At 44.0% G+C, this 102544-nt stretch overlaps 3 protein-coding genes across 5 annotated transcripts; 1 reads left to right on the top strand and 2 right to left on the bottom strand.

Moving 5' to 3' along the window:
- Positions 1-419: 419 nt before the first annotated feature.
- COQ9 (coenzyme Q9) lies at positions 420-11353 on the bottom strand. The gene is made up of 9 exons (XM_078868617.1): positions 11177-11353; positions 8221-8446; positions 7334-7466; positions 6383-6525; positions 5436-5520; positions 4165-4269; positions 2847-3002; positions 1965-2018; positions 420-1832 (listed from the first exon to the last, which is right to left on the bottom strand). The coding sequence occupies exons 1-9, from the start codon at positions 11283-11285 to the stop codon at positions 1797-1799; spliced, it is 1047 nt and encodes a 348-aa protein (XP_078724743.1). The 5' UTR covers positions 11286-11353; the 3' UTR covers positions 420-1796.
- A 7419-nt stretch (positions 11354-18772) lies between these two features.
- On the top strand, positions 18773-63144 carry LOC144942011 (copine-3-like). The gene is made up of 16 exons (XM_078868616.1): positions 18773-19211; positions 35651-35862; positions 39709-39888; positions 40828-40902; positions 41268-41339; positions 44825-44908; positions 46292-46381; positions 47434-47532; positions 52830-52916; positions 53546-53605; positions 55335-55468; positions 56862-56916; positions 57098-57149; positions 58488-58621; positions 60131-60367; positions 61153-63144. The coding sequence occupies exons 2-16, from the start codon at positions 35686-35688 to the stop codon at positions 61264-61266; spliced, it is 1650 nt and encodes a 549-aa protein (XP_078724742.1). The 5' UTR covers positions 18773-19211; positions 35651-35685; the 3' UTR covers positions 61267-63144.
- An 11167-nt stretch (positions 63145-74311) lies between these two features.
- Positions 74312-102295, bottom strand: LOC144942010 (copine-3-like). 3 transcript variants are annotated; one of them, XM_078868614.1, is made up of 16 exons: positions 102132-102295; positions 95533-95668; positions 92811-92990; positions 90774-90848; positions 89851-89922; positions 88840-88923; positions 87884-87973; positions 85481-85576; positions 85257-85343; positions 84620-84679; positions 83895-84028; positions 81050-81104; positions 80778-80829; positions 80407-80540; positions 79374-79610; positions 74312-78451 (listed from the first exon to the last, which is right to left on the bottom strand). In XM_078868614.1, exons 2-16 carry the CDS (start codon positions 95659-95661, stop codon positions 78344-78346), a joined length of 1593 nt encoding a protein of 530 aa, XP_078724740.1. In that variant the 5' UTR covers positions 95662-95668; positions 102132-102295; the 3' UTR covers positions 74312-78343. The 3 variants fall into 3 exon arrangements, with proteins under 3 accessions (XP_078724740.1, XP_078724739.1, XP_078724741.1); XM_078868613.1 differs by having other exon boundaries at positions 95533-95663; XM_078868615.1 differs by having other exon boundaries at positions 79374-79607; positions 95533-95663.
- Positions 102296-102544: the final 249 nt, after the last annotated feature.

The following is a 102544-nucleotide window of genomic DNA, read 5'->3' as shown; positions in this document are numbered from 1 at the left end:
GCATTGAATCGTTAGATGTTGTATGGTCTGTTCTGGATGACCAGTCGCACACTGGTGAGTTTTTAATTGTCCATTTGTGCATCAGGTATCCTCATCTGCCATGGTTTGCGCGGATGCAATTTCGGGTGGCCCATGAGAAATGCAGTAACTCTCCGTGTCCACCAGGTGGAGACTCGCCACCGCGCACGGCTCGACGATGGCTTGCGGGTTGATTGACGTGAGAGTTTGACATTTCTTAATTGCCTTTTACATTATTGAGTTGAGACCTTACACAGCTCTCCGTGCGTAAATTAAGATGACATGAATCTTTGCTCAAATGGGCGATTGGGGTGCCACATATATACACTCGTGGTCCAAACAGATGGTGGTGGAAATTCCACATTCATAGGCAAAGGACAGTCTCTGTGAAGAAAAAGCAGTCGACATAAAGGTGTTATTTATTTTATCGACCTCCTTGGGGTATGGTATGACAAGTCTACCCCAGCATGCTCTATGCGGTGACATCGCAGCAGGCTCTGTGTACTGACATCAGCATAACATCACAGCTTGCACTTTTGATTTGACTGCATCCTCTGTGGACTGACAGTAACTTTTGTAAACACGATCAAACAGGATACACCAAATCGCAAGGGGCTATTCTCTCTTCTGTAGTAGCTTGTGCTTTAGTTTCTCGGTTGACCTTTGTGAGTTCAAAGTTACATTTAAGGGCACAAGTGTCAATATACAGCCTTTTATTTTTTATACAACGCTTTTTTAACACGTAAAACAATCCAGCACCTGGTGTCAATCTTAACGACTCTGTGACATTCACAAGAGCAGCTCAGTGGGCCCATACCACACTCGTCAGTGAAGGTGGGACTCTAGAGCAGTCCAGATATCACTTTCCACTTATGTTAGTCATGGCTGGGATTCAAACTAAGGTTGCCAGGCTCACTTGCACAGTGTGCCAAACACGGTGCTACCGCTCTACCCTGAGCCAATACAAAGAACACATTTTATTATTATCAACCAAGTAGAAATTAAACAGTTGTCACATTTTAGTCAGCCGACTCTCTCCAAAACAAGAGATGTAATTACACCCTTAATGAGTTCAAGGATATTTAATTGAGTTGAATGCACAATTGTACATTTAAGATGTGTGAGCATGCAATCTAGTAAGAGGTAAAGCCATTGCCATTACCTTGGAAGCATGCATTGCCAAAACAGACCATCTTGTCTTGATATGTACCATTTTACAAATTGCATCCAATACTGGATAATCTGAAATTAAATTGGAAAATAAAATGATGAAATCATCAATTTGTCATGTCGAAGGTTTCTCAATCGCATATGTATGTTTTACTCTTGTGACAACCAGTATAACTTTTGTTGACACTTTCCTTTGGCTTTTATAATCTAAAGCAGTACAAGCGAAGGGAGGAAAAACTTCAGTTATTTTATGAAACTGCCCATTGGCTAGGAGGCATCAGCATACAATAACGGTAGCTGTGATATTTCCAAGCCAATATTTTAAAGTGAACTACAATTTAGAAACAGTGCTAAATATGACAACGAAAACCACCAATATTGTCTTTTGTTAATCCTCTCTCAGTCCACTGATTATCCGTTCTATCATGGCCGAAGCCGCAACTCCTATTTAGGCATTTCACAAGGTGGAGAGCAGCAATTGCACAGATTTTTAAACTTAAAAACTAACAACCGTACAATTTGGGTGACTAGTGAAAAGCGTGGATGTTCACATGTCACTGCAGATTCTTCCAGCTGATCCAAACACCAGACACAGCAGACCACCACTTTCAGTTGCGCTGATTCATCCCCGTCAAGTTCTTTAGCTGCACAGTGGGAAAAAAAATGCGTTGAATTAAGCGACAGAATGTTATAACAACGCACACCATCTGCAAATTGCAGGTGGAAGCAAGTTTCGAATGACTGCTACGTAGGTAAATGCGTCTCAATCAAATTACCGTAACAGCGGCACCAACCAAGCCCTGCACCAACGCGTCACCCGTGTCCTTCACCTGCCGGGGGACAATGGCAACGCCGGAATTAGCAGGGCCTCAGTGTTGATACCACAAAGAAGCACCACCTTGTTAAAAGGTCGGACACTACGCATCGTCAAGACACTGCACAGCGCAGGAAAACTGGACGTCATCTAGGAAAGAGGCAATCCCAGGCTGTGTGTGCTATATGCATACAGGATTGGTGTATGACGGCCATGCTTTACTTCGGGGTTAATAACCAGAATAACATGTGGCATAAATTGAAAGTGATAATAATTAAGAGTAAAATTAAGAGTGAAATTAAAGTAAAATCAACAGATGAAAATCTAGATATGAAGTAAAATGTGTGAGCATTAAAACTCAGTACATGCTGCTAAGATCTTTGGGTTGAATCTGGACAGCCATCCACAATTTAACTGTTTTTTACGTGTAGCAGATTGATAGTCTTAGCCCAATCGTCAAAACCTATCATAAATATTGAGGGAATTTATTTGCAGGAGCAACCTCATTAGATACCAATAGATTTGTACCTAATAACAGAACAATATATAAGCCATCGCCTTTGGGCAATGGCAAAATGAACTGCTTTCTGAATGACTTCTGAAAAATGTTTTTGTTGGACGATGTCGAAAACGCTATTGGAATAAATAAATTAAAAGGACACTAGCATAAAATGAAGAACCTTGGCTACGTACGGTGCGAAAGAAGTTAAATATACATACATATAACTTAAAAAAATACATTAAAAAAATTATGAAGAATATCTACAATCTTGAGTTAACAATTCAGCGTGCGTACGAGCTCCAACAGCGCTGGCAATCGGCGACTGTTCGCACGCCCACGTGCCTGCTGGGCAGTCTGCGCGGCCATCATGGCGTTGCCGATGCGGTTCTCCAGGAAGGTCCAGGTGTCCTGGAAGTCGTGCGACTTGTCCTGCACCATCACCAGCTCCGTGGCATTGTAGACGGCAGCCAGCACTCCACGCCGCGTATACCAGTTGAACTGCATATTCAACATAGGGTCAATTCATGGTTCGTTTCAGTTTGCTTACTGATTATAACTATCTTAGATTGCACAGAATTTTTCAATCTACCTGAATTTCACTCAACTAAATATATATATGGAATATATACATTTTCATCCTGCTTTTCAGCAGACTATATTTTTAAAAGGACATCAATTGCCTATCACCAAATCATTCACAATGTGCCAGATTCTATCAGATCTTGAATGCTAAGCAGAGGTTTGAACCTGGATAGTGCTTGGGTGACAGCCATGCACGAACTAGTTGTTAAACGGTTGCGAGGCTACATTGTGGGTGCCATAGGGCTGTGCACCAAAATTCATTGTTGTATTTTACTTCTATGGTCCCCACATTAACTAACCAGCAATAACCTGTGCGGTGAAGTATGGTCAAATAATCCCCATGACCCATACGGTATGGGGTGGCCCTCTTCCAGCAAGAAATTGACAAACAGTTCGTATATGTGTACATTCAGATTTTAATCAATCCCATTCAATATTATGCTTAGACACAAATAGACTGCGTGCGAGTAAAAAAAATGGTGCACGTTTACAAAAATTCCGCCACCTTTATGAATGGGTACACCAGTTAATACATCGGCAGGTGACATGTGGTGGGGTAAACTGTGGGTACACATACCTCTTCAATTTGAAACAGTAGGCCAACATTCCCTCTAGAGGGCCACTGTAGAGCTCCCTAGAGTGGAGGCCCTTCTGCCCACAGTGATGCAAAAAATACAATACCAGGACTATACCTTTACAACTATTTTTATTTCACCAGGCAATACCCACTGACTTATACAGCTCTTTTTCAGAAGTGACCTGGTCACAAATGACAGCTGAACGAAGTGGCTTATCACCAAGTGTAAATTTATAGCAGCCAAATACTCGAAACGCATGTTTCCAAATGTGGGGGGAAAAACCGGAGGACCCGAAGAAAAATCCACTCGACCGCGTGGAGAACATGCAAACTCCTAATATACAGGCGTCGGGGTCCAGATCGAACCCACGACCTCCTGGATACCACTGGGGTAATCTGAACTGCAATCCTTTGATACAAAGCGAAACATAAACAAGGCAAGTAAGAGTGTCCCTTCTCCTTGGGCACTAATCCACAAGGGGGTGTGTGGTGGGCACATACATCGGTGGAGCGGTCGCCACCCTGGTAGCAGATCTCATCCACGAGCGCCGTGAGCAGCGTCACGCTCTCCGGCAGGTTCTGCGGCATCACCAATATCCCCATTGCCTGAGCACACCGGGCAGGAGAAATACAACCGTAACGGCGAGCACAGTGTCAGTCTGGCTGGAACCAGTTTTAATTGCTCGGTTCGCTTTATACACTTCATAAACGTACTACACACCACCAATATGGTTTAAATGAGGAGCAATTACCTATTTCCCATAACACCAATTACCCATTAACCATTACAATAGGAGAAAAGTCAAACGTTTCTCCATGGTCTTTTGAGCATTGGGCGATTTCCATTGTTGGGCCCGAGTAAGTTGTGAAATTTACATATTCCTGGTTCCGAGTCAGTTGGGAAATTTCCACATTCTTATGACAAGGACTCTTCTTATTCACGAGACAGTGAATGCTGATTTTCTACTATGTGGGTGGTAACTAGATGGTACAAATTTGACCGACGTTTTTTTAGACTAATTTTAATCATTATGGGTTGAGTTGACCCTGGGCAGGATTTGAATGCACATCATTATCATGCGTTCAATGATTTACCAAACTAAGCCTCGATCATTACATCCAGCAGTTATGTAGCTTTAAGGGCATATTAAAAGCACCAGCATATTTACTTTTAATCGTATTGTACACAGACAGTCATGTTATTGGCACAAACACAAATCATGACCTGCTCGCAGATATGCCAAGACGCTGACTCCTGCAAATGCATTAATTCAAAGTGGATTTCAACCAGTGTTGGGTAAATTGCCTCAGCAGGACTAATTACCAGAGGATTAAATCAGAACTGGGATGGGTGTACACAGGATTTAATGGGCAATTGCTGCTTTGACACTTGGATTAACAGCTGGGGAACCTACATCATTTACACAGCGGTGACTCTGGAAATGGAAACGTGATGTCGTGACATGTTGGTGTTGCCAATGTATCAAGTGTGCCGTTTGCATAATGCCCACATACTGATAAGACAGATTTTAAACACGTTAAAATATTTTTCAATACACTTTCTTGTTGTGACAATTCTTTTACAATATGTTTAGAATCAAAAACGATTCAGCATTCTTCTAGGTGCACATGCAATTTCAATGTGAACAACATATTACCTACCAAATCTTCTGATATGAGTTAGCAGAGTTAACGCAAATTGCATACTTAGGAGCAGCAGCTAATATTGCTGCATGAGAGGTTTACTGGAGCAAAGCGCATTACACACAAACCTGTGTCCACTTGTCCATGTACGGGATGAGCATGCGAAGCCTGGCTTCTATTGCGTCACGCAGAAACTGATCAGTTTCCTTGTTCCTACAAATCAAATGAGAAAGAACTATTTAACGGTCCTACGACAAAATCAAGTAAAACTCTACATTATAACCATCACGGTCAAATACCGATTTAAGTACCACATTTAAGTATAACAGGCACACAATCAGCATGCTTTAAACTGAATTGGTCTCCAGGTGGAATATTCATGTAATAAATTGCGTCATTCGTTTGGGAAATTCTTTTGTACAATAATTTGAGTTAATAATAAGCCTTCTGAAACTCCTTAAGCTTTCTGATCCGTACATGAAACACTTTTACAAAGCTTAAGAGGCATGAACACAAATTAATGAACGAATGACCACACACAATAACTAAAGTGGATATAAGCCTTTGGAACCTCATTTGCCAGTAAAACATATGATAATAGGTTTTTAACCCTTCTATCTGGCAACAAAACTGACACCTTTTTTTACAAGGAGTCATGTTTGCATAGACCACAATACCTACAGTCATAATGCAAACAAAAAACATAACTCTGATAATGTGCACTGTCCTTGAAGTTGATTGGTCCACACCCGAGACAGCTTTCCTTAGAGCCTAGTCTCACATGGTGTTGGACCAGATGACGCCAAAAGGCGTGCTGTCTCGGGTGTGGACCAATCAACTTCAAGGACAGCGCATACATTATCAGTTATGTTTTTTGTTTGCATTATGACTGCAGGTATTGTGGTCTATGCAAACATGACTCCTTGTAAAAAAAGGTGTCAGTTTTGTTGCCAGATAGAAGGGTAAAAAACCAATTATCATGGATATAAGCCTGTTGATATGCTCGCGTTACAGCAGCAGCACATTGTGGTCTGACCTCACGGGCGGGGGGTTTGCACTGAATGCCAACACTCACTCTGCCTGCCCGAGCTGCACGAGCTTGTTCTCCTCCGTGAGCTGCTCGGACAGGCGCTTGTTGCAGTCCTGAACGAAGTGCAGCACTAAGTCACCGGCTCCCTTTTGAAAGATCCCGGACACAGCCGGTGACAGGCCTTCTGCCTGTGGTGCCGACGTGCGGCAAAAATGAGAATAAAGGAAAACTTTTAGCGAAAACAATAACACAATTAGAAATATTTTCAAAACAATACAGAGCCACTGCAACCTCGCAATTGAAATATATTTCTGGAAGTAGAAAAAATAACGCAATTTTATTACATTGTCAAAACAATACTGAGCCACCGCGACCTGGCAGCAGAAATCGATATCTGTAAATATAAAAAAAAACTGACCATCCATTTCTCAAATCAATCTCTCAACTAACGTCTCAACTATAGGTCAGCGTGTTTCCATTGTGGATTTGAAATATACATTTGCATTATGAGCTCCACATACTAACATGGTGCACCCACAATGCATCGTGTGTCATGACTTACAGCTGGAGTCAAGGAGGTCTAACTTTTGAACGAAAGTGACAGAACTCCAACACGGCTGTGATACCACGTGAGTGTTCTAAAATAGTTAGCCGGAAAGTCGCATAGTGATTAGGGTCACATAGTTGAATTTTTTTTATAAATTATCTTTCATTAATGCAGCCTCTTAAGTCATGTAGGACACCCCATAGCACATTGCCATGTTGTGTATTGGATCTAAAATTTCGCACCAAATAATTTTGATGGGCTCAGCAAGTTTCCCAATGATATACCTGTCTATGAGGGCTATGTGGGTGGTGCATCTTAAATTCCCAACAGAAATCTGGAGCTCATGAAAAGCGTTAAGAAAAAATGAACAAAACGATCATTGGTGGCTGTATCACACTGGGTAGTTATGTTGGTGTGCTGTCGCGTGTTGGTGCTACGAGGTCTCGTACGGTCGCTGCCTCTGCCAGAGCCTCATTGGTCCAGCCGAGCTCGGGCACAAACTCCAAGGCGCGCATGAGGATCCTCTGCTTCATCTCCTCCTCGCTGTCATAGCCACCGTACTCGCTCCCCATCTCCTCTCCACTAACACGTGACACAGTTGACACACAGAGACAGGCCTGACCTTCAAATTCCAGTCTCAGCGTTCATGCATAATTGGTGTGAAGTCTGTGGAATGATTTTATTTATATTAGAAGTGCACTGTAACACCTCTTGTAATTTTAATTGCAATGTGTAAAAAAAATTGTGCTTTAAGATATCTTTTTCTTTTATAATATTTTAGTTCCTTAGTTATAACTATATACTTATTTGAACAATTCTGCAAGACTTTTTTGCACCCAGGTTTATAAGATGCATCATGTCAATGATTTATCACTGGGGCCTATGTGACAGCTGCTATGAGGCTGTGGGCTGGAGGTTACACGAACGCACATAATCTCTGGATGTTCAGTGCAACCGGGTTGGCCAAAGGAACGTATAGCCCTGGACATGCTGGAAGATGATCCTACCATATGCCCTTTTAATTTTAACAAGTGAAATTGTACGTGTGTATATTTGCCCCATTAATTGTTATTTTATTTCATATTTCTTCACATATTTTTTTTGCTTTCAATTTTCTACGTCAAATGTAAATTATCTAAAAATAAATTATCTAAAAATACATCTCAAATGATTGCTGCCTGGTATAATAAACACGAGTCATCAACTAACCACCCAGTTACTTGTTGCGCAATGATGCTATCCCATACAAGTATGCAACACCTTTACCCAAAGTCTCATTATAACTACGTGCTGATATAGCAAATAGCATGCAGGAGTCTGCGGATGGGGTCGCTACCGCTCCGTGGACTCGGCAGACTTGGGCTCCGCTGAGCCATGCGTGTCTTCCGCCGGGCGATGTTGGCCGTGACTCTTTTCTGCTTCGTCGCCCTCCTTGGTGAGCAGCATGGTGGCGGTGTGCAGGCATCGAAGGCCGTTTGTAGCTCGGTGACCCAGCCGGGGAGCGCACGGGAGCAGCGTCGCCGTCAGCTTGCGTTCCAGGGACAGCCGCCGCAGGCTGCCTGCTATTCTCACAAGTACACATACACGTTTCAAATGTTTTTTTTTTAAATGCACTCTTTGTTTTATAAGCATATTTGCTAAGCAGATGCCCCGGAGGCATATATTGCAAAAGGGCCAGTTGCAGAGAATACTCGAAAATGGATAGAGCAAAAGAGCTGACATGAACATGTACAGCCCTTTTGCTAAACCACTGCTGAATAGGAGCCTTACCTTGCCATCTAAGTTGTGGGGTTATTTAACCACACTTCACCACGCTGGTCAGTGCAGTTTAAGGTAGGGATTACAGATGTTGGAGCATAGAAGTAAAACAATTGATTTTGTTGCATTGGCCTTTACTGCCCTTACCGTAGCAAATCTTTTTTTTAATGAGACAATTTACGAGGTTGGAAAAAAACTAGAAGGGAGTTTTAAAGGTGAGACGTATGAGGGGAAAAAATACAAAAATAGCTGTACAATCACAGAAATTGGAGTCGCAGAGCCCCCTGAAGGCAGTAGCTCTCAGTAGTATTACAGGAGGGTATGGCTATAACATATCAGTGAAAGTGGAATCATCAATCACAAAACTGAACAGTGAATTCTGACAGCCAGATATCAAATAAAGCTGAGAAATAAATGAGGCTCGAATAATATAAATGTTTTCTTGGTTCTTTCGGTAAAATCACGTAGAAGGGAAGTAATAAAATAATAAAAATAAAACATAATAAAATAATTCTCACGACGTTTCGGCTACAACGCAAGCAGCCGTCTTCTTCACCTGAAGACGGCTATAACGCAAGCAGCCGTCTTCTTCACCTGAAGACGGCTGCTTGCGTTGTAGCCGAAACGTCGTGAGAATTATTTTATTTTATTATGTTTTATTTTTATTATTTTATTACTTCCCTTCTACGTGACTTTACCGAAAGAACCAAGAAGATGAATCCCTGCAGTCACGAAAGCTTTAAATCGAAATATAAATGTTACTTTACCATCATCTTTCTACCACTGTAACGATTAACTTAAGGTGGTATTGTTTACATACAGTTTATATTCCTTGTCATTGCTGTTGCACCTTCATAAAATAAAAATATTAATTGCCTTTCAAGTTTAATCAAGAATGACATATTTTATTCCATTTCAATAAGTAAATATTGCACCTGAAGGTGCAATCTTGACTTCCTAGCTCAAGTGCAACACCGGACGGCTGCTTGCGTTGTGGCCGAAACGTCGTGAGAATTATTTTATTATGTTTTATTTTTATTATTTTATTACTTCCCTTCTACGTGACTTTACCGAAAGAACCAAGAAGATGAATCCCTGCAGTCACGAAAGCTTTAAATCGAAAAATGCAACACCCTTTGTTTGCTTTTCTTATTATCCCAATATCCCAGAATTGATCCACGTAAAATGCAATTGCTTGTTGACATAAGAGATTGGTGCCAGATAGACGTGGCACTACTTGAGCATATTGGCACAAGACAGAGGAAAGTGGAAACAAATTACGAAATGTGCAGTGGACACCTAAGGAGTAACCTGCCCGTGGACCGTGATGATGAAAATTAAATTATCCGTTCTAAGTACTGTAGTGCTATCCAGGAAGCGGTGGTAAATTCCTATTACCCGCTCGATGGTATGCAACGGACACACATGGTCCGCCTATCCCAGTCGTGGAAGATTGAAATTACAAGATTGATGACCATGCGATTTGAGTCACCCCCAGAAGAAGTGGTTTCTGCAATCTTATAAGTTAATTATCTTATCAACGCAGAAATGCGGATCGAACGAAGGTCTAACCAGGAATTGCTGGCAAATTCATCGCAATGTAAGCGATTATCTATTGGATTTCACCCAAACATTCTTCAAACAGAAGTGGTCTCAAAAATAAGTGGCGAATTAATCTTAAGTCGGCTTTCTGACATTTCATACGAAAATGAACATTTGCATAAGCGCAGATTTTAGGATCTGCAAATAGAGCCCCTCCATATCAGTGGATAACAATCCAAATGACAGTTCCACGTTCCTGATTAGCTTGGTTAAGCTGTGTCGTATGTGGAAATAAAGGGTAGCGTGACCTACAGACCGTTTTTATTTTACATATGCTGCGATGTTTAATTTTAACGCAATGGGGACGGTGTCCCATTGGGTTGTGGGCTAAATTATTGGCAATGCACAACCGCCCACCCCCCTGCACCAAGCTGCACTAACGAGCGTGGTAAAGTATGGTCAACTACCATGACCGGTAACTTGGTGGGAAGGCCTTCCTCCAACAATACAATACTGATAAAAGGTTGTATCGGCGAGGTAAAGTCAATGTCTCCGTGCTAAAACGAGCAGAGGGGCGGCGCTCATATCAATTGGCTGCCCTCACTTACCCAGCGGCGGTCAATTCCACATTCTTATGGCAGGTGTCCCAGTCCGCACATATGACATTGCCTGGCAATGTTGCCCCCAAAGCAGTACCGACTTTATCGGCCCGAGGGCAGCGACAGTGACACTTGGCTTGCGTGAAGCACAATCTTGTATGTTAGAAATGTGGCTGGTATCGTTTGCACAGCCAAGGCCACTGCAAAGTCACAAAAGAACCCGCCAGCACAAGGAGACCCAACAACAATTCAACGCGTGAGGCGATTCAGTGCTGATCTACAACACGAGCCAGCCACGTGTAGAGGACGCAATGTGACTTGGTGTTGGCGTGTTTCTTGATTTCGTAAGTTATTGATGTTGCTGTCGTTGTTATTGTTGTTGCTTAAACTTACCGGACAGGACGAGCCGCACAGCGCCCCCTCGCAGAGAAGCCGCCATCGTTTTGACAATCACAGCCCCCACCACGCCCCAAGCCGTGCGACGCGAGAAACTCCCCGCCATCTTACCAAGGGGTGAACCTGCGCCGCTTCAGGCGTCACGTTCCTATAGGCTCGCCAACGTCGTCGCACCTTTGATGACGTCTCCCCCCTTATGTTGCTTTCCTACGCGTGATTTTACCCTAAGTAAGATGGCCGCTGTGGAGGAAGGGGTGGTGTGTGGGGGGGGGTATTACAGTCCGTCGAACAAGCCGACAGCAAACCCCCCCGCCCCCCTTCGTTGGTTTGATCCGATCACGTGCGAGACAAGGCGACGGTTTTGATTGGTTGTTGCTGGTGGCGTTAACCAATGGGTGTGGAGGCGCTGCGGGCGCGTCCACTTGGTGTTTTTGTGGGGGGCGGGGGTGTGGTGCGGGGGTGTGGGGCGGGGGGGGGGCGAGCTCGTGTACGGGCTGTCGCGGTGGTCAAAATATCACGCGAAGCAAAATTTACCAAACGCGTTTTGTGATCGTGGCTGGAATGGTTACGTCATACGTTTCTCAGTCGCCAAAACCAATTGATATGCTTATGAAACTTTTAGTTCATTTAGTATATTCTTATTTAAATGTACTTATAATATTATTTGTTATGTTGACTGTCTATTGCTGCTGTGTCCTGTGCAGCGCTTTGAGATCATTGATGGAAATCCGCTATATAAATGTTGTTATTACAATGCGTGGTGGAACCGCGTTGCTTCCAATGGTATTCGATGTGGACTGATTTCACCAACGTGACGTTTTAAATGAATTATATTCCGTACGATTTACAATGCATATAACATTCGGTTAAACCTTTGACTGTGTGCGAAAAAATGAACTTTCTTCAGCAAGCTCTCAATTACTCTAAACTTTATTGAATAACCTTACGTAATTTTATTGTTGAGTGTCATTATGGATGTAGTTTTCATGAAAATTATGTCATAACAGTCTTAGACATTGTTTTCGTATTGTAATTACTGCTTAGCAAGCGTTAATCTGGTAGTGGTTTTTAAACATTTATTTTTAATGTGCTTCCAAAAGGGCACTTGAGGTATCGTGTCTCGTTATATACAGCATTGTGGGGTGTGAATTGATGTCATTTTACTATTTTAATTGCGATTCAAATGTTTAAATTACTGTGTGAAGTGTTTACCACGTGTTATGACTTGGTGTTAATCTAATACTTGTCAACCCCTAATCAGTGCCCTACCTTATTACAGACAAATTCAGATCTTATTGGTCACCCTGTGCCCTTATAAATCCCAACATTCATCCCACAAAGTCCCATCACAAGGGAGAAACACAAACAAATATACAAAAACAATGTTTTTGCCCGTATTGAAACGGCTGTACGTCATATGGACCTAAAAACTCAATGTCACTGTATCACAATACGGGATTAACCGTGTGGGTTGACACGGTATGCAGATGGTGAAGATTTTGAGTTATTGACAGGAACAGATCAATGCTGTGTCTTACAATATCTCCGTCAATGCTAATTCATTATATTGTCCTATAACGTGGATTTAATATCCAGTACATGTTTCCGTATCTTAAAATAAAGAGTACAGTGCAGTAATGCAAAACTAGTCACGCTATTGTTATCGGTTAACAGTGATTGCACTAAACTAAACTTCATTAACCCTCACGAAATCTTGGGTCCAAGAGACCCAGAATGATGTCTTTCGTATCCACGTTACAGGCTTTTGCATGACCTTACACAATACATTTAACATCCTATGTATAGAGAGATCAATAAGTAATTGTTGAGCAATTACACATTATTGTTTGCACGGGTGTTTCAGACCCAACAACTTAGAGCCGTGTGGAGTATTTAACGGTATCTTTCCTATGGTTTAGATATGAAACACTGGATAGCAATCACATATGTGATGTATTTTTTCGCAAATCCGATTAGCACGGTTGGCAATGTACGATGCGAAAGAATTGCAATGTACTATACATAAGTAGCAGCAAAGGATCGACCCCCTAATGTGTACTATACAGTATATAAAACTCCGTGACCATAATGTGCCATGTGTATGTCATTAAAGCCACTGGCATTCCTGCGTGCGTCCATTTAGAGGGCTTTAAAAAAAAAACCAAGAAGCCACTCCTCGCCTCCCACGCCATCCTTTGCACTGACTTGTCAAATTAATCCTGGTGCAGAACACATTGGCCACTGTACACACACCCCCATCACAGGCACACCGGTGATGTTATAGATAGTGCAGTACAATAACTAGTAGTCACATACACCAGAGACACAGACATACACCATCACATCCAGACACTAGCATGTACACACGCATGTGTGACAGCCTACGTGCACTTTGAGGCCCACGTGAAGTGTCGAAGGCTCGCTCACGAGAGGTTATGGGACAGACCCAGATGCCACAACATAGGTCGACAGAAAGCAGACACATAGATGCACTTTAGGATACATGTGACACATGATGCTGATCGAGCTGAACACACCATCGTATACGCCACGACGGAAACAAATCACACGTGACTAATTTGTAACAGTCGCACTAATTTGTTGGCAATATGTTAAGGTAGATCAATGATATTGACGAGGTCTGGCTCGCCACGAAGAGGGCTTCTTCGTGAGAGAGTTGGTGTCATAATTGTTTTTTTACCCTTTTATCTGGCAACAAAACTGACATCTTTTTTTTACAAGGAGTCATGTTTGCATTGACCACAATACCTGCAGTCGGAATGCAAACAAAAAACATAACTCTGATAATGTATGCATTGTCCTTGAAATTGATTGGTCCACACCCGCGACAGCTTTCCTTAGAGCCTAGTCTCACATGGTGTTGGACCAGATGACGCCAAAAGGCGCAAGAAAAATTATGACGCCATCAGCTGGTCATCTGGTCCAACACCATGTGAGACTAGGCTTTAAGGAAAGCTGTCTCGGGTGTGGCCCAATCAATTTCAAGGACAGTGCATACATTGCCAGAGTTATGTTTTTTGTTTGCATTCCGACTGCAGGTATTGTGGTCAATGCAAACATTAACTCCTTGTAAAAAAGGTGTCAGTTTTGTTGCCAGATAAAAGGGTAAAAAAACAATTATCATATTTTGCTACTGGCAAATGAGGTTCCAATGGTGTAAGAGTTGGTGTCGTTTTGCAATTCATTGGAGCCCCTGGCCACATTGGTTTTTCCTCTACAATTTTGGTCTCGAATGAGGTGTTTATTCTTGACGTTCACATGATTTCCACTGTTTTGCCAGCCTTCTTCCGAATCTGGATGAGAGATTCTAGGATGATGATAGCGCCATCCCAGAAGTGGGATCAGGGGACTTGTATGTATGTTGAACTTCTTTCGCTCCGTACCGCGGTAATCGGAGGTTCGGTAAACTTGATTAAGCAGCGTGCTACATTGTTGAGATTTTAGTTGATGGGTGTATATAGGTGGTCGTTGTTGGCAAGAAAATATGTAAAACTCCTCTGCATTTTTGCATCTATTTTTGGTGGTAGAATCATTCGCCAGAGCAGGTTTAGTCGGGGGATTGATGCGGATTTCAGTGCTCCGGTTCTGGTGCGCGTTGCGTTATTTCATTGTGCATCTGAGAGTTTTGCGTTCGAGCCTCGGGGGAGCAGGCCATAGTCACTGAGTAAGGTCATCAGGGAGAGGACGACGACATTTGCAGCGCATCAACCGAAGCGCCCCATGCTCGTTCCTGCAAGTGTCTGAAATTTGCAGTCACGCACTTAAACACATTCCTGCGGAGGGAGCTGGTAGGAACGTTGGGTTGGTCGGTCAATGGCCAGGGTCAACGGCGGCGTGGTGTATTCCGCAAATATGCCCGACTGTGAGGGCGGGCACAAGCCGGCGTGAGGAGGTTAAACGTTGAGTTTTATAAGGGCACCACGGGGTGACCAGCCCCTCCCCACCTAGCCCCACCCCTCCCACTACCCACCCAGCCCCTCCCCACCCTCCCCACCCAGCCCCTCCCCACCCAGCCCCACCCAGCCCCTCCCCACCCAGTCCCACCCTCCACCCAGCCCCACCCTCCCCACCCAGCCCCTCCCCACCCTCCCCACCCTCTACCCAGCCCCACCCAGCCCCTCCCCACCCTCCCCTCCCCACCCAGCCCCCCACCTGCACGACGGACGGACACAATAATCCCCTGTGGGCTGGTGTAACCAGGAGGTTCCTACCAGTATAATATACAGATACCTACCACAACATTATTGTGTCACCGGGGCAAAAAGAATGTTTAAACAAGCACCATCCTAGGTACACATCCCATGCAGAGCGGCCACACATCGTAACATATGAACATGAGCAGACAAAGGTCACGTATAAAACAGGTTGTCGTGGCCATACACAAAAGCCAACACATTGAAGGGCAAACACAAATATCAGCTGTGAACAACAATGAGGCACTTGCTGCGAGGGTTAGCAGCAAGCTACCAGCGTTGTCTCCCAACTACAGATATGCACAGCCACACCAGGTACTCATTTAAGATTGGGTCGCCATGTCATGGGCCAGTGGTTGCGTCTGTAACGTACACCATTGTCTACACAATAGAAGCCCATACACATCATCACCACACAGGAATAATAACTTTAAAAAACCGTACAGTTTATACTCCACATATCAAACTGCTGAAAAAAATATCAAATGACTAAATTTATAGTACGCTTAGCAACATCTCCCGTACTGCAAATTTTTCGTAGGACCCTCGAGAAAAATAGTTTTGGAGACTCAGCAAAACTTTTTCTGAATAAAGAATAAAAATAGCCATCAATGACACGCACACACTCCACCCACATTCATCAGCTGCTGACACACGAATACAGACCACACCGGCAACATCGCTGTACATGTGTAGAAACATCATCGAGCATACATATCACATACAGACAAGCTTTTGCACACTCAACACACACCACACGCTCATCACATACATACAGACATAGGTATGATCACACACACACCACACGCACATCACAGACATACAGACATAGGTATGAGCACACACACACCACACGCACATCACATACAGACATAGGCATGAGTCCACACACACCACACGCACATCACAGACATACAGACATAGGTATGAGCACACACACACACACCACTCGCACATCACAGACATACAGACATAGGCATGAGCACACACACACACCACACTCTCATCACATACATACAGACATAGGCATGAGTCCACACACACCACACACACATCACAGACATACAGACATAGGCATGAGTCCACACACACCACACTCTCATCACATACATACAGACATACGCATGAGTCCACACACACCACACGCACATCACAGACATACAGACATAGGTATGAGCACACACACACACCACACGCACATCACAGACATACAGACATAGGCATGAGCACACACACACACCACACGAACATCACATACATACAGACATAGGCATGAGTCCACACACACCACACGCACATCACAGACATACAGACATAGGCATGAGCACACACACACACCACACTCTCATCACATACATACAGACATAGGTATGAGCACACACACGCCACACACACAGCACACACATCACACACCCACAGCACACACAGCACACTCTCATCACAGACATACAGACATAGACATGAGCACACACACACACCACACTGTCATCACAGATATACAGATATAGGTATGAGCACACACACGCCACACACACAGCACACACATCACACACCCACAGCACACACACAGCACACACACAGCACACACACACCACACACACCACACACACCACACACAAACAGCACGCACACACAGCACGCACACGCTCATCACACACACCACACACAGCACACACACACCACAGACACAGCACACACAGCACACACACACACATCACACACACGCTCATCACAAACACATCACACACAGCACACACAGCACACACACAGCACACACACGCACATCACACACACACAGCACACACACACCACACAGCACACACACAGCTCACACACACAGCACACACACACAGCACACACACAACACACACACCACACACACACAGCACACACACAGCACACACACACCACACACACAGCACACACACCACACAGCACACACACACAGCACACACACACACACCACACACACCACACACACACAGCACACACACCCCACACAGCACACACACACAGCACACACACACACAGCACACACACACAACACACACACACAGCACACACACACAGCACACACACACAGCACACACACACAGCACACACACACAGCACACACCACACACATCACACACACGCTCATCACACACACAGCACACACACGCTCATCACACACACCACACACAGCACACACACACACCACACACACACAGCACACACATCACACCCACGCTCATCACACACACATCACACACACAGCACACATCACACACACACATCACACACCAGACAAACATCATACACACACCACACACACAGAACACACACACAGCACACACACCACACACACCACACACACCACACACAGCACACACAGCACGCACACGCTCATCACACACACCACACACAGCACACACACACCACACACACAGCACACACACACAGCACACACACACATCACACACACGCTCATCACACACACATCACACACAGCACACACACGCACATCACACACACACAGCACACACACACCACACAGCACACACAGCTCACACACACACAGCACACACACACAGCACACACACAACACACACACACAGCACACACACAGCACACACACACCACACACACAACACACACCACACAGCACACACACACAGCACACACAGCACACACACACACCACACACACCACACACACACACAGCACACACACCCCACACAGCACACACACACAGCACACACACACAGCACACACACACAGCACACACACACAGCACACACCACACACATCACACACACGCTCATCACACACACAGCACACACACGCTCATCACACACACCACACACAGCACACACACACCACACACACACAGCACACACATCACACACACGCTCATCACACACACATCACACACACAGCACACATCACACACACACATCACACACCAGACAAACATCATACACACACCACACACACAGAACACACACACAGCACACACCCCACACAGCACACACACACAGCACACACACACAGCACACACACACAGCACACACACACAGCACACACACAGCACACACACACACAGCACACACCACACACATCACACACACGCTCATCACACACACAGCACACACACGCTCATCACACACACCACACACAGCACACACACACCACACACACACAGCACACACATCACACACACGCTCATCACACACACATCACACACACAGCACACATCACACATCACACACACACATCACACACCAGACAAACATCATACACACACCACCCACACAGAACACACACACAGCACACACAGCACACACACAGCACACACAGCACACACACGCTCATCACACACGCACATCACACACACACAGCACACACACACAGCACACACACGCCCATCACACAAACACACACAGCACACACACACGCACACACACGATCATCACACACATCACACACACGCTCATCACACACATCCCACCACCACCACATTCTTCTTCACAGCAGCAGCAGCAGCCTCCGTCATTAACGCGTCTCCCGCTCCGCTAATGCCGCGCACACAAGAAGGAAAAGGGGGCAGTGTTTGAAATAAATTGCTGTGTGAACCCCCCCTTTACACATACACACGCACACGTGTTGTTGTTCGTGTACACACATCTCTCTCTCATTCCCTATAACACATTGTGTGCGCACACAGCGGCAGCAGCAAGCGGCAGTCTCCCTCCCCTCCTAGCCCGGATCCATCTCCCCCAGCTGGCTTAGAGGGAGGAAGGAGAGAGCAGTCATCCCACAAGGACGTCTAAACAGAGGTAAGTGTCTTCATTTAGGTTCTAACATTTGTTACCTGTGCCTCGCTGTGATCTTGTTGGTGGTTGTAACGTGTTAGTGTTTAGTTTGCGAGTGTACTTTGTATTTATAGTGGTCTGCTGCCTGGGTTACATGTCTCTGGGTGTGCTGTCAACTCACTCATCAGAATGATTAGCACGTGTGTCTGTGTGTGGGTGTCTTTGCTTATGTGTCGCTTCTCGTGGTGTGTTGTACGACACTTGAATGGGACAGTGTGTGTTGGTTTGCACAAATATGTCGACGTGTAAGTCGTCGTAGAAGCCTTGTTCTTCATGTCCAGGTGTGTGTGTGTGTTGTGTGTTTAAATAGTACAACACAATTCGTCTGTTAGACAACGCCATGCGCTGTCTTCACGTCTTGATGTGTTACTTGTGTCTGTCGGGGTATCAAAGTATATTGTTATACTACATAGCTGGTAACCCCTTATCAGTACCCCTACCTTATTACAGAGCATTTGACACCTTATTGGTCATCCCTCTGCCCTTATAAATCTCAACTTTCATCCTACAGAGTGTCATCACAAGGGAGAAACACAAAGATATAGACACAAACACAAAGAAATAGACACAAACACAAAGATATGGACACAAACACATAGACACAAACGCAAATAAATAGACACAAACGCAATTTTTTTTGCCCGTATTGAAACTGCTGTATGTCGTATGGACCTGACAACTCGATTTCCCTGTTACAAGACTACGGGGTTAAATCTCGTGTGTTGACAGCTATGTGACTATGATTACTATGACAACGATTAAACTTGTTTAGCCACTAAACCAAGTTAGCACGCCGACACGCACAGAAACACCCCATCGCACTTGCCACGTGTGTGTGGTGAGAGCTCCACAACCGTTGCCTCGACTGCATGTTCCCAAAGTGTCATGATGTTGTTGCGTCTGCAGTGTGTGTCATGTTGTTGTTGTTGTGTCTGCAGTGTGTGTGTGTCATGTTGTTGTTGTGTGTGTGTCATGTTGTTGTGTCTGCAGTGTGTGTGTGTCATGTTGTTGTTGTGTCTGCAGTGTGTGTGTGTCATGTTGTTGTGTCTGCAGTGTGTGTGTCATGTTGTTGTGTCTGCAGTGTGTGTGTGTCATGTTGTTGTGTGTGTGTCATGTTGTTGTTGTGTGTGTCATGTTGTTGTGTCTGCAGTGTGTGTGTGTCATGTTGTTGTTGTGTCTGCAGTGTGTGTGTGTCATGTTGTTGTGTCCGCAGTGTGTGTGTGTCATGTTGTTGTGTCTGCAGTGTGTGTGTGTCATGTTGTTGTTGTTGTGTCTGCAGTGTGTGTGTGTCATGTTGTTGTTGTGTGTGTGTCATGTTGTTGTGTCTGCAGTGTGTGTGTGTCATGTTGTTGTTGTGTCTGCAGTGTGTGTGTGTCATGTTGTTGTGTCTGCAGTGTGTGTGTCATGTTGTGTCTGGAGTGTGTGTCATGTTGTTGTGTCTGCAGTGTGTGTGTGTCATGTTGTTGTTGTGTGTGTGTCATGTTGTTGTTGTGTGTGTCATGTTGTTGTGTCTGCAGTGTGTGTGTGTCATGTTGTTGTTGTGTCTGCAGTGTGTGTGTGTCATGTTGTTGTTGTGTCTGCAGTGTGTGTGTGTCATGTTGTGTCTGCAGTGTGTGTGTCATGTTGTGTCTGGAGTGTGTGTCATGTTGTTGTGTCTGCAGTGTGTGTGTGTCATGTTGTTGTTGTGTGTGTGTCATGTTGTTGTGTGTGTCATGTTGTTGTGTCTGCAGTGTGTGTGTGTCATGTTGTTGTGTCTGCAGTGTGTGTGTGTCATGTTGTTGTGTCCGCAGTGTGTGTGTGTCATGTTGTTGTGTCTGCAGTGTGTGTGTGTCATGTTGTTGTTGTGTCTGCAGTGTGTGTGTGTCATGTTGTTGTTGTGTCTGCAGTGTGTGTGTGTCATGTTGTTGTGTCTGCAGTGTGTGTGTCATGTTGTGTCTGCAGTGTGTGTCATGTTGTTGTGTCTGCAGTGTGTGTCATGTTGTTGTGTCTGCAGTGTGTGTGTGTCATGTTGTTGTTGTGTGTGTCATGTTGTTGTGTCTGCAGTGTGTGTGTGTCATGTTGTTGTGTCCGCAGTGTGTGTGTGTCATGTTGTTGTTGTGTCTGCAGTGTGTGTGTGTCATGTTGTTGTGTCTGCAGTGTGTGTGTCATGTTGTTGTGTCCGCAGTGTGTGTGTGTCATGTTGTTGTTGTGTCTGCAGTGTGTGTGTGTCATGTTGTGTCTGCAGTGTGTGTGTGTCATGTTGTTGTGCGTGTGTCTATAAGCTCATGTGTGGCACACTCCTCAACACACACCGTGTCAACCCACACGGTACCGCTTCAATACGGACAAGAACAATGTGTTTGTGTTTCTCCCTTGCGATGAGACATTGTAGGATGAACGTTGAGATGTATAAGTGGCACGTGGTGACCAATAATGTGTGAATTGCTCTGTAATAAGGCAGGGAACTGATCAGGGGTTGGCATGTGTGCCTCACCTTCCCCCATACACTGCATGTCTAGTTCATACAACATCCTTCATCGACTAGTTCACTGTATGTACCCCCTACTATATGCGTTGTCATCATTCGCAGTGTCAGTGTGTGTGTGTATATCAGTGTGTGTTGTGTTTATGTATGTGAGGAGCGGTGGTGCAGTGATTAGCGCTACGCTGCGCTATGAACCTGGCGACCCAGGTTCGAATCCCGCTCACGGCCAACACCACCAGTGACGATTATCTGAACCGGGCCTCCCCTAGGTCGACTCAGCCTCAAATGAGTACCTAGTACGGTGTGTAGACATCATCACTAGGGAGACAAAGGCGGCCGGGCGTGGTGTTGGCCACCCACCCCCTCGTGTGGTCGTGCCAGCCTTTATAGGTGCTCGCTAACAGCACTTGCCCCTACAGCCTGTACAGGCTACACGGGGGGTCTTTGTTGTCTGTGTCCGCACTCGTGCAACCGGACATCCCCTGCGTGCCCCCTGTGCAAGTTGGCGTGTTTCCATCCCGCCCGAACGAGATGGTTTAGGATGTTAATTAGACGCGACTTGCGGTAAAAGCGAGTAAAGTGGCTCTGGCAAGTTTGTATTTGTATGTTGTGTTGTGTTTAGCTTGGTTTTTTAGTTAGTGGCACCACCTTCCATTCTCTCGCACGCAATTTGTGCATGGGTGGAAAAAAAACCCGATTTCGGGGAGTTAAAACCTGATTTAATGAATACGAAACTCTGATCCAAGGCTTAGGCTGCTTCCTCGTCGATGCTGCTATCGTACTCGGGGGGGGGGGGGCGTCGGGCACGGGGTAGTCGTCGAATGCGGCGGGCAGGTTGGTCTTGATGATCACGAGCTTCTCCTCCACAATCGTGGGCACCGCCAGTGAGTTCCTTCGCTTGGAATGGATGAAGCCCATCGTTGAGAAGTGCGGTTCTGCAATTAGAACCAATTAAACCGGATTTCTCCCAATCTCAGATGGTCGGGTTTAATATATAAAAAGACAATTACACCCGATTTTAAAAAAAACCCGACTGTGCCGCCCTTGAATTTGTGTCCTCTTTGCTTCCGTGCACCGCAATTAACTGGCACCGCAAATTGGTGTGCAAGGCTGGGTTCAACAACAACAACAAACAACAACAAACCTGTGGCTATTGCCAAGCGGTGGTGACATTTCACGGTTGCCGACGAAGTTGCAAATGCGTGGCGTTTTTTTGACTCGACGCTTCCCGTTTACAATACAGGGTGGTGCTTAATAACAAAAAAATGTGAACACTTCTGAGAATTTGCAACAATTCCACAAGAAATGTTGTGCCTCCTGGCCACCTGGAGAAGATTCCAGGCGTGCATTGACAATGATGGCGAACAAGTGACTTCTTGAAGCTATTAACATTACATTTGTCATCTTGCTAGAGTGTATTATCCATTATTTTGCCATTAAAAACGAGAGTCCCATATAAGTGTTGAAAAAAAATTTAAGCACCCTGTATAACCACTCTGTGGCATGTGTCACATGTAAGGACCACGTCGTGGGTAAGGCACTAAATAATCATTGTACACCTTCACCAAGCCACACTTGACCAGCGTGGTGAAGTATGGTCAAATAACTCCCACGACACGCACGGTGTGCATGTCATGTACACGCAAAAAGCACAGGCCTCTGTGTAGCACACACACAGCATTCTGTAGGGTATAGCTTACACAGGGTATGAATATGCTACATTGGTGTGTTATCTATAGTCAAATACAGGACTCTATATTTATATAAACAAACGGTGCACATAAAGGTTTAAAGGTGAATTGTTATCACTCCGGAGAGTAAATGTATTGCGTGTGTTTCTGTCATACGTGGCTTTTCAGCAGCAAGCTATTGTATATGTGCGTTACTTACACACAATATGTAAATAGAGTCCCAGGAAACGTTGCTCAATTCTGTACGTTTGTAATGCTAATGATCGTACAGGCACATGGTTCAGCATTAAGGCAATGGAGCACAGTTTTATGACATTATAAACAGTACTTTATCAGTCTCATCGTGCCACATAGAGGCTTATTTTGGAACACATTTAAATGCAATTAATTTTGCAAAAGCTACAGCTATGCATAGCGTAAGCACGTGGTTTTCCTGTGTGCGGTTTTGTGGGGATATCCATATATAAATGTGAATCAACATGATACGAAATCACGTGTAGTTTCTTGGCCCTATGGGCTAAGGAATAACATTGATCAATATTCGCTCACCAGCAATGGGCTCAGTAAATATCCCTGGTGAATAATACACAACAGTGTTGTTGTCCTGTGCTTTTGTATTGCAAAGGATTACAGCAATTGGGTGGCCATTTGTTCATCTTGATTGCCATGCATTGGCCATGTGATGGAGTTGAGAGTTGTGCATCTGCAAGTTCAATCCATCACTGGTAGAGTATCTTAACCCCTGTCCAATCAGACTGTAGGCTAGTTGCAATACAACCACAGTATTTGTGTATAATGTGGTTTATATTGCGATGGTCTCCATCAACCCGCATCGACCAGCATGGTGAAGTATGGTCAACTAACCACCATGACCCACCCGCACGGAGAGAGGAGGCCCTCATCCAGCAGTGGATTAACAAATGGGCTGTAAATGCACATGTATATGCACTTGCAGCCAATAAAGACACCACAGGTGTGCGTCTAACGAGGCGAGGTCTGAGGTTACACAGATAATAATTCCACACGATTGGAATATACGAACAGTTCGCTAATCAGTGCAGCACATATGGTGCTTTTTAAAATTACTCTAGGTTCGGTATTTAAAGTCCCACATGGGAAATGTGCTTATGTATAGCTAATTTATTCTTGACAAAGTGTGTATGTTAATGTGTGTACATTCAATTGTGCATGTTCAACACTATTTTTCAAGTACCATACAGTTGTATTTACAAAAACTACGACTGTTTTTGCATGTATAATGGATGATTCACATCTCACCTGGTTTTCAATGCAGTGTATGAGTGTTGTGCATGTGCAACACACGTGTAGCATCTCAAAGCTTCTGCATTTGTTGCAACATGTTCTGTTTCTTGCAAGTGTAATGTACATGTCGCCGAACAGGCTTTACTGGTAGCACAAGTCTTATTATTATTATTATGTGTGTGTAATTCATGCGCCACAATTAACGGTCGTGCATGTGTAATTGGATATTTATTCGAGTTATTTTGCATGTGTAGTGCAGAGTTTAGCTTGCCGTGTACTACAGTACATGCATTGTTTTTATTTTGCCTTGCAATCCACATGCCGCATATTATAGGATGTCCATGCCATGCATTACAAATTTGTTTTTTGTGTGTGTAAAACCCATGTCACATGTTGTAGGATTTCCATGCAATGCATAGCAGATTTTTTTTGTGTTTGTAAAACCCATGTCACATGTTGTAGGATTTACACACAGTGCATTGTTATTTTTCACGAGTAACGCACATGCCACGTCCTATATGATTTCTATGCAGTGCATAATGTTTATGATGCAAACGTATTTTCCATGTCACATCTTACAGGATTCCCATCCAGTGCATTATTGTTATCTTGTGCGTTCAGTGCATTTGACACCTTTTCATATTTCCACGCAGCGCATTACACAGTATCGTCATTTGGAAATGTGTATTACGCATGCCATCCCTAGTAGGGCTCTGTGCTCCGGTCCATCCTCCAGCTGCTGGGCTTGGGAGGACATGGTCAGGTCGCCATGGTTTCTGGTGGCTGCTGTGAGCTCCCTCCGTGAACAAAATACCATACAAGGGGGTGATTGATTTTTTCCCAATAAGCACATGCACACATGGGCTAATGCACAAAAATAGGTGCATGTGTACATGCTCGTACGATTGCATATTCGCCTATATGCTGTGTGAGATACATTGCAGATGCTGCAAGCCTGTTTGCATACATCCACCACTTGCTTTGTTAATAATTAGAGTGTCTGGTATTTATGTAAGTAAATGAATACACAGAGGGGTGCAAACACAGGTACACATTAATTGCATGAGTGTAATTTAGGCAGTGCATAGCCAGTGCTCATATTTTTAATAAACAGTAATGTAGGGAGGTAGTAGTGGTGGTGCAGAAGTTTGCGCTATAAACCCGGTGTCCTGAGTTTGATTCCTGGCTATGGCTGATATCAATGACGTGTGATATCTGAATTGGGATTGGCTCCTCACTTAACGATTCCGAACTCACCAATGTGAAGTATGACTTAACAACCCCACATCTGATATGGCATGGGAAAGCCTTCATCCAGCAGTGGAGTTTAAAAGGACCGTCGTCTAAACTGCTGTAATGTAATGTATGTGACCTATGTTACTTCAATTATATTAAAGTGCTTTCATTGTATTAATGGCATATGTGTCAGATACGTAACTACATATGTGCACATCGTCATCATCATCAGGCAAGGTCTATCCACTGCTGAATGAAAGCCTGTCAATGCTGATGCTATCTGCCCGGTCCCTTATTGCCACAATCCATGTTTCGCCCGCACATAAGCAGCTATCATCACCAAATTTCCACGGTGGTCTATCCCCTTGGGCTGCAATTCAGTCACCAGTCTCGTCTATCAATCGTCATCCCTTCGAGCGCTGTTGTATCCAGCCCACGTGCGCATCATATTGACTGTTGAAGAATGTGCACTTTGGCAGGACACCACACTATTTAAGCTTTTGTTAACCAGGTAAAGCCCACTGACCTATATAGTTATCTTGCAGAAGCGACCTGGCCACAAATGATAGCTCAACTAAGTGGCTTATCACGTGGAAATTTATAGCACAAAATATTGTAAGCGCATGTTTTTAAATGCGGTGTAGGGGTGGGGAACCATAGGACACGGAGATAAATCTACGCGACCACGGGAAGAACATGCAAACCCCAAATATACAAGCCTCAGGGTTGGGATCGAACCCACAACCTTTTGCGAGGGAGTTAACATTTCGCCACCGTGGCGTCCATCAACACTTCCAAGCTCGGTGTTGTGTCCTGCCCAAGTGCACATTCTTAAACCGTCAATGTGATGACTAATTGGCACTTGTTCCTCTTACTGTCTGTGCATGCTTTTTGCAATTTCAGACTTCCATTTTCTTCATTAATGACCATCTGATCCATATGTGGTAGCAAGTATTCTATGATGTATGGATAAGTGTTACGAATTAAAACTCTTTTCATCAGAAACCTTGGTATGTTAAGTACACATCAAATTTAGTTTTCAAAAATACTGCAACCTGCTCTCATTTGCCTCTTATTGCAAAAATGTTATTAGTGTCTTTCCAAAAATTGTATTTCTTTGATGCGTGAACTTGTCCAATTATTTTATTTCCTCATGTTTACATTTGGCCTGACTCATTTCCTGTACAGTAGTACATTTATATTCGTTCTCACAATGTCACCAAATCTGACGTGGTTAATACAGTACTAGTTCATCTTCTTGGTTTTTTCGGTAAAGTCACGTAGAAGGGAAGTAATAAAATAATAAAAATAAAACATAATAAAATGAAACAATTCTCACGACGTTTCGGCCACAACGCAAGCAGCCGTCCTCAGGCGAAGAATGAGACACTTCAATTTCTTCTTCTCATTCTTCGCCTGAGGACGGCTGCTTGCGTTGTGGCCGAAACGTCGTGAGAATTGTTTCATTTTATTATGTTTTATTTTTATTATTTTATTACTTCCCTTCTACGTGACTTTACCGAAAAAACCAAGAAGATGAATCCCTGCAGTCACGAAAGCTTTAAATCGAAACAGTACTAGTTGTTTTGGGTTTACTCTCCAACACACGGTTGTGCTGAAGTAGTGTACATGCAAAGTGTTTTTTTCCATTATCGTAATTTTCATCCAGTTTTGTCTGCAATAATTTATCTTTCTGTACACCTGTTTCCTTCCCATGAATATCTCCGTTTATTCGGCACACACATTGTACGCGTCTTTTATTTACTAATATTTAACTTGGGCCGAACTTTAAAGCCTTCTTTGTATAGTTTATAATCATTTCCTTTAAATTCCATTTGTTCTTTGTCGTGAATGTCGTGAGAAAACTTAAACATAGTTTCTCCACCTATGCTTATGCCTTCATTTCTCCAATCCAATTTAATACTGCTGGGAATCACTTTGGCAAAACAAATATTGAAAAAATTATTTACAAGGAGCAACAGATGCAGAAACTAAACAAATAAACCAAATACCAATCGGAATGCCAGTTGGGCATGGAGACACTTCTACACTGACATGAAATGAATTCATAAAATACAAATCAAATAAGGGGTCACGCAGGGAGATTTGCACTCGCCAAGGCTAATAACAGCGACATCAAAATACATTTCCCGTAAATAGGATTGGAAAAATGAGGGCATAAACACGAAGATAGGGGCCGTCCATAAATGACGTCACGCACCTAGGGGGGGGGTCAGACATTTGTGACGATGTGTGACGAGGGGGGGGGGTTTGAGAAATGTGACGTCACATCAAAATTCGCAACTTTAAATAAATATAGACAACACGTTCTACTTAATTAAATATACTTTTTAATAAATGTTTTCTCCTACAACATCAGAGTGCAGCGCCACATTAAATACGCACTACAATGACAATAGTTTAAAGCGATTTGAAGCATTTTTTTTTGGGGGGGAGGCAGAGCTTTGTGACGTCATATTTGAGGGGGGGGGTCTGACTTTTTGTGACGCCGTGTAACGAGAGGGGGGGGGTCAAAAATCGTCCAAAATCGCGTGACGTCATTTATGGAGGGCCCTATAGTAAATTTAACACGTAGGCTTTGCGTAAGGTTTGTGACATTAACAAAAGGTGCCAATTAGCCATTGAACACATTGGTGTGATGGTGAGAAAACCCACAACATTTACAATTTTAAATGACACTTTTTTATCTTTAACGACACATTTATATGTACGCGATATAACCCAAAAACCTTTATTATGAATAATATTGGTCGCGAAAGCGTACGTACGTGTTAAATGGATTATGAGATCATGAGGGGTAGTGACAATTTGGGGAGAATTTCATGACAATGAGATATTTTTTATAAATAGTTTTGATAATTATTACGTGGAAATTTTAAGACGGTCTATGTATCAGATGTAATTAAGAATGTACACATATAGTCCATGTACTGTGCCATGTACGTATACTTACACATTTTAACACATAATCTGTAATGGGTAATCTGTAACGGTTATATGTGAAGAATATATGTTCACGTGAATTTGTTGCTTACTTTATATTCTGGAAAAAAAAATAACCTTGCTCAAAACGTGTGCGTGTGTACATTCTTATTAACGTACATGTTTTACTGTGCGTCCACTTCCCGTCATTGTGTATATAAATATATACTATTCATTACTTCTTTATTTCATGCAGATTTTAGGCCACTCGTTAAATAGTCGGTTATTTGCAGAAGCAGTCTGCATTGATTCATGTTTATGGACAGCACATGGCCCTAAGGAAAAATGGGGTTAGATGACTGCTTGTCTTTCCTTTACTCACATCCACAGCGTGCCCAAATCTCTTGTGGATGCTTCATTACAACACATTTACACAGACATGGGTAGAGAGCTGCCGTCTAATCATGGATGCCTGTTGCTGCTGTTGCCTACAACACTGTTCCACAATTTATTTCATTGCACTTTTTACACCTGGACCATGCTACAAGTTCACTGGGGGTCATATGAATCATGCCGCAAGGCGGGTTGGTATTTGGATGGGGCAGCGACCCTTTATCCTGGGAACTGAAGGTTAATTCTGAGGCATGACTTCAATTCTGTGTCCTTTATTTAACCAGGTGAAAGCCCATTAACACTTACAGTTATTTCTTTTTTTTCAAGCATCACCCAGCCATTTGTAATAATTTTGGGAATTTTTACTATTTCACTGTATTGGTTGTTTTGTACAATTACATTCGATTCAAAACGTGGGATTTGGGACCAAATCAAAGTGTTCAATGCTTGCGAATGATGGCGTAACAGGCAGCGGGTGAGCTATCGAGTGTGCAGGCGGTCCAACTGCACTGGGCCGGAGAGACCCAGATGCCAGGCTACGAAAAAGGGTCAAACATTAGACGGGTCACCGTTTTATTTCTTGCACCAGGGCCGTTGCCAACCACACTCTGTGCCACTGAGATCTTTATTGTGCGCTTTACAGCCAACAGCATGTTTCAGCATTTCTTTCTAAAAATCACCAGGCAGCTGTTTGAAATTGACTTGCCGGCAAGTGTAACGACAGCTAGCCCATCCAGCCTTCGATAGTGATGTGACAAACACTGAAGCAACTCTGTCCTGATGAGGAATCGCTGGGAACGGGGGCGAGAGACGTGATGACATTCGCTGCTCAATAGAAATCTCAGCCTCGGCTCCACAGTGATGAATAGAAATCCGCGACATGAATCGATTGGCCTCAGCATGAACACCAACACTGCAATCGATTAGTAGATCCAGCGTGTTGGCGTATTGTCAAACGTAAAATCTGCAACTTTATAATTAGCTGGCTTAGTGAAATATTCAGCTGTAATTGACTTTACTGCCCATTAGGAGTCTTTGATGTTCATTGATTGCTCAGCGTTCATCTGTGTCTTACGTGCAATGTCCTTTAGATATCTACAGTGGATGTGTTGGTCAGTAGGCTGAAAAAGGACAGGACATGAATGTGCAGTAATTGGACATATCATGGAATGTTCTTTCAACTTGAGTGGGTCAGCTTCTTCCTTCATGTCAAGAAACTTTTCCAACTACATTCGACTATGTTGGTTGGTTAGAATATTACTTTGTGTTAAAAATAGCACCATATGCAGTTTCCTACATTCTAAACGGCGTTTGTCTTTCATTATATACGCAAAGTAAAGTATAACTTATGTTCAAATTAGCTAAGCATTAGATGAGTATGAATTGAGGCAGCATGCTTGTAACCATAAAAGGTGTATAATAATTGAAGGCGTTGTACCATAATTGCCAACTTCTTCAACATCACAGTACTTTACAAGTTACCACATGCACAATACAGTCCAGTATTTAAACATTCTAAACCTGTATTGGCAGCAACTGAAGTCGGCATCCGTCAATGTTCTATTTGACGTCGAGCAGATTAACAAGAGGCGTGTCTCGACTACCGTTGCCTATCCCTAGGTTCACGGCTGGCACTTGTAAGAGCACACACGTTATTTTACATACACTCCTCTCGGTTCAGTATTTGTCTGAAATGCATAACCTTCAATTGAAAACACCCATCGCATTTTGTACTAACACTGGCCTTCAAAGAATATGTATATTGGATTGATTCTTTGTTTTAGCCAAGGCTAATTGCACACGAATAGAGCCCAGAGAGATATATAATTATAGTTAGAGACTCCACTTTACACCGTGGGGCCTTTTCATTGAAAATTGTATTAAAGTAAATCCTTGTTTTATTGAAATGGTAATGGACCCAGGATTACATTGCTAAGTGCTCACGAGAACTAATCTTCCCACAATGCAATGTGCCAGCAAGAAAACAACATCATTCTGTTCAGACCCCATGGTGTAAAATGCAGTTTCCAACTCTTATTATCTACATCATTGGACCTCCTTTGCCAGTACCAAAATATAATAATAGGGTTTTCCCCTTTTTTCTGGCAACAAAACTGAAACCTTTTTACAAGGATTCATGTCTGCATTAACCACAATACCTGCAGTCAAATGCAAACAAAAAACACACGATGATAATATATGCATTGTCCTTGAAACTGATTGGTCCACACCAAGGGACGGCTTTCTTTTGAGCCTCGACCCAATTGGTGCTCGACCAGAGGACGTCAAAAGGCGTCCAGCTCAAAGACAATGCTGCACTATCAAAGTAATGAGGGCTCGGGGTGAGCATCTACATACATCATTGGACCTCCTTTGCCAGTACCAAAATATAATAATAGGGTTTTTCCCCCTTTTTTTCTGGCAACAAAACTGAAACCTTTTTACAAGGATTCATGTCTGCATTAACCACAATACCTGCAGTCAAATGCAAACAAAAAACACTGTAGGTATTGTGGTTAATGCAGACATGAATCCTTGTAAAAAGGTTTCAGTTTTGTTGGCAGAAAAAAGGGGAAAAACCCTATTATTATTATCCTTGCCCAAAACTTCGCCTATTTGTGTTGAGTTGTTGTTCTTGCTAATTGTGCTCGTGCATCACTGCCACCATGGTATCACCAAACACTTTGACCTTTCATCGGATCGATTCACTTGCGGATATGCGCAGTTGGCCCATTTATATCAGCTCCCCCTGCGCCGTTGGCTCTCTGTGCACTTTTCTTCAAGTATGTGATGCAGATAAAAAAACAAGCGGTGATTAACAGAAGCCAGGGAGATGCTCCTTGTCCCTCCGCTGCTGCATGGGCATGCAACACACCGTGGTTTTTAATGCCAGAGATTGTTGGCGTTTTCCCCACGCTGTATGGGCTCAGACAAATTCGGGCACATTTGCCAAAGCACGATTGGATTGCAAATTACCATACTACCGCAATGGCGGTGCTGATTTATAAAAAAACAAAATTTGTGCTCAATTGATTTTCTTGGCCTGGGGTTGTTTATTTACTGTGTTGATGAATGATGACTTTAGTATAAGATTATTCGTACAAGGCTGTGGATTTTCCCCAACACCATCTTAATCACTGCTTTTTGCCTGTGAGCTGCAGACCTCTTGCATTACATTTCTAAGTATACCAGGTTTATCTTCTTGGTTCTTTCGGTAAAGTCACGTAGAAGGGAAGTAATAAAATAATAAAAATAAAACAATAAAATAATATTATAAAATAATAATAAAATAAAATAAATGTATTCTTTTATTACTTCCCTTCTACTTGACTTTACCGAAAGAACCAAGAAGATGAATCCTTGCAGTCACGAAAGCTTTAAATCTAACTATACTAGGTTTGTTTTCTCTTCCATTTATACCTGATGATGATTGCTTGTGTTGCAATCGAAACGTCGTATGCTATTATTTAATTTGTTATTTTTTCTTTATACGTGACTTTACCGAAAGGACCGATTATAAAATGTTCTCTCTCAATATTGTGGTCAATGTAGCGATCACCAGTGACTGCAGGGGCACATGAACCAATCTATGATACACAACACAGGGTATGACGTAACTTATCTGACTCCAGTGGCGGCTCCTGCAAAATCTCTCAGGGGGGGCAAATGTCTGGATGATTGATAAGGATAAGGTCCACCCATGCAATGGATAAATTAACAGCTTAAGCATGTAAAGGCAACTTCACTTCTTTAATATTAATGAAAAATAAAGTGACTCTTACAATACATCTTGTTTGTTTCTATCTCACTATTATTACAATCCACTCAGTTTCTTTTATTAAAGATTCCACTAGGTGGCGACAAATAATATTGTTGACTGAAACGTGCTTACGTATGATGACGTAAGCACGTTAGTGCGAGCCCTCCCGGAAGCCATAGAGAATGCATTGCAGCGCCCGCTGTTCGAAAAAAAACATCTTTGAATGTAAGTCTATGGGGCCACTCGGGGCGATTCTCAGCCGGAGTGAAATCGCCCAAAAAGAGGCGGTACTCCACAGAACGTAGCATGACGCTGATTGGACTATATCCAGAGGCACAGTAACGGCTGAGATTGGTGGTGCGTCGCCCAATCGCCCTAATGAAGAAACCGCCCCTGTCTGACTCGCTGCAGACAGAGGTTTAGGAGGATATGAGAATAAGTCGGTTTTGTGAACCTTTATGGAAATGACTTCTACTATGTAACATATATAATCTGCACTGGGTAGTTAATTATTCAAGGCTAGATATGTGGTGCTGGGATATGGACTATTTACTCGATACGAAAGAAAAACATTGATGAATGCACGTGCAATTTGACGTGTGCATCGTGTTAGAATTAATATGAAGCCGTCCGTCATTACCCCTCTACTCCTGACGTCCACCTTTTGTCATTTACCAAGAATCTCCGTTCAAATGTAATTAGGGGCCAAGATACACCTCACAATACATGAGACTGGGAGGAATTAGAAACCTATATCTATATGTTTCTGGTTCTGTGCTTTATCTCTCTCTCAAATTTAGCATTCTCAGGAAGAATGTAATCAACCAGGGAGGATTATGACTGTTATGTTATCCGACTCTCTGTTGTATTACATTACATTTCTAAGTATACTAGATTTGTGTTTCTATTTCATTTATACCTGATGATGATTGCTTGTGTTGCAATCGAAACGTCGTATGCTAGTATTTAACTTATTATTTTATCTTTATACGTGACTTTACCGAAAGAACCAAAGAGTAATTTCTGCAGTCACGAAAGCTCCAAATTAAGATTAGAAACCCTGTTAATTCTGCTTCTACCCAGGACTGTCAGCCATTGAGGTGAAACTTGATTGCTCCAGTTCTGGGCCCTCATGTCTCTGTGTACACTCTTGAATGGTGACAGGGGCAATGGGGGGAGGGCTTGGCTCTACAGAGGTGTCCTGCAACATTGGCTGCATGCGTTGGTTACATTTTCCGTTGTGATAGGGAATGTCTGCGCACAGAAATAGAGAAAACCGGTCACACAAGAGCGAGAGAGTCATGCGCAATAGAGATCAAAACAGGGATAACGTGGAAGTGTTTGCAGATAAGCACTCGCGCCACTGTTCTGGTATCTTATCTCTCTTACTGCCTAAGATGTGTCATGAATGGAACAAATAACTGCTGGGTCTGTCTCAATCAGAGCAGTTACTTTATTGGGAGTCACTTTATGTTCATGATTTGACATTGTGAATTTACTCAATGCACTTTTATCTCATGGCACTGTCAAGAGGCAGTTAAATCCAACGATAATAATGATGGTGAATTATCCAATAATTTAGCAATTAATAGTGACTTTGCTGAGACCGTCAAACTCATTGCACTGCACATGACATCACTCGGGGTCTGGCTTAGTGCATTTAGTAGGCATGGATGTCAAAACCCTGAGTCAAAAGGAACGTCATATTTTTTAGTTCTAAATTTCTCTAGAACTGCTTTTTGTGTTTAGTTTGTTGTCCTTCCACTGCACCTCCGATTCGGACGGTTGTCAACGTACGTTGCAAAATGTTATCGATTAAGGGTCCCGATTTAGCTGAATAATCATGCGTTTTTGTCTTGTTTTTGTCATCTTGTTCGCATTAGTGATGCTTCCTTTCTCTTTTGCAAAAATGTTTCTTACTCCATAAGCCTAAATTGGCTGTCACACACACACACTATTTGATGTATTGTGAGTGCAAATAATCGATTTATATTTACGATTCGATGTATTAATGTATGCCTTTGAGTAAAGTTTCCATATTTCTGTGAGATTCAACTGGGACACTTTGGTGAGCCGCCAGGCCCCGCTCCATGAGCCCCACACAATTTTCAAAAGCCACTCCCACTTAACTATTATGCCCGGCAAACACAGCGAGTGAGTAACCTCACTCCTTCAAATGTCAGCCCTGGCTATTCTACTGCAACTACACCCACTACTCGCCCCCCCCCCCAAACTCTTTCCCATAAGTCAAGCACGAGGCCAGAACGTTTTAAACTGGGGCAAAAAAAACCCATTTTCACCAAAAGGTTCATGGGGACACGGTGACAGTACTTGTGAAACCAGGACTGCTCGAACACGTGGTAGCTTCGTCTATGAACCCCCTACCCGGTTCAGGAAATGTGACCTCTCTGCCCTTTTCATCTTCTTGGTTCTTTCGGTAAAGTCACGTAGAAGGGAAATAATAAAATAATAAGAATAAAACATAATAAAATACAATTCTCACCATTGTATTTTATTTATATTTTTTTATTACGTTTTATTTTTATTCTTTTAGTATTTCCCTCCTACGTGACTTCACCGAAAGAACCAAGAAGATGAATCCCTGCAGTCACGAAAGCTTTAAATCGAAAAATCTCCGCCCTTTCTTTGCCAGGTTTGCTTCCGTGGTGGTCCAGGGTGAGCGAGGAGATGGCGCACACTGTGGGTCCCGTGCCAGGAGTACCAGGGGTACAGGGAGCCCAGCAATGCGTCACCAAGGTGGAGATATCGGTGTCTTGCACCAACCTCCTCGACAAAGACATCACCTCCAAGTCGGATCCGCTCTGCGTGCTTTACATGGAGTGTGGCCCAGGAAACTGGATGGAGGTACTGCTTCGGTCATGGCGCTGTTTCAGAATTACATTTGTACCACCCCTTTGTCAATCCTACCGCCGGGTGAAGACCTTCCAGTGCCATGTCAGTCATGGGGGTTGATTGTCCTTCGTGCTGGTCAGGATGGGATGGTGGAGGGAGGAACACGGGACCAGTAGAGACATCCTGCACCACTGCGGTTAGCCGTGGCCAGAAATAAAACCCAGCTTGCCGGGTTGGAAGTAAGATGGTGATTTGATATGCACAGAGAGCATTATGTGTGGGTGTATGGATACATCTGTACCTAACACAAAATCCTTGATCTTGCACGCAAATAGTAAGTACATGCGTGGCTTCGAAACGTATATTAATGTGCATTTTAAGTACTTTTCAATAGCCGCAGTAAAAAACAACAACATCAAAGTCAATCCTTGTTACGTGAGGATAATGGCATACATTATCTGATGCTCTTAAAACACATGTCCATGTTAATGCCACCATTATTCTAAACAGCTTACACATCTCACTTGCACACACTAATGTATTCGGGTTAGTGTTTTCTTCCCTAAAATCAATTGCTAAGAAGATTAATGTTAAGTCCTTGTGATCAGCTCGGTGTCGGCAAATGACAGAGCCAGTCCATAAACGGTTGAGTTGGACATCATTCTTTGCCATTTCCATAGCGATGAGGTCATAATGAAACTCACGTGCAGTTATTTGCAGTTCTGCTTTAAATTCTGCAATGTGTTTTCGGCTACTGTGTGTTATGTGATATAATGTCTGATGTTTCGTACCACGTGCTGCGTACCACAGCGGATGTGAAACATGCGAGCATGGAAACGAATTCACATCTTGAATAGGCTTCACTTATTTAACAATAACAACAATCATTTATACCGCCTCGCGCAGCGCGATAACCACTGTGCCGCCACTCCCAAGCCTCTTTCCTTCAATTACGGCATTTAAAAATGCTTGCAGAGAGAGCTTGCAAATCGCAATCCGTGATTTTTTCGATTTAAAGCTTTCGTGACTGCAGGGATTCATCTTCTTGGTTCTTTCGGTAAAGTCACGTAGAATGGAAAGTCACGTAGAATGGAAATAATAAAATAATAAAAATAAAACATAATAAAGTAATTATTTTATTTTACATAAATATTTTTTTGTTTTATTTTTTATTTTATTATTTCCATTCTACGTGACTTTACCGAAAGAACCAAAAAGATGAATCCGTGATTTGTTCGTTGAAATCCCCGGCGGGAAGTTGACTCAGCTCCTCGTTCCTCTGGGGATAAGAAATCAATTACGGTACCGCATTGGCTACTTTGTGGAAAATCAAACTGTGTACTCTACAGCGTTGCAAGTTCAAATGCGAGTCGGTAGTCCACGCAGCCTCTCACCCCTTCAGGGGTCAATGGAATGAGTACCGCTTTGTTGGAGATCAAGAAGCGGGTCGTGCTCTGCCATGTGAATGTGGACTATGCGTCGCTGACTCGAGGCAGAAACACAGATGATCACCACGACCGGCTCACTTGAGCAGGGAGACGCTATTTCGATTTTTTGTACACTTACAGCCGTTTCGTTAATCCACTACTGGGCGAGGGTATGCCTACACCGTGCAGTTTCCTCGGGATATATGACCATACTTCCCCACGTCGGTCAGGATCGTTTGGAAAGGCTGGGAGCATAGTTGTAGTAGAGGTGTACAGTACAACAGTGGATGTTGCTGCACTACCCTTTGTTTCCTCACCACATGGGCCCACAGTCGATTACACTTGTTTTATGGTGGCCGCCCATCAAAGCACCATGCAAGCTCAGCCTTACTTATTTTCTAATGTCCGATGGAATCGGGTGCATTCCGGGTGATTTGCTCGTAGGCGCGTGTGCGCATATATATTTTACGTCTGCGGAGATGTACCCAGCGGCACATCTGACCAGGCTCGCGGCATTCCACGCCCACGCCAGCCGCGAACAAAGCGCGGAGAATGAGCGACACCGCCGCTGCACACCCAGGGGGCTTCTTGATGTTCAAAGGCTTCCTCCTCCGAGCAACTCGTCGCTCCGCCAGAGGAGCCGACAACGACCGCAGTTGTCAAACACGCGTGAGGACCGTGTCCCGAAATTCGCGCGCTTTCAGACGATTTTTAAATCCTTTATATTAAGTTCACTTGCTTGCTTGCTTGCGCGCTTACGAGCGTGCAAACTTTTCGGTCGTTTTTTTAACCCACTTCCCGTGATCCAATCGAGCTGACATTTTGCACACAGACTCGTTGTGCGTGACAATTTATTTTCGTGAAATTTTTTTTCCAAAATTTACTACTTTTTAGGAAAAAAAAAATTCATATTTAATTTAAAATACCAATGTGATAAAAATGAAACTCTTACTCAAGAAAAACAGAAATGAATAATAAAATAAAACCGATGCCACGCACATAAATGATTTATAGTGAAAAACTTTGTTTTAACGGGTTAATTTTTTATTTGTGCAGCAGCAGCGTGCGTACTGGTGCTAAATTTAGGCATTCGGATTCAAACTATTTAACATTTTCTAACGAAGATAGCCCCACCGTCTTGAAGGTGCAGGATGTTTGGCGTTTTTGGTCCGAGTTGATGCATGCATTGTTGCGGAATTCACACCCAAGATGTTGCAATGGGGAGTACATTGAATGCACCGGCTAGCCTCCCCATTCTGTTTGCTTATAATTCCTGGAAATGTCTCGTTGACTTCCTTCCAAAGGATGCTTTGCTACACCACATTGCTTCCAAGTGCACCTAACCTGACACAGCCCTTGTGGCTGTTGTTATTGTGGCCTGCCAGCGAACAAGTGTTTGTGTTTTCAAATCTTTTTTTGTGCTGTGTCATTCATTTTTTGTGTAAGTGTATGACCTAATGTGGTTGAAAAAATAATCAATTAATTATGCTTATTTTAGCAAAGCCTCACTGTGTCTTTTTTAACGGTCCTTGCAAGTATCCGTTGTTTGATTCCGTAAAAAAAATAGATTTTAAAAAATTATCTCACTTTTACCATCTCGTTTGTATCGCATTATGTTTGTACCATATACTTTGTACAGTTTTGTTTGCTCCATTATCCGAAAGGTAACATTAACGTACAATTTTTCATCAGTCATAAGTAATATATTTTCACGCACACACACATATTTTGTGACCTCATTGCTGCATGTCTGTTGTTCGTGAACGTGTATACGTGCTGGGGTACGATTTGTTGGCATGTACGTGCATTGCGTTTTCACAAAGCAGCACCAAACGTGCCTCCTACAGGCAGGGGCTTGCCTTGGTGCTCACAAAATTCCCAAAACATGCCTTTCCATTGCCATGTAAAAGGAACGGTGTGGTTACCGCATTCTCCTGCTGTTGACGCCCTCATCCTAAAACAATCGCCCCAGACCAAGAATGGCACATCGTTTTTTTCCAAAACGACCAAACTATGCTTTTCATTTTTCTAAACGCTGGTGTATATCGGTGTTTTATACGAATTTCAGGCTCTGTTTTCTCGTGCGCACACGTGCCCCCGAGAATCCAGCGGTGGTGCAGTGATTCGCACGTTGTGATACAAACCCAGTGATCTTAGTTTAATTCCTAGCCATGGCTAACATCAGTGACAATTATCACAATCAATCCTCCGGCTGCGTGAAGTTAATTGAGCCCGAAATGAGTATCTGGTATGGTTGTGTAAACATCAGCACTGGGCAGTCAAAGGCGGCCAGACATGGATGGTGCTGGTCAAACCAATCTCTTGTTGCATTGTGCCAGCTTTGATAGGTGCCAGTTATGAACAACACTTGCCTCAACAGTCTGTATAGGTCACACAGGAGCTCTTTGTCTCTTTACGTCTGTATGTCCAGCTGGGCCGTACGGAGAGCATGAAGAACGATCTGAACCCGGTGTTCGCGCACAAGTTCCAGATCGACTACCACTTTGAGGAGGTGCAGAAGTTGCGTTTTGCCATCTACGATCTCGACAGCCCCAGCAAGCGACTACAGGATCATGACTTCCTGGGGGACCTCACCTTGACCCTTGGACAGGTAAGGCGCCGGATAACACCTTTGGCTGGAGTCGGCTGAGGATTGGTCCCATAACCGAGTGTGAGAGCCAAGCTGGCTTTCAACCAGAACCATTTTTCCATTTGATCTGCTTGCTAGCTGAGCCGTTGTTTTTTTAATCACTATCATCATCAGCCACGCTCTATCCGCTGCTGGATGAAGGCCTCCCAAAGTCGCCGTGGTCTCGTGATGCAAGGGTCTGTCTGTTTATCTTCTACACGAGCTGATTTCATTGCTCTTTCTCTGCGGTCGTCAACATCTCAGGCGTGTTCCATTCTTCATGTTTTTGTATTAGAAATCGACATTTATTTTCCTTATGCTCGTTAGAATTACATATTTTAGTCTTTTGGAGGCCTGCGCGATTCTGTCTGTAATTTTTCTCTGTATTTTCTAGGCATCTAAGGGCACCGATTGTTTAGTTAAAATGGACAATGACGGTGTGTGTGGTAATTAAAATCATGTGTTGTGCAGCTTATGACAGAACTGTTCATTTCCAATTCATATACATTACAAGCAGATTATATGCTCATGGCGGGAACAAAACTGTAGAGAGAAGACAGAACAAATAAGCAGCAATACAAATTTAATGTGAACTAAAATATATAATCAAGGAAAACAAAATAATGTTTTACCTTGAATGGAATCACAACTCTACATTGTGAAAAGGCATTGAAGTGCTGGAGGTTCAGTTGTTAGATGTCTAGGATATTTATCGGACACCTATCGTGATATTTTCAGACGCAGCCTGGGGCCGCAGTCACTTTTGTGGGAGTTCTCTTCTAATGGAAAGGTCAAAACGAAAGGAAAGCCTATGTTGGAGCTTGAAGGGCTTGTTCTGGCTTTCCACCAAATAGTTCACGTTCCTCGCCTGAAGCATTGATCATTTGACTCTGTTGACTCTGTTGACACTCTGCCACGCAGGTTGTTTCAAGCAAGAAATTATCCCGTGCACTTGTACTCAAAGATGGCCGCCCTGCTGGAAAGGGAATAATAAAGGTGAAACATTTCAATACATTTTTTTTTATTCCGTTATGTTTTGTTTTTTAAATAAAGGTTTTATCACATTTCACACATTTTTCCCTTAAAGCACTCTGAATAGCTATTTCAGTACATTGTCACGAAGATAGTGACCTTTTGCATACAAAGGAGGAGAGAATTTCTGCAATGCCTAGCATTTTAAGTGTTTCGAGGGATGCAGTTGAATCATAATTACACTTCAGTTTCAGACAAAATGTTAAAGCCATTAAAAAAAAGTGCAATTTATGCGGCCAACACACACACAACCTTGTAATGCCTCTCATTAAACATTCCTGGACGCTGAGCAGACACAAAACACATCTTCTTATCTTCCTCCTTTGTAGGTGTTGGCTGAAGAAATGAAGGACAACCGTCATTTGCAACTCCTGTTCGAAGGCATAAAACTAGACAAGAAGGTATGTCGGCGCACGCACTCTTTTGAACGCCGTGCCACGAGCCGGGGAGAATCACAGCCGCCTGTTCGGCAGATTGATTTGTGGCTTTTTTGTTATTGTAGCGTCACAGCCCCCCCCCCTCCCACACATCCCCGCACTGCTCATTGTGTGTAGCAAATGGCTTCCGGGAAAGAAAGGGGGAAAAAAACATGCAAAAAAGGTAATGCATCATTAACGAGGATTAAATTGCTACATTTAGTGGGGGGATATATTGTGGGTAACATATTTCCCATAAACCAGTTGATAGATATTCAGTAGGGTAACCCGAACATAATTAAACTGCACTTATACTAATACACTGGAACTTCTCTTAGCCACGTCAATATGGTGGTGCTTTGCACAGATTTTAGTATCTGCATTTATCTGCAAAAAATACACAGCTCACCCTCTCGGAGACCCATGCATAAATTCTGATGCTTGCGGGAATTTGCCGCTCATCTTCTCTCATCTGCAAATACTCGTGGGCAAAATGCGGAATATGTGTAGCATAGTGTGATGTGCAATATGTCATGGCGGAAGCATTGTTCGGAATGAGAGAGACAAGAGGCAGATACAAAATCATTACACTGCTCAACACACTTTTTCTGGCATAAGGTATTCCAACGATTTTAAGGTAATTTTGGCTATCACATCAGGTTTTTGAGATATCAAATATTGCATTTTCAATGAAAACTGCAGAAGAAAAATATTAAATAAATGTGGATATCTACATAAAATTATATTATAAACCCACTATCCTAAAAATACAGCACCATATTTTAACACTAAAGCAGTCACTGACTCGCAACAACTTGCAATCATAAGTGACAGAGTTAATTTCGGGTAAAATCAATGAAAATAGGGTATGCCGATAGCATAAAAATGAGATGTGATAGAGCAAATCTGGAATCAGCACCCTGAAATTAGTCTAAAACAGCTGCAAAAGTCCAGGCCAGAAAAAAAAGGTTTTTTTTGTTTACCAGTGTTATTTTCATTATCAAAACTATTGTTATCACCACCATTGTCATTAACACCATTATCATCACCAGCATCGTCACTATAATTACCATTACCATCGTCATTATCACTGTTGCACCATCACCAACATCATCGTCTCCACCGTTTTAGTCACCATCATCATCATCATCACCACCATCATCATGAGCAATTGTCTATTCATTGCTGGATAAAGGTCTCATCCTTCACTGTCCTGCGATGCCACAATCTTTCTCACTCCTACACATGAAATGATTTGATCACGTCATCTCCATAGGGGTCATCCTCCGAGGCGAGTTCTCATCGTCACCAGTTTCGTAAACATGGAGTGCAAATGCTTGCTTGAGAACACGTCGGGATACTGCCCAGTTACATCGACAGTTTCATTATTCCACCACGTTCATCAGCAACCCAGCATCATTATCACCAATCAGCTATCATCGTCGTCATTAACGACCCATCATCTTCATGAATCAATCATCATAATAATAAAGTTCCGTATGATGATGATAACAGGAGGATTTGTCATGCAATTCCTCTTATCCATGGCCACTTCCAGGTGACTCCTCTTACCCATGGATAATGGTGGATAATCATAGGAATCTACCGGCATATAAGAGGATATTTCACAGCTTGATTCAGTCTTCAGAGAACAGGAGTCACAGATTAAAGGAATGTGCATGAGAGAAGTTTCACTGTCATAATGGTGGTAAGGCGCAACATTTTATTTAAGACCTGCCTTTATTTTCTTTTTTGCACCTTTAAATTTCTGCTCGAAAGAATACCGTTGCATATTGACTTAAAAGGATCGCTCTGGCGCCTTCCAACCTCTCCTTGATCAACGCCTACACGATGAATCGACCAATCGTGGGGACCCACATTGCTCGGATAGCACGGGGCTGATGCTGAAGAATTGTTTCATCCCTTTCGGGTTTTTGTCTTCGGATCAACAAAAAAAAAAGTTTGGTCTCTGCAAAGTGAAAGACAACGCTACGCGTTACACATTAGGATAGGATTTTGGTGACGTTACAATAATGACTTGGGTGACATCCCTATCGCCCGTTAAGCGAAATGAGCGTGGAGGTGTACGGGACGCTCCGGTGGCTCGGCACGGCGAGAGGGTTCGACAAAGCGGACGTGCGGTAGCGGTGCTAATGCGCCGCCGCGCCTTTGTGTCGTTCCACCCTTTTACGCTCCGACAAAGCAGGGGTTGGGGGGGGGGAAATTTAAAATGCACCGCGCGGCACAGAGCCTTGACCTTGGATCGCGCAGTAGATTGGAGCGCGGCAGTGGATTGAGTCACGAGCCCGGAGCAAAATACATTTGCGGTTGTACGTATGTATATATGTTGCACTTCTTTCGCACCGTACGCAGCCAACCGCGCTGATCGGAGGTGCGGTTGGCGCGCTCAGGTGCAAGCCCCCTACCTACCCCCCGTGCTTGCAGCAGAATGTGCCACTGTAGTTGTTTCACTACGTTAACGCACGCATTTGTTTGAACACTAAAATACAATGCGTGCAAAACGATGCCGCTGTGTTCCGGGCAGAGGTCGCAACCGGGTACCCGATACCCGTACCCTACTCGATACCCGGCTACCCGTACCCAGCCGGGTACGGGTAGCCGTTTGCGACCTTGGTGCGGCCGAGTACGGGTACGGGTAGACCGTGAGTCACTGGTGAGTAACCGTTTGTCACTCATTTCCCAACGTCTTGTCTCTTCTCACAATTCAAGTTCCTAGAATCATATTCTTAGGTTTTCCTAGAATCAACCCACCCGCGCCTGCAACATGGCTTCATCCCAGAGGTCGCAATCAGGTACCCGATACCCGTACCCTACCCGTACCCGGCCGGGTACGGGTACCCGTTTGCGACCCTGGTGCGGCCGGGTATGGGTAAGGAATCAAAACCCGTTTGCGACCTCTGGTTCCGGGGTTCGTGACCGAACAACATTTTGTGAGGGTGCCCTGGCCTCAGGGTCCCAAGGTTTGGAGGGGCTGAAACCAAGGAAGGGTTCAGTTGAAGTGGACAAATGTCCTGGCAGTGAAGACTATGAGGTTTGTGACCCGATTTCAGGTGTAAATACACCCACGTGAAATGCAGAGCAATGGAAGTGTAAGACATGTGATCAAATCAATGCACAGATCTTCTTGATTCTTTCGGTAAAGTCACGTCGAAGGGAAGTAATAAAATAATACAAATAAAACATAATAAAATAATTCTCACGACGTTTCGGCCACAACGCAAGCAGCCGTCCTCACCTGAGGACCTCACCTGAGGACGGCTGCTTGCGTTGTGGCCGAAACGTCGTGAGAATTATTTTATTATGTTTTATTTTTATTATTTTATTACTTCCCTTCTACGTGACTTTACCGAAAGAACCAAGAAGATGAATCTCTGCAGTCACGAAAGCTTTAAATCGAAATTCAATGCACAGATGTTTATTTTGTGCTGATTGCCTCTGTCTGTCTGCAGGATTTTTTCGGTAAATCGGACCCTTACCTGGAGTTCTTCAAAAAAGGGGATGATGGGAGTTGGGCTCTGGTTCACAGGACAGAGGTAAGATGCTCCCAGTGTATCATGGCAGAGCCTGAAGACAAAGTAAGACCAAACAATCAAATGAATAATGAAATGTTGAGTTTGGAAGTGGATGAATAGCATTGTCATTGCATCCACTGGAGGTAATTTGGTCAAGGGAAAGCCTTGATTATAATCTCCCTGCTGTGGTGAACAAGGCGTTTTTAATGCGTGTTTACATTTTGTGTGCTTCAGTCTCACAGTTCTTAGTTACGAAAACATTTACTGTATTATGAATACATGTAAATGGAGTATGACATTTAAAGTATTAAATATGAGCTGCATTAATTAATAAAGAAAAATTACACATTCTCCACAAGTAAATTTATATATTCACGGGATAACGATGTAGAATACAATGAATAAAATTTGAGGTATGAAGTCAGTTTTAAATCATGCATGTTATAATTTATTCCTATTTTAATCAGCTTACGTGAACTTTGAAATGCAGTTCCCAATCCCATTGGGTTTATTAATTGAACTTCTGATAATTAGATCGTGATGTTGCTGTGGCAATAAAAAAAATGTTTGCTAATTAATCAGAGGTAGGAGCTTCTATGATGACTTTGCTGATACTCCAAGGAATGCAATTATATCACGTGACTCAGTATTAAGACTCTTGCTTGACATCCTAATGGAAAAAAACATTTTGACAATTTGTATAAAGCAATTCCTGATGAGAGTCTGAATTATTTTATTAGCTCTTCTGCACATAAGAAACATGTGGAAAAATCAGGAGCAAATCAAACAAAGCTTTAAATATATATAAAATGAATTGTAAGAAAAACGAGTACAAAAGCTAGCTTGCTATTGTGGATTAATGCTGGGCTTTTGAATGGGAGGGTTATCCGAGGTCCCTGCCTTTATTCCTAAGGAAAATTCACTTCACATGGGAATGTCTCCTCAAGACCCTGGGTTTAAATGGCCCTTCATTGCCAACGGATGGATCGAAATTTAGCAGAGTGAAATATTAATGAGAGGCAAATCAAGCAATAAAATGTACTTGCTCGTTGTCTGTGGTGCACAGATTGCAAATGCGATGATAGCCAAGTCCAGGTTTTGTTCATAGGAATCCAGTTCAGCTCTCCATGTCAGCCAACGCCTTCCATTTATGTGTAAATTGTGTAGTCCACTGTCTATACGTACTTCTTTCGCACCGTACGTAGCCAACCGTGCTAATCGCAGGTGCGGGCGAAGGACAACAAACTAAACCCAGAAAATATTTCCGCATCGGGCACACCTCACCCATTATACCTCTCGATGTGGCTGTGGCTTAACGAGTCGCGTGCCACCTGCTCCAGTCCACCAGTCGCACAGGAGACATTGGGTGACAAGTGAAGGCCTGCTTCTCTGCGTTGACGACAGGTGGTGCTGAACACCCTCAACCCGTCATGGCGGCCGTTCACGCTCGCCGTGCAGTCGCTGTGCGGTGGGGACCTCGATAGATCTGTCCGTGTGAGTAGACGATGCACCCCACAGGCACGTCTCAGGAAAAATGCATCCACACGATGATGTACGGTACTTTTTAAAAATATGTTTATTGCAATGAAATTGCGAGCCCGGTACGATACGCTGATCGACATTGGAGGGGAACAGAAATTCCGCGAGAATTCGAATTCGGCACATCGGGATGGTACTCGCTGCCCCAACCAAAGCAGGATATTGCGCAGGGGGAAGAGGCAGCTGCCAAGGAGTGACCAGGACCTGAACACACAACAAATGCATGACTCACAAAACGTTGGGGCCAAGATATGAGCGATGCCGGAAAGGCCCAAGGCCTTAGCTGGGCTTCCGAGCTCACTTGCGTTGGCGTCAGCCCACTCTAAATGCCTGCTGCAGTTTTATTCGTCTGGATTTATTCAGCCTTGCAGTCTTAATAAGAGAAAAGACTCATCTCCCTGAAGAGATTTGTGTGATTTATGGTACGGATTTCTGTGCTTTAGGTCTTCGCCCAGATCCCAGCAATGGGATGAGGCATGAAAGATAAATAGTAAAAATGATTAATAATATAATTCTTACTATTTTCCAAGGATTATTCAAGGCCTCAATTGTGCTGCATTGATATTTTATGAACTCTCACGGAGTAAAACATTGAATAGTCAATCTCTATATACGATCGAATAATAAATCCAAATAATTCAAAAAAATAATGGATAAGGGCCTTTTGTCATTTAACTGCTGGATAAAGGTGTTCTTAGGCCATGCCAATTATGTGGGGTTTTTTTTTACCATACTGCACCATGCTAGTCAATGCATGTTGGTTAAGGGGTGGGGACAGGATTGCTTCAGATATCACTCAATACTCATGTCAGCTATAACCAGAAATCAAACGTATGTCAGCATGTTCATAGTGCAGTACACTCGCCACTGCACACCACATATTAGCCAGTTAATCTTCTAATTAAGCATTCAGGCTTATTATTTGTCGTCGGTGCTGGGCAAGATTACTGTTCTGCAAATGTAATTCCGTTGCTGATCGTTAATTGCCCCACGTCTCACCTGTCCAGGTGACCTGCTACGATTACGACAGCGACGGAGGCCATGACTTCATAGGCGAATTCCAGACGAGCGTCACGCAAATGCTTGAGGCACAGAGTGGCAAAGAGGTACGAACCTGCATGGGAAGTTGCAACGACGGCGTGCATAGCGGTCATCCTCATAATAATAGTTCAATTTGTAACGCGCGCAAATTTGCAGACGTAGTGGCCGCAACTCAGAGGCGCGGAGCCAAGCTCAGAGTCGCTCAAAAGCGTGGTTATAGAGGTGAGTTTATAAGTCTCTCTTGAAGGAGGCGATTGAGGTGATGCTGCGAATGTGCAGAGGGATATCGTTCCAGACTGTTGGGGCTGCCACCGAGAAGCGGCGCATAGACACGTGACCATCCTGGATCTTGGTATCAAGAGGAGGTCGTGAGTCGCGCTGCGCAGGCATCTGCCGTGTGTTGAGCTGCAAGTTGTCATGCTGTCTTGTCATGTGATAGATGCTTTGATTTGATGATTAGCGTGCCACGGATATGCGTTTCGTCTCTGTGGCCGAAAGGTTGACACAATCTCACACAGTCTCTGATGTTACCCCAGTGATTGCTTCTCCCTCTCACGCTCGTGTATTTTCTCGTGAGAATGTTAAGAAAAAAGTTTCTCTGCTCAGTCTTCTCATTACACGCCTTGCCAGCACCACTTTCCTGTTCATGATGTCGTACAGCAACTTTTCTTTCTCTCTCAATGTTCATCTTCACACCTCGCCGAGACCCTGGAAACCAATGCCGTTTTCAATATCCTGCAGTGGAACGCATTTTCTTCTTTTTGCCTATTCATCTCTGGATAGAACTGCAGTCCCCTCAATGTGCATGCGTTCTCTGCAAAACGCACAGCAGCTGAGAACACATGAATACTTATTCAGCGTGAGCAAAAGTGGCTGCGATGTGGCTACACACTGGGATGGTTTTAAGAGTCGGTAGTTTAATCTGCTGGCTGATAATATCTATTGGAAATTACCAAAGCTTGCCAGCTGCTGTGAAGTGAATGTTAAATACCCTGTGGAATTAACATTTGCAAAGATGTAACGCAAAATGATCACAAGCGTCATTGAGGAAGATATGAGTAACAACATTGTTTTGTTATAAATATGTATTATATGGTTTTGCGTCAAACCAGGACCCATCTCTATCAGAGAAGGTCATTGCTTAGAAACGTCTGGCATTTTGTCAACATTGTTCAAGCAAATCTGATTCTTCGGTTTGCTTCTGTTGAATAAATGCTGCTGAAATTGTGCACTCCCAAAAGAATGATGTGGCCGATGGGAATTGTACAAAACGTTAAAAACAATTACGTGGATAGACGTGGGTGGGAAGGAGGCGTATTGTCAGCTTTATTTATTTATTTTCCCAGGCAAGTCGTTATGTTTCAGTGATACAGTGAAACCTCGAAATAAGAAAATTACCCACAGCTAATTCGTAAATATAATTAACTTATTATGCAAAACTATGACAAAGTCTTGCACGTAATTATGTTTAACTCGCTGTGATCTCATCTGGTAACATACAATTATTGTGGTTACATCTATTTCTTTAACTGTTAAAAGCACCATCTTTCTCTATTTGATAAAAATGTGTACCACTTTGAGAGAGGTCTCCACTGATTGTTCTAAGAAGATACTGGCCCCCGCCATGTGAACATGGATATTTTACTCCTGGGTTCGTGTTTCCAATAACGATGCGTGCCACAATTTCCTCATTTGTTGTATGAAGACATTTTTTAAAAATCCCATAAGCAACTTGTAAACAGCATCAATTTATTTTTAAAACCAGATAACACTTAGATGTCCAACAAGTCACAGGCTACGGGCTGTCAATGTCATCTTGCTAAAGCCTCACATTTATAGGACCAAGATGTATAAGTAAGAATATGATTCATGGAGACGTTCAAAGTCACCTGCCCTCGGAGAGAATCAATAGGATTAAAGGAGCTGCTAGTGCATTCTCGCGGCGTTTATTAGCTGAACAAGATGAGAAACAAATTAAGATTGGCGGGCGCATGCTTTTAGCGAGCATTCTCGGCTTGAACAGGACCTAATCTGCCTCCCGCTTTACCAGAGAAGCTACTTTGTAATAAACGAACGCGTGACACATTCGTCAATATCACTGCCCCTAAAGAGGACAAATTATATGAAGCGCCATCGTTGAGCATTGAGCATTCTTCACCTCTCTGTTATGAAGAAGGTTCATTGCCCGAAACGTCACCAATTATTTCCTCTTTAGAGCAGGGTTATTGACAAATGAGTTTTGTTATTTGTGCATTGTTGCCAATGCACTGTCACATTTTGTCATCTGTGCAATATATTACAGAAGACTTGGCTCTGTTGATTTCGTCCTTTTTTGAGTGCCGCACATATCAATTTTTATTTTAAAATAGCCCATACATAACGTAACATACGCAGCCTCAATAAACACTTAACGTGATAACCGTCGGAAATGATTGATAGAAAATGGTTGAAGATCTTAAAGGGATGGTGGCAAACATAACTACGAGTAAAAACAAAATTCAACTACTGTACGTTTGTTCAACAAATGAAGATACCTAAGTGAGACACAACGAGAAAACATGTTAGAATGTGCACTTATGCAGTTATTAGGGTCAGCATAATACAAATAAATAAAGAGATACATGATAGTGGGATGGATATGATTTTGAAAGCTGAACCCGGATAATGAAAAGAGACTTACCAATGTGCACAAAGAATACATTGACAATCGGTACATGTTCGTTTCTATGATATATGGATCAGAAACGTGCACATTGACGAAGAAGTGAAGAGAGGTGCAACGTTGGGAATTACGCTGAGAGAGACAGAAAGAGGAACACGTGGATTAGATAACGTAGGCAGATTAAGGATGTCATGTTGACTGTAAAGAAAAGTAAGCGGGCTTGGGTAGGATCCACTGTAAATATGGATGATGGTTAGTGGTCAAGACTGAAAGCAGAGTGCTAGCCAAGGAGGGAATGCACCCAAGAGGGTCATCCACCTTGGAGATGGAGCAATGATATCGTATTTGTGTACCGGAGCCAATACGGATTGTTGCATCGCAAGACCATTAGCAATCGTGACGACTTGGAAAGGTCTCCATCCGGCAGTGGATAGATTGCGGCTGATGCCAATGCCGATGAATGGGTACAGACTTCATACGCGTGTTGCGTGTATGCGTTTCAACGATACAAATTGACATCGTGCGTGAAGGCACATTCACTCAATGGCAAAACGAACGCGGGCATGCATTTAGGCTTACGGTCACATGCAATGACGAAGAATCCCTCGTATAGTTTTTCGTACAGACTTTTTGGGCAAGTGCTGTTGGCACCAATGAAGTTCGGCACCGCACACAGGGGCGGGGAAGATGGCCAACATCCCGCTGATGTTTACACGCTGCACCGGGTACTCTTTTAAGGCTAAGTCCACCGTGGGGAATCCCAGAACCGGTTCAGATATTCTCCGCTGTTATTGATCGTTAGCGGGCGTCGAACTCGGGTCCGCCGGGTCCGCCGGGTCCGCAGTGCGGTGTGATGACCACTGCACTGCCGCTCTCCAGACGAACACACACGAGCACAAAAACAAAGACGTACGCAGAGGCACAGACCGAAGAAAATAGATTGATAAACCATAGCGGCAGGCATGATCAGTGAGCATCTGTGAAGGTCAGTCCGGTACACGAGAGGATGGTGCGACTATCGCCACAATAAAAATGATTCAAACCAGAGGAGGCTGAGATCAGGTTCGGATGCTGCTTGCTGCTGATTATTGGCGTGGCGCAGATAAAATACCCAGGTACCTGAGATTTGAACGCGTTGCACAGACCACTGCACCGCCACTGCTGACCTCCCCCCCCCCGCGCGCACGCAGACGCGCACACGTTGCAATATGCTAGCTAATCCACACAGCGGTCCTTGCGGACTCAATCCCCCACGTTCACAAAAGCCCGGCACTCGCCGCTCGCGCTGATACGGCTAATGCCGTTCGTCTGGCGGCTGTCAGAGCTCATAATGCGGCCACGTTACCGGCTTGAATTTGCTCCGATTTCCTTTGCAAACTGAAGCGCTTACATTTTCAACCCTCGGAAGCACAAAGCAAGGACCTGCTCTTTGGATGTAGAGGCTTGTGCTTGTTTAGTTTTTAGTTGTGCGGTGTGTGTGTGTGTGTGTTTTTATACATATATATACAGTAAATCATATGAAGGAAGGAGTGTGGAAAAACTGTAATCGTATTAGTTTAATGAAATGTAAATTTACCTGCTTTATTTATATTCAGTGCCGGGGAAGTGATTATACTCACAGATTTGCATGCATATCATTTGCGCTGACATCCAGGCTCTGCAAGGAAATAATTCATTTTTGGAATTATTCATGCAGACGCAGCGTGCGCAGGCTAGAGACCTTATTGAAATGTAAGGAGCATGTTGGTCCAAACAGTGTCAATTTAGTCACTTGCTCTTGTCAAAGACCACCATAGGACCGTTGGAGTTTATCAACTAACTGGCACTTTGGTCTAATTGTTTTAACGATAATATATCACTTCATACGGCAACAGTACCCACTGGAAAAATAACATTTCAAAATCAGAATATTTATTTAGACATCGGTCTTCAAGAGCTGTTTGTAAACATTTGATTTCGCTCTCACCTTCAGCATTGCGAAACCTCTGCAAAAATTCATTGGCTGAAAACCTCTTAATATATAAAGGACTCTAGAGCTTATATATTCGTGGTTCTTTCGGTAAAGTCACGTAGAAGGGAAATAATAAAATAATAAAAAATTAAACAATGAAATTCTCACGACGTTTCGATTACAACACAAGCAATCATCATCAGGTGTGAAAATCAAATTTTCTTGCTGTGGTTTTCACACCTGATGATCATTGCTTGTGTTGTAATCGAAACGTCGTGAGAATTTAATTGTTTTATTTTTATTATTTTATTATTTCCCTTCTACGTGACTTTACCGAAAGAACCAAGAATACGAATCCCTGCAGTTACGAAAGCTTTAAATCAAGACTCTAGAGTTTGTGAAGTTGTTGGTACTTGCCCACCACCTGGCTGCTGCCTTAGAGCTTATCTGTTGTTCTTCAGCGATTGAGAGATGCCATTTGCATGAATGACGACACGATATAAAAACAACGAAACATTATTATTCTCTGTTTGGTGGTTGCCCCCTACAAACAATGCCCAGGTCAACTTAGCTGCAAACCACACTTCATGGTGGCATGTGGTTGAATTATTTGATACGTAAGCGAACTGAGATGTTTTTAACAGAAACCACAACGCTGAGGCTTGAGACTCGGCAAGCTTTCTCCAGTAAGCATGTATCGTCAATAATAATGACAATAATTGTTCTTTACGTGTTTTCTTTAACTCGAGGTGGACTACAAATGCATCAATGCCAAGAAGAAACAGAAGAAGAAAGACTACCAACACTCCGGCATCGTGCGGCTCAAATCCTGCAAGGTGCTTTCACCGTCCTCGATAGAAGCCGCCCCCCTTAACCGCTGCGCACAAATAAGCAGCAGAAGGCCCACGAGGGATCGTGGGATTCCAGAGCTGCAGGAGATTGCGGGAATCCAAAAGCCAATCACACGCGGTATCCAACATTGTGCATGGAGGGAGATTGCTGTGGTTCGCAGCATGCACACCCAGTCGCCTTTGTATCCCCAGTGCTGATGTTTATCACACTGTACTCGAGTCTAACTTAGGCCGAGTAGATGCATAGAGGAGCCCCAGGATTGGTTTAGATGACATCGGTCGTGATATGCATGACCAGGACTCAAATCTGGGTTTGCCGATACTGTGTTGCAGTGTCATAACTAGAGAGACAACTCGACTTAAAATGGAACACGTGCACACACACGGATGCAAAGATCTCCCAATTAGCCTCGTAGGCTGGGGGAGCAAACGGAATTCGCGAACACTTACTAGGCTTGAAACAGCACATGGGGGGTTGATGTCTTCCCCAGTCCTAATACATACCACACCAGGTACTCAATTTAGGCAGGTACACCCATACACACACTCCCATATGTGCATTGACATCCACCCTATGCACAGACGTAGTTTGAACACACACATGTGCTCTGCAGATGTACGCGGAATACACTTTCCTCGACTACATCTCCGGAGGCTGTCAGCTGAATTTTACGGTAAGCCTAAAGCCGTTAAGACTCCATCCCCTCCACTATCACTAATCTAGGAGATGAACGTTACACTGCTGCTCGCTATGCAGCTATGGGCTCGGTCGTATTGATATTCATATGTAGTTTAGGCAACCGTTGTTATATGTGTTATATATATGTGTCTGTCATTGGCCGTTGGGGAAATAATACCTTAACTTGCATCATTGAAATTATTTCATTTTCCTTTAAATACGTTATGTTTATTTAAAGCCAGTGACTTAATAATTGCTCCATCATTTGATAGGAAATGCTGTGCAATATGTGGCATTAAATGATCGTGCAGTGTAACAACATTTTTATTAAAGTTCCAGTGGCCTAAATTGTCCTACTTTTGGCTTTGAAGGGAGCTGAGGCTTGTCAACATTTGGAATTCATTATTTCTCCTCGTGTCCCTGGCAGAGATGAGTGAAATTGTGGGAAGGTGTATTTTTAAGTCATTCTTGTCCTCTGCAGGTCTGAAGCCTTTTATGTGAAGTGTGGCAGTGTGCAATATATAATTGGCTCTACAATTATGTGCAAAGTATTTCATTAAAATTGGTTAAAATGCATTATGTGACAGTGTTAAAGTGAAAGCAATTTATTCACAATTTAATTGACTTACCCTGTGCCCTCGAGTGTCATTTCAGAATTCCAAAAAACTGCAAACCAATATTTTAATTGTGCCTTGTTAAAGCGCACACACTAGATCAAACTGTCCGAATACAAATTGATGTTTTAAATTGTCTGGTTCTGAGGCTCACATTGGAGTAGGCTAAGATTTGATTTAAAAAGTTGACGCTGTGTTAGAAATGCGATTTTCAATTAATATGACCGAATAAACACCGTGAGGGTTACCGTGTAAGTTGCCGCATGGACAAGAGTCATAACCAGAGGCAGTTGCATAAAACACCGTGGCATATTCCCTGCCGTGATTTTGATTAAAGCCTACGGGGGACAAGGTCGGCGCTGTGGCAGTTCCTGTGCCTCGCAGCAAGAAGTGCCTGTCTTTGATTCGGGTGCCGTCCTGTGGTGTGGAGTTTGCATGCTCTGCCCCTGTGGTGTGGAGTTGCTATATTCTGTCCCTGTGGTGTGGAGTTGGTATGCGCTGTCCCTGTGGTGTGGAGTTGCTATATTCTGTCCCTGTGGTGTGGAGTTGCTATATTCTGTCCCTGTGGTGTGGAGTTGCTATCTTCTGTCCCTGTGGTGTGGAGTTGGTATCTTCTGTCCCTGTGGTGTGGAGTTGCTATATTCTGTCCCTGTGGTGTGGAGTTTGTATCTTCTGTCCCTGTGGTGTGGAGTTGGTATCTTCTGTCCCTGTGGTGTGGAGCTGCTATATTCTGTCCCTGTGGTGGGGAGTTGGTATGCGCTGTCCCTGTGGTGTGGAGTTGCTATATTCTGTCCCTGTGGTGTGGAGTTGCTATATTCTGTCCCTGTGGTGTGGAGTTGCTATATTCTGTCCCTGTGGTGTGGAGTTGCTATATTCTGTCCCTGTGGTGTGGAGTTGGTATGCGCTGTCCCTGTGGTGTGGAGCTGCTATATTCTGTCCCTGTGGTGGGGAGTTGCTATATTCTGTCCCTGTGGTGTGGAGTTGCTATATTCTGTCCCTGTGGTGTGGAGTTGCTATATTCTGTCCCTGTGTGGAGGAGTTTGTGCAGTATGCGCGCTGTCCCTGTGGTGCGGAGTTGTTATGCTCTATCCCCGACCTTTGCGCACAAAGGTCGGTATCGACTTCACGGCGTCCAACGGGGACCCGCGGGACCCGTCCTCGCTGCACCACATCAGCCCGACCGGTACCAACGAGTACCTGGCCGCCGTGTGGGCCGTGGGCCAGGTCATCCAGGACTACGACGCGTGAGTATGTGGCCCGAGGCGGGGTGAGAGCCCCTGTGCTCTGCCTGGGTGACACCGCGGCCTGCGGACACATGGCGGAGGTGGGGGGGGGCTCTAATTTAGCGTCAGAGCTGTTACGGTCGTGCGCGGTGATGCACGCGCCCATCACCGAGTGACTTGCTGGTCGGTTTGCTGGCTCATGCAAGGGTTTCAGGAATTCAAGAGACCAGGACGGTCTCATTAGTGAGAGTAACCTCTGCCAGTAGGGGGCAATGATTGTTGTGTATAATCCAAATTGAGTATTTTTTGTGGGTAAATTTCGAATTTGACACATTTGGTGGTGGTGTAATTAAGTGTGTGAGCTGCCCGCATGCGGTGCTTTGTCGGTGACAGCACAACAAGTAGGTTTACTCATTTGTGCCGTCAATGTGTTTTCTCCAATCACTCTCGTTTTCCTCCCACACACAAAATGTCACAAAAGAATATGCCAAAACATTTCTGATACAACATTACAGGCAGTGCCTGCCTGAAAATAAATCTTGGGACTCGGTTACATCATTAGTTCCAGTCAGCAGCTCCACTGGGATGAGCACATCCAAATCGCTGAGACATCAACTGCCTCCTGAGCGAAGCGTATGCAATATATTTCGTGTTTGTTCATTTTCAGTTTATTTATCGACAAGCTGTTGTAAAAAAATATTAGTCGAGGACATCATTACTTAGGCTCATGAGTGTATGGGGGAAGATGATGGACAATGACAGATAATAAAATATAATGGCAGGTAATGCGAGGTAACAAACAAAGGTAATGGCCCTTACGACACATGACCAACGGGTGTGATGGTCAAAACAAGTTTCAAGTTTTCAAGTTTCATTTATTAGGTATAGCCCTGTGAGCCATTCGGCTCTTGAATCGGGTGCAACCGCAACAAACAAAAAAACAAAAACATGAACAAGAAAACATCTTAAGGTGACTAAGTGCAAACAGAAAATCCAAGAAAAGACAGCAAAATATTGCAGAAAAAGCACCGTACACCAACACTGTGTGCAAAAATCCCAATGGGATGCAAGTCAAACAACAACAACCACAAGACAACTCAGATTAAGGCCATCAGTCTAACTTTGTACTACAACAAACAAACATGGCCAAACCGAAAAACTTTTCAAAAATCACCAAAATAAAGCCACAAAAGCAATGAAACAGCGATCATAGGAACTGTGACCGAATTTTCACAATAAACGATGTAAACAACACGTACCACCAAACTCTGCAGCCAGAAGAGGGGATCAGAGCTGCCGACACCTCGCTTCTGACACGCCTGCTCATCAATACCATCCTCCTGTCAGGGCTATCAACGTTACCGTTCTTATTTCATAGTTTATTTGTGTCGATGTATGTTTTAATTGTGTTCAGGGACAAGCAGTTCCCAGCTCTCGGATTTGGAGCTCAGCTTCCTCCAGAATGGAGGGTAAGTGTTTGTGCGTATTTATTTCTGGTATATGCCTGTATAAAACAACCATCATTGTGTTCGATTTAGTTTGCATTAGCCCGTCCAACCTTCCGCCCATCTATTTTGTTTTAGTTTGGCAGTTTTTTTTTATTCGTTACGTTATTCCCCACGAAAACCGGCGTTCTCTCCTCTCCCACAGGTCTCGCACGAATTTGCCCTGAATTTCAACCCCCTAAACCCATTCTGCACAGGTATGCACGGCACTCGCTTCATTTCGGTGACGGCTTCACCAGGTGCATGCGCACGTGCATGTTTACCCTATCGCGGGTTGCATAAAAAAATGTTGCTTTGAAAAGGTATTAATATCAGAACGTGTGTCGCTGTGCAATCATTAGCGCATAGGACTTGCAATTCCAGAGGTCGCCGTGTCGATCTCCCAGCCCGGCAGTTGAAACAGCGGTGCAAGTTTATTGAATCGCCCCCTGCCCTCTGTCCACCCAGCAGTATAAATAGGTACAACTGCAGTGAGTCTATTGGCAAGTCACGTGTGGTGGGGTAAAGTGTGGGTATGAGCACATGTTCCAAGATGTTTGACCAGCATGGAAGAGTTGACAAAAATACCCTCATATTATTGGTTCTTTCGGTAAAGTCACGTAGAAGGGAAATAATAAAATAATAAAAATATAAAACACTAAAATTCTCACGACGTTTCGACTGCAACACAAGCAATCATCATCAGGTGTGAAATCCACAGCAAGAAAATTGTATATTTTTATTATTTTATTATTTCCCTTCTACGTGACTTTACCGAAAGAACCAAGAATATGAATCCCTGCAGTCACGAAAGCTTCAAATCAAGATGAATAGACTGTTCGGGCAAGTGCTGTGAGTAAACAACTCGTTAAGGTAGGCACGGTGAACGAAGATGTGTGGCCTGAACCACACCTGGCCACCTTTGTCTCCCCCATACTGATGCTCGGATAATACTGTAGGCACACACAAAGCAATATATATATTACGACGCAAGAGTGACAGCTTACATTTCCAGTTTGAGAAAACAAATTTCAACTCGGGAGCTTTCAGTTTGTGTGCGACATTTGTCTGGTTTTATTGAGTTAAATCGATTCGTGACCTTTATCAAAGCCAGGTGAGAGGTGAGAGCGCTTTCAGGTAACATTCCTTTTGACAGCGAGCATATAATTCCACAGAGTTGCTGATTCACATTTGCTTCTAAGTTCTAGAAGTTTATTCCCCACAATATACATGACAGTTAAATACCTGTACACTATCGTTACTTTACCCGTTTCCCAGTCCATTGAAACCACCTGTTTGTGTTACCTTAATCTAGAGAACCCAGAGTAGAGTTTATTGCCTTCTCAGTCATCAATAAGCTTCCGGTCTAATTTACTCTGGGCATCGTTTTGCAGTATCTTTTCACGTGAATGAGTGAGTAATGTGGTTATTCCACCTGATTACTGTACACACCTGTGTTGTTGCAAGGAGCTAGATTCCCTCCAGGGCTTCGGCCTCGTGGCGACATTGGCCTCAACTCTCTCCTCCTTCTCCCACCCCCCGCCCGACTCCTGCAGGTGTGGAGGGCATAGTGCAGGCGTACATGGCGTGCCTTCCCCAGGTACGCCTCTACGGCCCCACCAACTTCTCCCCGATCATCAACCACGTCGCGCGATTCGCCGCTGCCGCTGCCCAGCAGCCCCCAGCTACGGTGAGCGCAACCCGGCGGCCGCACAGGCTCACGGGCGGGGGTCTGACCTCTGCTGGGTTTGGAAAAGGTGGAATCGGGACGTTCGCAACATGGTGCTTGCGCCAGCCCAGGTGTGCTTCGAGACCACGTGAAGTGGCGAAGGATGGAAATAATAAAATAATAAAAATAAAACATAATAAAATAATTATAATGGTAGGTTTTTACCCTTTTAACTGGTACAAAACTGACACCTTTATTCAAGGCATCATGTTTGCAATGACCACAACACAAGTAGTCAATAAAGCAAACAAAAAGAAGCAACTCTGATAAGGATAATAATATGCACTGTCCTTGAAGTTGATTGGCCCACACCCGAGACGGCTTTCTTTAGAGCCTAGTCCCCATTGGTGTAGGGCCAGATGACACCAGAAGGCGTACAACTCAAAAAACTTCAAGGACAGTGCATATTATTATCCTTATCAGAGTTGCTTCTTTTTGTTTGCTTTATTGACTACTTGTGTTGTGGTCATTGCAAACATGATGCCTTGAATAAAGGTGTCAGTTTTGTACCAGTTAAAAGGGTAAAAACCTACCATTATATTTTGCCACTGGTAAAAGAGATCTCATAGTGTAAATGTTTACCCCGAACTCTCAATACTCTGATATTGCACTGTTTTTGAGTTGTACGCCTTCTGGTGTCATCTGGCCCTACACCAATGGGGACTAGGCTCTAAAGAAAGCCGTCTCGGGTGTGGGCCAATCAACTTCAAGGACAGTGCATATTATTATCCTTATCAGAGTTGCTTCTTTTTGTTTGCTTTATTGACTACTTGTGTTGTGGTCATTGCAAACATGATGCCTTGAATAAAGGTGTCAGTTTTGTACCAGTTAAAAGGGTAAAAACCTACCATTATATTTTGCCACTGGTAAAAGAGATCTCATAGAATAAAATAATTCTCACGACGTTTCGGCCACAACGGCTGCTTGCGTTGTGGCCGAAATGTGAGAATTATTTTATTATGTTTTATTTTTATTATTTTATTATTTCCATTCTACGTGACTTTACCGAAAGAACCAAGAAGATGAATCCCTGCAGTCACGAAAGCTTTAAATCGAAAAGTGCCGAAGGCTCGCCGGCAATAGGTCACGGAGGCCTGCCACTGTTCAGAACGGCAAAGACAAAGATCCCCCATATAATCTGAACAGACTGTTGGGGCAATTGCTGTTCGTTAACACCTATAATAGCTGGCATGGTACACCAAGGAGATTGGTAGCCAGCACTATGCCCGGCCGCCTTTGTCTACCTAGTGGTAATGTTTACACACCGCACCAGGTACTCATTTGAGGCGGAGTCGATCTAGGGGAGGCCCACGAGGATTGGTTAAAATATCCGCTGTTGTTATTGGTCATGAGCGGAACTCAAACTCGGATCACCGTGTGACATACATGAGCAAATATGAATGTCTATAAAAGGCTTCACGGTGCGTGTGCACGTGTGTGCGTGCGTGCGTGTGCTTGCTTGCACAGCAGCAGTACTTCGTGCTGCTCATCGTGACGGACGGCGTGATCAGCGACATGGATGAGACGCGCCTCGCCGTGGTGCAGGCCTCCCGGCTGCCCATGTCGCTCATCATCGTGGGCGTGGGTAGCGCCGACTTCTCCGCCATGGAGTTCCTGGACGGTGACGGCGGCATCCTCAAGGCGCCCTCGGGCGAGCCGGCCGCCCGCGACATCGTGCAGTTCGTGCCGTTCCGCGACTTCCGCAACGTGAGCTACGCCGCCCCCCCTCCCCGCCCCCCTTAGCGCGAGCGTGAAGCAGGAAGGACGATTGACCCCACGTGTCATTGTCCTCTTCCTCTGATTCTAGACTTGAAGCTTTCGTGACTGCAAGGATTCATATTCTTAGGTTTTTTTCGGTAAAGTCACGTAGGTAAAAAAATAAAATTAATAAAAGTAAAATAAAAATAAAATACAAATCACGACGTTTCGGAGGCAACAAGACGGAAGCTTGTGTTGCCTCCGAAACGTCGTGATTTTTATTTAATTTTTATTTTACTTTTATTAATTTTAAATTTTTACCTACGTGACTTTACCGAAAAAAACCTAAGAATATGTACTCTTCCTCTGATTTTATCTGAGCTGTTCTATCGGCGTCGTGCCAGGAGATGAAGTGTCCATTCTGATCTCTCGCAGACCAGCGCAACCCACGGAAGCATTTGTCCCAGATCGATTGCTTAGATCCCTTCAGAGTGACCTCTATTCCACAGAGTAGAGAGCATCGACTCTACCACAGAGAAATGTTTATTCATTGACGTAATTCAATAATCATCCCAGCTCTAATAATAATCCTGCATGGCTGAAAACCAGATTCGAACCCAGGATCACAGCAGGCTGGCTGCATGCTTTGATATCTGAGCCATCCGGCCACCTTCTAAAAATCGAATGTCATGGAATCGGCATATGGGCCATATCTATGAGACGAGAGCTATTCTCTTTAGAGTTGCATCTTCCCTTAACCAGGGTTGTGTTTTGTGTGTGTGTCAAATCACCAGGCTCCCAAGGAGGCGCTGGCTAAGGCGGTGCTGGCGGAAGTGCCAGGTCAGGTGGTCACCTACTTCAAGCAGCGTGGCCTTGCGCCGGCGGCTATCGAACAGGCGTCGCAGTAGCTTAGACACAACGGAAAACCACAAACACAACAACCACAACAACGTGGAGTTAAACGTGGATTTCCGCATGGTCCTTTTCAACTGGAGGTGGCGTTTTCATCGATATTCTTTAGTTATATGACAATATCGCCAGTGTTGCATAATGTATGCCCAATATCGTTTTGTTAATTTCCTTTTTTTATTTTTTTTATTTTTTTGTGCTTTTAAAGAGAGGGCCCAAGTTTTGGGATGTGCGGATAACTTAGGTTTTTATAATTTTACTCACCCTCTGTGTCAAATTGTTTAAAGCGATGCCCAAGTTAAGTGCTGAGAAAATTGGTTGTACAATTTTACTTACCCTCTGTTTAAAATACTTTCACGAGGTCAGACATTTTTGTTATCGTGAATATTTACCACCTTCAGCCAAAACCGTTGTCATAGCTTTTCCTACGTAACAGGAGGCTGCGTATTGGGAGGATGGTAAACATAACTGCGCCCGTTTTTAGTTTGTGGCATGGGCCTCCAGGATCGGCTTTAACAATACACAAAGGTGTGCAGTAGTTGATGCACAAAAGCTCTCGGCCTTAACCAGACCACCAGCTCAAAATAACTGAATGTGTTCCCATGTTGTCGTTTAGACCGCCAACTCAGTAAGAGTGAGCATCAACATCCCCGTCTCGGTCACCGGTGCTACAAAAAAAACTACGCTCTTTTCTGCAGATTTTTCAAAATGTACCTTTAACTCTTAAAAACAAGCAAGGTGGGAACAAACTGAAAGTATTTGTTAAAAACAGCCATAGTGCAATGCCTAATTAGCACAAGAGTGGAGCGTTTTATTAATATTCACAATTAAGCTTCTGTTAATTCTGCATAGAACTGCGTCATTGTTTGCTATTGTATCAATTGAAAACAAATCATATTCTTATTAATGGTTCTTATAAATGAGCATTGTTTTATTTGTTGAAAAACTAGAAACTATTACTTTCGTGGTGGAGATTATTAGCTTGTTATTCGGTATACCTATGGTGAAAAAGTGAATCTATTTTTAGTCTTTTTTGTGGCCAGATAACCAAGTGACTGTTTTCATTGTGTTCTGTGAAAATATTGTTCGCCCTCTGAAAAATAAAAATAAACAGTTATATTGATGAACTTTTGGCATGTGACCACAGCCAAGTCTCACAATATAAATAATTGGGAGAGGAATTCATTGATTGGCGTGAAACGTATTTCTTAGGGCAAGCATAAGTTTCACGGCACATGTAGCTTGCTGTGTTTCAAATGTTTGTGTCAAGTGAGTGCATTGTTTGCAAAAGAAATGTACCAAAAAACGTTTTGAGGCATTTAAATCCATGTTTTTTGTTGTTTATGTGCCCATGTCAGAGGTTCTAGGTAACTTGTACATTGTTAGATGGTTTTATTTTTAATATTGTTACGAATCAAAGACCAACTATAGCTAAGTCGTTTTTTTTTTGTCAGTGCTAATGCCACAGTCAACTCCAGTGCAGTTCCAGGTCGTGCATTTGCTCGGGAAGACAACATTGAGTGCAAAGCCACCTGATCGTGATTAAATGTCATCGTTGAATTTAGAGAGCTCTACCTTTTGGGTTTAACGCATTCTATAAAGTCGGGTGTTGTTGTTTTTGCAAAAGCCAAGTTCGTCTTGCAGGAAACTGCAGTGACAGTATTTGCTCCTTTTGTACACCACTGTTGCATTGGCATCAAATGCTGCCTCCGAGCGGCCCAGTGCCATGGAATGTCCTGTGCCTAGCTGTTCTTAGTAAGCTTAACGATGGATTTTAAACGGCCGTGTGGATGTTGTAAATAAATGGATTAACGTGTCTGCGTATGTTTCCATTGGATGTTTCTTGGCCGGTAAGCCTTGTCATGGGGCATTTATCCCTGCCGTATGAAGCTGTTTACATTTTAAAACATGAACCTTCTCCCGCCGTCGCCTGTAGCAGGGCAGATTGCATCACGCGCAGTGCAGTGGTAGCGTTGCAAACGCGGCATAATCCAGCTCTGTGTTAAATGAGGTTTATTAAAGAACACTCTATAGAACTATAAATTTCGATCTAAAGCTTTCGTGACTGCAGGGATTCATATCCTTGGTTCTTTCGGTAAAGTCACGTAGAAGGGAAATAATAAAATAATATAAATATAAAACAATAAAAAATTCTCACGACGTTTCGACTGCAACACAAGCAATCGTCACCAGGTGTGAAATCCACAGCAAGAAAATTTGAAAAAAGTGGCGGTTTTTCCTAACAGTCGAAACGTGAGATTTGTTTTATTGTTTTATATTTATATTATTTTATTATTTCCCTTCTACGTGACTTTACCGAAAGAACCAAGAATATAAACTTTTTATTTTACCAGGTAAGGCCCACTGAAGTGGTTTATCACGTGGAAATTTATAGCAGCCACATACATTAAACGCACGTTGATTCTAAATGTGGAGAGAAAAAACCAGAGGACCGAAAAAAATCCACACGACCACGGGGAGAATACGCAAACTCCAAATATACAGCAGGCGCCAGGGTCGGGATCGAATCCATGACCTCCTGTGTACCAGGTGAGATAGTTAGCATCTCGACACAATGGCACTTATTGAGGCAGGCCTATTTTGGGTGGGTTGGACACATTCCTCCATAATAGTTAAGGCTCGTGGTGGTGTAACGGTACGTGGATTAAAAGTGGTTATTGCATTTATGAAACATTTGTGTGCGGGTTCCCCAACTTCGCTAATCCACACTGACCAGCATGAGAAGGTTTTGGTCAAACAAACTCCATGCATGTAGGTGGGGGTGGGTGCTTCATCTGGAACATGTATTTATTGACTTCAGGGCAGTAAGAAATAAAACAGCGTCTGCTTGGTTCATGGAGGTTGTGATTTACGTGCAGTAGACATTTCCCTATCACACTTATTATGCTTGTTTACCCAGGAAAATCACACCAGCACAGTCTCAAGCAAAAGTGTACAAAGATCTCCCGTGTAGCCTTAACAGGCTGTTGGGGCAAGTGCTGTTAGCGAGCACCTATGAAGGCCGGAACGACACGAGAGGATGGGTGGCCAGTACCACGCCTGGCCGCCTTTGTCTCCCCAGTAGCGATGTTTACACATCACAACCATGCAAGGCTGAGTCGACCCAGGGGAGGCCAAGAACAGGTTCGGATATTCGTCGCTGATGTTGGCGGTGAGCGGGAATGGAACTCCGGTCCCCCGGTAGGGGGCCGTCCATAAATGACGTCACGCGATTTTGGACGATTTTTACCCGCCCCCTTGTCACACGGCGTCACAAAAAGTCAGACCCCCCCCCCCTCAAATATGACGTCACAAAGCTCTGCCCCCCCCCAAACCATATTTCCATTTTAAAAATAAACCATGCTTCAAATCGCTTTAAGCTATTGTCATTGTAGTGCGTATTTAATGTGGCGCTGCACTCTGATGTTGTAGGAGACAACTTTTATTATAAAGTATATTTAATTAAGTGGAACGTGTTGTCTATATTTATTTAAAGTTGCGCATTTTATGTGACGTCACATTTCTCAAAGCCCCCCCCCTCGTCACACATCGTCACAAATGTCTGAGCCCCCCCCCCCCCCCTAGGTGCGTGACGTCATTTATGGACGGCCCAAGGTAGCGCAACGCGCTGACTGCGATGTTGCGGGTCCCACTCGAGTGGTCTTGATTGGCGGTGGTGCCACAGCAAAAAATGGGCTAAGAACCACTGCAGAATACTTGAGAAGATAACTACCAAACAGCCACCCATACTCCATAATATAGGATTTTTTGGGGGGGTTAGATCGGGTAAATATTTGCAACAATATGGATAATATTGGTCGCGAAAGCCAACGTGTTAAGCCACCAAGTCACCTAATTCACTCACATCACGGGTCTGACGTTTAAGCGATGTCACAGCAACCAAGCACATACAATGCGTGCGTAGTTGAATTATTTACATAGCCTCGTCAAAATAGTAAACGTGGACACTTTGAATAAACGTGCAGTTGTTACACGAGGCACATCGCCTGCGGGAGGCACCTGGGCTTGCTTGTTCAATGAGGCAACAAAGGCGGCAAGGGATTTGGGTGGGGATATTTAAACGGTGACGAACGCGGGGTATTGGTAAAACGAGACCAAGCAAACGTCTGGTGAGGGCACATTTGAAGAAGCGTGGGTTAATTACCCGGGTCCACACGTTGGGAAACACCGGCTGGCTAAGCTCGTCAAACATGCCGAACTATTGTTCATGTTTGGATTAATCTGGTGGTCGGTGTAGCCAAGAGGCAGGCTGTATTTCGAAAGTCACTCATCCGCGCACAACTTTTAACAACTGCAGTCGACGAGTACATTTTGGCTGTGTTTTGAAATTACAAACCAATGGATTTTTGGTGTATTTTCATTTCATCAAAGAGTGCATTGGAGTATAACTCCAGATTCCAAATCACTACCAGCACGCCAATGGCAAGACCTCCAGACCTCCAGCATAAATAGAGATTATGATAAAGATTCAGATTTTTTAAAAACCACGTGGGCTCACATATCCACAGACTTCCACAACCTCTGCGTGTGGCAAGAGTGGCAAGCAATGGCATTGTGATGACGCTTGTCGTCAGCGTGTTTGCGAGTGCGCTCACGTTACTGGATAGAGGAGGCTAAACGGGCGTGGCACGGGCTAGAGAAGAGATGGAGTGACGTGGTACAGGAGGATGTGGAGCTGAGTGGACTTGCCGATGACTGGTACCAGCGGTGTCAATATCGGCCTCTGTGGAGAAGGCTCGTGAAGGACGCTACTGAGCAGCTGGAGGCAGTCGCCCTCCAACAACAACGGAGGGCGGAGGAGCGACGCTCACAACAACGAGCGGAGCGCCGGGTGGCTAAAGCACAGCAAGTTGTTATTTGGTTCTTTCGGTTAAGTCACGTCTAAAGATAAAATAATAAATTAAATTAAATAATAGAATACGACGTTTCGATTGCAACACAAGCAATCATCATCAGGTATAATGAAATAGCGACATAATATCTAACCAGAAAACTATAGACAGACATATTAGCAGACAGATATCACAAGATACATACATAGCGAGAGCAACACAGGTGACAGAGAGGGGTGATCGTCTCTGTGGGGTGGCCTTAAACAGACAGAGGGGGGGGCGGAGGCAGAGAGAGGGAGGGGGGTTAGAAAAAATTAGCATATCAATGAGTGGTCCAAAAGAAAACGTGGTGCTGCGAGTACGATGGCACAGCAAGCAAGCCTGAAAATCAGGAGAAAGACACACTAAAATTAAATAACCTAGTAAAATATCGAAATGTAATGTAATACAACACAGAGGGTCGGTCAACACACAATTAACGCATAGCCTGGTTGATTACGTATTTCAAAGATTGCTAAGTTAGAATTTAAGTGTGAACATTCTAAAGAGGACACAGGCAGAGAAAACAAGTCGCCAGAGAGAGAGAAAAAAGATAAGCTTAAAACTTCCCCGTAGAAGTGGTTCAATCTTAATTTTAGAACTTTCGTGACTGCAGGAATTATTATTTGGTTCTTTCGGTTAAGTCACGTCTAAAGATAAAATAATAAATTAAATTAAATAATAGAATACGACGTTTCGATTGCAACACAAGCAATCATCATCAGGTATAATGAAATAGCGACATAATATCTAACCAGAAAACTATAGACAGACATATTAGCAGACAGATATCACAAGATACATACATAGCGAGAGCAACACAGGTGACAGAGAGGGGTGATCGTCTCTGTGGGGTGGCCTTAAATAGACAGAGGGGGGGGCGGAGGCAGAGAGAGGGAGGGGGGTTAGAAAAAATTAGCATATCAATGAGTGGTCCAAAAGAAAACGTGGTGCTGCGAGTACGATGGCACAGCAAGCAAGCCTGAAAATCAGGAGAAAGACACACTAAAATTAAATAACCTAGTAAAATATCGAAATGTAATGTAATACAACACAGAGGGTCGGTCAACACACAATTAACGCATAGCCTGGTTGATTACGTATTTCAAAGATTGCTAAGTTATAATTTAAGTGTGAACATTCTAAAGAGGACACAGGCAGAGAAAACAAGTCGCCAGAGAGAGAGAAAAAAGATAAGCTTAAAACTTCCCCGTAGAAGTGGTTCAATCTTAATTTTAGAACTTTCGTGACTGCAGGAATTATTATTTGGTTCTTTCGGTTAAGTCACGTCTAAAGATAAAATAATAAATTAAATTAAATAATAGAATACGACGTTTCGATTGCAACACAAGCAATCATCATCAGGTATAATGAAATAGCGACATAATATCTAACCAGAAAACTATAGACAGACATATTAGCAGACAGATATCACAAGATACATACATAGCGAGAGCAACACAGGTGACAGAGAGGGGTGATCGTCTCTGTGGGGTGGCCTTAAATAGACAGAGGGGGGGGCGGAGGCAGAGAGAGGGAGGGGGGTTAGAAAAAATTAGCATATCAATGAGTGGTCCAAAAGAAAACGTGGTGCTGCGAGTACGATGGCACAGCAAGCAAGCCTGAAAATCAGGAGAAAGACACACTAAAATTAAATAACCTAGTAAAATATCGAAATGTAATGTAATACAACACAGAGGGTCGGTCAACACACAATTAACGCATAGCCTGGTTGATTACGTATTTCAAAGATTGCTAAGTTAGAATTTAAGTGTGAACATTCTAAAGAGGACACAGGCAGAGAAAACAAGTCGCCAGAGAGAGAGAAAAAAGATAAGCTTAAAACTTCCCCGTAGAAGTGGTTCAATCTTAATTTTAGAACTTTCGTGACTGCAGGAATTATTATTTGGTTCTTTCGGTTAAGTCACGTCTAAAGATAAAATAATAAATTAAATTAAATAATAGAATACGACGTTTCGATTGCAACACAAGCAATCATCATCAGGTATAATGAAATAGCGACATAATATCTAACCAGAAAACTATAGACAGACATATTAGCAGACAGATATCACAAGATACATACATAGCGAGAGCAACACAGGTGACAGAGAGGGGTGATCGTCTCTGTGGGGTGGCCTTAAATAGACAGAGGGGGGGGGCGGAGGCAGAGAGAGGGAGGGGGGTTAGAAAAAATTAGCATATCAATGAGTGGTCCAAAAGAAAACGTGGTGCTGCGAGTACGATGGCACAGCAAGCAAGCCTGAAAATCAGGAGAAAGACACACTAAAATTAAATAACCTAGTAAAATATCGAAATGTAATGTAATACAACACAGAGGGTCGGTCAACACACAATTAACGCATAGCCTGGTTGATTACGTATTTCAAAGATTGCTAAGTTAGAATTTAAGTGTGAACATTCTAAAGAGGACACAGGCAGAGAAAACAAGTCGCCAGAGAGAGAGAAAAAAGATAAGCTTAAAACTTCCCCGTAGAAGTGGTTCAATCTTAATTTTAGAACTTTCGTGACTGCAGGAATTATTATTTGGTTCTTTCGGTTAAGTCACGTCTAAAGATAAAATAATAAATTAAATTAAATAATAGAATACGACGTTTCGATTGCAACACAAGCAATCATCATCAGGTATAATGAAATAGCGACATAATATCTAACCAGAAAACTATAGACAGACATATTAGCAGACAGATATCACAAGATACATACATAGCGAGAGCAACACAGGTGACAGAGAGGGGTGATCGTCTCTGTGGGGTGGCCTTAAATAGACAGAGGGGGGGGCGGAGGCAGAGAGAGGGAGGGGGGTTAGAAAAAATTAGCATATCAATGAGTGGTCCAAAAGAAAACGTGGTGCTGCGAGTACGATGGCACAGCAAGCAAGCCTGAAAATCAGGAGAAAGACACACTAAAATTAAATAACCTAGTAAAATATCGAAATGTAATGTAATACAACACAGAGGGTCGGTCAACACACAATTAACGCATAGCCTGGTTGATTACGTATTTCAAAGATTGCTAAGTTAGAATTTAAGTGTGAACATTCTAAAGAGGACACAGGCAGAGAAAACAAGTCGCCAGAGAGAGAGAAAAAAGATAAGCTTAAAACTTCCCCGTAGAAGTGGTTCAATCTTAATTTTAGAACTTTCGTGACTGCAGGAATTATTATTTGGTTCTTTCGGTTAAGTCACGTCTAAAGATAAAATAATAAATTAAATTAAATAATAGAATACGACGTTTCGATTGCAACACAAGCAATCATCATCAGGTATAATGAAATAGCGACATAATATCTAACCAGAAAACTATAGACAGACATATTAGCAGACAGATATCACAAGATACATACATAGCGAGAGCAACACAGGTGACAGAGAGGGGTGATCGTCTCTGTGGGGTGGCCTTAAATAGACAGAGGGGGGGGCGGAGGCAGAGAGAGGGAGGGGGGTTAGAAAAAATTAGCATATCAATGAGTGGTCCAAAAGAAAACGTGGTGCTGCGAGTACGATGGCACAGCAAGCAAGCCTGAAAATCAGGAGAAAGACACACTAAAATTAAATAACCTAGTAAAATATCGAAATGTAATGTAATACAACACAGAGGGTCGGTCAACACACAATTAACGCATAGCCTGGTTGATTACGTATTTCAAAGATTGCTAAGTTAGAATTTAAGTGTGAACATTCTAAAGAGGACACAGGCAGAGAAAACAAGTCGCCAGAGAGAGAGAAAAAAGATAAGCTTAAAACTTCCCCGTAGAAGTGGTTCAATCTTAATTTTAGAACTTTCGTGACTGCAGGAATTATTATTTGGTTCTTTCGGTTAAGTCACGTCTAAAGATAAAATAATAAATTAAATTAAATAATAGAATACGACGTTTCGATTGCAACACAAGCAATCATCATCAGGTATAATGAAATAGCGACATAATATCTAACCAGAAAACTATAGACAGACATATTAGCAGACAGATATCACAAGATACATACATAGCGAGAGCAACACAGGTGACAGAGAGGGGTGATCGTCTCTGTGGGGTGGCCTTAAATAGACAGAGGGGGGGGCGGAGGCAGAGAGAGGGAGGGGGGTTAGAAAAAATTAGCATATCAATGAGTGGTCCAAAAGAAAACGTGGTGCTGCGAGTACGATGGCACAGCAAGCAAGCCTGAAAATCAGGAGAAAGACACACTAAAATTAAATAACCTAGTAAAATATCGAAATGTAATGTAATACAACACAGAGGGTCGGTCAACACACAATTAACGCATAGCCTGGTTGATTACGTATTTCAAAGATTGCTAAGTTAGAATTTAAGTGTGAACATTCTAAAGAGGACACAGGCAGAGAAAACAAGTCGCCAGAGAGAGAGAAAAAAGATAAGCTTAAAACTTCCCCGTAGAAGTGGTTCAATCTTAATTTTAGAACTTTCGTGACTGCAGGAATTATTATTTGGTTCTTTCGGTTAAGTCACGTCTAAAGATAAAATAATAAATTAGATTAAATAATAGAATACGACGTTTCGATTGCAACACAAGCAATCATCATCAGGTATAATGAAATAGCGACATAATATCTAACCAGAAAACTATAGACAGACATATTAGCAGACAGATATCACAAGATACATACATAGCGAGAGCAACACAGGTGACAGAGAGGGGTGATCGTCTCTGTGGGGTGGCCTTAAATAGACAGAGGGGGGGGCGGAGGCAGAGAGAGGGAGGGGGGTTAGAAAAAATTAGCATATCAATGAGTGGTCCAAAAGAAAACGTGGTGCTGCGAGTACGATGGCACAGCAAGCAAGCCTGAAAATCAGGAGAAAGACACACTAAAATTAAATAACCTAGTAAAATATCGAAATGTAATGTAATACAACACAGAGGGTCGGTCAACACACAATTAACGCATAGCCTGGTTGATTACGTATTTCAAAGATTGCTAAGTTAGAATTTAAGTGTGAACATTCTAAAGAGGACACAGGCAGAGAAAACAAGTCGCCAGAGAGAGAGAAAAAAGATAAGCTTAAAACTTCCCCGTAGAAGTGGTTCAATCTTAATTTTAGAACTTTCGTGACTGCAGGAATTATTATTTGGTTCTTTCCGTTAAGTCCACTCATTGATATGCTAATTTTTTCTAACCCCCCTCCCTCTCTCTGCCTCCGCCCCCCCTCTCTGTCTATTTAAGGCCACCCCACAGAGACGATCACCCCTCTCTGTCACCTGTGTTGCTCTCGCTATGTATGTATCTTGTGATATCTGTCTGCTAATATGTCTGTCTATAGTTTTCTGGTTAGATATTATGTCGCTATTTCATTATACCTGATGATGATTGCTTGTGTTGCAATCGAAACGTCGTATTCTATTATTAAATTTAATTTATTATTTCATCTTTAGACGTGACTTAACCGAAAGAACCAAATAATAATTCCTGCAGTCACGAAAGTTCTAAAATTATCACAGCAAGTTGGTTGGCACAGTAGGGGGCACAGGTGGTGCATCAGCTAGTCATCTTAGTCAGTCAACCTATAGCACCTAGGTCTGTCCCGTGACCTCCTGCCAGCCGGCGTTCGACACTTCACGTGGCCCTAAAGTGCACTTCGCCTGGCACAAGCGCCGTGGTGACGTCACCCCCACTTAGTGGCGAATGACGGCTGCTGCTGTTGTTGGCATTTACTCCGATTTCCCAGCAACGGGTTAACATCATCGGCGATTGTCTGAGCCGGTCCTTTGTCCTCCCCTAAGTGTGTGTATACCTCGGTAGGTGTATCCCGTAAATGAGTAGTGGACCTGGTGTTATTTATGGGTAAGTATCAATAACCCCGGTACTGGGGAAACAAAAGCGGTCAGGTGTGGCACTGGCCACACTCCGCCACCTGAGTTCACGGGGCCAGAGCAGAAATTGTGACCACAGCAGTATAGATTTTACAGATTTGCCTCGCTTTAGAGGCCGTCCATAAATGACCTCGACACAGAGACGTTGTCTTTCTGTGTGCCTATGTGTTGTCTCTCTCAAATTTAGCAATCTTTGGAAGAATGTAATCAACCAGGTGGGGTGTTGACTGTTGTGTTGGCCGACTCTCTGTGTTGTATTGCATTATATTTCCAAGTTGACTGTTTTTTTCTCATTCATTTGTACCTGATGATGGTTGCTTGTGTTGCAATCGAAACGTCGTATTCTATTCTCATTTAATTTCTACGTGACTTTACCGAAAGAACCAAAGAGTAAAGCTGTGGAACTCCCCACACTCGCTTGGCTTCGAGTTATTGACAAAGACTTTGCAGCGCAGCGTGGATACCCAAACTCGCTCTGCCTCCCTGTTGAGTGTTGGCATCTCCCACGCGTGTGTGGCGGGCTTCCTCTAAGTACTTCAGTTTTCTTAAACTCGAAGCCAGAAAACCCTTTATTTTAACAGTCAATTGACCAAAATATTTTCTGCATATGAACATACATCAGGGCACTCCTTGACAAAAAGGCCAACAATTATTTGCTTTTAAAGGCAAGAAAATGTGTTCACGTATTTTTTTTCGTAATCGATACATGGAATCAAGCTACTTAAACTAAAAAGCTCTCATTGAGTGTCCTGTTACAATTTGTAAACTTTTTTAAACCATTCAAATGTAACCATTTTAATACATCAGAGAGATCCGAAAAATATTCTAAATTGGGCTTAAAATCACAGGAAACTCATCCCTAGCAGAGATCAAGAGTAGGTAGGTCAAAACAAAGCGTGGGTTTCCTTGCAAAATTCCCAGAGCTGCCTCGGCATTAGCTAATGACGCACATGCCCTGTGGACAGAGGATTAATTCTTCCAAAATTTTACAGAATTCTATTTGTTGCCATTGTGTTGATAATTCCACTAGTTGAAGGGATTATCGTGTATATTATCTTGGCTGCTATTGTCTCGAGTTTTGGTAATCATTTATAGTCCTCACACTCAGGCCACGAGTAGAAATCTTGGTTGGAAGGTGGAATCGGTCATTATAATTCAGGGGTTGAAACATAATACATAGATTATACATTTGAAGCTTTCGTCACTGCAAGGATTCGTACTCTTAGGTTTTTTCGGTAAAGTCACGTAGGTAAAAAATAAATAATACAAATAATAGAAATAATAATAGAAATAAAATAATAAATCACGTTTCGGAGGCAACACAAGTCTCCGTCATCAGGTGGGACCGTCACAGCTAAATCTTGATACAGTAAATCTAGCTGTGACGGTCCCACCTGATGACGGAGACTTGTGTCGCCTCATCTTATTTCTATTATTTTTATTATTTATTTTTTACCTACGTGACTTTACCGAAACAACCTAAGAGTATATACATAGATACATAGTACCATACTAAGTCAACTGGAGTACCAGGCTGTTGCCATTGGAAAGTGAATTATTCTACCAATGTTCATTTGAAGCTTTAGTGACCACAGGAATCCATCCAGTTGGTTCTTTCGGTAAAATCAGGTAGGTAGAAAAATAATAGATCACGACATTTCGATCGCAACACAAGCAATCGTCATCAGGTGGGACAACCACAGCAAGAAAAAACTGCTGAAGTTTAAAATGTTGTGATGAAATAACTAAAATACAAAGCTCATTACTGGCTAATAAACACATTTGTGACAGCGCAGTTTTTTCTTGCTGTGGTTGTCCCACCTGATGGCGATTGCTTGTGTTGTGATCGAAACGTCGTGATCTTTTAATTTTCTGCCTACGTGACTTTACCGAAAGAACCAAAGAATATTCTACCAATGGTTTAGGGCAGGGGTCGGCAACCTACGGCTCCGGAGCCGCATGCGGCTCTTTACGGGCTGCTTCTTGACGATATGTACGTATGTACAGTATGTACTCAGATGCATTGCGGCTCTTGAAATACTGAATTTTGTACCAAATTGGAAAGAAATGGCTCTTCTTGTTATTTTGGTTGCCGACCCCTGGTTTAGGGTAATCATTGGATATGAGCACTACCCATTGCCAATTTGAGTGTCGAGTGGACGAACCACCGATTGCTGCCCACCATCACATCGCTGTGCACTGTGACCGTGCGCGACAACCTCCTCCTGCACCTTCAGTCGTTGGCGGGCAGACACATCAGGCAATTCCAAAGAGCCACGCACTCAGCAAAAACACAAACCACCTTGCCGCATACATTTTATTTCAATATCAAGCGTTCAATAAAAAAAAAGTTTAAAATGACTAATTTTGTAGTGATGAAATAACTAAAATACAAAGCTCATTACGGGCTAATAACCACATTTGTGACGGTGCAATGGTCAGTGCTCTCAAACGTTAATGCAACCACGAGAAGCGATGCCGGCTCGTTGTAAGGTACGATTCATTTTGACGGCTCAGAAATGAAAGTGGCATCGCCGTGCTGTGGATGCACTGTGCTTTGGTTTAATCGTCAAGGGGAGCCAGAAGAAGGATCCCATGCTAAATCAAGGCTGGGCAGGTAATATTCTCGAACATGTGATAACACTGCTGGCTTCATCTCAAACCAATTCAATGGCCAGGGCTCTAGTTACCTATTTGAACCTAATCACCGTCAGACTTTCAGTTGACGAACCCCCTTAAGTGGGTGGCTTTATCTTGTTTAACGTTGTTGTTTTTTTTGCATTTACCAGCCACACACGGCAGGATTGCTATCTTTTTAAGAGTCAAAAGTCCAAATGAAGATGAGATCTTTGGCTGCTTTAAGAAAACTGCATGAAAATGTAACTTTGTCAATGTTATAGTTCTATTTTATTTTAACATGAAATCATTCAATTTTACAATCAATAATGATCTACAATGTGTACAGTTACCACGTGGAGGTCTGAGAATTTCAGCGAAATGAATCTTGACATTCTAATTTTGATTTAATAATTTTTTAAAATCGCCACATTCAAATGTTGGTTCCCATTGGCCGAACGTTGTTATATAATTGGAGGTATTTAAGGGCACCAGGCTGACCAATAAAGGTCGTCTCCCCGAGGAGGGCAGATGGCGGCATGGATTATGACGGCACTGCAGAAAAATCCATTCTAAGGCACAAAGCAGCGCGGAATCTGTTGATGAAAGCAGCACATTCCAAATAAAAAAAAATGCACCGACAGTGAGGACTCATTTTCAGCAATTTATGCATTCGAAGCTTTGGCCAACTTCTTCGTAAAGGGGTATAATGGATGTGGGAGAAAACCAGCACATTAGAAGGAGCATAGTGCTTAACTGTCCGAAAATATAGATCGTGAACCTGCATGCTGTACTGCAAGCTCCTTAACTTCCATGCAGCCAAATAGACCTGGGAGCCTGTCTCGCAGCACATATCTGTGTTACCTACAAACAGTGGCTGCGGAGCCCTTGATTGCAGGCGTGTACCAGCACACCCTGCAAAGGCATGCTGTGCGCGTTTAGATATTTCACAAACAGCGAGTGCCAAATTTGCACCGGTGAGCCAATCGGCAGGAAGCAGGAGATGAGGATGGGTCAGAAGATACGGATATCAATTATTCGATGGCTCCGAAGACACGCATGCGAGCCACTTCGGCAAGCCTACCATTAAGCAGCCCATGAAACTGTTCGGAACAGGGCAGGGGTCACGTTATTGCGTTGACAATAACCTGCTAAGGCACAGGGTAGGGATTAAGGCTGCGTTGGGTGTGGGTATGAAACGGGAGGGGAGGTAAAATGTAACGTTCGCATTCCAGTTGGTAGAATTGCATTGCTTTGGCTTTGCAATGTAAAGAGTATACATTTTTCCCGTGATTTGGCAATGGCATTGTCACTTACAGCTTGTACTACTTCTATATTTAGCTCGTGTGGCACTTACTATACGTCACAATGAGCATACATATTACACGATTCGCGTAATTAGCATGCACATAAAATATGAATTAGGACTAGTTTGTTTTAACGTATGGCTTACTATGCGCCAACATTATTGTTCCTGTAAAATCTGTTCGTACGACATGCATATATATACATACATAAAGAAGCGCTTGTGTGCACACACACAAGGGATAGTCACACTATTTTGAGAGGACGAATCACGCTCATGTGAAGCTTACATAGGCATGTTCTAATCGTATTACAATATCACATGAAGAGGGAGGATGATGAGTGAAATAAATCAAGCACATGCCTGTCCCCTTACAATATCCCGCTCTCAAAACATGCAAACTATACCTTGCATATATGCATTTAGTAAAAATAGCACGCGTGGTTTCATGCCCACAAGCATGGCTTCAGCTATACAATGAAGGCATGCTAATGAGACATTGCCACAAAGCAAGGGCTGCCACTTTGCGAAAAGCCATAATTTCTGTTCCCAAGCAATATGTTGACGTACAGCTCTTTGTCAATCCACTGCTGGATGAGGGCCTACTCACGCCGTGCTAGTCAAGGGGGCTATATTTGACCGTACTTCACCACGCTGGTCAGTGTGGGTTGAAGGCGGAATCGACGTTGGGCAATAGTGCAGTACAACAGTGGATTTTGCTACACCGCCCTATTTTGACAACACAGCCCCACTGCAACAGCCTACAGTACCTGTTGTATGCATAGTGGTGATCACCCATCCAAGCACATTTTAGGATCAAACCTGCTTAGCTTCTGAGATTTTATGAAAATGTATGCATGTTGAAACATTCAACTAAATATACTGCGCAGACACAATTTAATCGGCACCACTTGGTTGGAAGTCATCAGTTGTTGTCCTACAGAGAGACTGGGCATCACGTAAGAATGTGATGTTCCCACCAATGGGTCGGCGACAGCAAAAAGGCACGGGCACGCCCAGTGCTCAGTTGAACAGAGAGTACATGGACTTTGACTCGTACGCACACACGAAGGTCTTACAGCTGCCCAAATTAGAATTAGCAAAGGAATTTGACAGTCATAAAACGGTAACCTGAAAACCATTTCGACACAACCCAAAGAAAAACACAAATATCCATTTTCTTGGAGATATGGAGCCCCCAGGATCTGTGCCCTGGGTTGTCCGACATGAATTTAAAACACGAATAAAGATGAATAACCCTCGTTAAGGTCAGGAGGGCACGTTGCCAACATCAAGACAACGACGCCATCACAGCGATCGTGTCGGACAGTCCAGGACACACGGCTGAGCAGTGTTTATTTAGTTAGTCAGCATTTTAGTGTTAGTTCAGTTGCCGACAACTTGCGGGATTTGAGTCAAGTCTTCGTCTGTGGATTTTGTCTCCTCATTCTTCTTCTTCCGTACGGCTGACGTAGATGCAGAGACAACAACTACAATTTCACATTGAGGTGGTCAAGCCGGATAGCCGCGTCAGGAGCAGTGTAATCGCTGTGATGTCTCCTTCGTATTTGTGGATCGGGGCATTGCGTCGTTATATGATCCTTATAGCGGTACCCCGGGGACCCAAATAATACAAAATGGCCGAGGCAATTCAATATTTTATTTCTGGGACACTATTTTTTTTCAGGGGTGTACTTAACTCCGCGACTGGGGTAACCAATCAATCCGAAATCAGTGCTACTCCGCAATTTCGAAACGCCAAACATCAGCATAGAAATACAAAATCCGTTATCGAAAAATTTAACTTTTAATAGTGCATTGTGCACAGCTCGTCGAGATGAGTCGATTGTCGCATCGCCGACCATCAACAGACTAAAAATGACTGCATCACGGACATTATGCGAGAGCCGGGGTAACTATGGTAACTATGGTACCCCGGGGTACCGCCATAAGGTTCATATGTTGTACGGTCTGTTCTGGATGATCACAGCCACACACTGGAGAGTTTTCCATTTTCCATTTGTGCGTCAGGTATCCACATCCGTCATGGGTTTTTTTCATCATTAAAGTAAAACGCTGACTAAATTAAATCCACAGAGTAAGAGTTGACTAAAATTCCACAGGTTGCCATCAGATGGACGAAGACTAAAAATAAAAAATAGTATGTTTACACACAGCAGCATAGCTGCCCTAAACAACAAGATCTGCAGCGTTTGTTTTTTTACTTGGGTATTTGATAAGTGAGCCTACCAGAATTAGCATAATATTGTAAGAAAAACACTTTGACTCATACCTCCCCCTCCACCTCCACCTCGCAAAGTCTTATATGGCACGGTTTCTCCACCCAAGATCAACCCACAAAGCTCGAGGGGGCTCATCCCATCCTCCGCAATCACTCGGCCACACGATCAACTTAGGATCGTGCGACATTCGGAGGGGGCAGACCCCTCTGTTTGAAATACGTCGTCACTTGCCGGGGAACCTCAGCCAGGACGCTCCTGGCCAGTGCCTCCTTGGGTGCCTGGGGAAGCACAAATCAGGAAACAAAACAGAAGACCAGTCAGTCAAAGCAAGCCTCCCCCCCTTCACTTATTCAGCACTGAGCATCAAAATGCGGGCAACTTTTGCTTGTCTCTGTTTATTAAAAAAACGTAGCATGAACAAAATGTAGCATGACTTGTCCTATGAGAAGTTGCGATGCCTTGGATTTCAATAATTAATTTGTTATTGTATCAAAATTCACATACAAAAGACAAAGACCCCCCCCCCATATAGCCATAACACACTTTTGGGGCAAGTGCTGTTAGCGAGCACCTTTTCAGGCCGGCACGGTACATGAGAGGGTGGGTAGCCAGCACCACACCTGACCGCCTTTGTCTCCCCAGTGGTGATGTTTACACGCCGCATAAGGTACAAATTTGAGGCCCAGGACCGGTCCAGACAATCGTCACTGGTGTTGGTGATCGTGAGCGGGAACGGACTCAGGTCGCAGGGTTGGTAGCGCAGAGCGTCGACTGCTGCACCACTGCTCCCCCATGCAATGGCACGACTTGTGGCTCAGAAGAGCAAGCTTTCCGTTTGATCTTCTCTAGTAAATACGTGGGGAAGTGGTCACTCGTCCTTCCCACTCGTCCTTCCCACTCGTCCTTCCCACTCGTCCTTCCCACTCGTCCTTCCCACTCGTCCTTCCCACTCGTCCTTCCCACTCGTCCTTCCCACTCGTCCTTCCCACTCGTCCTTCCCACTCGTCCTTCCCACTCGTCCTTCCCACTCGTCCTTCGCCCACTCGTCCTTCCCACTCGTCCTTGCCACTCGTCCTTGCCACTCGTCCTTCCCACTCGTCCTTCGCCCACTCGTCCTTCCCACTCGTCCTTCGCCCACTCGTCCTTCCCACTCGTCCTTCCCCCACTCGTGCGAGAGGGGGAGGGGTTTGCATTGCTCACGTTGCGGAAATCGCGGAACGGCACGAACTGCACGATGTCGCGGGCGGCCGGCTCGCCCGAGGGCGCCTTGAGGACGCCGCTGTCGCCATCCAGGAACTCCATGGCGGAGAAGTCGGCGTTGCCCACGCCCACGATGATGAGCGACATGGGCAGCCGGGAGGCCTGCACCACGGCGAGGCGCGTCTCATCCATGTCGCTGATCACGCCGTCCGTCACGATGAGCAGCACGAAGTACTGCTGCCGCGCACGCGCACACACACACACATGCACACGCACCAAGATCCCCCATGTAGCTTTTAATTAGTGCTCTTAGCGAGCAGCTATTTAGGCTGGTGCAGCCTGAGTTAACGAGATGGTATCTCAATGCAATAACCATGACGACAACACTACCCCTTAACAAAACACTCACACACTATATATACGTACACGAACATGGATGCAAAGGTCTCTCATTTAGCCTTACAGGCTGGAGGTACAAGTGGTGATGGCGGGCGCTTACCAAGGCCGAAACAGCGCCACGCCTGGCTTCCATTGTATCCCCAGTGCTGATGTTTACACACAGTGTGCCAGGCACCCATTTAAGGCAGAGACAAATTAGGGGAGGACTAGGACTGGTTCAAACATTACTTGCCATCGAGATTATCCACGACCGTGAATTGAACCCTGGTTACACGAACGTATGTACGTAAGCACGTGAGCGTGCGTGGATGCAGATGAACACGAATAATCACGCGCGCATCTGTGGCTCACCAGCAGAGGAGGACCACGTGGGTGACTTTACCATAAATCGTTTTGAAAATATTCTTAGGTTTTTTCGGTAAAGTCACGTAGGTAAAACATTTAAAAATTTAAATAAAAAATAAAAATCACGACGTTTCGGAGGCAACACAAGCTTCCGTCTTCAGGTCGAACCGTCACAGCCACGACAGCTGTATCAAGTAAACGTTTTGAAAATGTAAGCACGCCACACTGCACGGACACTTTATGATTCGGACCACCGCCCACGAGCCTGGCAGCCGCCGGGTTGCCTCACCGTGGCGGCGGGCTGCTGGAGGGCGTCCGCGGCGAATCGCGCGACGTGGTTGATGATCGGGGAGAAGTTGGTGGGGCCGTAGAGGCGCACCTGGGGCAGGCACACCTTGTACATGTCCACAATGCCCTGCACGCCTGCCGCACCAGCGATCGGGGTGCAACAGTTTGGGGGAGGGGAAACGAGCGTGATGAGACACATGGTCCATCTGCAATTCAGTCCCACTGCTCACGAGATGCACCTGACGGTTAGTAAGCGCAGAGCGCTAGCGGTGTATCATTGGGAAGTCGGGAAGACTGGAGTTGAGAAACCTGTTTCAGGGGACAATGTTTGGCTGAATTGATGACTTTTAGTGCCCACTCAATGCACATTACCGTTGCAGTATGGGTTTGCTGGATTGAAGTTCAGTGGAAATTCATGTGAAACCTGGGAGAGGAAACAAGATCAAGATTTAAGCGTGCACACGGCCAATAGGGGACAGCAGCAATTTTGAACCATCTAACAGTCATTATAATACAAAACTGATACAATTCGATAAAAGAAACCGTTAATGAAGCGTAGGAAAAACACGTAACAGCACACGAGTGGATTTAGACAAGAGCGAACGATCAAAGAAAATTCACGCGTAGCTTCTCAAACTCTTTACCTGCCAGCTTGGAGGGATCTGTGCCCCAAACCCAAAGGCAGGGAAGAGCTTATCCCTGTAAAAGAAACACAACCACCAGGCTCAGCCCAACATGCGCAAAGACACAACGAAACACGCAGCTGAGGCCCTCCCTAGCTCAGTAAATGAAGATAAAGTCGTGCAAATGCAGTCCCCTCAGTGCGAAGGGTACAGGAAATTGTAGTCTATCATCTGTCCGGCTGATGTAGATGCAGAGCAGCAATTTCACATTCAGGTGGTCAAGCCAGAGAACCACGACGCTCTTCAGAGCAGGACATACTCTCCCGGCCTCGGCTTTTGTGCTCGCCGCTGGGGGGTCAGGCTTTCTCAAGTGTTGCCCCAAGGATCTGGAATGCCTTGCCGGCGGTGATCCGGGACGCTACGAGCCTCGGTGTGTTTAGGAGGGAGTACAAGACTCACAATTGTTTCATGGCTTTTACTTAAACATGATTTTATTGTCCTTGCATTTCATTTGAGTGTACAATTTTTGATACCCCTTTGAGTGGAGGTGATATTATATTTAAAATAAATACGTATTTTTTTTTGTGTATCGCTGTGATGTCTCCTTCGTATTTGTGGATTGGGAATTACGTCGTTATATGCTGTATGGTTTGTTTTGGATGACCACAGTCGCACACTGGAGAGTTTTTAATTTTCCATTTGTGAAAGGGGTATCTGCATCTGCCGCAGTTTGTGCGGTGGATGCGGATTTAGGGTGGACCATGAGCTTCGTGGAAGATCAAATCCAGGGATCTTCTGTGTTGGGTCTTTCACAAGGTGTTTGTTTGAGAGTTCTTTTGAACTCCATTCAGCTCTCCAAACTACAACGGGGTTGAATTCGCATGGATCCAAAAAGGGCTATAGTGGGTAGTACAATCATGCCTTCTCATTCATCCCCCTTTGTAGATTTAATTGTTTGATTGCAGTATTTATTTACTCACTATGGGGGTGCACAGTGCAAATAAATCAAAGACACCAATCCCTGGCTGCCCTTGCACCATTGGGACTCCTTGTTGCTGGGTCCCTACAGGCCCCCCCCCCCCCGGTGCCCGTGGGTATGGCCCCCCATTGGCCCTGGATCACACCGCAGCATTGCCCCTTTTAACACATAGTAGCAGGCTTCACGACCAATATTATCCAGGGTTTTTCGGGGTTTGTCACGTAAACAAAACATGCCGATTAGTTACGAATTTAGCACCCCGGTGGGTGGGGGAGTAAACCCACACCGCTTACAATTCGAGCACGACGTTTCGGCAGTAATTACAACCAGCCTCATCAGGCGACAGCCAGAATTGCCATTGCTCCTCCTTACTCTCCCACGTGTCCCTCCCCGCTCTCCCATGTTGGTCGCTTCCCTTTCCACCATCCTTTACGTCACCTTCTTTCTCGGCTTTGTCCCTCACTGCCGTACGGCGTCTTTGGGGTGTCGCTGTTGCATTTAGATGCGACGTACATTGTGTCGCCGTTATCGTTGTGCTTGTTTATTAACCCAGGCTTTTCTTAAACAAGGGAATTATGGTGTCATGGGCTTTCATCTAGTTATAAAGGGCAAAGTGACAATGGTGATTAACATTTGCAATGCGTGAATGCCAATGCTCATGGACAAAAACAAGCCATTTCCCGCATGCAAAACGATCTGGGTATTTTTTATTTTTTTATCTCATCCAGTTAATACCGCAGCCTATGAATTTTAATGAGTTCCACTGCACCTCTGAATTCATTATAACGCAATTTAAAGCTACGGTTGATACACAACAACATATTTGAAGAGGAACATGTACAGGGAATTTTAGTCTAGCTGCCAAGTTAATTCTGGGTCACATCTATGCGGGGCATCGGTGGAATAGTTCATCCTTGTGCTGTTGGACATTTAATATCTGTGACCCAGCTGACAGCACATCCTCTTCACTGGAGGTGGTGGGATTTTATTCCATTAAATGACCTCAATGCATTATTGAGTGGGAGCAGGGGCCACGGTATGAGCAGAACGAGGATATTAATGCAGTGAAAGTCACCTAAGGTAAGACAAGATCTTAAAGCTGACCTTGAAATAGAAAAATAAAGAACTGAATAGATAATTCTGGCACGAGCAGAACATATTAATGTCCAAAATAGTTATGGTGGTGGTTGCAGGAATTCCGTTAGTGTGGTGCAGATGCCAATGGGTACAATGACAGTCATGAAGATAGCCAAGAACACCTATTATGATGTCTATTCCAATGCAAATGCTGAAACAATGGAAATGTAATGTTGATCTTGCTACTGGTGATGCTGGAGAATAACGTTTATGTCCCAATATGCAATCGAGCATGGAAGAGCAGTCATCTCTATTGTTGGCTTGAATCAGAGGTGGAAATTCCACTTTCCGAAAGCCATTGCTGACTTCCCACAATGTGATATGCATTTTGCTTTAATCATCCTGAATAAACTCAATCTTGTCCGATCCATGACACACAGAGCAACACTCACCGTTCCCCACAGCTAAGTTCAATAACTCACTACTGCACTGCCATCTTCTGGCCACCACACAGCTCAAGCCTGTAACACCTCACACATTCCTGTGCAATCTTCCATATAGGTACTAACCAGCCATCAATCTACCTGCTTAGCTTCACAGCTCGCGCGAGATGGGGCGCATTCAGTTGAAGGGCCGATTCGTTCACGGGCAACGCCACCACCAACGACGACGTTACTTTAGACGGCGACTGCTGGTATCGAACGCGCCACCGAGCGCCGCGGGCCCCCGCCCAGCACCCCCCCCCACCCCCGTGAAAATGTTTGCGCCGCGCCCGCGAGTGGCCAGGTGCAGCGGCGGCGGCGGCCTCACGAGTCGTAGTCCTGGATGACGTTGCCGATCGACCACAGCGCCGTCAGGTACTCGTTCACGCCGCTGGGACTCAGGAAGTGAAGCGAGTCTGGTGACCTCGGGTCCCCGTTGGACCCCGTGAAGTCGATCCCCACCTGGTGCAGCAGCACAAGGGGGGACTTTTAAACCGACGCATTTGGTGGAATTTATGCGCTGAAGCTTCATCAGCCATACCTGCTGAACAAGGAGATGAGCTGTTGACAAGTTTGTTGTTTTATTATTTTAGATGTAATTGAAGTTCATCAAAACTTCATGTCATAGGAGTGAAAATGTTTTGCACACACCAATGCTCTTGAGACAAAAAAATATTTTAAAATACTTTTTTTTTTTAAAACACGTTTTAATGAAATGTACCGTACTCGTAATGGCAGAACTCCACGACTCCAGGAAGTGGCCCCGCAGCTTGCCATAGCGTAAGGGACCGTGGTGATTTACATGCAACGTGAGTTGAGCGTGGACAATTAGACCCGTAAAAAATATTGTTTAAAAATATATTTTAAATTTTGAATGATAGAATATAGTATTGTCATCAGTATGACATAAGTATACCAAGTTTGCAGTCGATAGCACATTGGGAAGAGGGTAAAAATTGAGTTACAAAATTTGAGGATACGACAACAGATGGAGTGAGTTGAATAAAAGCGTGTAAAAATGCACAACGCTCACGCAAACACAACGCATCTCACCGTGAAATTGATCTGACAGCCACCCATGATGTAATCCAGGAATGAATATTCAACTTCCGTCTGTGGAATTCGTAGAGTACCACGTTAACAAATTTCTCTCAGTATGACGACCATGGCACATGGCCAAAGGCGAAGCTATGGTTAGGGATATGGCAATAGGTAGTTTGGACAGGGTTAGCATTCAGGTTATTATGTAAAGGATACAGTCTATGATTAGGTTATGGTGAGTAATATGGTTGCTTTGGATAGATTATGCTTAATTTGCACATGTTTAGGGTAATGGCTACACTGGTTTGAAATTCATGGAGAAAATTGAGTGTGTAGTGTGAGGTTATAGCTAGGGAAGCGGTTGGTGCTATGGTCTATTTCGACAGTGTTCGATGATAGCCAAGTTTTTGTCTTAAGTCTAAGGACAGGTTCAGATAGAATTTGGTTGGGGTCAGGTTAGTACCAGGTTAGGGGCAATGAAAAGGGCCAAAGGTTAATGTTTGAGTAGAATTCGTTTTCACTGGGTTAGAATAAAATCAGATGTCACTGGGTTCGGGTCACGTATCTGGCCAAAGTTATGAATAAACAAAGATATGAATTTGTACAGGGCTAACACGGAGGTCAGTTGGGAAAGGGGACATGCACGTACCCGGCATGACTTAACGATGACCAAGCCCGAGCCCTTGTAGTTCTTCTTTTTCTTCTTCTTCTCGGGGTGAATGACGGTAAACTCCACCTGCATGGTGCAGCCAGGAGGGGGGGGGAGGGCCAATGACGTCCAACGTCGCGTCGTTAACCCTCTCCGTTCGGGAGCGAGGTGACCGTCTCCCCTCCGAGGATCGACGCGCGTGACGCGGCATGGCCAAAACCCACCTGCCCCTTCTCCGCCTGCTGAAGATTCTTCACGTTGGTCTTGAACTCGCCAATGAGGTCGTGGGAGCCATCGCTGTCGTAGTCGTAACAGACGACCTGCATTGAACGGACAGCATAATGTATCACCGTACGTAGTCAACCGTACTAATCGGAGGTGCTGATTTATAGGTGCTGAATATTGATCGATTTACGTCGACTTTATGTTTGCAATATTTTCAATTCCTCATGTGATAGCGTTTTTGTTTTTTATTTTGTTTTGGTAAATTTCATTGTTGTACTTGGTTTTGCTCGTGTCATTTTGGTGACCCAGGTCACAACTTGCATATGAGACTCATCCTGTTCTCTCAAAGTTCTCATCTGGATAAACAAAACAAAATTGACAATATGTCGCTAACACCAGAGATCCATTTACACACAATAAAAATTCAAACAAAAGTACATTTGGTAATTACACCATTCTTAGAGTTCAAGGCTATCACAGAGACATTCTGTTTCACGGAAAATTACAGTGTGCATTGTTTTCACAGAAGGGTGCGATGTTGCTGTGTGGGTTTTACCCAATTGAGTAATTTGTGGGCAATTTTTCAAGTGGGGAAATTTGGACCGTGATGCCAGCACATGTGGCCTATCGAATAGCGTCAGGGTGGCTATAATAAACCCACAGTGTTAACCAGGACGGCTGCTGGGCTCGAACCACGAAGCTAACCTCTGCCACCCGTGGCAGGCGCGTTACCGCTGAGCCATGTCACAGTGGCACAAAACGAACAGCAGAGACCTAACAACATTACGATTGCTTTTCAGTTCAATTGTTTTGTTATTAATTTACCTGGGACAGCCTCGCTTGAGTTTCAGGATTGTAGGGTCATGCGTTGGAATGAGTTCTTTCTCAAGGAGTGCTTGTGTATGGGAGGAAATTATGGAAACCTGGGGAAAACCCACATACTGGCTACATGGTAGCCCGGCAGACTTGAGGAGTTCCAAAATCTGCACGATTTGCTAACCCGTGCCTCAAAATTGCCAGATTACAAATGTGAGATACCACTTTGAAGAGGCAGATTAGTTTCACCAACGCTTAAGCCATGCAGTTAAAAATGTTTGTATCAGTTAATTCTCATTTAAATGCATCAGTTGGAAAGAATATCTGCCCCCGGTGAGGTAAAGTGTGGGTGTCTGCATCATCAGCAAAATCCTTCCATTTGCAGCATAATGCAACGCAGAATTTGCCTTTTATTGTGTTGGCAATTTCACCACTTCATGATAAGAAGCCTCTTACCAATAACCCTCCCTCTGTCCCCCCATCCTTTGTCAGCGTTTGTAATGTTAAATTACATATTTAGCATTTGAATGAAGACAGCTGAATGTGGGACAGGAGGAGAAAAGTAGTGCACCAGGGAATGAGTATAAAACGCTTTGACAATAAAGCACTCGTACAGTCCAATGTCCGGTCGAGTGGTGCTGTTGTTCGGGTGCCTGATTCGCAATTGCTAGGTTTAAAGTTTAAATCCTGGTCTGGAATTTCCAAAACCTGTCGTCCTTATAGTACTGATACAATGGAGTAACACATTGCGGGAAGTCAACATAACGAAAAAATAAGTGAATCTATTTACCGAGGAAGCCTTTATGAGTTTTGGCGAGATGTTAACTACCTCGCCTGGTATACAGGAGGATTGTGGGTTCGATTCCGACTCTAGACGCCTGTATATTTGGAATGTGCATGTTCTCCCCGTGGTCGTGTAGATTTTTCTCAGGGTCCTCCAGTTTTTCCCTAGACATTTAGAAACATGCGTTTAGAGTATTTGGCTGCAACACATCTCCACGTGATAAGCCACTTCGTTGAGCTATCATTTGTGGCCAGGTCGCTTCTGAAAAAGAGCTATATAGCTCAGTGGGCCTTTCCTGGTAAAATAAAAAATGGTTTAGTTCAGTTTAGAGGGCAGCGTAGAAAAAAGTAATTGCTGTACCATTCTTCGTCCATACTCCCTGTCTTCCCTAACCCCCGTGGTGATGTGTAGCCAAATAAAGCCCACAACCCACAGAGCGTCGGGATACACTCATCCAGCAGCAGAGGTCGCAACCGGGTACCCGATACCCGTACCCTACCCGATACCCGGCTACCCGTACCTGGGTACCTGGGTACGGGTAGCCGTTTGCGACCCTGGTGCGGCCGGGTACGGGTACGGGTAGGCCGCGAGTCACTGGTGAGTAACCGTTTGTCACTCATTTCGGGTAGGGTACGGGTAGGGAACGGGTACCCATTTGCGACCCTGTCTCGGCCGGGTACGGGTAAGGAATCAAAACCCGTTTGCGACATCTGTCCAGCAGTGCATCAACAAAAGGCCTGTATAGGCGTGATGTGGTCCCAGCAATGCTCTGCATGCATTATATGACAGCAGGGTCACTTACCCTGACGTCTCTCTCCAGGTCCCCGTTACAGAGCGCCTGCAGAGGGATGCTGAATGGTCTCCATGTGGGATTCAAGTTGTTCTTGATAACCTGTGGATGACAGCTGACATTCAAGAGGTACCACAGCCAATGGGAAACACTAACATTATGATGCACTGTCGTTACACGAAGACAAATATGAATGATGGCATTACCTTGATGGACAAATTGGCTTTGTTCAATGCAAGGATATTTAAATGAAATTCACTGTCATCTTTGCTAAAGACCTGGATAATCATGCAGCGTTATGAAGAGACATTTACATGTTATTTTGCCTCCAATTTTTAACTTGACCGTAAGCTTAATTTAACACTTTTGATTAAGAGACCCTCTGGAAAGTAAGACGCACCCAAAACTTGAGCCCGGTGTCAACAAAGTTATACAAGTCTGGTCACGCACACAAACCTATCGGATTGTAAGATGCGCCGGATTGCAACCCCTACTTTTACTTAAAAAAAAAAACTGCGCATCTTGTAATCCAGAGGATAGGGACAGGAAGGTGATTTAAAAATGTGATTTGAGCCGAGAGGACACAAAAATCCTACTTTTGTGAGGAATGTCACAGAGTGTTTACATTCTTAATTTCAATGGCCAGATTGCAATGAGAACGCTGCAAAGAGGCTCAACGATGAATGTGTCGGTTGCTAAAGTGCCCAGCCGCTTAGTCCAGTGTTCTTCACTACTTTTTCAGAGGGGGGGCAACTTTCGCCGATAAGACATCACGAGTGTGAGGACCACCGCTTGCCAGGGGTGTTTCCAGACGTTGTGGACTGTCGGTGGGTCGCACGTCAGGGGCCGCACTAAAGGCCACCAGGGGCAGCCAGTGGCCTGCGGGCCTTGCGATGAAGAACACTGCCTTAGTCTGACGATTCAAACTCAGGGACGGAGGTTTTCCCGACGCGCGAGATCGCCCTTACCTCTGTCCGGTGCACCATCTGCCAGGTGCCATCATCAGCCATCTTGAAAAACTCCAGGTATGGGTCAGACTTCCCGAACAAATCCTGTATAAACAATGCACGTTCATCTGACACTGATACAACTGTAGAGGAGTAAAATGGGGACGTGACGTCATGTGTGCCGTCCAGTGCGATGACGTCACGGAACGGGACGTGACGTCATGCGCGCTGGGCGGCTCGATGACGTCATGTCTCGTAGAGTATTTAAGGGAGACCCCGTGACGAAAGCGGGGTCACTCTGGGAACGTGTAGAGTAAGAAGGGTGAAGAGGGAACCAGGGGTAGAGAGGGATCGAATAGTGAGTCTGGGGAGAAGCCGGTGGTAGCCGTAGAGGTGCTTCTCTCTCCGGTCGGTGGAGTCGGCAGAGTCCCCGATCCGACGAGAGAGAGAGAGAGACCGGAGCTAGCCGGCAGGGACCAGGACTCAGTGTAGGACCCCCTAGCCCCTGGGAGTTGTGTACCCTCGTGTGTTGTAATATCTTTAATAAACTTACGGTGAGAGCCCTTAACCTTCAAGCCGTCTCCGAGTAGTGCTCGACTAGTTCTCAACACAACGATGAAGTAAATATGTGTATGCGTGTATGCAGTGCACCCCTGTAATATACAACGATAAATGTGTAAATCATGACAGTGCACGACTATAAATTCAGCACAACACTGCAGTATTAGTCATGATGACACCAGCACACATTAACCATCATGCAACTATTAAGTAGCTCGGTGCCCTCAGGGGATTAATACGACATCAGAGACACTGACAACCTAAAAGTCATCATCATTATTAAACTTAGGTTGTGACTTCAATTCACCATCACTCAGCGCGCTAAGGATTACACATTTTGGCTTGAGGTTGCTGAAGAAACTTGGAGACATCAGAGCCAGCCAAGATTTTGTCACATTTGAACAAATATTTTATGGAAAGCGATAATCTGCACAACCCATTGATTGGGTGAATTAGATTGAAGTGACGCACCTTCTTATCCAGGTTACGAGCATCCACCTGAAGAGCGAGGACTCTGTTATCCTTAATCTCATCTGCCACAATCTAAAAAAAACAATGTAAATAAAGAAATTATTACACGTGCCAAACTCGCCATTATTGTAAAGGGGAAATCTAGTAATAATGGTGCAAATGTAGTATGTATGTTGAACTTCTTTGCCCCGTATGTATCCAACCTTGGTAATAGGAGGTATGTAAGGATGTGAAGATTAATTAATTAATTCATCCATTGAAATAAATTATTATGCTCGCGATAAATGCATAGAATCGTGCAAGTAACATCTATGATTTACAAATTATTGCAATCACATGCAAATACTACATGTACACTCGTGAATTATAATCAGACAAATTAAGACAGAACAAATGAAAAAATACGTGAAAACTATTAAAATATTTGTGAATTTAATCACGACGGTGAATTGTGACAATGAAACCGCAAGGGTGAATGCTTTCTTATAATTAACAGGCCAAGTTATTCAGATTCTTTAAACATTCATACAAAATCCAATGAACAGATATTGCAATCCAAGATGGTTAAACTTGACGATGAATGATGTTAATTAGATGTAACATTACTATTCTACAAATTACTGCAAGTGTCGGTAACGATAACAAGGAAGAAAGCAGCTCTATACTCATTGTTCAAACTCATTATTACAGAAACTCACTGGAGGATGTCATACGAGCAATTGGGGTATCATGTTCATCTACAATAGTTTAAAAAGACAACAAATGTGTGTTGATGCTGGAATATTAGGTTAAACAATGGTAATGAAGGACCTGTCAGACCCTCCAATGATAGCTCACAAGGAAATTGGTTTTAAGCTGGCCCACAAATCGATGTACGGGATCTTCACGCGATCTTGCTTGGTGGTGCGTGGACAACCACTTACTGTGATCTGGCCCTTTCCTGCCGGCTTGCCGTTTTTCAGCAGAAGGGGTCGAGTCATCTTCTTACTCGACACAACCTGCTCAGAGTGTAAAGACAAAGATCCCCCGTATAGCCTTAATATAGTGTTGAGGTAAGTGCTGTTAGCGGGAACCTATGAAGGGTGTGGCACACGAGGGGGTGGGTGTCCAGCACAACGCCCGGCTGCCTTTGTATCCCTAGTGATGATCTTCTTGGTTCTTTCGGTAAAGTCACGTAGAAGGGAAGCAATAAAATAATAAAAATAAAACATAATAAAATAATTTTTATTATTTTATTACTTCCCTTCTACGTGACTTTACCGAAAGAACCAAGAAGATGAATCCCTGCAGTCACGAAAGCTTTCAATGGAAACCCTAGTGATAATGTTTATACATCGCACCAGGTACCTTTTTAAGGCTGAGTCAACCTAGGGAAGGCCAGGATCGGTTCAGACAATAGTTACTGGTTTTGGCTGTGAGAGGGACTTGAAACTCGGCTCTTCAGGTTTGCAGCGATGTTTGTTAACGACTCCACACTAGGGCTGAACGATGAATCGATTTCAAATCGAAATCCCAATTTGAAACAATGCGATTAGCAAATCGCAAAGGCTGCGATCTTTTGCGATTTGAAAAGTCCTGTTACTTTCTTATTGGAATTGTTTTATTTTGTATATTTATTACTTAATTTATTTCACTTAACAATTGTTCTATGTTTGATAGAGCAGTTCATATTTTGATGGTATCATGTGGTAATGCCCCATCACTTGTTTCAAATCTATTACACAGTGAATATTGAACTGAAGCTTGAATATTAAAATTTTTTATCGCAAAGCAAATCGCAATATCTGTCAGAAAAATCACAATTAGATATTTTCCCCAAATCGTTCAGCCCTACTCCACACTATGGCTCAGAGTACACACAAACACCACAAAGAACCCTTGTCTGGTCTTGTAGGCCAAAGTGCAAGAATATATTCCAGGTTGGATGACATAAAAGGGATGGTTGGGTTAGCACCGCACTACGCCACCTTTGTCTCTGCAGTGGTAATGGTCACTCATTGCATCACGTATTATTTCAAGGCTGAACTAACCAATGTAAGTGTAGTGTCAATACTTACGCGACCCTGGGGTAGAAATACCCAAGGGTCCCAGGTTACTGTTAAAGATGACGTCACGAACGAAAGGAAAGAGAAGGCAGGGCGTGAGAGACAGGGAATGCCCAGGAGGGGAGTGGTGACGTCACCGGATGAGGCGGGGTGACCGGGGTGTTTCCTGGTGGGATTTGAAGTGGGCCACATACAGCGTCAGCTCGTGCAGAAAATAAAGAGGAGTTGTGTCATCTCAACCTTCGTCTGGTGGACTCATTGCATAAAGATCGGCAAGAACAGTTCAAATATCGAATGCCAATGACGTGCATGGCTTGGAATTTAACTCAGGTGGCTGACATTGTAGTGCAAGGTGCTAACTATTTCAGTGCAAGCACACACACACAGGTTGGCTGACATAAAAAAAAATTCCACTTGTTAGCATGGTGAACTGCTGTTCGCGAGCACCACAACAAACAGATGAATCCAAAGGGTCCAAGGCTTGGAGAATTGGGACACATTTTAATTAGTGTCATGCAGATGGCCTTTATAACTATTCACCAAATGAATAGCTAATTTACCCTAAACTTTTTCCAGGGACAGTCACTCTTGTGAACAGATGGGAGAAACATGTTTCAGCTATAAATGCTGTATCTGGCTGGTGATGAGGTTGGAGTGCATGACTTGCAAGTGGAAAGGTCACACGTCATAATCCTAGTTGGGGTCACCTTCGACAATATTCCATCCTTCCAAAGACAATAAAGTTTTGTGGAACATCAATCCAGGTCACCCTAGGAAAAAAACTGGGATCTGTCATGAGAATGTGGAATTTCATCAACTTTTTTGAGTCAGGAAACGCATCACTATGAAGAATAACACGTCAGAATGTTGACAGTATTAATTACTTTTTCATTAAACATCAACAGAGGCACCCACCTGAGCCAGGTTGCACTCAAGTTGACCCAGGAAGTCATCATCGGTGAGGTCATAGGTTTTGTTGTCAATGTCGTAGACACCAAAGCGCAGCTTCTGCACTTGCTCGAAGCAATAGTCGATCTGCAGACGCTTGGAAAATGCAGGCTCCTGGCAGTTCTGAATCTGCTCAGTGCGGTCCACCTGCAAAGACACACACACACATTTAGTGGAGTCTTTTTTTAGAACAGAAAGAGGGAAGTCAACCAGTAATGATAATTCGTTTATCCAGGAAAGCCTACTGATAAATAATAGGATAAATCTGCCGACATTTCCAGGAGATTCCTATATGGGTTTATTTATTTACACCCCTTTATCCATCCACTACTTAGTCTCCCGACAGTCTGTCAATCAATGGGGTTTTGTGACCATACTTTACTACTCTGGTAAGTGCTGGTTAGTCAGTCATGGAGGGGGGGGGGAGGTCGGGGGAAGGGTGCCAAGATGGGTTCAGACATAACTCGCCACTTAAGCCATGGCCAGCAATAAAACTCACGTTGCAGTGCATTCGCCACTTTGCTACCACTCCCCAACTCCTCGTATTTGCAGAAAATGCAAAAGGGAGAATCAATGTGAGGATAATTGAAGTTTTTCGTATCCACTGAGGGCAAATAATACACTCGTAATATCAGGTACCAGGGCCTCAATATATATATGCAGAGAAAAACATGATGTAAAATTATGTTTTTTTACATCATCTGTCACTCCGCATTAAAAATAAAAGTATTACTTACACAACCCATTAGCCCAACGGCTTTCTGGGAGTGTATAATTTAATCATCGCCGATTCAGTACAAACTATGGACCAATTTCAACACAGTGTCTCATCAGCAGCGTCGAGCTCACTTCAATCAATGCAGGTGAACCACAAGATCTTTATTTACCATTCCAGAGTTTGGTTGTACTGAATCAATGCTGATGAAATTATGCATTCCCAGAGAACTGTTGGATCATGGGTTGTGTAAGAAATACTTTTATTCTATGCAGAGAGACATATGAAGGAAAAAAGACAGATACATGAAGGAAACCTCTTGTTTGCTTATTCATTGTTATTTATATTCTCCACAACTACGCTAATGTTATGTTGTAACATGTACATTGTTTCATAAACGAGCAAAACAAACATTGCACTAGCTTCTCATAACGTTGCATGCACTGCATGGGGTGCCCCTAATCAGCTGCGGGAGCAAGCTGTGCCACATGCCTAAGTACCAGCTAACAGCTTGTGAATAGCCAATGGACTCACCCATTATTAATGGGGCTTGCAGCTCCCCATTGGCTTTAACTTATTAACAAAACACCGTGGTGGTTTCCCATGCAGTATAAATGCAGAACACGATGGGAAGCCGACTGATTGGCTTACTCGTAAGTCAATTATTAATCAACATACATGCCGTCCAAATAACTACAGGGCTGGTTCTCAATCCGTAAGATACCTGTTTTGTTCAGATGTATTCCACGGAGTAAAAATGTCATATTTACTGTGGCCACCAAAATGTATCATAACGATGTATGAGATTTCGATTTAAAGCTTTCGTGACTGCAGGGATTCATCTTCTTGGTTCTTTCGGCACAGTCACGAAGAAGGGAAATAATAAAATAATGTTTTTTTTTCTTTCATTATTTCCCTTCTACGTGACTTTACCGAAAGAACCAAGAAGATGTATGAGATGTGTAACGATCCTCACCTCTCCCTTTAACCCGAGCAATTAATGCAATGATTTGATTCTAAAGCAATCAGGAATGTTTGTGCCTCTTTTGTATTTTTCAGTTGTATTGGTCTGTCTCATCTATTCTATCTCCCTTGTCCCGTCTCCATAACATTAGCCTAAAGATAGGCGATCACCAATTACTAAATAGTGAATAATCAGCTCCTGCACACAATTCCAAAGCATGCATCACAAGCTTAAGGAACGATATTGATTGAAGCAACATTACAAGCCGACAATTCATAGACAGGAATTAGGCATTAAATGAAGGAAACATGCGGAACATAACGGCGAAGTGTAAAGAATAATAATACTCATGGGGTGACAAGCCCGTGTGTGCGTTGTGCAGGTGGGACATGTAGCTCCACTGTTATGCAAAGTAATCTGGAATAACTTAAGTCAGTGATTGTGTCAATGCTTTTATCCCATTATTAATTTGCGCATGCATGACAGCAGCCCTGGGATAAAACAATGCACAACACGATAAGATGAAAGCAATGCAGAAGGGCAACCTTGCTTCTCATCTGCTGCAGCTATTGTGCACTGCTGGTACAACGAGGCCACGACATTGCCTCGTGTTGTTTGTTCTTAGCCAGCTGTGCCAGGATTTGGCGAAAATTAGCCCACTTTTCACCCAGGTAACTGGAGAGAACAGACTAAGTGTTCTCACATTAAAACTAAAAATAACTTATTTAAGAATCACAGTTAAGAGACAAACAACATAGATACCATGATTTTTTTTTTAAATAACAAAAAAAATCATCAATGGTGCTCATACTATCCGGGAAACTGCTGCATTGTCCAACCAGGCTATTTAAAACCCCGTGAGCACCAACTGAATGGCGCGAGGCACATTTTTGCAATTTAAAAGCAGTTACTCAAATGCCATCGATCTGGGTGAGTACCGGAAGGTACATTTTCCTTTCAGATGTCAACCAGGGCCCTGGGTTCACCATCAAATGTCACAATCCACTTGCCTCGGTCCATGTGCCCCCGGCCTCTATGAGCACCACGCACAGCGGATCCGACTTTGAGCCCACGTCCTTGTCCAGGAGATCCTTGCAGCTTATCGTCAACTCCACCTTGGTCACACATGACGCTGCCATATCTTTGCTCACCACGCAAACGCACACACACACACACCCGCATCTGCGATTAGCACGGTTGGCTACGTACGGTACGAAAGAAGTTCAACACACATACACGCATACAGGCAGACGAGTATTACAGTGCTGTATATAATGTTGAACGGAGGACTTATTGGTATAAACTATTCTTACAATTATATTCCAACGGAGCTATCAACAAGATGTTGTTCTAGATTTGAAGCTTTCGTGACGGCAAGGATTCATATTCTTAGGTGTTGTTCGACAAAGACATTTGCGACCAGAGCTCTAGCAGGTAAAATTACACCACCTTGGAAGATGATGTCATAAAACTACTCGGAGGTCAATTCAATTGGTCTATTTAGCCATGCGAGAGACACATTTTTTTGCTGTGAAATAAAACAAAATGTTTCTCATAGGTCAATCGTACCAAATAGTTTTTACTCCCAGAACTGGAATAAGTTGAATTTAGTTGAAAACAAAACGTGCAAAACTAAGTTCAATGAGATGTATTTTTCTCTCTTGTAATTGGGAAGTGGTCTGAGACCGTCAGCACACTAACCTTAAGAATATGGTTTAATCACCGATTTAAACTTTGGATCTCTGCTGGCTCATTGTTCTGACACTAATAGCTTCATGAGTTAGTTTCAGTTTAATTTATTAGGATTTACCCTGGGTTCAACCGTAACAAACAATAAAATTACAAGATACACCTAAAAAACATTGTACACAAATCTGAACATCACATACGTAAACAATAAAATCCTACAAAAAAGCACAACTCGTTCATGCTGTGTACAGAAAGTGCAAAAGTACCATGGCAGCAAGCGTTTATTAAAGCTTCATATTCTTAGGTTTTTTCGGTAAAGTCACGTAGGTAAAAAATTAATAAAAGTAAAATAAAAATAAAATAAAATCACGACGTTTTGGAGGAAACACAAGCTTCCGTCTTCAGGTGGAACCGTCACAGCACGATAGCTGTATCAAGTGAGAGAAATTCCAAGAAAACAGTCCCTGGAATTTTATTTTTAATAATTTTAATTTTTTACCTACGTGACTTTACTGAAAAAACCTAAGAATATGAATCCTTGCAATCACGAAAGCTTCAAATCTAGAATTAAGTTTATTAAAGCTGGCAAGGCATTCCATGAGGTGGTCAGGCCAGACCCATACCTGGTCCATGTAGAGTTTTAGACTGCCACACAATTAGTGTACTCTCTTTAGGATGATTGAATGTGGTTTCATCTTGATCTGAAGCTTTTTGTGACTGCAGGAATCCATACTCATTGGTTCTTTCGGTAAAGTCACGTGGTTAGAAAGTAATAGATCACGACGTTTCGATCGCAACACAAGCAGCCGCAGTTCTCCTGCTGTGTTTGCCGTGTTAATTCTTTACCGAAAGAACCAACGAGTATGAATGTGGTTTCATTCGTAATTTTGCTGACATCTACATTTCTGAGGCTATTATAAGTAAGTAACAATCATGAAAACAAAGCAAATGTCTATATTTTTTAACCCGTGTGTGTGTGTGTGCATACGCAGTCAGTACAATAAATTGTGTACACACACCATGATGCATATGTAATATTTATACAATACGTAAACATAGTATATACACATACATACACCTACAGTACTTTAATCCCCTATACAGTACACACATGTTTAGACACTAATGTGATATAGAAATATCTGAACACAAACAGAATCAGAACACAAGAACATTTTGTCTGTTTAACACGAATTGCCTGATGATGCTGGATGTAATTACCAGCGAAACGTCGTACTCAAAAATTGTAAACACACCGGTGGGCTAAAGTCATGAACTATTTGTCTTTTGTCAACGTGACACTTTTTTTACTGTTTGGCCGTGTCGGGTGGTGGAGGGTTACGACACATTTATAAATAACGCGATCTAACCCAAAAACCTTTATTATGAATAACATTTTGTTTCTTTAATAATTCACGTGAGTGGGCATTCGCCTGGTCATGATAATCATCAACACTACAGTACTTTAAAATTCTATTATACATGCGATCTTTTCGATTTAAAGCTTTCGTGACTGCAGGGATTCATCTTCTTGGTTCTTTCGGTAAAGTCACGTAGAAGGGAAATAATAAAATTGTGGCCGAAACGTCGTGAGAATTATTTTATTATGTTTTATTTTTATTATTTTATTATTTCCCTTCTACGTGACTTTACCGAAAAAACCAAGAAGATACATGCGATCATTACTCATCACTTGAGTTAAATTCCCGCCCACGGCTAAGACCGTTGGTAAGCGGTATTGGGACCCTCCCTTCTCCAACCTGTACTACCTTGCGTGGTGAATCAAAATATTCACTTATAAGACTGGAGGAATCCGGTAAGCTATGAAACTCTTTAACACACATGTCCAGTGGACAAGCCCCATGACTGACACTACGTGGAGAAGCCGTCACCCAGCAGCGGATTGATGGGAGGCCTGTCCTGTGCAAATCTCGTATCGCACTTGTGACCGTGTGCGTGGAGGAGGCTCGTGAAGGACGCTGCTGCTGCTACTGGGGTCAGTTGGAGGCAGTTGCCCCTCCAGCAACAACGGAGGGCAGAGAAGCGACTCTCACAACAACGAGCGGAGTGCCGGGCGGATAAAATTCAGGTTGGCACAGTAGGGGGCACAGTTGGTGGTGCATCTACAGGTCATCTCAGTCAGCCAACCCATGGCACCTGCTGGGTCTGTCCCGTGACCTCCTGCACCTAGCCTGGCACAGTAGGGGGGTACAGCTGGTGGTGCATCTACCGGTCATCTCAGTCAGCCAACCCATGGCACCTGCTGGGTCTGTCCCGTGACCTCCTGCACCTAGCCTGGCACAGTAGGGGGGTACAGCTGGTGGTGCATCTACCGGTCATCTCAGTCAGCCAACCCATGGCACCTGCTGGGTCTGTCCCGAGACCTCCTCCTGTCAGAAGCGAGCCTTCGACACTTCACTTCAGTTTCAGTTTTCAGTTTCATTTATTATGTATAACCCTGTGAGCCATGCGGCTCTTGACTCGGGTGCAACCACAACAAACACAAACATGAACAAGAAACATCTTAAAGTGCCTACACGCAACAGAAAAATCCAGGAAAAAACAGCAAAGTCTTCCAGAAAAAACACCGCATATCAACGCTGTGTGCAAAAATCCCAGTGGGATGCAAGTCAAACAATAACAACCATAAGACAATTTAGATTAAAGTTATCAGGCTAACTCTGTACTACAATAAACAAACATGGCTAATACTTAGTTTTTCCCCGGTAAAGTCACGTAGGTAAAAAATCTAATAAAAGAAAAGAAAACTAAACTAAATCACGACGTTTCTGGCACAACACAAGCGTCCTTCTTCAGGTGGGGACAACGTAGCGAACGCACAACCGCTTAAGTGTGGCTAAACCAAAACTTTTAAAAATCACCAAAATAAAGCTATAAAAACAATGGAACAGTGATCATAGGAACTGTGACTCAAATTTAACAATATAAACAATATCCATAACATGTACGACCAAACTTTTCAGCGAATGGCGGTTGTATTGGTATTGGCGTGGAGACACTGATCACGCTTGCGGTGTGACATGGGCCTAGCGGTTACACGCATTCACCGCCTGTTGCAAGAAGAGTTTCACGGTTCAAAAACCAGCAGCCACCCATAATTAATAATGCGGTTGTATTAACCGTTTAAAAAAAACACAACCCTACTCAGTCTGTGATTAAAGATCCCGTAACCAGACCTGTCAACCCATTATGAGTGCCTACCTTATTACACGCCAATTCTGACCTTATTGGTCACCCCGTGCCCCTTGTAAATCTCAACGTTCATCCTACAAAGTCCCATCACACGGGAGAAACACAAACAAATAGACTAAATGTGCTTGTGCGTATTGAAACGGCTATACTCAATTTCCCTGTACAAGGAACACATTCCTGCGGAGGGAGCTGGTAGGAACGTTGGGTTGCTCGGTCAATGGCCAGGGTCAACTGCGGCGTGGTGTATTCCGCAAATATGCCCGACTGTGAGGGCGGGCACAAGCCGGCGTGAGTAGGTTAAACGTTGAGTTTTATAAGAGCACCACGGGGTGACCAGCCCCTCCCCTCCCCACCCAGCCCCACCCCTCCCACCCCCCACCCAGCCCCACCCAGCCCCACCCTCCCCACCCAGCCCCTCCCCACCCAGCCCCTCCCCACCCTCCCCACCCAGCCCCTCCCCTCCCAGCCCCGCCCCTCCCCACCCAGCCCCTCCCTCCCCACCCAGCCCCTCCCTGCACGACGGACGGACGGACACAATAATCCCCTGTGGGCTGGTGTAACCAGGAGGTTCCTACCAGTACTACTGGGTAGACCTATGGGTTGACAGGTATGCGTAACCGTCATTCACAAATGACAAAATTGGGATTATACATAGCGATCATCACCCACGACTGCAAGCATAATATAATGTACAGTACGTGACACACACACACACTGGGTATTGAGTGGCACGCACAGTCCTGTAATAGTGCAGTGCCCTGCCCGTTTCTCTTTCAAATTCCCGCAGGCAAAATTGTGTCTCTCTCACTCTGTGTGGGTTACTCTGTGGTAAGTTTAACTCTGCGAGCAAAGCGCGGCTGGTTGTAAACTAATAATAATACGCATATGCCACTCGAAACGAAGGTGGATACATATACACATACAGAGCACAAGTACAATGTAGTACGTGCACCATGGCGCCATGGTGCATGTACCATGGCGCCATGGTGCATGTGCAAAGTGTGCAGAATGCATGGTACGTGGACCGTAGAATGAACCAGAAACAATAATGAAGTGTCCTTCTATGTATGCAGGAAAGTCTCACTGAGTCTTAAGGCTACATTTTATGATGGGTCATGCATTGGGACGTTTGCATACCTGTCAACCCATACGGTTTACCTGTATTCTTGTACAGGGCAATCGAGTAAACACATTCCTGCGGAGGGAGCTGGTAGGAACGTTGGGTTGCTCGGTCAATGGCCAGGGTCAACGGCGGCGTGGTGTATTCCGCAAATATGCCCGACTGTGAGGGCGGGCACAAGCCGGCGTGAGTAGGTTAAACGTTGAGTTTTATGAGGGCACCATGGGGTGACCAGCCCCTCCCCACCCAGTCCCACCCTCCCCTCACCACCCAGCCCCACCCCTCCCACCCTCCCCACCCTCTCCACCCAGCCCCACCCCTCCCATTTTTGGATACACGACGGACGGACACAATAATCCCCTGTGGGCTGGTGTAACCAGGAGGTTCCTACCAGTACAATTTGTTTTATTTGTTTGCGTTTCTCCTTTGTGATGGAACTTTGTAAGATGAACGCTGAGATGTATAAGGGGCACGGGGTGACCAATAAGATCAGAATTGATCTGTAATAAGGTAGGGCACTGATAATGGGTTGATAGGTATGTGTTTGGCCAAATTACACGCCGATGAGTTTGTTTTTACACGTGGAAGGAACCCAGAGAATCCAGAGAAAACCCACCGAGCATACTTCGTGGGTCATACATCCAAAGCTCCACACCGATGGATTTACGAATCCATGGCAGTACTGCCATCTCCTGGAAACCTCGGAGTCCAAGCCGACAAATATTGATCTGGCATGATCTCAGGTTGAAATAGTAAAGAATTAAATACGACATGACACAATAGGAGTGACATAGCCCTTACGTTGTGAGTATACTGTGTCATGCAGTGTGTGTGCACATATTTATCATTACACAAAAGGCGGCCACAGCCGTGCCGATGAGTCAACGTAGATAACTTTACAGAATGTAAATGGTTCGTTAGTGCAAGTTTAAATGGGTTCCTTATTAATGTCTATTTTAGACCGAGTGTATCTACAGGGCACCCTGGAATTAGTTATAACACGGAGTTCACACACACACACTTATATAAACTAAAGCAGTCTACACGTACAGCCCATGTCAATCCACGGGGCCTTCACTCACGCCGCTCATTGACCATACTTCACCACGCTGGTCAATGCCCACCACGTGGGGCCCTGTTCACAACGGCCCCACATCAGAGGCGCTCAGCAGGCTGCAACCCTGCTGAGCCTGTGGCGAGATCAGGAGACGAAGGCCTCTGTGTCGACTGTAGCACACAGAGGGGGTGGGGTGGCCAGCACCACGCTCGGCCGCCTTTGTCTCCCCAGCGGCGACGTTTACTACACACCGCACTAGGTGCTCATTTGAGGCTGAGTCGACCTAGGGGAGGAGGCCCAGGTCACTGGGTGTTTGGTGGCCGTGGGCGCGCTGACCACTACACCACCGCTCCCCACATGCACGGTACAAACTTGCAGTCTGTGTGAGTACAACAACATCAACAACAACACCACCATCAACATCACCACCATCACAGACACACTCAGCGGTGGTACAGCCAAAGTACAAGACCCACACGCAGAGAGAGAAGATGGGTGGGTCGTACGAGCCTGCCAAAGAGTTCTCTCACCTCCTCTCGCTTCTTTTGCCTCTTCCGAGTCGAGGAGGAGGAGGTGGCAGTGATGCTGGAGGAGGTAGAGGAGTAAGAGGAGGTGGTGAAGGCGGTGATGACAGAAGAGGTGGTGGTGGTGGAGGTGGTGATGAGGAGTGAGACAGGAAGGACGCGTTCCGCACTCCCCATTGGTGGAGGCGCCGGCCACGTGACGGCGGACACGCGTGGGAACACGTGCAGTGTGGTGTGTGTGCACCGTGTGTGTATGTATGTGTGTGTGACCTGGTGCCGGGAAAGGTCCTGGCAAGGATTATTCAACATCGCCTTGCTCAGCACACTGAGGAGAAGCTTGCGGAGCCCCAATGCGGTTTCAGGAAAGGGCGGTCCTGCACAGATGCCATATTTTCTGTCCGTCTGCTACAGCAGAGGTG

The sequence above is a fragment of the Lampetra fluviatilis genome, chromosome 26, assembly GCF_964198595.1.
Source record: "Lampetra fluviatilis chromosome 26, kcLamFluv1.1, whole genome shotgun sequence".
Lineage (NCBI taxonomy): Eukaryota > Metazoa > Chordata > Hyperoartia > Petromyzontiformes > Petromyzontidae > Lampetra > Lampetra fluviatilis.
This window is presented reverse-complemented; position numbering and strand designations above follow the sequence as displayed.

Excerpts from the sequence above, each read along its gene's own strand:
- COQ9 (XM_078868617.1), bottom strand. The coding sequence starts at position 11,285 with ATGGCGGGGAGTTTCTCGCGTCGCACGGCTTGGGGCGTGGTGGGGGCT. Across the intron at positions 7,467-8,220 it reads TCTGCCGAGTCCACGGAGCG|TGGAGAGGAGATGGGGAGCG; the intron begins GTAGCGACCCCA and ends GTCACGTGTTAG. Across the intron at positions 6,526-7,333 it reads CTCTGGCAGAGGCAGCGACC|GCAGAAGGCCTGTCACCGGC; the intron begins GTACGAGACCTC and ends TCGGCACCACAG.
- LOC144942010 (XM_078868614.1), bottom strand. The coding sequence starts at position 95,661 with ATGGCAGCGTCATGTGTGACCAAGGTGGAGTTGACGATAAGCTGCAAG. Across the intron at positions 90,849-92,810 it reads TTGAGTGCAACCTGGCTCAG|GTTGTGTCGAGTAAGAAGAT; the intron begins GTGGGTGCCTCT and ends CACTCTGAGCAG. Across the intron at positions 81,105-83,894 it reads GTCATCCAGGACTACGACTC|GGATAAGCTCTTCCCTGCCT; the intron begins GTGAGGCCGCCG and ends TTTCTTTTACAG.
- LOC144942011 (XM_078868616.1), top strand. The coding sequence starts at position 35,686 with ATGGCGCACACTGTGGGTCCCGTGCCAGGAGTACCAGGGGTACAGGGA. Across the intron at positions 55,469-56,861 it reads GTCATCCAGGACTACGACGC|GGACAAGCAGTTCCCAGCTC; the intron begins GTGAGTATGTGG and ends AATTGTGTTCAG. Across the intron at positions 57,150-58,487 it reads CCTAAACCCATTCTGCACAG|GTGTGGAGGGCATAGTGCAG; the intron begins GTATGCACGGCA and ends CGACTCCTGCAG.